We start from the raw sequence: 144,179 nt of genomic DNA on the forward strand, positions 1-144,179 counted from the left end.
TGAAAGATTTCTTATTCTTTATCCATCTGGAAGTATGGACCCAGGGTCATTATGGGGTGCAGGTGGGAGGTCTGGCTTCTGTAATTGCTTCCCTGCTGGACACAGGCGTTGGCAGGTCGATCCCAGCCTGTCTCCAAAGACCTGAATTGACAGACATGAGACAGAACCTCTTCCTTCCTTGTGACCTGATACCATTTCAGAAAGTATCCTCTGGTATGCTTTTTACTTTCCTTCTTTGTTTATTTGTTTTGAGACAGAGGAAGTGTGAGAGAGAGAGAGAGAGAGAGAGAGAGGGAGAGAAAGAGAGAGAGGCAGAGAGAGAGGCCTCAGCAACAAAGTTTCCTTCATCACAGTGGGGGCTGGGCTCCAACCTGGGTTGTATGCACCGGAGAGCCCAGCACACTATTCAAGTGAGCTGTTTCCCCGGAACCTCTGATTTTCCTGAGCAGTGGTTTCAATTGCAGGAGCTGCAGGAGCAAGCAGTCTTTTAAATAAGTAAGTAAGTAAATAAATAAATAAATAAATATACAAGTGTGTAAGAAATTACCAGAAGAAAGCTGGATGTAGATATATTCTTTAATCAGAAAAAAAGCGAGAAAAAACTAAACTTCAGTGACTTTTTCCTTTTTTTCCTTTCCTTTTCTTTTTTTATAACCTGAGCACTATTCAGCTCTGGCTTAAGGTGGTGTGGGGGATTGAACCTGGGATTTTGGAGCCTCAGGCATGAGAGTCTCTTTGTATAACCATTATGCTGTCTACCCCAACTTGAGTGATTTTTCAGATGCCACTTCAGCACATGTGGGTCACTTATTAGTACAGCCACACACATTGGGGACAGTTTACAGATGATGGCACAATCATGGCATTTTGTTTTTGCCTTGAAAATAAATCATGGGGGAGCTGGGCGGTAGTGCATTGGATTAAGCACAGGTGATGCAAAGCGCAAGGGCCGGCATAAGGATCCTGGTTCAAGCCCCCAGCTCCCCACCTACAGGGGAGTCACTTCACAAGCAGTGAAGTAGGTCTGCAGGTGTCTATCTTTCTCTCCCCCTCTCTGTCTTCTCCTCCTCTCTATTTCTCTCTGTCTTATCTACAATGCCATCAATAACAACAACAATAATAACTACAACAACAATAAAAAGACAAGGGCAACTAAAGGGAAAATAAATTTTAAAAAATAAATAAGTAAATCACGGTCCGGGAGGTGGTGCAGTGGATAAAGCATTTGACTCTCAAACATGAGGTCCCAAGTTCAATTTCCAGCAACACATGTGCCAGAGTGATGTCTGGTTCTTTCTCTCTCTCCTCCTATCTTTCTCATAAATAAAATCTTTAAAAAAAAAAATCCAGTACCTATTTAAATACCCTGTCTTGTTCTCTGTCTTTGTTAAAGAGGGGAGGGTGAGGCGGTGGGGTGAAGAGAAGGCAGAGAAATGCAATGCTTAGGAGTTGGTGTTTGCTGGTTTGGGAGTGAATCTCTTCAGAATCTTGGGGTGTTACCTTTCTGGAACTTCTCTAGAACAGTCTTCTTCTACAGTCTATCTCTGTGAATTTGCCAGTTTCCTACAAGTCAAGTTTCTCTCATCTTTTGGAACTAACAGTAATTAGCAACTTGGTTATTGATGCACGGGTAAACGTGGTCAGACATGTCTTTCAGAGTTCACAGAAGGAAGAGACATGTTTTAGCATAAGAGCTGTTTCAGCCAGTGCTAGACACTCAGTCCTTTGCTTTCAGAGGAAACTTACCTTCCTTTTTCATTAGAAATAGCACAGTTTTCCACATAACAAGACAACCCCCACTAGGCCTTCTGCCATCATGCTTCAGGACCTGAACATCCCCCCTCATCCACCCAGCCCAGAGTCTTTTACTTTGGTGCACTACACCAACTCCAGTCCAAGTTCTGCTTACTGTTTTCCTTCTGATCTTGTTTTTCAACTTCTGCCTATGAGTGAGACCACTCCATATTCATTCTTTCTCTTTATGGCTTATCTCACTTAACATGATTTCTTCAAGCTCCATCCAAGATGGGCTGAAAATGGTAAAAATTCCCATTTTTAATAGCTGAGTAGTATTCCATTGTGTTTATAGAACACAGCTTGCTCAGCCACTCGTCTGTTGTTGAACACCTGGGTTGCTTCCAGGTTTTGGCTATTACAGATTGTATATGATAGTTTCTGGTCTATTATTCAGGTCCTTGATCCACTTGGAATTTACTTTTGTATTTGGTGAAATATAGTGGTTCAGTTTCATTCTTCTGCATGTTTCAACCCCTTTTTTCCAACACCATTTGTTGAAGAGACTCTGCTTTCCCCATGTAATAGTCTGGGTACCTTTGTCAAAGATTAGATGTCCATAGGTGTGGGGGCTTACTTCTGGGCTCTAATTCTATTCCACTTGTTAGTGTGTCTATTCATATTCCAGTACCAAACAGTTTTCATTACAATGGCCCTATAATACAATTTGAGATCTGGGAATGTGATGCCTCCAGTTCTGTTCTTTCTTCTCAAGATTATTTTGACAATTCTAAGTCTTTTTTTGATATTTTTTTTATTTCTTAGGCTACAACTTGATACTGAAGGAGTGCATTTGCTCCCATCCTTGTGACAATGGCATCTAGCCCTAGAATAAACAAACATTTTAGCAGTCTGGAAGGTTGTACAACAGGTAAAAACTTCAAGAACATGGGTCACTGTGGCATATGTGATGGCAGGGATTGAACCTGCACCTTTTGCATGCAAATCCTTTGCTCTGTTGGCTGAACTATCTCCTTGGTTATTTGACTAGAAATTAGAATGGCACGATAATCATACAGACTATCGTGTATGCCTTTGACATACAATTCAAACACAAAATAACCAAGTCCTTCCTAGACTATTCCACAGTGTGGAGGTAAGTTTGTTTAGGTCAAAGTTGTTGAATTAGTATTCTTGACCACTGGAAAAATCTATTTTTTTTTAAAAATGTTTTTCTTTATTTTTTATTATCTTTATTTATTTATTGGATAGAGACAGCCAGAAACCAAGAGGAGAGGGTGAGGTAGAGAGAAAGACAGAGAGACACCTGTAGTACTGCTTCATCACTTTCAAAACTTTTCCCCTGCAGGTGGGGACCAGGGGCTTGAACTTGGGTCCTTGCGCATTGTCATATGTTCACTCAGTCAGGTAGGTGCACCACCACTGGGCCCTAAAATCTATTTAATTTGATAAAACAGAGAGAAATTGAGAGGAGAAAGGGAGGTAGGTAGGGAGAGAGAAGGAGAGACACCCACAGTCCTGTTTCACCATTAGTGAGACTCCCTCCCCCACACCCCCACTGGGGACTGGGGCTTTGAACCTGGGTCCTTGAGCTTGGTGATGTGTGTGCTCAACTAGAGGCACTACTGGCCCCTAGAATGAAAGCTATTAAGACAGACCCACTGAGTCTACATTTCAGATTGGAAATTAATGGGAGCTACCTGCTTATCCACATCTGCTTCTGACAATTATGGGATGGTGAAGGACTTTACTAAATACACTCATTCTGTAAACTGCGAGCCCAAGAGGCAGGAGTTAATCATACTAGTTCTTCGCTCCTGATGAAAACGTGTCAAAAATAGCCAGGAGTGGAAAAAAAAAAGTTCTTTTCCAAGTGTTCCCTTCTGACCACATAAAGAATGCTGACTATTCAGCACGGTCTGGTGCAGAAGATGGAGGGTCCTGTGAGCTGGCTGTCTGGAGCATCGCATGAACAGCTGCTTATCTCCCGAATGGAATTTCCTGTTAATAATATGCATGCTGGCTAATTGTTCATCGGAAGTTTGACAAATGTCAACGAACAGTGGCAAACATGTTGCATCTTACTAGTTGGGAGACAGCGCCAGAAATGGCTACAAAATTGGACTTGGTTGCACTTCATAAAACACATCCACAAGAGACTTCTGCTTTGGAGGAGAACTTCTCTGGATGGGATTAACAGTCTCCAGAGACACATTTGGTCCAAATGTCCTTTTTGTCTAATTTACGGCAACATGTGGCTTGTGATAAGAAGCACCAGAGGCCAGGAAACAAAAGCAGAACTTCAAACACCATTATTAGAAGTCACCTTGTTTTGAATGGATTTCATAGCCCCGTTGCAGCTGCAAATAAATTTTCTTAGACTAAAAAGCACTTCAAATGAACCCTGAAATTCCTTGGCACTGAACACAAAGATTATCAAACTTTTAATGGGAGGTTGGAGTTGCTGAGGGCAGAGGTCCCCAGGGGATTTAGGAAGTAACACCACCAGGCTTCAGAGAAGACTTGGAAACTGTTAGTCCAATCTTCCTAGAATACAAGACTGCAGATTTTTTTTTTTCCTCAAGAAGCACTTCCAGATTTATTTTTCCCCTTCTTCCTGGTAAAAGTTAGCATTCGTCTCCGTGGTGCAGATTGAAGTGTATCTCAGCGACACTCTGGGAGGGTGCTGGGAGCACTCGAGTCAGATGAGCTGCAGGTCTTTGTAGACTCTGGATGTGCACAGCCTTTATCCCTCTTTTTAGACAGGAATTGGAAATGAATTCAGGCTTCTGGAAAGCAGAAGCTTGTTGTCTTGTGGGTGTCTTCTGGTGAGGGGGTAGTAGTTTCATAGTCAAGGAAGGGAGGATGGGAAGGGGGGGAAGAGTCTACTTTTTTAAACAAAAAATTGCTTAATAATGATTAACAAGATTGTAGGATAAGAAGGGTAGAAGACCACACAATTCCCACCGCCGTTCCGTGTGCCATCTCCTCCATTGGAAGCTTCCCTATTCTTTATCCCTCTGGGGGTATGGATCAGAATTCTTTATGGGGTGCAGAAGGTAGGAGTTCTGGCTTCTGTACTTGCTTCTGACATGGGTGTTAGCAGGTTGGTACATACCCACCCCCAGCCTGTCTCTATCTTTCTCTAGTGTGGCAGGCCTCTGGGGGAGGTGGGGTTCCAAGACACATTGGTAAGGCTGTATGCCTAGGGAAGCATCTGCAACTTGGTGGCAGAAAAAAAATATATAAAGCAGTAAAAAATTATTTAATACTCAGAAACCTAGAGGGGAAAAATAGAGCAGATAGAAGGAACTAAGGGACTTGGTGTGGGAAAAAGCTAAGAAGTCTATTTTAGATATATTCCAAGAAGAGTCCCCTGCAGGTGGGGAGCGGGGGGGGGGGGGGGGCTTGAACAGGGATCCTTAGGCCGGTCCTTGTGCTTTGCCACCTGCACTTAACCTGCTGTGCTATCACCCGACTCCCAGTCTTTTATTTTTGAGGAACCTCCACATACCTTTCCCCAGGGTCCCAGCCAATGTGCATTCTCACCAATGGTGTAAAAAAGGAATCTTTTTATTCACACCATTGCCAGCGTTTGCTTTCAATCTGGCTTTTTGGTACCAGTGTGGCGACAGTTCATTGTGCTGTTGATTGGTATTTCCCTAATGACCAGTGATAATGACTTCCTTTTTTAAAAGTAAATTTATTGTTTATTATCTTTATTTATTTATTGGATAAAGACAAACAGAAATCAAGAGGGGAGGGAGAGGTAGAGACAGAGAGATACCTGTAGTCCTGCTTCACCACTTGTGAAGCTTTCCCCTTACAGGTGGGAACCGGGGGCTCAAACCTGGGTCCTTGCCCACTGTAACATGTGCTCTCAACCAGGTGTGCCACCACCCAGCCCCCATGACTTATTTTTCCTCGGTCTTGTTGGTCTTCTGCACGTCCTCCTTGGTGAAGTGTCTATTCTGTTCTTCTTCCTCATTTTGTGGATGGGAATGCTTGCATCCTGTTGTTGCAGTTGTTAAATTTTATAAGGTTTCTTTCAATTTTTATTAGTGATTTAATAGTGATTTACAACATTATAGGATAATACGTATGTAGTCCTACACCACTCCCGCCACCAGAAAAAAAAAATCTTATGTTTTTGGGGCTGGGTGGTGGCACACCTGGTTGAGTGCACAGTGACAGTGTGCAAGGACCCAGCTTAGAGCCCCGGGTCCCCACCTGCAGTGGGAAAGCTTCACAAGTGGTGAAGCAGGGCTGCAGGTGTCTCTCTGACTTTCTCCCTATCTCCCCCTTCACTCTCAATTTCTAGCTGTCTCTATCCAATAATTAAATAAAGATAATAATTTTTTTTAAATCATGTTTCTGTAAATCTTGGGTATTGACTCCAGACTAAATCATCTTTTTGTAACTTTTATTATTAGTGACTTAATTTTAGTTTACACAATCTGCTCCCTCAGGTTTTCCTGTATTTTATCTTCACTTCTGTACAATTTCTACTTCTCAAAATGTTTGGAATTTGTATATTGACCATGGAGTCTGTCTTGTAATTCTTTCAAAGAGCCCATGACAAACCCCTGTGGGACTGAACTGATGGTCTTAGGCTTTCTGCCATCCCAGTCTGCTCCCCCTCAATAGAATCATAATGGTATTGAGTATTCCTTGCTATTATTTCCTGGAAAGTTACATGCTTCCATACTTAGACATCAAGAGTTATAACTGCAAAATATTTTTAAATAATTTTTATCTATCTATCATATATCTGCCATCATCTTGCAAAATATTTACAATATCCCACTTGCAAATGCTATAGATCATTTTAAAATTAATTAATTAATTTATATATTTATTTTAAAAAGGAGACATTAACAAAACCATAGGATAAGAGGGATACAATTCCCACCAGCAGATCTCTATATCCCATCTCCTCCCCTGACAGCTTTCCTATTCTTTACCCTCTGGGAGTATGGACCCAAGGTCATTATGGGGTGCAGAAGGTGGAAGGTCTGGCTTCTGTCATTGCTTCCCCTCTGAACATGGGCGTTGACTGGTCAGTCCATACTCCCAGCCTGCCTCTCTCTTTCCCTAGTAGGGTGGGTCTCTGGGGAAGCGGAGCTCCAGGACACATTGGTGGGGTCATCTGTCCAAGGAAGTCTGGTTGGTACCATGCTGGCATCTGGAACCTGGTGGCTGAAAAAAGAGTTAACATACAAAGCCAAACAAATTGTTGAATAATTATGGACCTAAAGGCTGGAATAGTGCAGATGAAGTGTTGGGGGGGTACTCACTGCAGCCTCTAGTGTACTATTGCTTTCAGGTATACATTTTACCCTAGTATATGGTTATGTGTGAACATATGCTCTATCTCAGGGGACCTGGTCTATGTCTAGGTTTTGGGACTTTGTTAGGAGTGAACCACCTGGAATGGAATTAGAGAATGCTATGAAAGGAACGGTCTCACCCAAGTAATGAAGCTGAAGGGTTGTCATTCCACACCTGAAGTCTCTGGACACAGTCTGAAGTGAAGCATGCTGGGGTGGCACTCGTTGCGTTGATTAGGTTGCGATCGGCGGATGCAATATTATTTGATATGAATTGAGAGAAGCATGCAGGAAAGTGCACCCCACCCAAAGGTTCCAGGACTGGGGGAAATATAGGTTCTATAGTGGAAATGTGAGGTTCCTGCTGTCTTAGGGTTCAAGAAGACAATGGATTGTTATTGTTATCATCACATTATTCGGTAATTGGGTTAACTTTGAAAAGTCCCTTTGTTAGGATTTGCTGTATAATACCCAACATCTTGTATATAGCTGTGCCACTGGTTGCTTCTGTTCTCCCTGGTCTAGGCCTTTCCAGCAGTTGTTGTTGGAGCTCACACCAGCAGCTGCCTCCAAGTGGTCATCTTGGCTCTGCCCCACTACAGATCTGTATTCTTCCTTTACCTCTTCTTGAGGTATAAAACAATGAAAGCAAAAAAAGTAGGGGAAAATTAAGAATAGATCTTAATCCAGAGTAAATACATCAGAGTGTCTTGGGGACATAGCCTAAGTCTTGGTATTACTTAAGATCCCTCCAGATGATTTCTTCAAAAACATGAATTTAAAAAGAAAAAAAAAAGACCCTTTATTGCGCTCCGGGATTCTTTTGATCCAAAATCCAGACGGGGCAAAGCAGGAGAGTTTTAAGCCTTTTCCACAATGTCTGGAGCCCCAGCTGGGATACCGTGGTGCCAGGTATCTGGGATCATCTGGGTGAAGCCACATACATATCTGCTGGTTGAGTCCAGCCCTGGGCTGGAGGCTCAGATGGGCTCTCAGCCAGCATAGGCCTATGGGGCTCCTCTACAAGACCTCCAGGTGCTGTGTGAAGTCAGCAATGCTAGGTATTGTGTTAAACATTTAAGATTCGTGTTCCTTGGCCCTTCTCCTGGCTCCAGTACAGGGATGACTCTTCATAGTTAAGAGACCTTTAAGTGATTCCAATGAGGAGGAGAGTCTGGAAAAACACTGACCTAGGATATCATCCCTGTGGTTCATTCAAGATCTGTCTGGACAGCAAGACACCACTGAAGGGAGGAAATGTCATATTACTGTCCTCTTCCCGAAACTTCATTCCAGAGTTTTCCTTTGATGTCTAGATTGTCTTCTTGCCTCCTGCTTTGTTTTTTCTTTTGACTGTCATTATGGTTCTCCTATGGCTGTGTGGTTATGCTGCTTTTGTTAGAATTCTTGTTGCATCTGACTAAACCCTTAGAAGAAGATGTGATTATGAGGGTATAAGAACTGGATGAGCTTTAGATAAACTGGGAGAGAGAGAGATGAGTTCATACCAGGTCTGGAATGCCAGCGTGAATAGTTAGCTATTAAGTCAATGTACTGAAGTAACCCAGAAAGAATTTATTGATCCTAAGTGCAAACATACCAGGGGTGTGTGTCAGGAATGTAATCAGTCACTAACGTGAGGGCTTAGAGGAGAGCAGATGATATTAGGAGATAGGAGAAAGTTTCTGGAGTATTAACCAAGATGGCCATTGTCTCAAAGTAGAGAAGGTGAATCTCAGGCAACTTATTTCCAGATACCTTATAGACAATGATCAAGTTCTTTGGCAATACTGTTGGTTTTACAAAATGGAATAAGCACTTTATCTCCGAAAAAAAAAAAAAGAGATGCTACAGCTGACTTAGAAACTATATTCTATATTGCTCCTAGGCTGGTCATGATCAAATGACGCCATGCCCTTCTTGGCCAAGAAAACAGTGACTGAGCCAAGCTTGGGTTTGTGGACTATGATTTCAGTAGCGTGATTTTCCAGCCAATCAAGTCAATCATGATCTAAAGTGAAGGAAGGTCTGTGACCAAATTTGAAACAGAGAAAGAAATTTTCTTTGGTCAATGTTTTTGTTGATATCTGTTTAGCTATGCAGGTGGATACTTATTTATTATTTGCTTTGTCAACATTCCACTCAACTTCAATGAAGGTATATTTCCTGCAAGTTATTTAGGAATAAGGAGACGTGTATTTCAATTGTGCCAAATTATAGGCAGCAGCTAAATAGAAAACTGTACTTATTTCTGTAAGGAAATGTCTACTAGGACACACTCACTCTCAGTTTTATGCACTCTAGCTGATAACTCCACACTGCAATAGTAGAGCTGAGAAGCTGACGTGGAGACCATGTGCCCCCAAAGTCTAAAGGCTTCACTGTTGAGACACTTATACAGCAAACGGGCTGACCTTGAGCTAGAAGAATAGTGTTCTCATTGGTTAGTTGTGTGCCTGTCAAGATGTTGAAGGGAGGTGACAGAAGCAAAAGCTTTCCTTGAGACATTTTTCTTTTAGTTTGGGAAAGCTGTGGAAACAAACTGGAATTTCCTTTTGTCTCTATGTTCTTTGTTTTTCTAAGGGAGTTGCTGCTGGATTTACATTTGGCAAAACTACAATCAGATCTCATCTGTGATCTGTAGAAGGGTGGTTAAATTCATGAACTCTGAAGACAGGCTGCCCAGGCCCCCATCTCAAGGATTCCACTTACTCTCTGTACATGAAGTAATTGCTTCCTTTATGAAGTAATTGCTCTGCTCTCTGCTTTGGCTTCAGTATAATAGTAGGGGAGGGGCATGCAGTGGTGCACCTGGTTAAGCACACATTACAATGCACAAAGACCCAGGGTTCAAGCCCCTGGCCGCCTCCAGCGAGGGGAAAGCTTCATGAGGGGTGATGTAGGGCTGTAGGCATCTCTCTGTCTCTTTCTCTCTCTCCTCTTACTTTCTCTCTGTCTTTATCTAACAAACAAATAAATGTTAACACACACACACACACTGCTACTAGAGGTGTTGGGAGAAATACATGAATTTGGAATTACTAGGACAATAGACACCTACAGATGGTGATCTGTGGCCATTGATGTTATTATTATTATTATTTTTTTTTTGCCTCCATCGTTATTGCTGGGGCTAGGTGCCTGCACTATGAATGCACTGTTCGCAGAGGCTATTTTTTCCCTTTTGTTGGCCTTGCTGTTTATCGTTGTTGTCGTCGTTGTTGGATAGGATAGAGAGAAATGGAGAGAGGAGGGGAAGACAGAGAGGGAGAGAGAAAGATAGACACCTGCAGACCTGCTTCACCACCTGTGAAGCGCCCCCCCCCCCCACTGCGGGTGGGGAGCTGGGAGCTAGAAATGGGATCCTTATGCTGGCCCTTGGCTTTGCGCCATATGCGCTTAACCCGCTGCGCTACCCTGGCCATTGATGTTATCATCAACTTCAACCTGATACAGTATTATCTCCAGTCATCATTCCTAACTGAGACCAATGATGGCAACAATGGCAAGACAAAAAAAAAAAATCTGCTGTCCACTCCAGGCCTCTCAAAAATAACATGTGAATGTTCAGCTCCCCTTCAAGATTTAAGGAATCAGAGACTGTAGGAGGGAGGGTGAGACTGTAGAGTAGTAGCAAAGATTCAACAACTAGTTGTCCGGGGGGGATATCTTTAAGAGTCTGTTGATTCCAGGAGTTTGAATTCTCACAATATGGCTTCCACAATACCCCTGTGGTGGAATTGTGTGTCTTGCTGAATTGGGCAGAGCTTGACACAAGCAAATTTCCTGAACTGATAGGAAGCTGTTTCAGCACACTCTCTCATTCTTAACTTCACTCTTTCTCCACTACTGTCCACTAGGAACTGAAAGCCCCTGCTCCTCTGTCCCTCTCCCTGTCTTCCTCCCCAGAGTCCTTTGCTTTGGCGCAATACATCAAACCAAATCTAAGTTCTACATTGTGCTTCCCCTTTCTGTTCTTGATTATTTTTTTTTTAAAGATTTTACTTATTTTATTAATGAAAAAGATAGGAGGAGAGAGAGAAAGAGCCAGACATTACTCTGGTACGTGTGCTGCCAGGGATTGAACTCAGGACCTCATGCTTGAGCATCTAGTTCCTTAACCACTGCGCCACCTCCCAGACCACCTGTTCTTGATTCTCAAGTTCTGCCTCATCTCCCCAGAACCCTACCCCACTAGGAAAAGATAGAAAAAGCCTGGGGGTATGGACCTGTGAATGCCCATGTCTAGGGGAGAAGCAGTTATAGAAGCCAGGCCTTCCACCTTCTGCACCTCATAATGATCCTGGGTCCATACTCCTAGAGGGGAAATGAAGCCCGGTTCTACTGGGACCTGGAATGTTTGTGACCAGGATTCTTTGTTCTTGTAACATCACTGAGAGGGGGAGAGAATCTGGAAATCACCAGAGGAAGTCAGGCAGTGGTTTTTATTTTATTTTTTTATCTGAGAGGGAAGAGGAAAAAGGAAAGACACATAGGAGTAGTAATAGGTGTAGGTGTTGCTGACAAAGGAATGAAGGCAGGCCCATAGAAAGAATGAAAATGGAATCTATATTTGGGAGAGCGATGGCAGTTTCCACAGGAGAGGGATGGAGACACAGAACTCTGGTGGTGGAAATGGTGTGGAATTATACCCCTATCATCTTACAATTGTGTAAATCACAACTGTAGCACGATAGAGAGAGAAGACTGCATTAACAAAGACACCAAGAATCAACACTTGCAGTATTTAGTAAAAGCCAGACCTGACTAAGCAATTCGCATCTATTAACTGATCTGATGGTAGCAGTCACACGGGAGGGGGTTTGCTGTGTTGCCCGTCCCTCCTCCTGGATTTACAGAGAAGGGACAAAAGCTGAGAAGTGAGACAGCACAGAGGAAGTCATTCTGTCCATGTGAAGCAAACCTGGGATTTTAACCCAGGGAAATGCACGGCAAAGGGTGCGTCTCCTAGGGCTGCTCGAGCTGCCTGCCTGCAGCCAGGAGGCTCACAGCAGCCTGGGTGTACGGACTGCTAGACTTGTAGTCATGCGAGATAAGACAGAGAGCACGCCCTCCACTCTGAAGCCACATGGGGTCTCCTGTGACTCTCATAGCCCTAGTCATCCTGCGTCGTAGCCTAGCTCTGAGTGGTTTACTTTCATCTGGAGTAACTGGCCATCAGACGGCGCTGAATCACAGCCCAGTCACTGGCTGGCTCCCAGAAGCCCTGGATTAAGAAGCCTCCCAGAGTCAGCTGAACAAGCCACCCCCAGGCCTGGAGTGATGGTGCTGAAACAGCCAGATAGATGCCTCAGGGAGGGCTGGAGGGTTATATTCACACCCCACTGGACGTCCACAGCCAGGCCCAGGCCTTGAGCCGTCTTCTTGGTCCTGATAACAGACATCTGCCCTTAAGATATATCCCCAGGAGAGAAATTGCCAGGTTATAGGTAATAAACACACCCCTCCAGAGAGATCTGTGTATAGCTATGTTCACAGCAGCACAATTTGTAATAGCCCAAACTTGGAAGCTGTTGAGATGCCCAATAACAGACGAGTGGCTTAGAAAGTGCTAGTACAGACACACAATGGAATATTCCTCAGCTACTAAGAATGAGGAATTCACCTTCTTCACCTCATCTTGGATGGAGCTTGAAGGAATCTTGTGAAGTGAGAGGGGCCAGAAAGAGAAGAGTGAATGTGGGATGAGCTCACTCATGGGCAGAACATAGAAATAAGAATGAAAAGGAGCAGCATAAAGTCAAACTTGGGCTGGGTTTGGTGTGGGGCACCAAAGCAAAGGACTCTGGGATGGGAGGGGAGAGAGGGGCTTGGGGGGACTTTGGGGTTCTGGTGCATGATGGTGGGGGAGGGACCTAGACTGGAGGTAAGAGTGTTTTGCAGACACCTTTTTTTTTTTTTTTTAATTTTTACTTATAAAATGGAAATATTGACAAGACCATAGAATAAGAGGGGTAAAATCCCACACAATTCCCACCTCCAGAACTCCATATCCTATCCCCTCCCTTGACAGCTTTCCTATTCTTTATCCCTCTCAGAGTATGAACCCAGGGTCAGTATGGGTTGCAGAAGGTGGAAGGTCTGGTTTCTGTAATTGCTTCCCCGCTGAACATGGGCACTGGCAGGTCGATCCATACTCCCAGCCTCTGTCTCTCTCTTTCCCTAGTGGGGCAGGGATCTGGGGAGGTGGGGCGCGAGGACACATTGGTGGTGTTGTTTGCCTGGCGAAGTCCAGTTGGCATCATAGTAGCATCTGGAACCTGGTGGCTGAAAAAGAGTTAAGAGAGAAAGCAGAACAAATTGTTGACTCATCACGAACCTAAAGGCAAGAAGATTACAGATAAAGACATGGGGTCTCCATTTGGGAAAAAGCTAGTAGGTCTTTTTTAGCTCTATTCCAAGGGGCTCATGATTTTACTAGATTTTGTCTGTGCCTGACATAGAAATGCAGGTGGACCCAGGCTACTGTCTGGGGAGATGCTATCATAGTTGGAAAAAGGGCTATAAAGCTGGATCAGGGAAGAGAGTAGCTTGCAGACACCTATTTTGATGAGATAAGAAATTGTACCCCTATGCCAACAACTGTATTTACTGTAGACCATTAATCCCTGAATCAAAAGGAGGAGAGAGAGAGAGAGAGAGAAAGAGAGATCTACTGAAGGGTGGCGTGGAGATGAGGAAGCAAAGAAACGGAGACTCACACACAGTTATCAGAGGCTGTGGTGCAGATGTTAGGACTGGCTACTATTATTCCCAGTATCTCACCATGGAGTGAAAGTCAGGAGTTGCCAGTCTCTCCAGCTGTCTTTTGTGACTAAGGACTCAGATGGGCTGGAGGTTTTCTTTTCCTGATAAGTGAGCCTTTTGTCTTTCCAGGATGCTGAGGTTTTAGATGTGTATGTCCTAACCTGCATGAACCAAGCATTGGTAGGAGAAATCGGAGAATTCTGTGAAACAATGTTAAATCATTTAATAATAATTATAATTATTGTAATAATTATAATTAATAATAATAAAACAGGCAACCAAGTAGTAGAAAGAAGCTATTTGCACATCACAGGTCTGTGTGGATATGAAACTGTAGCACTGAAATCTTTTGATGTTTTGTTTTAATGAAAGAGATTGGGGGTGGGGAACCACCAGAGCACTGCTCAGCTCTGGCTTATGGTGGTTCTAGGGATTGAACCTGGGACCTCAGAGCCTCAGGTATGAAAGTCATTTGCAGAATCATTGTGCTGTCTCCCCAGCCCCTCTGAAACCTTATCAATGTGTAAAATACTGTTAAATCACCAATCACCAATCAATAAATGAAAAATTTTTTTGTCCTTTAAAAAGAAAAAAGAAAGAAGGAAATGCATGAAGGCCCATCCACTCGGCCAAAAGGCCACATGGGCGTAAGAGGATGAAGGCCAGGCTCCCTGGCCTGTGACAACAGGTTGCAGACACACTGAGTGGGGGCAGAACAGGTTGTCATTGATGGGGCTGGAAGTGCCAGGAACACCTCCTTGGCCCTGAAAGCTACCCTTCTTCTCTGCTGAGCTGCCTCTCTCTCCCCTCTCCCCACCTTTTCCATGGTCCTCTCTCTCCCTGAATGTAGTCTTTCTCTCTCCTTTTTTTTTTTTTTAAAAATTTTACTGGGGAAATTAATAGTTTACAATAAAAACAGTTGTTGGTCCATGTGTAACATTTCTCAGTTTTCTGCAAGACACTGTCTTTCCCAGCCTAGGTCCTCCTCCACCATGAGGCACCAAGACCTGAAAGCCCTCCTCCCCTATCCCCAGTCCTTCATTTTGATACAATACACCAGACCCAGTCCAAGTTCTGCTTTGTGTTTCTCCCTTCTGTTCTTATTTCTCAACTTCTGTCCACTGAGTGAGATCATCCCATATTTCTCCTTCTCTTTCTGATTTCTCTCAATTTGCATGATTCCTTCAGGTCCCATCCAAGATGAGTAGTATTCCATTGTGTATTTATGCCAAGCATCTCTGTTTCATCACAATTCAGGAGGGAGTTGAGCAGGGCTGTGACTGCAGAATGTAATCTTACAGCCTTACAACCCACTATTAATCACAAATAAGAAAGTTAAACAAACAAACAAATAAACAAAAACCCCAGAATTCCTTTTGGTTCCAAATTTGACCTAATTCATCTTATTTTAGTATAAGTTTAATTCTATCTTTTTAAAATAATGTTTTACTTATTTTCATGAGAGAAATACAGGGATGGAAATAGAGAAGATGAAGATGCGGGGGAGGGGAGAGGAAGACCAAAATCTGAGCACTGCTCAGCTCTGGCTTATGGTGGTGTTGGGGATTGAACCTCAGGTATGAGTCTTTTGCACAACCTTTATTCCATCTTCCTAACCTCTAACTTTGTCTCACTAGTCACAGTGGGTAGTTCTGCCCCATTTTGGGTGGTATTGTCCTAGTTTTCAGTCGACAATATGAAGACTGAGGTCAGTTAACTCTTACACTGGCTCTGGGTAAGCCTTAAATTCTAAGCTTCTGACTCCTTTTCTCCTTCTTTTTCCTAGGACACCTCCTACTGGGACTGTCCTGGGCCGGGCCAACCCCATGCACACATTAACCTGCTCTAAAACAGACTTTTGGAAACCTTCACCATGTGCCCCTCACCAAGAGGAAAAGGAGGGGTCAGCCATCCGGGTGACCTCCAGCCCTTACTGGGCTCCCCAGTAAGACTTTGAAGTAAAATATCTTGACATCAAAGGAAAGATTATGCTGAAGTCAAGTCCTCTGTCCTTGATCTGCTCGAAGCCTTAATTGAATTAGCAATCCAAATGCCATTAAAGACTTCTCTTCCCTCACATACACCACCTCTTGTTTCCACAGGACTGAGTGAGAAAAATGATGTCTGCAGAAATTCTTGCATGAGATAAGGGAGATGCAGAGCTATCTGGAGACAATGTTCCCACAGAGCCGGCTGGGTCTGTATACTTTGCATGCTCTGCTGAGTTACAGTGTGGGGGGGGAGGGGAGGGGGGATAATTTGGACAGAGTTATGGAGATGTGCTCCGGAGGGGCAAGCGTTTGGAATCACAGCGCCACAGAAGGAGGCTGGTGGTAGCATTATGACCCGCTCCTCAAGGCAGGCTCATTGGTGTTTATGTTTAACGGTATGTATGTTTATTTTTTCTCCGTATCTGGGAGCTATTCCCTGGCCTGATCCAGCTTTTTAGTCCTATTCTCAACTCTGACACCATCTCCCCAGACAATACCTTCAAGCTCACCTGCATATTAGCTGTTGGGGTCAGGAAAATTAGTGAAGTTAGGGGCCCTTCAGAATATACCTTAAAAGGGCTTCCTAGCTTCTTCCAACATGAAGACCCTTAGTTCTGTCTGCTCTATTCTTACCTTTAGGTTCCTGATTATTAAAAAAATCAGTTCTGCTTTATATCTTACTGCTTTTCAGCCACCAAGTTGTAGATGCTACTATGACGCCAACCTGACTTCCCTAGATAGACAACCTCACCAACATGCCCTGGAATTCCATCTCCCCCAGAGCCCTGCCCCACTAGGGAAAGATAGAAACAGGCTGGGGGCATGGCTCAACCTGCCAACACCCAGTGGAAAAACAATTACAGAAGCCACATCTCCCACCTTCTGCATCCCATAATGATTCTGGGTCTATACTCCCAGAGGGATACAGAATAAGAAAGCTATCAAGGGAGGGGATGGGATATGGAGTTCTGGGGGTGGGAATTGTGTGGAATTTTACCCCTCTTATCCTGTGATTTCTGAGAAAGGAAGTGAATATTGAGTACATGTTACAATGCACAAGGACCCAGGTTCGAACCCCCCAGTCCTCACCTGCAGGAAGAAAACTTTTGAAGTGGTGAATCAGGGCTGCAGGTGTCTCTCTGTCTCTCTCCCTCAATCTTCCCCTTTCGTCTTCACTTCTGGCTGTCTCTATCCAATAAAATTTTTTAAAAATCTAAAAAATAATAAAATAAATAAATAAGAAGGAAGTGAATTAAGACTGTAGAAAAAATATATAGACAGTGATAGATATAAGGTCAGCCCATATCTGTGACCTTGGAAGAACCACTGCAGTTTCCAGTGGAGGGAATGAGGCCACAGAACTCTGGTGGTGGGAATGGTGTGGAATTATATCCCTATTATTTTATAATGTAAAAAAATATTTTATTAGTAAATACTGGATAGAGACAGAGAGGAATTGAGAAGAGAGTGAGAGATAGAGATGGGAGGAGACAGAGAAAGAGATACCTGCAGCCCTGCTTCAGTACTTGTGATGCTTTTTCTCTGCAAGTGGGGACCAAGGGCTTGAACCTGGGTCCTTACACATTCTAATGTGTGTGCTTGACCAGATATACCACTGCCTTGCCCCTAATTTTGTAAATCACTAATAAGAGTAAAGTTTTAAAAAATGGAGAGAGACAGGGGAGAGAGACAGAAGAGAGAGAGAATGAGAGAGAGAGAATGAGAGAGAGAGAGAAAGAGAGAGAGACCTGCATTGTTCATGAAACTTGCCCACTATAGGTGGGGCCGGGGGTTTGAACCGTGGTCCTTGTGCACTGTAATGGGCGTGCCCTACTGTGTGAGCCATTGCTTGGCTCCAGGCGGGCATGCTTTTCACAGACGCGTCTCCCTGAGCACTCTGTCCCCAGTAGAGTCACGTGGAGCTGGCAGGTTGCTAGGCTCTCATGCACTTGGTGCCAAATAGATTTGTTAGTGGGACAAGGTCAGGACTGGAGGCAGGGGCTTGAGCCCACCCAGCCCATAGTGGGGAGATGTTCATTATACCAGGTCTGCTGCACTGCTTGTTGTGGTCTATTTACATAATCACTGTTTTGCCTGAGACCCGCCCTGCCTGCAGGGTATTGGTTTCATCCTCACTGGTTAGATGGAAACTTGCTATGTTCTGTTCATGCTCTTTTTTTTTTTTTTTTTGCTCCGCCCCCTCTCCTAGTCATTTCCTTTGCCCTTGCCACTTCCGGTGAAGAGATACATAAAAGGCGATGTATCTGACGAATAAACGAGGGCATATTGTGTTCCCGCTAAGCCACAAGTTCCCAGTCTCCTTTCTCTTCCGCTCTGCGAAGCTAGCCCGGGAGGGGGACAGGGGGAGTTTCATTATGCTGGTGGGACAGGGTGTGGCCGGGGCCCTGTCTGGAAAGACACTGCTTGCCCACAGCCTATTGTGTTCACTTCCATGTATGAAGTGAACTGAAAGCAGTTGTTTGGTGAGCTGATGTTTGGTGTTAGCTTTCTGAATCCCCATTTTCTTAATAAACCCACACTTCTTCCCACCCCACCATGGTTTATTTGTGATTGATAGTGGGTCAGTGACTGTAAGATGACAGGGCCTAGTGCCACACGACACCCACCGCCAAAACTGTGTGTCCTCACACCCCCACTATCAAAGAGGACTGGCAGAGTCCTTACAAGACTTAGAAGCAGTTTGCTTGCTTCTGATCTTTGCTTTCTGCAGGTTTATGTGTCTCAGTTTTCTAGAGTCCACATATGAGTGAAAAACATCTGGTAGTTTTTAAATCCATAATCTTAAAAAAAAAAAGCAAAGGAATGAAAGAAGGAAGAAAGGAATGTAAAAAAGGGGGGAGGAGAGGAATTCTCAAAGCACTGTGAACCAATTATTTTAGTAGTAATTTAATAGTGATTCATAGATATAAGATAATAGGGGGTACCAAAGTCACACAGTCCTTTCGAGAAATTCTTTTTCTTTTACACGATTCATTCTAAAAAATATTTTATTTTAATGAGAGAGATACATAGGGGGAGAGAGAGAGAGAGAGAGATCAGAGCACTGCTCAGCTCTGACTTAAGGTGGTGGTGGAGATTGAACCTGGGACCTCAGAGCCTCAGGCAATGAAGAGGTTTTGCAAAACCATTATGCTGTTCCCTCAGCCCCTTTTTGAGAAAACCTTTTTAGGCTATCCCCTTCTTCCTCCTCACTCAACACTAGACTCAGTTCCAATTCCTTGCAGAATGTTCTCCATCGACTCATTCTGCAGTAGACACAGACTTGTGGGACTTGGCTGGAGTTTCCCAAGAGAAATGTCACTTGGACTCATCATCCCTCAGTCCCTCCCTCCCGCCCTCCATCCGCACCCCATGAGCCTGGCACTGTTAGCCTCTCTTTAGCTGGGAAATGTTTTGAACTTCTTACTGGAATTTAGGACCTGTGGTTCCAGTTCCTAGCAGGCAAGATGTGAGCTGGGTCTCAATCATGACTTTTGGTCCTGGGGGAGTGGGGGGCGTCTGGCACTGAGAGCCGCAATGAGCCTCCTGATTCCCGTGGCCTAAGGGACGCCCCTGAACCCTGCGGGATAAAGAGAAGAGGACAGAGAAAAGAGGAGCAAGAAGAGAAGAGCTGGAGGAAGGAGATGAAGAGGAGAGGAGGAGGGGAGGAGAAGGAGAGGAGAAAGAGGCAGGGAGGAAGAGGAGGAGGACTGGAACCTGTCCTGCCAGCAACTTGGAGCTGCTGCAGACACCTGTGACCCAGAAATTTCACTGCGTATTGTTTATCATTACTACCACCCAGCTCTGGAAATCGTTTTTCAGGCAAAATCAATCAACAGTCAGTCTTCCCGTAAGAGCGAGCCAGTGCAGACAACAGGGAAAGGCTGAACGCCATGTTGACCTCAAGAACTATGAGAACAGAACCAGAAGAAACACAAGGCCAAAGACAGCCATGGATGGCATGCTTTAAAAATATTTGATTTGGGAGCCGGGTGGTGGCGCAGCGGGTTAAGCTCACATGGCGCAAAGCCCACAGACCAGCATCAGGATCCCGGTTCGATCCCTTGGTTCCCCACCTGCAAGGGGGTTGCTTCACAGGCGGTGAAGCAGGTCTGCAGGTGTCTAACTTTCTCTCCCCCTCTCTGTCTTCCCCTCCTCTCTCCATTTCTCTGTCCTATCCAGAATTAAATAAAAGATTAAAAAAAAAAACAAAAATATTTGATTTGTACAACTGAAGATACACTTCTTGGCCTGAGCATGGATAAATGACCCGGGAGGTGGGGGTGGAGGGGTGGAGGGTCAGACACAATGGAACCTGAGGAAGATGGTGCAGTGGTGAGTAAGGAGGCTGGCGGAGTGGGTAGAGCACACTGCACACTTGAAGCCTTGAAGAGAAGGAATCTCCCTCACGGCATCCAGAGACATGCTCTGCTCTCTCTGTGTCAGTAAATAAGTAATAATAATAATTTTTTTAAAAAGCAGAAAAAGAGGAAGCAACAGCAAAACCATCTTCAAGACTCTTGACAACACAGTGGACGCCCCTACTACCAAGTTTCCTGTCCTGAAGAGTCACCCCCGAAGACCTTACTCCTGGGGGGGAGGAAATAAATCAACAAACAAATAAATAAACAAGCCACAGGGTTCCCATGCACCAAACCCCAGCAATAACCCTGTTGGCAAACAAACACAGAAAAAGGTCAGGTGGTAGCACACCCAGCTGAGCACACATACTCCCGTACACAAGGGCCTGAGTTCAAGCCCCCAGTCCCCACCTGCAGGGGAGGAAGCTTCGTCAGCAGTGAAGCAGGTCTGTAGTATCTCTTTGTCTGTCTCCCTCTCTATCTCCCTCTCCTCTCTTGATTTCTCTCTGTCTCTGTCCAACAAATAAATGGATAAAGTATTAAAAATAAAGCAAAACAAAACACCCACGAGGAAGCTCCGCACTCCACCCCCTTTTCTGACACCTGGGGACCAGGCCTACCTGCCAACCTGCCCTCACCAGCGGTGGAGCTAGATGCCCTCCACACCTCAGCCCTGCTGGCTCTTCCCTGATTGATTAAGAGAATGACTGTCGATTGAGTTTGCATGAAAAGAAATTCTGTGTCGAGACGAAGCCCAGGGCACTGATGGAGGGCTGGGCTCCCTCCCACCCCCAGGCAGGACCCCGGAGGTTGTGGGGTGGGGGTCACCTGTGCCTGCACTGTCGCCCGGAAACTTTAATAACTACAACAATAAAACAATAAGGGCAACAAAAGGAAATAAATATTTTTAAAAAGCCAAATAAAACCCTGGAATTGTACACTGTCACTTTGCTCCTTTGTGGGATGGGAGTTTGTAATATATTAAGAAGAAATCAAGGGGCTAGGTGGTGGCTCACCTGGTTGAGTGCACACATTACCGAGCACAAGGGTCCAGGTTCTAATCCCTGATTCCCACCTGCAGGGGGAAAGTTTCACAAGTGGTGAAGCAGGGCTGTAGGTGTCTCTCTGTCTCTCTCCCTCTCCCTATCACCCCCCTCTCAATTTCCCTCTGTCTCTAATAAAAAATAAATAAAATTTAAAGAACAAGAAATCAATAGTTAGCATGAGGGAGTTAACTAAATTCTGATGTGCTCTAATGGGAAGACTGAAGCTTAATTAATTTACTTAATAATTTATTATTAGTTAGAGACAGAGAAGTTGAGAGGAGAGGGGGGGATAGAGTGGAAGAGAGAGAACTGCTTCACTATTTTTGAAGCTTTCCTCCTGCAAGTGAAGACCAGAGGCTTGAACCCATGCCCTTGGGCACTGTCATGTGAGTGCTTAACCAGGTGCACCACCACCTGCCCCTGAGAAGCAGGGGTTTAACTTCATTTTAATCCTGGAAACTATTCTTCATAACCCCATCTTGGCTACAGAAAGAATACTGAGCACTCACTGTCCTTTCAAAAATATTCTATTTATATGTTAAATGTATTTTGCATAGAAACAGAAATTGAAAGAGAAGTGGGGAATCGAGAGGGAGAGAGACCTACAGCACAGCTCCTGCAGCTCCCTCCTGCCAGTGGGGCCTGGGGGCTTGAACCCAGGTCCTCCCACACTGTAGCGTGTATAATGGGCTAGATACCCCTCTGCCTGGCTTCTGCATAGCACTGGTTTGATTCTTCCTTGAATGCTGCATGTTTCCGTGTATTGGGAGTTACTTTCCCATGACCTTCCCCCCCCCCCATATTTATGTCTATTCCTCCTCCCATCACACACCTATAGGTTCTAGCTTTATTTGAGAGACTATAAACTAGAGCCTCCTGCGTCTTCGCCTCTCTATAGATCCTCCATAGAGAAGGACATTCTCAAGGGTCCAGGCAGTGGCACACCTGGGTGAGTGCACAAGTATCCAGGTTCAAGCCCCTGCTCCCCACGAGTGGTGAAGTAGGGGTGCAGGTCTCTCTCTCTCTGTCTCCCCTTCCCTTGCAATTTCTTTGTCTCAATCCAATATATAAATAAATTCTTTGAGAGGGAGGGAGAAAGAGAGAGAGAAGGACATTCTCAGAGGTGTGGCATTTGCAGACCTCTCTGCTATCAGTTCTGGCTTGACTCCTGGCATGGGCTGGGACGACTGTGGGCACAGCCTCCAGCTTCTTGCACAAGCGAATTCTGACCTGGGGGTTATCCCTGCTTCTCATTCCAGAAGCAGTTCACTTGCTCCTTCTCCTCTGCCCCCTCCTTCTAACTTCTGCTGCCAGAGAGTGGTTTTTCTTTTCCTCCCAGAAAAAAAAAAAAAGGTGATTCTGCCTGATCAAATCTGAAAACTAGTGGCCTCTGGTTTTTGTGAGAGCGAGTCCACTTCTGACACCTTTAATGATCGGACCCAGTTAAGGTTGTGCATCTGGCTCTCTGTGCTTTGACTGCAGTGCCCTCTAGTGGATGAGTTTGTGCCCTGCAGTGTTTGTGTCGAAATTTACATAGAAATCTAGTGGGGTGTTTTGACCAACTCATTGTTTTCCCAAGTAGCTCTGCATTTTGTTTCTTGTTCTTTTCTTTCTCCCTTCCTTCCTTCCTTCTTCCTTCCTTCCTTCCTTCCTTCCTTCCTTCCTTCCTTCCTTCCTTCCTTCCTTCCTTCTTCCTTCCTTCCTTCCTTCATTCTTTTTCTTCCTTTCTTTCCTCTCTCTCTCCCTACTTCCCTTCCTCCCCCCTCTTTCTTTCTTTCTTTTTCTACAACTCAGTTTAATACATAAACAGATTGGGTAAATAATAATAACTGTTCCCGTAACACTTTCTCAGTACCAACATTTCCTCATTTCAGAGAGGTGGGGCAGAAGAGACATATGAAAAAAACGAGAGAGGAAGGAAGTTAGCATCAAGAATTTCAAGCTGTAGTTGACCCCACAGGACAAGCATTAAAAATCTAAATGGGGGGGGGCAGGCAGTGGTGATTGTTTCTTGTTTGTTTGGTTTGGTTTTGGTTGTGATTTTTGTCCCTGGTTGAGTGCACACGTTACCATGCACAAGGATCTCTGGGCCCAAGCCTTTGGTCCCCACATGCAGGGTGGCAAGCTTCACGAACAGAGCAGATGTCTTTCTTTATCTTTCCCTCTCTATCTCCCTTTCCCCTCTCAATTTGCTTCTGTCCTACCAAATAAATCTATATGTAAATTTTAAAAAATTAGGAAAAAAACTAAAATGTTGAGTTGGAGAAATAGCTCTGTTGGAGAAATAGTCTGTTTCTTTGCCATGCAGAAAGGAAGGAAGGAAGGGGTGGGGGAGAGAGATGGGGAGACAGCATAATGGTTCTGCAAAAGACTTTCATACCTGAGGCTTTGAGGTCCCTGGTTCAATCCCTAGCACCACCATAAGCCAGAGCTGAGCAGTGCTCTTCTCTCCACCACACCATCTGTCTCTCTGTATCTCTTACTCATTAAAAAGCTGAATAAATAGAATGTCTTTAAAAGAAAGAAAGGGATCAAGACTTCAGTAAAAATTTAAAAAACGAACCACAGCTCAACTTTACATAAAGATATTATCAGTGAGCAGGGATGATAGCTTAGTAGGGATGCAAAGAACTTCATGCCTAAGGCTCTGAGGTCCCGGGTTCAATGCCCAGGACCACCAAGCCAGATCTGAGCAGTGCTCTTGTAAAAACAAACAAATGAAACAGCAAGCAAACAAATAAAACAAAAAGATACTGCTGGTGAGAAGTAAACACTGGGAAAGGTGTTTACAGTGTTGCTTACATGAATGAAATTCAGACTCCAAAACCTAGATTTTAGACAGTTATCAAAAACAGATACCTTGACTCGGTTTTAAATAATATTTATTTATTTATTAGTTTTAATTCTCTTTGACAGAAAGAAAATGAGAGGGAAGGGGAGAGAGGGGGAGAGAGAGAGGGAGAGGGAGAGGGAGAGGGAGAGGGAGAGGGAGAGGGAGAGGGAGAGGGAGAGGGAGAGAGGAGGAAGAGCAACAACCCTGCTTTCAAAGCTGCCTCCTGCAGGTGGAGCCTGGGAGCTTGAGCTCTGGTCTTTGCACGTTGTAACATGTGCGAGCACCAGAAATTTGTTTTCTTGAACAAGCCTGCCACCTAGTGGATATTTAGAAAACAACAGGACGAAAGGCGTCCTGCTGGTACTTTTCTTTCAGTAAATATGTATGTATGTGTTTACTTGTTTGCCTGTTTGTTTTGAATGTTTAATGTGAACCAAGAACCATTTTAATCACTGAACTTACAACTATGAAACATGAACTTAAGTCTCTGCCCTCATGGAATTCACTTTTCTTTTTTTCTTTTAAGACTTCATCTTTAAAAAAATTTTTTTTATCATCTTTATTTATTGGATAGAGACAGCCAGAAATCAAGAGGAGAGAGACAGAGAGACACCTTCAGCCCTGCTTCACCACTTGCAAAGCTTTCCCCCTGCAGGTGGGGACCGGGGGCTCGAACCTGGGTCCTTACGCATTGTAATACGTGTGCTCAACCAGGTGCGCCACCACCCGGACCCTTCTTTCTTTCTTTTTTTTTTTTATTAGTGATTTAATAATGACTTATTTCCACCAGGGTTATGCGGGGCCTCAGTGCCTGCATGATGAATCCACTGCTCCTGGCAACCATCTCCCCCCCCCCCCCTTCTAGTCTATTAGTTAGGACAGAGAAATTGAGAGTGGAGGGTGAGATAGGAAGAGAGACAAAGAGACACCTGCAAATCTGCCTCACAATAGTTAAATGCCCCCCCATGCAGGTGGGGAGTGGGGACTTGAACCCGGATCCTTATACATGGTATTGTGTGTGCTCAACAGGGAGAACCACTGCCTGGCCATGGGAATCCATATTCTATAGCATTAGTCACATTACGTGTATATAACTGACAGTTTCCAAATGTCCATCTTCGCCCACCTGAGAAGTTCATGCCTTTCCTCTCCTTACAGTTCTTCTACACACACACACTCACACCTGTATTGATGACATCCATTTAAATCCCTCTCCCCGGGTTGGGGATGTGACTCGGTGGCAGAGGGCATGCTCTGCATGTAAGAGGCCTCAGGTTTGTTCCAAAACAAACACCAGTCTTTCCCTGGTCGCAGACATTCCCTGGTTAAGGCAACATGCCAACTGTCCAGTCACAGCCAAATGTCTCCAACGTTTTGCCCATAGTCACTGTCTCCATATCTAGTCCATCTTCGTTTCAGACTATTCTCCTGACCCCAGGATGCTGAGATGTCACTGTCACTGGGCCACCAGATCACAGGGTCTCTGTTCTCCCTACCTCGGCATTTAACGTAGAGGACTGGACTGGGGAGATAGCATAATGGTTATGAGAAAAGGCTCTCATGCCTGCGGCACTAAATCCCAGGTTCAATCCTCAGCACCACCTTATATCAGGGATGAGCAGTTCTCTGGCCTCTCCCTCTCTCTCTCCAAAATAAAAAAAATAGGATAGGTCCATTTCTATCCTATGACCCTGAAATTCCTCACCTATGAATAGATCCTAAGAAAACAAACACAACCATCCAAAGAGATCTGTGTACACCTGTGTTCATAGCAGCACAATTTGTAATAGCCAAAACCTGGAAGCAGCCCACATGTTAAAAGAACAAGTGAGTAGCTAAGTTGTGATCTATATATACAGTGGAATATTATTCAGTTGTTAAGAATGATGGAGTCACCTTCTTCCCCTCATCTTGGATGGAGCTTGAAGGCATCATGTTAAGTGAGCCAGAAAGAGAAGGATGAAATGGGATGATCTCACTCCTGGGCAGAACTCAGAGACCAGAACACAAAGGGGAAATACAAAGTAAAACTTGGACAGGTTTGGTGTATTGAACCAAAGCAAAGGACTCTGGGAAAGAAGGGCAGGGAGAGGAGTGGGGTTAGGGGAGCCTTTCAGAGGTCCGGGTACAGGATTATGGACCTAATTGGAGTGTTTTACAAACACCTGTCTTGGTGAGATGAGAAACTCTAGCCAGGTGCCAACAAATATTACCCATGAAGTTAAAAAATAAAGAAAAACACTCATTTTTTTTTCTTTTTAATACAGAGGTTTGGCTCATCAATCACCATCTCTTTCCATCCAACTTGCAGGGACATTCTTCCCCTGTAACCACCCCCACCAAGACATCCCCCTGTCATTTCAGTTTTCTTTTCTTTTTTCTTTCTTTCTTTCTTTATTTATTCCCTTTTGTTGCCCTTGTTGCTTTATTGTTGTAATTATTATTGTTGCCTGTCTTCGTTGTTGGATAGGACAGAAAGAAATGGAGAGAGGAGGGGAAGACAGAGAGGGGAAGAGTAAGATAGACACCTGCAGACCTGCAGACCTGCAGGTGGGGAGCCGGGGGCTCGAACCGGGATCCTTCCGCAGGTCCTTGCTCTTTGTGCCACTTGCGTTTAAGCCGCTGCATTCCCCTTCCCCGTCATTTCATATGAAGCCCGCCCTGGCCAATTCTTTCCAACTTTCGTAAGAGCCTTGCCTGCCCTGTGAATTGTTGAGACCCCAGCTCTCAGGAACACCTGAGTACATTCCCTTTGCATGAACAATCACGCTGGTGCACCCGGCAGCACCCCTACCCTGTGTTGGCCTGACAGCGATCAGATAGAGGGAACACAGAAGACAGGACGTTGCACTGATGAGAGCTGGGATGGACCTTTACTCCTGGCACCTATGGCTTCCTGATTTGCAAACTGGGGGATGGGATTCCACAGGTAGTCATGAACACCTGGCAGTCGTGAGGGGCGAGTGTCTCAGGTGTAAGTCTGGCACTGACTTTTCTGGCCAAGGGAAGAACACCCTGACTGACTAATGGTGATTGATTAGTGATGTCTGCTCTGGTGCAAGGTGGTCATGGCCTTGTCTTCTGGGACACTGAAGAGGGAAAGATAGACATCTGCAGACCTGCTTCACCGCTTGTAAAGCGTTCTCCCTACAGATGGGGAGCCAGGGGCTCGACCTTGGATCCTTGCATAGGTTCTTGCCCTTTATACTATGTGCACTTAACTTGGTGCGTCACCACCTGGCCACTGGTAACACATTTTTTTAAAAGTTTTTTTATTATCTTTATTTATTGGATAGAGACGGCCAGAAATCGAGAGGGAAGGGGCGATACAGAGCGGAAGTCAGAGAGATACCTGCAACATCGCTTCACCACTCTCAAAGCTTTCCCCTTACAGATGAGTGCTGGGGGCTTGAACCCATGTCCTTGTGCATTGTAACGTGCGCTCAACCAGGTGTGCCACCACCCGGCCCCACCACATCTTTATCCAGTCTTCTGCCCGTGGACTTTTATTTTTTTTTACTTATTTATTTATTTTTATTTATTTTATTTTATTCCCTTTTGTTGCCCTTGTTGTTTTATTGTTGTAGTTATTATTGTTGTTGGATAGGACAGAGAGAAATGGAGAGAGGAGGGGAAGACAGAGAGGAGGAGAGAAAGACACCTGCAGACCTGCTTCACCACCTGTGAAGCGACTACCCTGCAGGTGGGGAGCCGGGGTTCGAACCGGGATCCTTATGCCGGTCCTTGTGCTTTGCGCCACCTGTGCTTAACCCGCTGCGCTACAGCCCGACTCCCGGACTTTTATTTTTCTTGTTTCTACGTTTAATTGTTGCAAATAAGACTGAAATCCGTTAGACATTTTGTAAGAAGGGAAAGCCAGCTGAATTTCTGGTGATGATCCCTTTTTTTTTTCAATTATATACACAAGTATCAAATCTTGGGGTCAGGCGGTGGCGTACCTGGTTGAACACACGTGTTAAAAAGCACAAGGACCCTGGTTCAAGCCCCTGGTCCCCACCTGCAAGGGGAAAGCTTCACAAGTGGCAGGTGTCTGTCTGTCTCTCTCCCTCTCTTTCTCTCCCTCCCCTCTCAATTTCTCTCTATTTCTATCCAATAATAAATCAATAAAATAAAAACAAGTATCAAGTCCTAAGGTTGCCTATCTGAGGCAAAAGTAGTGTTGTAGGGTGACTATACTTAAAAAGAATGATGAGTAACAAAGACACATATTAGTCCTATGATCACTTCTTTCAACCAAATTTAAGAAACAGTAAAAATATCCATTCATGTACTGGGGGGGTCTTTTCTCAACATATTCCATCAGTATGTACATGTGTGTAGACCACTCCGGTTACCTTAGCCCTGGGTCACAGCTCTGTGTTTCCTCCTTTCCTGTCCCCCAAGTGGGTTCCTTAGCAGAAGATCCCCCACACCCTATCCTGCTCTGCAGCCAGACAATCCCCTGTTTCCTGGTTCACCCCACTTATCAAGATGCTTGAAAAGGAAAGAAAGTCTTGAAAAGCCTCTGACTGACACCAACTTCCACATCCTCAGTGTTCTGAGCTGTTGGGGTTTCCACAAGACGATTTTCAATCCCCAAGCTGATTTTTTAAGTGTCATATGATTGGGAGGTTAACAGTTTACAGTATAGTTGTTGACATGTAGGTAGAATTGAGTCAACTTCTGAAGCAGATAAAACTTGAAGAGGTTACCTCCCTCTCTCTCTTTCTCTCTCTGTCTTTTGCAGCTAATTGAGCTAAAGAAACCTGGGAATAAAGTTTGAAACAATGATTAATGAAAGTTTTGCCTACTATACAGTTTTATTTTTTATTTCATTGACACTGCTTTGTACATAGAAAGCGAAGTTTACAGAAAAGTAACCATGCCCTGTAATCTGTTGATAATCTTTAACAGAATTTGATTAACTATTTAAAATGACAACATAATTTAAGAAAAACTTTAATTTTATTCTGTGTTTTTTTTTTTTTTTTTTACCAGTGACTTAATATTGATTTAAAAAGCTATAAAATAACAGGGGTATAATTCCACACCATTCCCACCACCAGAATTCTGGGCCCCCAACCCCTCAACTAGAAACTGTAGTTCTCCCGAGATCACAGATATGGGTTGATATAACTATTTTATAACTATTATATATATATATATGTATAACTATTTTCTATATTTATATATTTGTCCATTTTTTTCTGTGCTCCTCTCCTTTCTAAGTCACACCTACACCTATTACTACTTTCAAGTGTCCTTCCTTTTTTCCTCTTCTCTTGATGGGTCTTGATGGAATTGGAGTTCAGAATCTTCCAGTCATCTTCCCCTAACATTTCTCCCCCTCTGGAAGTATGGACCAAAATTTTTTGGAGGGTGCAGAAGGTAGAAGGTCTGGCTTCTTTAACTGCTTCTCTGCTGGATGTGGGTGTTGGCAGGTTGATTCATATGCCCAGCTTGTTTCTGTCTTTCTCTAGTGGGGCACAGCTCTGGAGAGGGAAGGTTCCAGGTCACATTGGTGAGATCGTCTGTCCAGAGAGATCAGGATGGAATCATAGTAGGATCTAGAACTTGGTGGCTGAAAGGCAGTTAGCTTAAAGTAGGACAAAATGTTTCATAAACAGGAATTAAAAAGTAAGAATAGAGCAGATGAGAATAGGGATCTGAAGGTGGGAAAAAGATAGGAAGTCTATTTTAGGTATGTTCCTAGGAGGCTATGTCTTAGTATGCTTTGAACTTGATAGCTAACATGTAAGTGGACTAAAAATGTTGTCTGGGAAGTTGGTGTCAGAATTGAGAATTGGACTAGAAAGTTGAGTGAGGGCAAAGAGCAGCTCCAAAATTGAAGAAAGTATATAAGTAGATAAAAAGACTTTCATTAAGCCAGTTGACACTGACTTTCACAGGAGACTTGACACTCTTACACCAGATAAAACCATGACAGTGAAACAACACGGAAGTGACACAGCCTAATCTTGCTGGTGCATAACAGTATGTAGCTTAAAACATTATATTTATATGTAATCTGTAAAAGCTGTGCAGTGTATTTGGGCTTGGCAGGAACTCTGGGGGAGTGGTTCTGAACTGAACTGGATTTGTCTGACCTTATTAGAAGGCAAACATCATAAAAGTAAAGTCAGCACAGCACTGATTGACTTATAGAAGCCATCTGTCTAGACGTATAAGTTGAATAGGTAGTTATAAACGGTAAGTCATAAAGTTATAAACAGTAAGGACTACAGGAACTCTGTGTAGAAGCTGTCATATTAGGAGTGAACAACAGAAAGGAGGAGGAAAACTGACCTCCCAGAGAAGGGAAAACGCTGATGTGCTTTCTGATTCAGTAGCCATGCTGTGCTCAGTAATGGCCGAGCACTCAGCTTTCTAGAGAAAGATATAAATAATAGCTCGGCCTTGATCACAACGTTGTGAGTGTTAGGGGCAGCAGGTGGCTATAGGTTAAGAGCTTGTCTCTGAAATCACTTCCAAGGCTTGGGTGGAACTTAAGGGGAGGACTTTGTCACTCAGTGTGCACGGGAGCCTGGCACCTCACGCACCTGGGCCAATAGCCAAAGGCTGTGGCCACTTTCTTCAATCAACTGAGCTTCGGATTGAAATGTGCCAGGTAGACACATGGGTGTGGGGTTAAATCAGGTCAAAGGGGCTGGTACAGCCCTTTCGGAAAACTGTACGGAGAGTCCTTAAACAGATAAAAATGGAATCACCTTGTTCTGCAGCACATTTTCCCCCACTCTTAGGCCTATATCTAAAAGACAATCACTAACTAGAGGAGACATATGCGGCCTTAAGTTCATAGCTGCATGATTCCCAGTAGCCAAAGGGTGGAAGCAACCTAAATGCCCATTGACAGATGACTGGCTAAAGAAGTTATGGGATATTATTCCCTGAAATACTACTCCACGATTAAAAAAAAAAAAGAAAAAGAAATGATATTGCATCCTTTAGGACAAAATGAATGGAACTGGAGGTGATGATGCTTAATGAAGTAGCTAAGAGGTGAAGGAACTGCTAGGTGGCTTCACTTAGAGGTGGGATCTGGAGAACTGACACATGGGAATCTACAAGCAAGCAGGCAAACACACAAAACCCAGACGCCAGCAAATTGCTTCTACCACTTGTGAGAACTCCTGTGGTTCTCTTTGGGGTGGGGGAACACAACTTTGGTGGTGGGTGTGGTGTGGGACTAGACTCTGTCATCTCACACTCTTGGGATCCACTGTTAGTCACAAGTTAAAAAACTGAGTCCCAAAGTCATGAGGTGCAAAAAATCCATTCAACACCAGTTCTGTTTTAAAAAATATTTATTTATTTATTCCTTTTTCTTGCCCTTGTTGTTTTATTGTTGTAGTTATTATTGTTGTTATTGATGTCTTAATTGTTGGATAGGACAGAGAGAAATGGAGAGAGGAGGGGAAGACAGAGAGGGAGAGAGAAAGACAGACACCTGCAGACCTGCTTCACCACTTGTGTGTGAAGCAACTCCCTTACAGGTGGGGAGTCGGAGGCTCGAACTGGGATCCTTATGCCGATCCGGTCCTTGCACTTTGTGCCATGTGTCAACACCAGTTTTTAAGGCCTGGTACTAGGGAGCTTGGCAACCACCTCCCCCCCTCCCCACTCACATGCACACACCCCTTTGCAATGACATGGAAAGCCCTTGTTGGTGTTGGTGTTGGTGTTTGAGGCAAACACCCATTTACCGTGCTGTGTTCTCTCTGATAGTGCTGATGAAGCAGCCAAGATCTGATATAGCAGTAGAACAAGACTTGTAAGCATAAGGTCCTGAGTTCGATTCCCGGCATCTCATCTGCCAGAGTGGCCTTCTGGGTTTCTCTCTTTTAAAGAAAGAAATTAACTCCTTTTTAGAACAGACGATGCTAGTAAATAAAAATAAATTCTAACACAGAAGGGCGATATGGGAATGACTGTGGTCGGTGAAAGGCAGAAGAGAACAAGGAACGAGAACTATTTAGGTAGAGTAAGATTTTATTATTATTATTATTATTATTTTGCTGGAGAACTGCTCAGCTCTGACTGATGGTGGTGTAGGGTGCTGAACCTGGGACTTCAAAGCCTCAGGCATGAGTCTCTTTGCAGAACCATTATGCTCTCTCTCACCCTCAAGATACATATGCAGGGTCAGGGGGAGAGAAAGACCATAGCAGTAAAACTTCCTTCAATATGGTGGGGACCAGATTTTAATCTGGGACACACACACACACACACACACACACACACACACACACACACACGGTAAAGCAACACATTATGCAAATGAGCTATTCCACCAGCCCAAATATACTTATTTATTTCAAGATTCCTTTATTTACATGACCAAGAGGAGAAGAGAGGGAGAATCAGAACATTATTCCAACACATGCAATGCTAGTGACTGACCTTGAGACCTCAGGCTTGAAAGTCCAAGTTGCAAACTTTGGGGGGTGTGATTGGGGCTGTAGAGATAGTACAATGCTTGTGCAAAAGATTCTCATGCCTGAGGCTCTCAGGTCCCAGCGCCACCATAAGCCAGAGCTGAGTTTTCTCTCAGTACTTCTCGTTAAAATAAATCAATAAAATATTTAAATCAAGACTTTAAAAAATTCCCTTTTTTTTTTTTAAATTCCCTTTTTTGGTGGACAAAAGCACCTGGTGGTCAGGCTACTGGGTTGATCCTTCCATGTCAAGTTCAGTGCTTTCTGATGAAGGAACACATGTAAGCTGGGCTTTCCTAGGCCCACACCCCCTTTCAAAGAACACAAGGCAGGGAGGGAAGTGGGAGGAGCCAGGCTAAACCGTTTTTTTCCCCAATTCTCCAGTGTGTAGTGACAGAGGGGGCAACTTCAAATCTCAGGCTTCAATTGTGCTTGCTCTTCAGCTCTGTGCCTGCCTGGATTTGTGTTCCTGGAGGAGGAGGTCCCAAAGGGGGTGGAGGTGGGGCTTCATGGCTTCCTGTTAAGAGGAAAACCCCCAGAAGCCTTTGTACCTCCAAACCTGCCACCAGCTAGGTAGAGACACCCTGAGACAAGGCAGGAGGCGGTTCCTCCAGCAGCTTTTGCCAGGAAGAAAGAAAAGAAAAGAAAAGAAGAGAGAAGAAAAGAAAAGAAAAGAAAAGAGGGGGAAAGAAAGAAAGAAAGAAAGAAAGAAAGAAAGAAAGAAAGAAAGAAAGAAAGAGGAAGAGGGATAGAGAGAGAAAGGCAGATAGAAAGAGAGAGCAAGACTGGTTTGGGAGGTGGCGCTGTGGATAAAGTATTGGACTCTCAAACATGAAGTCCTGAGTTCGATCCCAGCAGCACATGTACCAGAGTGATGTCTGGTTCTTCCTCTCTCTCTTCCTATTCCCCTCATTGATAAACAAATAAAATATTGAAAGAGAAAGAAAGAGGAAGAGAGAGAGAGAAAGAAAAGCTGATAGAAAGAGAGGAAGGAAGGAAGGAAGGAAGGAAGGAAGGAAGGAAGGAAGGAAGGAAGGAGGGAAGGAAGGAAATCAGGGCATTTGCAACCAAGTAACACCTAGAGACCCTTTTGTGGGGCAGCCTGCTGTGTGCATTGTGGGAATTTCGGCTTCAGCCTTAGTCAGTCTCTGCCCCACTGAGTGCCAGCTGGCAGCACCCTGCCTGCCACTCCCTTCCCTGAGCGTCCAACCCCCTCCCAAGATTACCAAGTCCTAAGCCCCAGCTGAAAAATCAGTGACTGAAGCAAAGGCAGTCTTTTTCTTGCTCATGTTAATGACAAGGTTGTAATGACAAAGACTGGTGTCGCATGTGGTTAAGCGCACATATTACAGTGCAAGGACCTGGGCTTAAGGTCCCGGCCTTAACCTGCAGGGAGGAAGCTTCACGAGTGTTGAAGTTGTACTGCAGGTGTTTTCTCTCTCTCCCCATTCTCTCCCTTCCCTGTTCCCTCTTGATTTTTGTCTCTATTAATAGAATGAATAAATATTTTTATAATAATAATGAATGTGAGATCAGAAGGGAAGAAGAGATATCGATTTCCATATTTTCCTCAGATTCAGAGTCAATAAATTTGGACAGACAAAATACACAACCCAATTTCCAGCTCGGAGTCCTCAACGCATTGGCGGAACTTTTGTGCTGTGGAGTCTCTTCCTCCTTCCCTCCCTCCCCCCCACCCTCCCTCCCTCCCTCCCTCCCTTCCTTCCTTCCTTCCTTCCTTCCTCCCTTCCTTCCTTCCTTGTAATAGGGTTATCATTAGGGCTCGGTGCTCCCAGTGGCCATTTTTTTCTTTCTCGTTTCTCTTTCTATTATACTTGATAGGACAGAGAGAAATTGAGAGAGCAGGGGAGAGAGAGAGGGAGAGATAAAGAGAGACACCTGCAGACCTGCTTCACTGCTCTTTTTTTTAATATTTATTTTTCTATTTCCTTTTGTTGCCCTTGTTTTATTGTTGTAGTTATTATTATTGTCATTGTTGTTGGATAGAACAGTAGAGAAATGGAGAGAGGAGGGGAAGACAGAGCGGGGGGGGGGGAGAGAAAGATAGACACCTGCAGACCTGCTTCACTGCTTGTGAGTGACTCCCCTGCAGGTGGGGAGCCGGGGCTAGAACCAGGATCCTTACGCCGGTCCTTGTGCTTTGTGCCACCTCCGCTTAACCCGCTGTGCTACCACCCAACTCCTGCTTTGTGCCTTTAATAAAGTGATTTAGTTAAAACAAAAAGACAGAAAAGATAATTAAATTTGCCCTGAGTTGCAACCTTAACATATGATCCCATGTCCATTGGTCTATAAACTAAATAGGTAACTACAGCCCCCTCCCAATTAATATTTACAAGTCTCTAACCCCAAAGATTAGTGATTACTCAGTAATTCCCTTAATGTGTGGTTAAAGGTTTTTTTTTTTAATTATTATTTATTCATGAAGAAGGTGGTGAGAGAAGGTACCAGACATCTCTCTGGTACAAGTGCTGCCAGGGATTGAACCCAGGACTTTACACTTGAGAGAGAACTATGCTTTATCCACAGCACCACCTCCCAAACCACATGTTTCTCTCTCTCTCTCTCTCTCTTTTTTTTTCTTCAGGAGCACTTACTTTAATAATGTGACATGGTCCGTCTGGGAGAGACTCAGCAGTAGAGCACAGGACTTGCATGTCTAAGGTCTCCAGTTCTGGCACTGGCACTGTATAAGCCAGAGGCTGAGGGGGTGCTCTGGGCCCCCTTTCTTTCCCAAAGACCAATCTTTATTTATTTATTGCCACTAGAGGCTTGGTGCAGGTACTACAACTCCACTGCTCCTGGTTGCCAGTTTTTCCTTTTCTTTCAACTTTATTTGAGAAGACAGAGAGAAATTGAGAGGGGGAGGGGAAGTGGAGGGGAAAAGATAAAGACCTGCTTCACTGCTTGAGAAGCTCCCCCCAAGCAGGTGGGAACTGGGGATGCAGTAAGTAACTTAAGTACTCGATCAAGAGTGCCACAGCTTAGCTCCCTCAAAGAAAACCTTTACAAAATTAGGATATTGGAAGAACAGCTCAGACCCAGACAGGAAAGGGAGTCGGGCGGTAGCGCAGCGGGTTAAGCACACATGGCGGGCGCAAAGCACAAGGACTGACATAAGGATCCCAGTTTGAGCCCCGGCTCCCCACCTGCAGGGGAGTCGCTTCACAGTTGGTGAGGCAGGTCTGCAGGTGTCTGTCTTTCTCTCCTCCTTTCTGTCTTCCCCTCCTCTCTCCATTTCTCTCTGTCCTATCCAACAAGGACGACAACAATAACAACTACAACAAGAAGACAACAAGGGCAACAAAAGGGAATCAATACATAAATATTAAAAAAAAAAACCCAGGCAGGAACATGCCCCTCAACATGCATTTTTAGAAAGTGATATAGCGGTACCACATTTTGCCCAACCTTTGACGAGAGTCTATGAATTCTGAAAAAAAACTTTCATTCTACAGATTAATAGCCCTGTCAGTGACATCATTATTTCACCGAGGAAGAATCCCTTCAGAAAATTCTTCTAAGAGAATGCCTAAATCTGATGGAAGAGAAAATCGAGGCAAGCGCCAGCCCCCACCCCTTTGAGGGAAGGCTTTGCCTCCTGTTTCTATGGCAACCCATGATCTATATTCCAATCACACTCCTGAAAAGCTCTTTTGCCCCACCATAAAAATTTAACTGGGAGCTCTGAAGATACTCACCTTCATTTTAGCCCCCCTTTCTTCTTATATTGTCTTTCCCCTTAGTGGGAAAAATTGGAACGCAGGTGATGACTACAGGTTTATCATGCAGGCTGACAATCTATTTACTAATTTTGCATTCCCGGAAGCTCAGTGTTTAATGAAATCACTACTTAGATGCCCGAATAAACATACCCAGTTAGTATTTTGATCCAAAATAGCAAATGCTCATCTCGATGAATAAGAATAAGACATCAGAGGTGTAGCTTTTATGACCGAATCTTCTGTCGTGCCTTAGCGTTCAATCTGGAGTGATTCTGCCTCTCCAGGGGTATTTGGTAAGGTATGCAGACATGGTTGGTTATGTCTATTGTTGTGTGTGTGTGTGTGTGTGTGTGTGTATAATACTGGTGACTAGCAGCACACAGTAAGGATGCACAGAACACACAGGAAGTTGAGAAGGCCTACGTGCAGCCTCCTAGCCTGGGGACACAGTCATGTACTGAGCATACTGCCATATGGGTCACTTCTCTCCTACTCCAGGAAGCTACCAGGAATTTGCTCTACTGCTCTCTTACTGTCCTTTGTTATTTCACTGGAATAGCAAAAGAAGAAAGAAAGAAAGAAAGAAAGCAAAGCCCTCATTATTTTTTTTCTCCACTTTTTTGGCTAAAAGGTGAATGTGTCCAGCATGAACGCCTTGGTTTAATTTGGCCACCAGCACATGCTGTAAATACAATTCACCACGGGTGGCAGATTTTTCTTCTGCAGAAGCCCTAGTTTAGTAGTGGGTTGATGGTCGCTGCACTGCTCCCTTTAAATAAACACATAATGGGACTTACCTTCCCCCAGTTGCCTGTGGGTGCACTCGCCTGGCGCATCTGCTCGCTAGGGTCACAGGTTATCACCCGGGGTTCTTAATGCCAATCCTAGTGGTCTTCCTCCCCTGCTCCCCCCCACCCCCAACCAACCACGCCAGGGTCAGAAGGTCAGGGCTGCCAGGGAGCAGGACTTGCAGCTCAATGGTTTTCTTTGTGTGAGTGTTTGTGTGTGTGTGTGGGAGGGGGGGCAGGCTAGCCGGATGACACTCCTCACAACCAGGGGGCGCCGCAAGGCCGCGAATAGACTGTCCCCAATTCAGAAGGGTTTTGGGGAAGGCAAAAATTAGCCTTTGTCTAGTGCATGGAACTACGCTTGTAAGCCTCGCTCACGTTGCTGTTATTCCTCATTATTATAATATATATACATATATATATACATATTTGAATGCCTTTGCTTCTTGCCATTAGCTAAGCAAGATGGTGTGTGTGTGTGTGTGTGTGTGTGTGTGTGTGTGTGTGTGTGTGTGTGTGTGTACCCAGTGCAGCTGGCTTTGGCCAAGCGCTTCTGGACCGCACAGCGCGGGTGTCTCTCCACAACTGGTTGCCTCCATGAATCGCACATGCAACGCCCCCGACGGTCACCCCCTTTCCTAAGGCCTCTTATCTTCCTCCCTTCCTGACTCTTCCTGGGTTCCAGAGCGTCCAGGCAGGGTCCCCAACCCGCCACCCCGCCTCTAGGCCAGCTGGACCTGGGCGGCCGCGCTCGCCTGCAGCGCACCGGCACCGCCCAGCCGCCAGACCTTAGTCCTAGGGGGAGGGGGAGCCCCAAGGGTCTCCCCACAACCTGGCTGCCAGCCTGGGGTACCCGCCTTTCAGCCTGACGTCGGGAGAGAGCAGGCAGACTTGGGGTGGGGGGTGCTGAGAAAGGTAGCAGGTGGCGGGAAGGGGGAGTGGTCCCATACCTCGGGAGGATCCCCTAAAACCAGAGCCCAGCTTCAACACTTGGGATCCAAGAAATGAGAGAAACCGTGGAGGAGTGGTGGTGGATATCCACTGGCTGTCCTGACGCTGCTGGGGAGGGGAGGGGGCCGAGTGGGGTGGGAGGCTGGGAAGACGCCTCTATGGAGGGATGAGGGAAGACTTATGGGGGGGCAGGGGTGTATGGAGAAGGGGGGTGGTGGACCCCCGTGCTGGAGGGGAGAAGGCAGGGGCTCGAGGAGGGGAAGCAGGGGTGCTTGGGGGGCGAGGGAAGCGGGGACTCCCATGCTGGAGGGGAGCGGGGAGGTAGGCGGGGCGGGGAGCAAGGGTGTTTGAAGGGGAGGGGGGACCCCCCAGTGAGAGAGGGGAAGGGGCAAGGACTGGGGGAGGAAGGAGGGGCCTTGTGGGGGGCAGTAGGGGTGCACGGAGGGCTGGGGGCCCCCAGTGCTGGAGGGGAGTGGGTTGGGGCTCCGGAAGGCAGGCGTGGCCTGGGATGCAGAGAAGGGGAGGGGAGGGGTGGGGAGGAGAGGGGAGCGGAGGGAGCAGGAGGGGGAGGCTGGGCGGGCGGACGCCGGGGGAGGGCGCTGGGCAGGAAGGGGAGGGGGCGGGCGCGAGAAATGCAGAGGCTGCAGCGGCGGCGGCGGCAGTAGCGGCAGCGGCGGCGGCGGCAGCGCTCCAACTCGCTCGCTCGCTCCGGGCTCCGCCGTCGAGCCGGCCACAGAGGCTCCGCCAGCCACCCGGGCACCCGGGCCGGACACGCCAGCGACCCGGGCCCCTCGGCGGCACCGCGTTCACCCAGGGGCGGCGCAGGCACCCAGAGCCGGTAAGGGACACCCCCTCCAGCCCCCGCTGCGGCGGATCCGGGGTACCCCGGTCCCCCATCACTCGGCGCCCCACCCCCTCCAGCTCCCCCTTTTCCCGCTGCTGGGAGCTGAGGCCTGGCGGTGATGGGGAGGGGCCGGAGGGCGTGGGAGGGGTACACTGTGGGGTCAAACCGGTTTTTAATTTTTTTGGGGGGTGTCCCCTCCATGAAGGCTCCTTCGCACCTCGGGGGGTCTGGGGTGAGGGCCAGGCGAGGTGGGCGGCTGCAGGCATTCGAAGGGTGGGGGACGGATGGGGTGGTGGCGAGTGCAATGAAGGGAACTGGGGGGCTGCTAGTTCAGAGGAAGCCGCCATCGAGAGAGGTTAGGGGGTACGGTGGGGCGCGCCGGCGATGGGAATGAACCCCAGCCCCAGAGAAAGCGCCCAGGCAAGGGGGCGCAGCTGCGGAAGATGGGGTCGGGGTGGGGCGGGGCGGGGCGGGGAGGGGGGAGGCTGATCGCGGGCAGCCGGGTCCGCTCGGGAGATAGGAGGTGGCTTATTATCTTGGGGGGGGGGTCTTCACAAATAGGTTTCCTTGACCCTTGGGAATCTTGACTTGAAGGCGGGGGGGGGGGGGCGGGTGACCCAGGAATTGTGAGGTGCGCTGGACAAACGTGCCTACCGGGAACTCGAATGACTCGTCCGAATCACCTGTGGACTCGACCTCTGGACCCTCCCCGGCCACGCCACCCCCCGTGCCTGCACCCCGAGGCTCGTAGGGTGCGTGCTCCAGCCTGACAGCGTGTGCGAACCTGCCCCTCATGGCCTCTCTAGGGGTGGGGTGTGAGTGTCAGATTTGGGGGTGAGCAGGCTTTGCAGAAACCTGACGCCCGGGCTTCTGGTGCACCCCCCATTTCCACCACTGGTTCATCGCCTTCCAGAAGAATTAAAAAAAAAAATTTTTTTTTTCAAATGTGTCGAATGCCCGGATCCCACCTCGCACACAAAGCGCGGGGGACAAACCGCATTCTTTTCATGAATATTCATCGAATGTCTGGCCCGGCGCCTTCTCTCAGCCTTTTTTTTTTTTTTTTCTTCAGAGGAGACATTTCCGCCTCCAAAAGCACCCGGAGGACCCCGCCTGCGCCCCAGCAGTGAGCTGTGCAGCGCGGCTCACGCCTGGGGGCTTTTGGGGGGAGGGGAAGGGTCCCCCTTGAACCGACTGGACCACGCCTGTGTCCCGTGAGGCCACTGGTACATGTGTGACGATGGGGGGGAGGAGAAAAGAAATCAAATCCTTGCATCGATGTGGTCTTTGGCTCTAGGGGTGTGGGAAACCCCTCACCCCCTTACCCCCCATATGACAGCCTGGGCGTTCGCATTCCCTGGACCGCGAGCCAAATGAATGAATCTGGGCTGTAATTACCTATTCCTTTGTCTTGGCCTCGCGCATGCGCCTGGGAGCTGGGTGTGGAGGGCCTGGGTTGCTGGGTCTGGTCGCCCCATCACCCACCCACCCACACCCACTCCCTTTTCCAAGCCCAGGAACAAAGGCCTTTGCCCCCCAGTGCTGACCAAGGCACTTTGCGCCCTGGGGACGCAAAGGACACATCCTCCATCTACCCCCACCCCACCATCTCCATCCCCACCCCCGCGAATGTGCTTTCCTTCTTTCCCAGGTTCTCTCTCTCTCTCATCTTTGACTTTCTTGGGTGATTTCAATCCATTCGATCCAAGAGGAATCGGGGGGTGTAGAGGACACACTGTGGAATATCTATGTTTCTTTCTATCTTTTTTTTTTTTTTCCTCTCTCCCCCTGTGCAATACTCAGGCTCATTTGCTTGGCTTGGTCATTGTTCCGTTTCTTGTAACAGATTGCTTTGCAGTGATTGGGGACTTGGAGTGGGGGTGGGGGGCTTCATTTACATCAATTAACTGTTCTCTTGGCCTTGCTAACTGCTGGTCCTTGAAGCAAGCCTCCAAAGGGACACTCCCTGGGAGAGAGAGGGGAAAAAAAAAAAGAATAAATAAATAAATAACGTCAAGACTCATCTTAGCGTTTGGACGCACAAGATGGCATACAGAGTCACAGAGGAGAAAATGGTTACCTCACCTGGCACCTCAGACTTTCAGGTTTTTTTTTTTAGACACCCCCAAAGCAAACCCCAATTGGGGGTGGAGGACACCTCTGATGGGAGGAGGGGTTAGAAGCAGCCTGGGTTGCTGGGGGTGAGATGGGGGTGGTGGTGGTGAAGGTGGGAAATTCCATTCCTGACAAGCTTCTTCTTCTTTTTTTTTTTTCTCTTTGCAACATCTTAACAGAAGCCATGATGCATACATACATAGCAGTGACAGCTAATGCCCAGCTTCTGGTCCTTTTGCTTTTGGGAGTACTATAGTTGGTCTTCCATCCACAAAGAAGACATCTTGTGTATATAGAATAGGTCACACATGTCCCAGATCTTAAGCACTTCTCTTTAAAAATCACTTCATCTCCGAAATACCTTGGGAGTCTCCTTCTAATGCATCACGTGGCAGGGAGGAAAATGGAGAGCAACTCTTTTGTTCCTTCTAATAAGACCTTGATCAAATTTAAAAATATATATACCTGCCTGATAGCCTCTCCATTTTTCAGCTTTAAGTGCCTTATTGTAGTTGAGAGGGTAATTATATATTTTTTTTCTTAAAGTTTTTTTTTTTTTTTTCCTGGAGGGGCAAGTAGGAGTCAAATTCAATGGCAAATATATTCCGGTCTACCCCAAGTTCAGTGACCTCTTTTTAAAAAAAATTATTACTAAAGGGAAAAAGGAAATTTGAAAAATAAATTCTTTATCCAACTATGTTTGAACATATGTGTGGTGTATGTATTGTATTTTGTCAGCCCTGACAGGTGGAGAAAGGGAGCAAAATTTGAAACCTTTTGACAATATAATAGATAGGTGATGATTCTACGGATAATGACATCTGTGCCCTGCGCTGGTGCTCAAGCTGTCATTGTGACTTACTTGAGGACATAGTCCTCTCTCAGGCCAAGTCACATTCTCATCTAAGATGGTTGGGCTTCATCTCTTTCGCTTTTGCATGTTTTCTAGAACAAAATTAATTGGGAGAGCTTTAATCCCTGCGAAGTGGCTCTCTGTGCTATTCACTGTAGTGTTGTGGGAAAAAGAATCACCAAGTGCAAAATCATGTCAGAGCCATTAAGGTGTGTTTGTACACACGTGTATGCACCTGTGGATTTATATGTGTGTACACTACCAAATGAAACCTCAAATGTTCTTATCCAGCTTCCGATTGATCTTTGGAAAATAACCCCGTTTCGATGTTTCTAAATATACATGTAATTGGAAAGCTTGACTAGTTCCTTTCCATTTTTTTCATTAGTATGTCCCTGAAATAAAAAGATTGCATTAAACATCTTAAATTTAAGATATTCATTTCTGGTGTTAAAGACTCACGTGAAGTGCCACTGAACTTTAGAAGGAATAATTGGTGGCACTTACTAGAGAATTTGCTCATTTGCCATGTCTTGTGAGCCCCTTGTAAAAATTTGTTCTGAAAAACCTCTCTTAAAAAAAAAAAGGCCTACTGTTTGACAAAAAAGCAGTTGCCTTTGGTGTTTGCTTGTGTTGAAAGGAATCCTTTTGATTTGTTTAGACCTTTATCCTTCTTAAGATATAGAGACTCATTTTACAGTGGTGACTTAGTGATTGTCTTAGCTGGCAAACTGCTGCAGAAAACTCAGCATATCCGAGAAGTTGAATGCTGTTAGCGGAGGGGTGGGAGCAGAATCTGTCGTTTGCTCAGGTTCTTGCCCTTTATGGACTGTTTTTCAGGTATTCTACCTCTGAAGGCTTCAGATACCCCGTGCAATATGAACTTTGCTCTTTGGCTTAGTGAACCTGGATGAATATCCGGAAATAGCTCCGAGGTTGTGAATAGTAAGACTTCTTGCAAAGGGGAAATATTCGTGAGGTATTGGGAGGTGATTTCCTAGGGTGTACTGTGTGTGTTTATGTGTGGGAGGGGAATTGGGTTTGAAAAATCTTTAGAGCAGACAGCTAGCCCAGCCTGATAAAGGATTTAGTTGTATGCCCCAGACCCCAGAGGCTGCAGGTTCAATCCCCAGCATCACCTCAGACCAGAACTGAGCAGGCCTTCCTACCTCCTCTTTCCTTACTAAATCAGTGACTAAATCTTTTTTTTTTTTTTTTTTTCCTCCTCCAGGGTTATTGCTGGGCTCGGTGCCTGCACCATGAATCCACCGCTCCTGGAGGCCATTTTTTCCCCCCCTTTTGTTGCCCTTGTTGTTGTAGCTTCGTTGTGGTTATTATTATTGCCCTTGTTGACGCAATTCGTTGTTGGATAGGACAGAGAGAAATGGAGAGAGGAGGGGAAGACAGAGAAGGGGAGAGAAAGATAGACACCTGCAGACCTGCTTCACCGCCTGTGAAGCGACTCCCCTGCAGGTGGGGAGCCGGGGGCTCGAACCGGGATCCTTACGCCGGTCCCTGCGCTTTGCGCCACATGCGCTTAACCCACTGCGCCACCGCCCGACCCCCGTGACTAAATCTTTAAAAAGAAAAGTCTCTAGGTCACATCAGGCAGGCAGGTTATTTCAAATCTCCTTGGATTTTACTTGTCAGCAGTCTAGTTGCTCTATTTGCAGACTCTTCAGCAGGGCCTCATCAGTGCAGACAGAGCTTCAGGGTAATGACAGGCTTGGTGGTAGGGTGTTTCCCCCTGGGTCTCTGGATCAGCATTTGCAACACACATGACCCATGACCAGCATCACTGGCACGTTCCTATCTGTTGAGCTGCAGTCTTGCTCCACGCTTCAGGGCACTGGCTGGATGATTCATACAGAAACAGGATATTTCAATCCCAGAGATGCTGGACTCTCCAAATTCCTACCCACCATTCTCATGGATTTGTAGATAGTTGAGGTTCTGGGAGGCACCAGTAGGGGAACTTAGCCCAAAGCTGATTGGATGAACCCCGCCTGGCCACCCTCGTTGAATTTCTTATGACTGCTTATGTAACTCAAGAGGTGGCATTTATGTTTTCTTCTCTTTCTCTTTTGAGGAATTACACGTCTTGTCTTAAAACCACAGCAGTTCCCAGCCTGCCAAAATAAGGCTTTTGTTAAACGATAAACGCTATTCTCACGGCTGCCACTGAGGTAGATACTTAGGTGTCATGTGAGAGAAACTGCCTAGTGAACAAGAGAGAAAGTGAGTCAGAAGTAAATGACAAATAGGGTTGGGGAGATAGCTCAGCCTGTTAGAGCAAAGACTTGCATGCCTAATGGGAGCCCAGAGGTTGCAGGTTCAATCCCTGGCACTACACTAACAGAATTGAGTGGTACTTTAGTGTCTCTCTCTCTCTCTTCCTCCCACCTTCCTCATTACCTCTCCCTCCCTCCCTCCTAAAAATGAATAACTAAATCTTTTCTTCAAAAGGGATAAAGACAATCATATAGACTCAGCTCTTTACCAAGATCATGCTAACTTGCAATTTTGAGAAGATAGGACTCTAAGAAATTGTGATAAAGCAGTGTTTCCTTTTTCCTTCTGGAAATCAAAAACAGGGTGTAGAAAGAACCTCCTAAGTGCTTTTTCTGCTTCTCTACTCTTGGGATTTTTGAGAAATTAAAAAAAAAAAAATAAAAGGCAGTCAAACCTTCAAAGATAGTATACATTTTCTGGAACAAAAGTAAAGGAAGACAGTTTTTTTTCCCCTCCCCCCTTCCCTCCCCTCCTCTCCTCTTCCCTTCTCTTCTCTCCTAGCTAAGGCCCATGTTGGGAGGTTGTAAATGAGCATGCTTCAGAGTCTAGGAATAAATTCCTGAAAGCTTTAGGGATTTGGAAATAGAAACCATCTGCAAGCACAGCAGGGCCCAGGGCATAAGGAAGCATTTCAAGATAATACAGGAAAATGTTGTTCCTCTGGGAAGGCCCAGTCTTCACCCAGCATTTCCCTCTGATAGCTTCAGTGTTTATTAACTTGCTTCAGTGTGGAGTTCAAAGCTGGTGAGGGACAAAGCTCTGGGCTAAGCTCACATGCTTTTTCGACCTTCTCTTGGATTCTTATATCTCAGTCCGTGCTTGTATGTCCTGTGTGGAGTGGGATCTAGTAGTCACCATTCAGAGGACTGTTTTAAGGACACTCCAAGCAGTTTTCCATAGGGGCTGCACCAGGTAGCATTCCCTCCAGCAGCTTAACGGAGTTCCATTATCTCCCGCCAACACCCAATGCTTGTTATCTCTTGCTTTGCTGGACCACAGCAATTTAAGTGTTTTAAACTGTACTGACCCAGGGTGTTCATTTTACCCTTCTGCCACTGACTACCAGGCCCACAGGGGTAAAGCTGAATTTTATCTCCTGCTGGGATGCAGACATGTTGTCTCTGGTTAACTGAGTGTTGGAAATAATGATCCCCTGGTAACCTGAGTCATGTGGCTTTATAAAACACCAACATGGAAGTTCTTTGGGCTTTGAGATACTAGGGATAGAAGATTCTGATGAATAAAGGGGTTTCCTTTCGGTATTTCTGTATGGTGGATATTCTGTGCGGTGGAAGCAACACTGTAGGTGATTTTTATCTTAATAGTTTCACTCAACACAAGACAAAGAACATGGAGGCTGGGGTTGTGCTTCTGGATTTTGGAGGGGAGCTAACTTTTTTCTTTTAGGTATTTCTCAAAGGGAAGTGCTTTTGGTTATGGTGTTTATATCTTTTCAAAAATACCTTTTATCATTTTTATTTACTTATTCATTCCCTTTTGTGGCCCTTGTTTTATTGTTGTAGTTATTATTATTGTTGTCATCATTGTTGGATAGGACAGAGAGAAATGGAGAGAGGAGGGGAAGACAGAGAGAGGGAGACACCTGCAGACCTGCTTCACTGCTTGTGAAGCGACTCCCTTGCAGGTGGGGAGCCAGGGCTTGAACCAGGATCCTTACATAGGTCCCTGCGCTTTGCGCCTCATGCGCTTAACCCCGCTGTGCTACAATCCGACTCCCTATCATTTTTATTTAAAAAAATTTTTTTTAAATATTTTATTTTATTTATTCCCTTTTCTTTCCCTTGTTGTCTTATTGTTGTAGTTATTATTGTTGTTGTCATCGTTGTTATATAGGACAGAGAGAAACGGAGAGAGGAGGGAAGACAGAGAGGGGGAGAGAAAGATAGACACCTGCAGACCTGCTTCACCGCCTGGGAAGCGACTCCCCTGCAGGTGGGGAGCCGGGGTTCGAACCGGGATCCTTATGCCGGTCCTTGTGCTTTGCGCCACCTGCGCTTAACCCGCTGCGCTACAGCCCGACTCCCCCATTTTTTTTAATGTGGAGAAGTTCAGGGGTGAACTAGTACCTTTCCTAGCTAGTTACTGCCTATCATTAGTCTTGAATGGAATTTGAGCCCGTGTCTGATGGTGCCCTGGCCATTTGATCTTATGAGTTTGTCAACGGAAAATGCAGTGTTCACTGGGGCCCCATAGTGGCGTACCTGGTGGAGTGCAAGTGTTAGAATGCACAAGGACCTGGGTTCAAGCCCCCAGTCTCCACCTACTGGGAAAACTGCCAGTGGTGAAGCAGTGCTGCAGGTGTCTCTCTCTCTCTTCCTCCCTATCTCCCCCTTAACTCAATTTCTGACAGTTATCTAGTAAATAAAGATATTAAAAAAATTAACAAGAACAACACAAAAACCTACAGTGTTCACCAATAGAAAAACATATCCCAGGTAACTTAATACAAAGTATTTAATCAGGGAGTGTGTGATGTAGACAGAGATGCTTTGTGTCCTGCTGTCTGTGGGCTGGTAGCCTGGAGTCAGACACCCTTCCCTTATGTGGCAGTGTTCTGGACTGTTTCCTCCTCTGGAGCCTCGGTGAATGTGGAGTTCCCCAGCTGCTCCATTTTCTTACCAGTCCAGCTTTTGATATATGAATCAGAGAAACCAGTAGACTCTTTTCCAGCCACAGAGTTGAGAAGGAAACCAAGTCCTAGATTTCTTAACCCATTTCCATTCTGCCTCCCAGCCAGATTCATTTATAAAACCTTCTTACAGAACTATCATCGTCATCTCGGTCCCCTCTCCCCCCACCTGGGGCATGGGATTGTTTTTAAGTAATACCTTACCTACTAGGGAAGGTTGAGAGCGCTCCTGATTTCCACACTTAAGCTGGAATTCAAAAGGATCTTAGATAAGTTATAGTGACTTGCCCTAGGCCTCCTGAGTTGGGGCTGACTAAGTGGAAAGCCAGGTTATTTCCCACTAAAGTTCTCCCTTTTCTTCAGTTGAGCCGAACTCTTTGTCTTGGGCAACTTCTAAAAAGTTTCCTTTTGCACTTTTATCCTTTGAAGATCCAGTCCTGATCCTTCCCATCACCACTTCTCTCTCCCTCTCCCTCTCTCTCCTTCCCTCCTCCCTCCCTCCCTCTCTCTCTGCTGGTGTCTCCCATCTCCCAAAGACAGAATCCCTTCTGCCTCTTGAGGTATCATCCCATGAGCCTTTGTCTCCAGTTACTTCCTGCCACTACTCTACCTGCCGCCATCTTGCCCCCTCTCCTACTTCGCTCTGTTTCTTACGTTATAGGCATGTGATTTCCTTCAAATGCCAAAAGACATATGGCATGCATTAAAATAACTTTGCTCATAAAACTGAATTTAGTGCTGTATCCTTTTTGTCTTACAGTATGTGTTTGTACAGGGCTGAAGGGCTATGCATGGAGAGAGGGTGTACAGTGGAAAAAAAAAACAGGCCGGTGGGTTTCAGGCTAACTCAGAATCTTATAGAGGGAATGGAATGATGGACCACCATGTTCTAGAAATGTGCAGGAAGATTTTGCGTGCACAGTCTTATAGAGCGGCTGACTGGACAGGAGTTTCCTTACTTGTCACTAAGATTATATGGCTTATTGATTTGAGAGGTGAATAAAACCAGAGGTTTACCCTGATTTTTCTGCTAGTTGAACTGATTTAAAGGATTAAAAAGAAGCTCTGCAAGGGTCTGAAGAAGTCATTAAAATATGGGCCTTGCATACTTTAGCTGTTAAAACACTTTCTGAAGCTTAACACAGGCGTACCTTGGAGAGGCTGTGGGTCCAGTTCCAGACCACTGCAATAAAGCAAATATCACCATGAAGTGAGTCACATGGATTTTTTTGGTTTCCTAGTGCAGAAAAAAGTTATTTTTACAGTACACTAGGTGTGCAGTAGCATTATTGCTGGGGGGGGGGGGTTCGTGCCTTAACTGTGACAGACGAGTGAAGTGGGCATGTGGATTAGGACAATGCCAGCTGACTCAGGATTGCCACAGACCTCAAGCTTATGAAAGCTGCATATTGGTTATGCAAAAAGACTTTCATGCCTGAGGCTCTGAATTCCTAGGTTCAAGCCCCAATACCTCCATAAGTAAGAACTGAGCAGTGCTATAGTCTTTCTCTCTCTCTCTCTCCGTCCCTCTTTCCTTATATCTCTATCATTAAAATAAGTAAAAGATCTTTGAAACTGCGTTCTCTGTAAAATGTAATAAAGTAAAACATTCCAGTTGTCTCTGCTCTGGAGCATTTGAAACTGATTCTAGCAAAGTGAACTGATTCTATGCACTTGAGTTAGGATAAATGGTGATAGATTGAGTTTGGGATGTCACGTGATTTAAATGGCATATTTCAAACAAACTATTTAGACACTTGAATGAGCTGGAGAAGAGGCTTTGATGAATTTATACTTTTCCCCCCTCCCTGAGGAAGCATCAGTAGACACAGATGCAGTCTTAAATTAAAATCTGTACGCATTTCATACAAATTATGAAGAAAGAGATGTGAGAACAGCTTTTCTTGCTGGGGACTGTCTACATTTGCCAGTTTCCTGGATGGTTTGGCGAAGTGGATTTCTAGGGAGGCATTTATGCTTCTGACAGTGGTTTAAACATGCTGCCCACGAGGGCTAATGCAGTGGCCAAGTTAAATAGTCATCAGGTTTAATTGGGGAAATGGTAGCTCAAAAGCAGGGACAAATGCATCCATCCATCTATCCAGTAACCAAGAACATCCCTATTTCTTAAGACTTCCTAAAAGAATCTAGGTTTCTTCAGCATTGCCATTATTTGTTTGTTTCTGAATACTATCGTATTTCATTCATTAATGGTTTACAGTCGACAGTAAAATACAGTAGTTGGTAAATGTGTGACATTCTCAGTTTTCCATATAATGCTCCAACCCCCCCCCCCCCATCAGATTCTAGGACCTGAACACCCTCCACTCTACCACCACCGCCCCAGAGTCCTTTACTTCAGTGCAATACACCAAATTCAGTCTAAGTTCTGCTTTGTGTTTTCCTTTCTGTTCTTATTTTTCTATCTGTCTATGAGTGGGATCATCCCATATCCATCTGTCTCTTCAAGCTCCATCCAAGATGAGGTGAAGAAGGTGAATTCACCATTTTGAATAGCTGAGTAGTGTTTTGAATATTATTTTAAGCTGCTCTGAACTTATCTTAAGAACTGTAGGGATATTTGCTGTCTTTGACTTTTGTTATCAGCTATTTTGGTAGAGAAGAGCAACAGTCTGGATTAGCTTTGGGCAGTTTTTAAGATCATTTGAGGAGAAGACAAAATAAAGAGTGGTAACAGGAAAGGAGACTTCAGTTGACTTTCTCCCTCCTTTCCCAGCTCTGCATTTTATCCAGAAAGTAGGTGAGAGGCCTATGTGACCACTTAGATATTTACCAGAGAAATTAATATGATTGGATAAGTTCTTGAATCTTCTGCATGACTCAATTCCATAATGAAAAAAAAAATTGAATTAATGATGGTGACAGAAGTTCCCCGGAATTCTGGTCACCGGATCTAGGTGAGAACCATGCTGTTGACTAAGGGTTATTGTGATTGTGTCCCCAGAGTCATACCTCAGTAACTGTAGTGATCTCTTGCTCAAACCCCACACTTTTGAATTCCCAGGACCTACCCAACTGAACTTAAAAAAAAAAAAGCCTGCTTCCAGAACTTACGGTGTTTGGGTTTTCAGACAAATAGTAACAAGTGTTTGTCTTAATACTCTTTTGAAAGTTGTGGATGCAAGAGGGATAATGGTTTCCCAGGTGTGTGTTTGTTCATGGAACACTCACCTGAACATGACTCACCCATTGCAGGGTTATCTCTCTCAGACTTGTCGAAGGGCTCATGGGTGTAAGAGACAAAACATAATAGCTCTCACTCCACTTATTTCATTTGCATTTGTGTGTGTGTGTGTATAGTATCTTTATTAGTGTCTTGTGAAGGAAATACACTACTGAGTAAACATTTAAGTATATTATTTCAAACTGGGATGAAATTAGTATGGGAAAAATAGAAGACCCCATGGGAACTTATAACAGAACTTGATCAAATGAAAGTAGGTGTCTTTATTTTTTAATATCTTCATTTATTGGATAGAGATGGCCAGAAATCAAGAGTGAAGAGGAGATAGAGAGTGAGAGGGACAGACAGATACACCTGCAACACTGCAACACTGCAACACAGATACACTGCAACACTCGTGAAGCTTTCCCCTTGCAGACAAGGACTGGGGACTTGAACCTGGGTCCTTTCACATTATAATATGTGTGCTCAACCACATGTACCACCACCCAGCCCTGAAGGTCTTTAGGTTGAATTTTTTGTAGTTTTTTTTTTCACTTATTATGAACATGACTGCCTGTTCATGCTAACACATTAAATAATTTTAAATTGTGCAGTGTATTGATTCATGTTTATACATTAATTTGCTAAGCCAAGTGTCCATTGATGACATTTAGCTTAGTTTTTGATTTTTTTTCCATTATGAACAGGGCTGCTATCAATATCTTTGTACAGATACCTTTATACATTAGTCCGTCTAGGTCCTTAGGATTTTCCTTTGCATTTTAACTGGCTTTCTTCCCACCATTCAGAAGGCTAGACTTTGGTTCCACTTGAACTGAAATATTTTCTCTCTCTTTCTCTCTCTGCATCTAAGTGGATGTTGGGGTGAAAGATAGGTGAGAGGGGGTCTTCTTAGGAGAACTCACCTGGCCAGAGTACAGGGAGAAATAGCCACACGTTAAAAAACAGTATGTGATTTCACTAAGGTTAGGGTGGTACTTTTAATTGATTTAATTATGAACAACAAGACCGTTGGACAAGTGGGGTACAATTCCCACCCCCAGAGTTTTGTATCCCTCCCCCTCCATTGGAAGCTTTTCTATTCTTTATCCCTCTATCCCTCTGTGAATATGGACCCAGGATCATTAAGGTGGAAGGTCTGGGTTCTGTAATTGCTTCCCCGCTGAACATGGGCATTGTCAGGTCAATCTATACTCCCAACTTGTTTCTGTCTTTCCCTAGTGGGCCAGGGCTCTAGAGAAGAAGGGTCATAGTTCTAAATGGAATAGAGTCTCACAATGGGCAAGGTGTTTCTATTACTGTTTCTCGACATATGTTTATTTGACAACTTAACCCTGAATACAGAGACCATCAAAAAAGGTGAGTTAAAGAGAAAGGCGAAATTTAAATGCTAACTAATGTGTTTCATACCCACACAACCATGGTCAACAAGCCCTTCTTGCTTCAGAGCAATGTCATTTTGTTGTTCCTTACATATCAGTGTTATCAATGATGATGCATTCTTTTGACTATTTGTGTCAACAAGCACTGCAATGTTAAAGGAAGAAGTTGTAGTTGAGATGGAAAAGTTGGCAGATTAGGACAGAAGACTGCATGTTACCCCATGCTTTCTTTAGACCAAGTGCCACTTCTTGGAGTGGTGTGTGTGTGTGTGGGGGGGGGGGGGCGGGGTGTCTCTTTCCTTTTTTGAGTCCCAGTTCATTTGACATAGATTATAGGAAGGTACTTTCTCATTTCTGTAATGAGTTAGCTACGGCTGTTACATATGGGGCAAAGAAGTTCAGAATGATGTAATATTGCAAAAGAAAAAAAAATCCAGCTGTTTCTAAGGAGAGTGAAAACAAGGAAAGGGGAGGAGGACAAGGAAGAGACAAAGAAGGAGAAAGAGAAGGAGTAGAACAAGAGGAGGAGTAAGACCAGGAGTAGGAGGAAGGAGAGGACCCAAGCCAGTTGAATATGATTCCTACTGGAAGAAGTTGCAAACTGGGGAAGATTTATCTGTAGAACCCAAACCCGTAGGCTATTTATTTAGCCAGGTTAAAAATAGCACACGGTGTGGTAGACCAGCAAGCCCTGACAAGCTGGCGCTTGTTAACATAGTTTACCTGAACTGCTAGAGAAGGTATCTCACTGCTGGAACAGATGTCTTTGAGTGCAAACATGCAGGGTGGTTAGCGTGAGGAGGCTTCCCTGACTGGGGCTGCATTTCCATGTAAATCTGCTTCCTTGTTACCACACCTGTGCGCCCTGCTTCGCTCACTAAGCTCTCCTCTGACCTGAAGGAAGAGAGGGGGAAGGAATCTTCTAGTAATAGCACCTCTCCTAGAACCTTGAAGTTGGGAAGACCCTTCTGAAAAGGAGGAAATGATTGAACTGGAGGGAAGTTCCGGCCTGTGATTTTTGCAGCTTTGTTCCCCCCGGTATCGAGAGCAAGGAGCGCTCTTCTGTTCCGAGGGGGTGTCTGACTTCTCTTGTGTGGGCAGGAGTTCTGGTAAGTACCAAACACTACACAAAACCACCTTGATTTGGGTCAGTGGTCAGTGACTGAATGACCGCACAGCTGAGCCTTTCACTCTTGCCCCTGGAAGCAAAGAATAGCACATGGGAGAAGGGAGAGGAGGGGGTGGGGTGACAGATATACCTGCAGGTGACAGAAGTTGACTTTGACCTTCTTTCCATCATTATGACTTTCTTGGGCTGATTTTCTTACCTCTCAGGAGGCTGGAAGCCCAAGGTGAAGATATCAGCAGGGTTAGTTTCTTCTAAGGTCTCTCACTTGGCCTAACCAATGGTCACCTTCCTCTCTGTCATCTCATGGGCTTGCCTGTGTGCACAGGTCTCTTGTGTCTTTCCAGAAGACTAGTTCCTGCTGTGGGCACACACGTCAGGTTGAATGAGGGTCTATTCCAATGGCTTTATTTTAACGTGATCAACTCTCTAAAGGCCTGCACTTAATATTTTGAGGACCTGGAGTTTGAGACCTCAACCTGTAAATAAGCAATTCAGGCTTCATATTAGGAAGGATGGTTTATTTTATTTTATTTTGTAAATTACTTATTTATTGGATAGGGACAGCCAGAAATTAAGAGAGAGAGAGGGAGGCAGAGACAGAGACACCTGCAGCCCTGCTCTACTTGTGAAGTCTTCTCCCTACAGGTGGGAACTGGGGTCTTGAACCCGGGTCTTTGCCCATTGTAACAGGTGCACTCGACCAGGTGTACTACCGCCCGGCCCTGGAAGGATGGCTTACAAGGAAAGAACATTAGGTGGTCCTCCTCAAGAGGCTGTTAACCTTGACTCTGCCCTCAGAACAAAGGGGGAGGGGTGCTGACAACACTTGAGACCCCTGTTTAAACCTCATGAATCCATCTGGAACAAGCTTTAGCAGCTGCATTTGGCACATGGGTGAAGAAATCAGTTTTACCCTGAAGTTCCATAACATTAGAAAGAGTAGAGACTGGGGGCTATGCTGTGGCGCACTGGGTTAAGCACACACAGTTCAAAATGCAAGGATCCCGGTTCGAGCCCCCAATTCCCCACCCTCACAAGCGGTGAAGCAGGTCTGCAGGTGTCTTTCTCTCTCCCCTCTCTGTCTTCCCCTTTCTTCTCAGTTTCTCTCTGTCCTATCCAACAACAGCAGCAGCAATAACAACAATGGAAAAAAGATGGCTGCCAGGAGCAGTGGATTCGTAGTGCAGGCACTGAGCCACAGTGATAACCCTGGAGGAAAGGAAGGAAGGAAGGAAGGGAAAGAAAGAGAGAAAGAAACAGTAGAGACTGGTGTGGGAATCTGAGTTCATGTCTCTGGGCCAGGGGAGATAGCTCAGTATGTTTGAGCATTGAACTTGTTTGTCGAAAGGACCTTGGGGGTTGAGTGGTGCTCTGGTTTCTTGCTTTCTCATAAAATATAAATTTCTACTCTGCTCTACTCTACTTTATTTTTTTATTTTATTTTATTTTATTTTTTCCTCCTCCAGGGTTATTGCTGGGCTTGGTGCCTGCACCATGAATCCACCGCTCCTGGAGGCCATTTTTCCTCCTTTTTGTTGCCCTTGTTGTAGCTTCGTTGTGGTTATTATTATTGCCCTTGTTGACGCAATTCGTTGTTGGATAGGACAGAGAGAAATGGAGAGAGGAGGGGAAGACAGAGAAGGGGAGAGAAAGATAGACACCTGCAGACCTGCTTCACCGCCTGTGAAGCGACTCCCCTGCAGGTGGGGAGCCGGGGGCTCGAACCGGGATTCTTATGCCGGTCCCTGCGCTTTGCGCCACATGCGCTTAACCCACTGTGCCACCGCCCGACCCTCCTTTATTTATTTATTTATTTATTTATTTATTTATTTATTTTTAAGATAGAGACAGGCAGAGAGAGAGAGAGAGAGAGAGAGAGACCACAACACCAACATTTCCTTCAATGCAGTGGGGACTGGCCTTGAACCTGGGTCATATAGATGGAAACATAAAATTTTAAAAAGGCATCTTTCTGCATCTCCCTTGTCCTTGGGCCAGCATAGGGCCTGTGTAGGTCCTGCCCTTCTCTGTAGTGCTCAGGATAGAGGGAGGAGGCCTCGGAGTTCAGGCAGTTGTCCAATAACAGGCATTGACATACATACATTTTCTTTTGTCCTTCCTTCTTTGTTTCCTTCCTTCCTTCCTCCCTCCCTCCCTCTCTCCTTCCCTTTCCTCCTTTCTTTCATTCTTTTAACCTAGTGATTTAATAATGATCAACAAAAGTGTGGGATAACAGGGGTACAATTTCATACAGTTCCCACCACCAGAGTTCCATATCCTATCCCTTCTATTGGAAGCTTCTCTATTCTTTATCCCTCTGGGGGTATATACCAAAGATATTTTTGGGGTGCAGAAAGTGGGAGGTCTGGTTTCTGTAATTGCTTCTCCCTAGACCTTGACAGGATCCATACCCCAGCCTGCTTCTATCTTTCCCTAGAGGGGCAGGGTTCTGGGACACAAAGCAGAGCCAATTGTTTAAGAACCAGGAACCCAAAGGTAAGAATAGAGCAGGTCAGATTTGGGGTCTTCAGTGTTGGAAGCAGCTAGGAAGTCTATTTTGAGGACATTCTGAGGGGCCATGACTTTACTTATTTTGCCACACAGGATTATATTCATTTCAGCACATTGTTATCATGTTTTCTCTTGGTGGGAAGGCCTTCAGTTTAGTTATCCATACACGCAGACATTACAAAAGAGTAGCTCAAGGCCGAAAGAAGGATTTGCATATTGTGGTGAGGACCCTGGTTGTCTGGAGTCTGTTAGGACTGAGGTATTCTGGGAAGGCCTATTCCCATATTTCCAACCAACCGTAGCCCTTCTTGTCTTGGCCAGAAGAGTGGAGGAGCCACGTAGATCATTTTAAAACCTTATTTTAGGGCCGAGGAGATAGCATAATGGTTCTGCAAAAGACTTTTCATGCCTGCAGCTTCAAGGTCCCAGGTTCAATTCCCAGCACCACTGTAAGCTAAAACCGAACAGTGTTCTGCTCTCTCACCCTCTGTATCTTTCTCCCTGCATCTCTCGTCTCTCATGAAAATAAAATATGTGCAATACAAATAGCAAACAAAAAATCTGTTGTATGTCTGTGAGTTGGCAGGGCCTTGCCAAGCAGAAACTGCCTCTGGGGTGGCAGGTTTGATTGAAGGGAGCCTTGACATCCGAAGTCAGGATGAGGCCGAGACTTGACACAGGTGAGGGTGGGAGCTGTGCGGTGGACATTCAGGCAGGTGTTGCTGAAGCTGCTCACGGTGGAGTGGGCAGCTCACGGTGTCGGGAATCCTAGGGAGTCTTTGATGACTAGAAAAATCCAGGTTAGTGAATTTTGGGGGCTTTTCCAAGCACAATTGAGCAGTGATAACTGAAAGGATTCTTTTGAGGGACATTCTTAACAAATGTGGACATAGTTGTGTCTATTAAGGTTTTTTTTTTTTTCTTCCTCACTGGGACTTTATCACTCCAGGCTGACTTTTTCAGGAAGAGAGAGAGAGAGAGAGAGGAAACATATCACTGAAGCTTCCTCTAGTGGTAGAGAGCCTTTACATGGTATGCCTGCCCCACGTCCCAGGTGAAGTATTTTGCCAATCCCTCCAAGTAACACCTTTGAGAACTGCTTCTCCTCTTTTTCTCCCACTCCCTCTTCCTACTTTTTTTTTTTTTTTCTTTCATAACTCTCGGAGCCATTTTCCCACTTAAAGTTTTGGACCATTTTTTCCCAAATAGTACTTCATAATTGCAATTAAAAAAAGAATTAAAAACGCCTGTGGAGTGACTTGAATAAATAAAAGTACTGTTTAATAAGTTCTGTAACAAAAACTTTCACTGGCAGATTATCTTCTGCAACGGTTGTATGGTGTGAGTTACAGTAATATCTTTTGATGCATTTCTTAATGTGGGGGTTCTCAGGGTGTAGTTTTCTTTTTTTTTTTAACCCTGAAAAAAAAAGATATGTTTATTGCAACCAAATATATCAGCATTATTTTAAGTGAAGGTAGAGACAGAGAATTATATGTAATTTTAATTTGTGAAATTTTTTTATTTTTTTTACTTTTATTTAAGAAAGGATTAATGAACAAAACCATAAGGTAGGAGGGGTATAACTCCACACAATTCCCACCACCCAATCTCTATAACCCACCCCCTCCCCTGATAGCTTTCCCATTCTCTGTCCCTCTGGGAGCATGGGCCCAGGGTCATTGAGGGTTGCAGAAGGTAGAAGGTCTGGCTTCTGTAATTGCTTCCCCGCTGAACATGGGCGTTGACTGGTCGGTCCATACTCCCAGTCTGCCTCTCTCTTTCCCTAGTAGGGTGGGTCTCTGGGGAAGCTGAGCTCCAGGACACATTGGTGGGGTCTTCAATCCAGGGAAGCCTGGCCAGCATCCTGGTGACATCTGGAACCTGGTGATTGAAAAGAGAGTTAACATACGAAGCCAAACAAATTGTTGAGCAATCATGGACCCAAAGCTTGGAATAGTGGAGAGGAAGTGTTAGGGAGGTACTCACTGCAAACTCTAGTGCACTTCTGCTTTCAGGTATATATTTTGCAGTAGTTTACGGATACGTGTGAACATAAGCTCTCTCTCACAGAAACTGGTGTATATCTAGGTTATGGGACTTTGTTAGAAAGTGAACCACCTGAGATGAAATTAGAGTGTACTATAAAAGGAAAGGTCTCACCCGAGTAATGAAGCTGAAGGGTTGTCATTCCACACGTGAAGTCTCTGGACACAGTCTGAGGTGAAGCATGTTGAGGTGGCAATCGTTGCATTGGGGGGTGTAGTTTTCATGCCTACATACATGTGTATAACTAACCAAACTTAACACCACAGATCCTGTGGCCTCTCTTTGCTCTGGAAACTACCATAATTCTCACAAAGTCTAAGAGACATTTTGGTTTCCCTAACTGACCTTCTCTTTCTTCCGAGCTGTGGAGTTGTGTTGTTAGCCCAGTGATTTCAAGATGGTGTCTGAAACCATGTGGCGAGTCAATCAGGAAACCGAGCAGTGAGACCCAATCTTTGAGTCTCTCGAATGTAGGCAGGAAGCATGCATGTTATTAGCTAAATTCTTACTTTGTCTGCCAGTCTGTATGAGGTTTACTTGTCCAGCTTCTGAAAAATCCAGAGAACTAGGGGATAATTTCCTTTAAGCCCTCACATATTTATTTATTCCAGAAAACTGAGCTCTTCCGGTGTCAAAAACTCTATCGAATCTACCTTATTATTTCTCACATGTGGCTGATTTCCCCTACTTAAGCTGTGGGCCTGACTGAAGCGTCTTTGCCTCTCTTAGGTAGTAATATCCCCAAGACTCTACTAAATCGAGGCTTGTACTGCACAGGTAAGGTGTGCGGTCTCAGTTAATCACTTGGTCCTTGCTGGCCCGAGAACAAGCCACATTGCCCTTTTTCTCGGTGTCATTGGCTTCATTCTGAATGGAGATGAGGAGAGATGAGCAATTTCTGTGCCACACAGAAGTCACTAACAGTTCAGCGTCTGACTTTCTAAAGTCACCTTTTCCTGAGAGAAATCAAGAGGGAATGGGGGGTAGAGGGGAGAGAAAGAGAGACACCTGCAGCACTCCTCACTGCTTGTGAAGCTTCCCCCCTGTGGGTGGGGAGCAGGGACTTAAACCCAGGTCCTTGTGCATGATAGCATGTGCACTCAATTAGGTGTACCTTCACTTGGCCCTAAAGGAATTCTTAAGGAAAAGACACAAACAAACAAACAACAACAAAAACAATGGCCTGAGAGGTGGCATAGTGCATAAAGTGAACTCTTCAGATGTGAGGCCTTGAGTTCACACTCCAGCAGCACATGTACTAGAGTGATATTGGATTTTCTCTCTCTCTTCCTATTTCTCTTATTAATACATAAAATCTTAAAACAAAAAAGAGGAAAAGTTATCTTTTTTTTTTTTTTTACCCCCTCAGTACTGGGAGTCTGCCCATACACAGTCCCACTGCTTTAAGATGACTTTTCTCCTCTTTTGGATAGAGAGGCAGACACACATCACAGCACTGCTCCACTTTCCACAGATCTTCCCCTGGTGCTGCTGCTATGGTGTTCCCATGTGGTGCTGGGGTTTTGTGCCTGCTCAGGTGTATAACCCTACCAGGTGAGCAGTCTGCTAGCTTTGGAATTTACTTCAAAAATAAAAGCAACACAACCTGTTGGCAGCTCACAATGCAGGGTTTCAGTAGACAGGCAAACCAGCTGACTCGTTCAAAACACTGCTTTGCAAAACTGTCTTTTTAGTAGGCCTTTGTGGGGAGGGCGGGGCACAGAACTGTGTGGTTACAGTGTGGAGCTATTTTAGCAGGCTTCCTTTTTACATAATAAAAGCAGAGCTACAGGCAAACTGACTTCGGGCCCATAATAGATTTTGCTGTGAGCTGAGCAGGGGCTAAGATTTTCTCTACCATCTGCGTGGCTTATGCTCGAAGTGCTTGCTACCTTCACTGTTGATTCAATCGGTGGTTTGTCTTAAGAGGATGTCATTTCAGGTGAGTTCAGTGGAGGCGATATTCTCTAGTGTTATTCTTTGCAGCTGTGACTCCTTATCTATCCCTCTCGTGGACACCCCCACCCCATATGTGATGCCACTTCCACAGAGCTGTAACCACAGAGCTACTGGCCATAGGAAGGGCTCAGCTTAAGATCAGCTAGTCTTAAGGCTCACACCAATTGAATTCTTGCCTAGAGTAGAAGACTGAAAAGGCATTGCTCTGCTAGAAATGACCCCTTAGGACTGGGCAGTTCCTCTCCTGGCCATATATCTTAAAGGATCATACACACCCACCCACAGATAACTGTGTACACTTAAGTTTATGGCAGCACAATTCGTAATAGCCTAAACTTGGAAGCAACCTAAGTGTCCAACAACAGATGAGCGGCTGAAAAAGTTGTGGTCTGTATACACAGTGGACCATTACTCTACTATCAAGAATGATGAAGTCACCTTCACTTCATTCTGGATGGAGCTTGAAAGTAGGTTACGGTGGGGAGAATACAGATCCAAGAAGGATGACAGAGAACCTAGTGGGGGTTGTGTTGCTATATGGAAAACTGGGAAATGTTATACATGTTCAAACTATTGTATTTACTGTCGAATATAAAGCATTAATTACCCAATAAAGAATTTTTTTTAAAAAAAGGTCCCAAGTTCAAGCCCTCAGTCCTCACCTGCAGGTGGGAAGCTTCACAGTGGTGAAGCAGGGCTGCAGGTGTCTCCTCTCTCTCTATCTCTCTTTCCCCTCAAATTTCTCTCTGTCCTATCAAATATTTAAAATTTAATTTTTTAAAAGATTTATTTGAATTCATATATATGAAGAGAGAGAAAGAGAGCTCAGAACTTAAAGCACCACCCTACATTTGAAGCCGTTGGAGATGGAACCAGGAACCTTCAGCTTTGTCATTTGAGCCATTTTTCTGGTCAGCTTGCTGCTTTGTGTTTTCAGACCCGCTAGGTTTGGAGCCCTTGGCCCAGGCTAGAGACTCCCTGCCTGCAGTGTGTCACTAGCAGGAGCAACACATGCTCTGTGTTGAGCAGTCCTTGGTGACACTGAGGAATCGCTCGCTGGATGACAGCCCGGTCTTCCGACGTCTATTTCCATGCCAATGCACAGATGCCATTTTTTCCTTCTCACCCTCCTGAGGTGACTTGCTGGGGTGCTGCTTTCATTTTGGTTTCATTTTGGGGTGGAGGCGGGGTGGCCCAAGCAGAAGGAAGAGTTCTGGGTTTCAAGGCTGTGTGAGGCTTGAGCAGAGTCTACACTGGCTGCCTAGACTGGCAGTGTAGACACTAGGGGTCTTAGCTGTGAGATTCTTATTCTTTTTAAAACTATTTTATTTATTTATTTTGAATAGAGACAAAAACTGAGAGAGATGGGGGAGAGAGAAACAGACACCTGTGACCCAGCTTGACTTCCTGGGAAGCTTCCCCCACATGCAGGTGGGGAGTCGGGGGCTTGAACCCGGTTCTTTGTGCATGGTAACAGGGGTGCTTCATCTGATGTGCCACCCCTCGCCGTCCAGCCCCACTTCCGGATTACTTAATTTCTGCTGGAGCTCCGTGATTGGTTTGGATGCATGCGACGAAGCCTTAAGGAAAATAGCAAAAATGTCACCCAGTCAAAGCTGTTGCTTTCTTTTTTTTAATTTATTTATTTTTTTTAGTATTTCTTTATTTATTCCCTTTTGTTGCCCTTGTTGTTTTATTGTTATAGTTATTACTGTTGTTGTTATTGATGTCGTTGTTGTTGGATAGGACAGAGAGAAATGGAGAGAGGAGGGGAAGACAGAGAGGGGGAGAGAAAGATAGACACCTGCAGATCTGCTTCACCGCCTGTGAAAGGACTCCTGCAGGTGGGGAGCCGGGGTTCGAACTGGGATCCTTAAGCTGGTCCTTGCCACCTGTGGCGCTACCGCCCGACTCCCTAGCTGTTGCTTTTGTGGCACAGTTCGTCAGTTAACAGTCCTCGGCGTTCGTCCGCATGATGTCTCACGTCAGGCTTTTAAAAAACAGTTCGGATGAGCTAATGTTGCCCTGAAATGCAAATCAGGAAAATAGCAACCCCAGGAACCTTGGTGCAGAAGGAGCGTGTGATTCTAGAATCGATGGGAGGTGTCAAGACTGCTTTCCTTTTAAAGAGCTTCCAGGGCGGCCGGCTGCAGAGCTGACCTGGGAAGGTGGCTCCAGCCCCTGGCCCCTAGGCTGTGGTGCTGTGGTCTCTCCCTGTCTTTGTTGCTCTTCTGTCTTAAAGAAAAAGTCAGCCCAGAGTGGGGCTGATCAGTCATGCACCTGGTTGGCGAACAACACCATGCTTCCAGGCCTGGGTTCAAGCCCTTGGGGAAGCTTCATGAGCGGTGAAGCAGGGCTGCAGGTGTCTCTATTCTTCTTTCTCTGTCCTCTTTCCCTCTCAATTTTTGGCTCTCCTATCAAATAAAAAACTTTTTTTTTTTTAAAGTTAGCTCAGAGTAGTGAAACTCTGGTGACAACAAGGGAAAAAAAGAAAGAAAAAAATGAATTCCAGGCTTGCAAATGGAGAAGATGGTCAGCTTCACCGGTAAACAGTCAATCAAGTGTCGGCCTGTAGACACACAAGAGAGAGTATAGCGATACTCTGCTGTTAGTAACGGGAAGTTAGCTAGCTGTTCTGTCATGTATCCAGTGTTTGTCTCTTTCTGCTGATCCAACCTCTTTCACCTGACTAAACCATGTGCAGTAGTTCACATCCAATCTGGTACTATTATCTCCTCAGATTTTTTTGTTTTAAATATGGCTTTTGAGAATATAGAATTCAGGACTGGTTTTATTTAATTCGTAGATCTCAATCAGTAGAAAGAACACACACACACACACACACACACACACACACATACACACACACATATCGTAGATTTCCTTTAAGTAAGATATTTGGGATTTTAAATGAGAGGGAAAAACTCTGTAAGAACAGTTCTTTTTCTTAATTTTCCATTTTATTTATTTTGGATAGGGACAGAAATTGAGAGAGAAGAAAGAAGAGTGAGAGGCAAAGAGAAAGAGACACTGCTTCACTAGTAATGAAGCTTCCCTCCCTACAGGTGGGGAGTGGGGACTTAAACCCTGGTCCTTTCAAGCGGTAAATGTGCTCAGCCAGGTATGCCACCACCTAGCCCCAGAATAGATAGTTCTCAAGACACAATCAGTTTGGGCTCCAGGAGTATCCTTATAACTGAAGAAGGACTCTTTAGGGAACCGTCCCCAGCTGAAGTGTCCAGCTTCTGCCAACCTTCTTCAGTAAAGAGAGGACACTGACCACATCTTCAATATCCTAAAAACAACAACAACAAAACTCACAGGGATCCTTCTGATCTCTGTGCCAGGGAAGTAACTCCTTGAATTCAGAAGATGAATATTGTTTGCTTTGTCCCAGAAAGAGATTTCTTCTTCTTTTTTTTCTCTTTTTTTTTTCACCAGAGCACTACCCAGTTCTGGCTTATGGTGGTGCTGGAGGTTGAAGCTGGGGTCACTGGTGCCTCAGGCATGAGAGTCTTTTTGTATAACCATTGTGCTATCTCCCTAGCCTGAGAGATAGATAGATAGATAGATAGACAGACAGACAGAGGGAGAGAGAGAAATTACGACTATCGCCTCGAAGCTTCCTTTCACGTGGTGGAGGTTGAGCTGAGTGCACTACCCAGGTGAGCTATCTTTGCTGATTTCTGATTTTGAAAAAAAAAAAAAGGAAAGACATCTGAAAGGATTACACCAAACAATAAAGGTTGGTAACCAGTTCCTAATCATTCTCTTCACTTTTACCATCTGGTCTGTTTTGTTTGGCCCTCTGTGGGACTGACTGACAGATGCTCACTAGGGAAAGTACTTAACTTTTGTGTGTACATTTCAGCTGGGATCTTGGGCAAATGATCCTAAGAGCTAGCTTCCTGCTTGTGAAGTAGGGGTGTGATTATTCACTCTGCGATGATGCTCCCTCCTAACTTGATAAACCCCCTGTGAAGTGTCTCGTGAGTGTCTCCATCTCCTCAGCGTTCAGTTTTCACTGGCTTTGCTGTAAACAACACACGACCAGTTTCCTAACAGGAAATAAAGGTTCATGTGAATTCCCCGTAAGCCCTGATAACTCAAAGTTAGGTCGTTTAAATATGGTGAGTCATACACTTTCAACTAGATTGACTACTTAAGAAAAAAGAATTCTATTTATTGGCTAGAGACAGCCAGAAATAGGAAGGGAGTGAGGAAGAGAGGTAGGGAGACACCTGCAGCCCTGCTTCACCACTCATGAAGCTTTCCCCCTGCCTATGGGGACCGGGGGCTTGAACTTGGGTCCTTGTGCATTGTAACATGTGTGCTCAACCAGGTGCACCACCACCTTCCCTCCCCCCCCAAAAAAAAAAATTCTTAATAAGAGTTTTCATGTAAATAAAGCACAATTCTCTCAATCAAAAAAGAAAAAAGGGGGGGCCTGATTGTGCTATGGAGTCACTCTTCTGACAATTCCAAAGGCCGGGATTTTGCTGTGCGCTGTGAAAGCTTTGCAAATGGACTCTTCCAGCTCTCTGTGCAGTAAACAACTGAGAGCTCTTCCAGAAGGTGCTATCTTGAAGGCTGATCAGGGAGGCAGACTCCTCACAGAGCCCATCAGCCGTGTTTGCCTGAAGCGAACTGCAGACTCCAGGTCTGTTCTCCACAGATTTGGACTGTTTGCCTTCATTCCGAAGACGGAAAACTGCCTAAATCTTCATGTACACAAACTTGCACATACAGACTTCTGGAAGTGGGTGTTCAAACGAGGATTTTATTTTAAGTTTTTAAGTATTTGTCTATTTATTTATTCGAAAGAGACAGCCAGAAATCAAGAGGGAAGAAGGTGAGAGAGAGAGAGAGAGACACACCTGCAACGCTGTTTTACCTCTCAAAGCTTTCCTCCTGCAGGTGGGGACCGGGGGGCTCGAACCTGGGTCCTTGCACATTGTAACATGTGTTACAACCAGGTGCACCACCACCCAGCCCCAAATGAGGATTTTTATGATATCTAGGTGGAAAGAAATCATCTTGAACCCCCCACCCTGGTATTGTGAGAAACTGGGCGAGTACTCAAAGAAGGATGTAGCAGATAGATAGGGAAAGCAAAAGCAAAGGCCATTTCCTATTGATTGACATGCTTACCTCAGGACACAGAGACAGGTCAGCTCTGGCCTTCCACAAAGGATTTTGGAAAGATTTTGGATTTTAATAAAGGTGTTAGAAAGACTGTCAGAAAAAGTCTCAGTGGAGTCAAACCGTACAAACATAAGTTCTGTCCTTCCACTGATAATCTTGTCTCTAGGAAACAACCTTAGCAAACTTAGTAGTTTTCATTTTACCTCCAATATCCTGTGTTTGATATATATAATTTATTTCCCTTTTGTTGCCCTTTTTTTTTATTGTTCTTGTAGTTATTGTTGTTGATGTTAACGTTGTTGGATAGGACAGAAAGAAATGGAGAGAAGAGGGGAATACAGACAAGAGGAGACGAAGACAGACACCTGCAGACCTGCTTCACCGCCTGTGAAGCGACTCCCCTACAGGTGGGGAGCCAGGGGCTCGAACCAGGATCTTTACAACATTCCTTGTGCTTTGTGCCATCTGCGCTTAACTTACTGAGCTACTGCCCGACTCCCCTGTGTTTGATGTTAACGGTCACCAAAGGCATATTTGGTGTGAGGAGGTGGAAGGCTTCTGCTCCCCTCTCAGACCTAATCTGTGTTAGGTGTTCCTTCATGTTGTTTTCTGAGGTCAGTGTCTGAGGTCATTGCCATCAGAGAGACACAGAACATCACTCATGCTTGAAAAGACTGACCACACCAATCATCCTCTGAGTATGGTGGGAGGGTTAGTGTGTTTTCACGGTGTCTTCTGGATGAATCCAAGCTGTATGACTTTTATTTTTCTTTTTGCCCCAGAGCGTTGCTCAGCTCAGGTTTATGGTGGTGCAGGGAATTAAACCTGGGACTTCTGAGCCTCAGGCATGAAAATCTTTTGCATATCTGTTATGCTATCTCTCCCACCTTTTGGCATTTTTGACTTCTTGTTTGGTTTGCCGTTTGATAATCTTTTTTTAAATTTCATAATCTTTATAGAGCTAGCCAGAAAATGGAGAGGGTATGGGGGACATTGAGAGGGAGAGGCAGAGGGAGAAAGAGAGAGAGAGACAAAGAGAGAGCTACAGCCCTTCTTCACCACTTGCAAAACTGTCCTCTCGTAGGGGAGTCGGGAAGATCGTGGATAAAAGTGAAAATAACCTGGTGTTGGCTCAGTGTGAATCACCCATTGTAAAGTCCCAAGCTTCTAGTCGGGCTGTAGTACAGCGGGTAATCACAGGTGGAGCAAAGCTCAAGGACCAGTGTAAGGATCACTGCGGGGGGGGGGGGGGGGGGGGGGAGTCTTCACAAGTGGTGAAGCAGGTCTGCAGGTGTCTATCTTTCTCTCCCCTAGCTTCCCCATCTCTCTCCATTTCTCTCTGTCCTATCCAACAACAACAAGAAGAATAACTATAACAATAAAACAAGGGCAACGAAAGGGAATACATAAATAAATATTACAAAAAAAAACAAAAAAACAAAATTGCCCTCCCGTAGATGGGGACCAGGGGTTCGAACCAAGGTCCTTGCATATTCTAACATGGGCACTCAACCAGGTGAGCCACCATCCAGCCGCACCACCCCCACATCCTTTTGTATAGCTTATCTGTCCTCTTGTCTGGTTGACTTTTGAATTTCTTTCTTTTTACATTCTTCCCCCCCCCCCCCACTCAGGACAGTACTGACCTTTTTATTTTCCTTAAAGTCTCCCAGATATGTTTGGTTTTTCTCGCTGCCTCAGACTTCTACAGAAAAAGCGGTGATTATTTGCAACCAGCCCAATTTGCATAGCTGCCTATCTGTGGTTTTTACTGAAACCAAAATAAAACTTCAAAGCAACTGAAGAAGCCTGAGCCTCCCTCCTTTCTCTTTCAACTCACACCTACTGATGTTTATCTTGGACATAATTCTATGTTTGTTTGATGGAACATGTAGTTAAGTGTTAATGAAGACTCAAGTCAAGCGTCAGAACAGCGGGAAGAAGCCTTTCAAACAGCATAGAGAGCACTTGGTAATCTGTGGTCAGAGGTTTCTATGGAACCACAGAAAATGCCTGGCCAACCCCTCGGCAGACCCAGCTGCATCCCGTGATGCAACCATCACGTGACCCAAAAAATCTCCCCTCTAAACTTGACCCTGAACTTGACCCGCCTTCTCCTTTTCATCTCCTATCACCCCTTCCTTCCTCCTGTCTCGCACTGGCTCCCATTTCCCACTGTGACAGGCTGTGCATAATTGCTGATAAATAGCTAAAGTGTGGGGCACATGGCATCGTTTGTTTAAGCCTGTTTCATCTGTGGACTGTTCTTTAATATTGCTGAGGCAATGGCTACTCAAAGAATATGAGATGTTTCTTTTTTTGTTCATTCATTCATTTAATTTTTTAGTATAAACGTGTACTAGTCATCTGTATTGAGTCAACTCTGATGTTACCATCAGTACACTTTCAGGGGCTTTCTACTGCTCACCTCTCTGGGAGATGCCTAAGCAGGGAGCTTTGTCTTATTTATTTACTTTTTATTTTATTTTTTATTGCTATCAGGGTTATCTGTAGGGCTTGCTGCCTGAATGATGAATCCACCACTTCTGGGGGCCTTTTTTTTTTTTTCCTCTTCTTTGATCAGAGAGAAATTGAGAGGGAATGGGGAGATAGAGAGGGAGAGAATAAACGACACATGCAGACTTGCTTCACTGCTTATGAAGCTTCCTTCCTGTAGGTGGGAATGCGGGCCTCGAGCCTGTGTCCTTGCGGATGGTAACTGCTTTCAACTGGGTGCACCACCACCCAACCCCTGCTCACTCTCATGTGAAAAGCCAGCCATCATGCTGCCTTCCCCCCACAGAATATATGAATGAGTTGGCAACTACGCCAGCTCCTCAATCTTTACTAACCTCTTGGCACTTGAATATAAACAGTGCCTTTTACCTTTTACTTTTAGTTCTTTGCAAAAAGTTGCGGACGATCTGAAAAAAATCCTTTTATATATATATTTTTAGCAACCCATGTTTCAAGTAACCAAACACAGGATGCAGATGCAGTTTTCTCTGTCTGTCTGTCTGTCTGTCTGTCTGTCTGTCTATCTATCTACCTATCTATCTATCTATCTATCTATCTCTGTCTCTTTCTCTGGAAATTAGAGCACATCACATCTCTGGTTGATGGTGGTGCTGGGGATTGAACCTGAGACCTCAGAGCCTCCCTTATAAAAGTCCTTTGCAGAAGCATGAATGCTTTCTCTACAGCCCCCTTAATTCCCTTTTCTCCCCCAACTGAAGCATGATTATATTACAGCTTTGTAAAAGTTTCAGGTGCACGTACATTGAAAGTTAGAATGTGTGTACTCCTTTGGTCTGATTTGCATCGCCCCTGCCCAAGGGGCTCTTAACTGAAGTCCTGGACTGCACTGGTGTCTTCACAAATTGAAGGTGGGCTACATTTTAGGGTAAAGATTCATATTCTCTCTAACAAAACACCTCCCGCATGCGTTCGGATTCTGTGTGCTCTCTGGAGTGGTGGGGAAAAGACCAAAATCACAGGAAGGTGTTGTGTCTCCACGCTGCTCTCTAGAGTAAGAAGTCTTTCTTCGCTGCACCATTAATAGCTGCAGCAGTTACTACCGGCCCCAGGGAATTCCGCCTTTTCTCTTCTGCGCCGTACTGATGATTCAGTTTGTTAAAAAGGCAGGAGTAGGAGAAATCTTAGTATGTGTTTCTATCTGCAATTAGAAAATGAACCTGTGGTTTTCTTTTATTTTTTGAGGGGGGGGGTGAGAGAGAAAGTGAGAGAGAGAGGGAGAGGAGTATCACTCTACCACTTAATGGACCTATACTTGTTATGTCATTATGTCAGAAATCTAACCTAGGGCCTCAAGCATGCCAGGCACACTATCTGAGCACATCTTTAGTGTTTTAGAGATGTTTTAGCTTCACAGCAAAATTGAGCAAGAGTTCCAGAGATTTTCCACTGTCTCCATACACACACGGCCACACCCCATTACCATTGCCCACACCCTTGGGTCCTTGAGTATGGTAGTGTGTGTATCCCACTGGCTGTGCCACCATCTGGTCTCCAGAGTGGCCCTATTTTAACAGACTTTGAACTTCTGTGAGCAAGTATTACGCTTATCATAGTCTGGACAGGGGACAGGACACCCTTGTAATGACAGTGAGTGGTATTCCCATGTCTCCAGAGCATTGTGTCAGATGGTGCGGAAGGAAGGCGGTGTGTTTGTGTGTGGGGGTGGGGATAAGTTCATCAGCCTGAGGCCAAGGGAATGGCTCAGTGTGAGAGCACTTGAGTGCCCAAAGGCCTAGGTTCAACTCTCGGCGTTCCATATGCCACAGCTGAGTGCTGCTTCAGTTGTTGTTGCTCCTTTTTATAAAAAGTAAAGAAAATAAAAAAAGATATTCATGCACCAAGGGTTAAGTCAGCTATATGCAAACTCATAAACATGGGAAGGGATTTTTAGGTTGATAGTGGGCCCCTGGTTGCTATCTCCATTTTGCTCTTTAATTCAAAGATGGGGGAGAAAATAAAGAAGAAGAACAATTCAACTGTAGCAAAAAAAAAAATGGTGCTGTCTTCTGAGCACCTCATGGTTCTGAAACTAGATATATGTCTGGAACTTGGAGAAATCCAGAGAGTGGACTTCATTCTCCAAATGTCCGTTCCCTCCCTCCCTCCCTCCCTCCCTTCCTTTCTTTCTTTCATATTTATTCCCTTTTGTTACCCTTGTTGTTTTATTGTTGTAGTTATTATTGTTGTTGTTGGACAGGACAGAGAGAAATGGAGAGAGGAGGGGAAGACAGGGGGAAAGAAAGACAGACACCTGCAGACCTGCTTCACCGCCTGTGAAGCGACTCCCCTGAAGGTGGGGAGCTGGGGGCTTGAACTGGGATCCTTACGCTGGTCCTTGTGCTTTGCGCCATGTGCACTTAACCTGCTGTGCTAACGCCCGACTCCCTGTCCATTTTCTTGATTGGCTTTGCAATCCCTTCTGTTACAAGTCTTTCCCAAGCTGGGAGCTAGTTCACCTGACGCTGCAGGGACAGCATTGGTGAAGCTCTATGGATGGTGGAGTGGTGGAGTGGCGCTTTGGTGTGTCTCCTCTCCTGTGTGTCTCTCTCTCTTTTCTAATAATGAATAGAAACCGTGGTCTGAGTGGTGGTTTTGTGCATGTACCTGGCACTGACACTATCATAAAGTGTTTGATAAATAAAAGGCACCCCCCTCCCAGTTATATTTTCTCTTCACCTCTGGTTCTGAACTCTTTTGACTGTAGCAACTGTGGAGAATTACCCATGTTCTACCATTTTGTTTCACCTCACAAGAGCCATCTGAGGTAGCATAGGATGGCTTCTTACCTGGGTTTGTGTTCTGAATGTACCAAGGACTTGCTTCTCCACCCAAGAGCCTGGCTCAGGTGTCCATGCTGTGAGAAGATGTCTCATGAATTCTGAGAAGGCCGTAGGCTCTGCGTCCGTCCCTGTTGATGATGACACCTGCATGTGTTCTGATGATGGCTTTATTTGATACTGCCCATCAAGAGATACAAGTGTTACTGCATCTTCACTCAACTCTGGAAGGAAAGCTGTTGAGCTCAGGCTGTTTACTGAATGTAGGTTTGTCAACTTTCAGCTTTTGAGCCTGACTTGAAGCTGCCACTCTGTCTTACAAATGCTGCTTCCTCATTGGGCACCAGGCAACTTTAATGTGGCTACAGTTCCTGGGCTGGCCCTTCAGCCTGCCTTGCATGCACTGGCCTGCGTCAGATGTCAGAAACTATGCCTTTTGGCGTAAGTGAGTGACAGGTATGAAAGACACAGGCACAGCCGTAGACATACTCTGGCACTTTGTCTGTCCCAGATCGAACGTGAAAGAATCAATTGAGTTCTTGTTGGGAGAATCAGGGTAGGAGTGTACGTATTGAGGAGGCTGTGGAAAATATTTAGCATTTTTGTGGTCTGTTCTTGCCTTCCTGGGGAGAGGGTTTGATCAGAGAAAGTGTGACTCTCAATTCATCCGGGCCACCCTGAAGCTGCCATTGGTGTGGACTTGGGGGAGGCCTTGGAGTTATGAAGCTTTCTCTGTCTTCTTGTTCTCAGTTGCTTACAATGACTTCTCTGCAAACACTTTGCTGCTCCAGATCTGAGAGAATGGACAGATAGCTTCATGCCATTGTCTGTGGCAGTAAATATTTTGTAGCTGCTGGTCTCATAATCAGCTCGTCTGAATTCTCATTTCTGCTACGAATTTGCCACAATCTCTCTGGCATGCACTTCCATTGAGCTACGCCTTGCAAACTGTTACAATGACAAGTCCATCGCCAGTGTCGCTTCTCGGGAGGGTGTGGCGATGCCCACTCACTGTGCCCACCTGAATGTCATCGTTAACGACTGAGAGCAGTAGCCTTAGTCTAAGGATTCTCTCGTCACATACCGTGCCTGTGTCTTCACTGGGCGAGCATTTTGTAACTAAAATTCGCTTCTGAAAGTTGGTACCTAGATGGCATCACTATTATTATTATTTTTTATTAGTGATTTAATGATACAAAATGACCAGATAATAGGGGTATAGTTCCGCACTGTTCCCACCACGCCCCCCCCCCACCCCCAGCAGAAACTGTAGTAGTTCACTCTAAGTCACAGATATGGGTTGACTGTATCTCTGTTTTTACACATTTATTTATTTATTTATTTACTATTGGATAGAGACAGAGAAATTGAGAGGGGTAGGGGAGGTAGAAAGAGAAAAAGAGAGAGAAACACCTTTAGCCCTACTTCACCAGTCATGAAGAAGCTTTGCTCCTGCAGGTGGGGACCAGGGTCCTTGCACACTTTAATCAGGTGCACTACTACCTGGCCTAGACTATATCTCTAAATCTATCTTATCTATCTTTCTATTTTTTGCCCATTTTTATTCACTTATATGATCCTGCCTTCACTTCCTTTCTTATTTATTTATTCATTTATAATAAGATAGGGACAGAGAGAAATTGAGAGAGGAGGGGAAACGGTGAAAGACAGACACCTGCAGCCCTGCTTTACCATTTGTGAAGCTTTCCCCCTGCAGGTGGGAGCCACAGACTTGAACCTGGGTCCTTGTGTACTATAATGTGTGTGCTTAACCAGGTGCACCGCCACCTGGCCTGCATTCACTTTCTTCTTCTTTTTTTAAAATATGTATTTATTTATTTATTTCCTTTTTGTTGCCCTTATTGTTTTTATTGTTGTTGTAGTTATTATTGTTGATGTCATCATCATTAGATAGGACAGAGAGAAATGGAGAGAGGAGGGGAAGACAGAGAGGGGACGAGAAAGATGGACACCTGCAGACCTGCTTCACCGCCTATGATGTGACTTCCCTGCAGTTGGGGAGCGGGGGCTTGAACCAGGATCCTTACGCCCGTCCTTGCGCTTTGCGCCACTTGCGCTTAACCCGCTGCGCTACCGCCTGACTCTCCCCGTTCACTTTCTGAGCCACACCTGTACCTACACCTATCACTACTATAGAGAGTCTTACCTTTTCTTTCTTCTCTCAGGTAATGGAAACAGTGCCTGGCATCCTCTGGTGTTTTCCAGATCTTCTTCCCTTCCTTTCAATGATGGTATAGAAATCAAGATTCCTGATGATAAACATTTTGGGTCTGAGTGGAATTGGGGTTCAGAGTCCTCTGGTCATCTTCCCCTCTCATTAACCCCCTCTGGTAGTATAGAACAAAATTCTTTTGGGGGGTACATAGGGAAAGCATTCTGGTTTCTGTAACTGCTTCTCTGCTGGATACAGATATTGGCTGGCCAGTCCATACCCCCAGCATGACATCAGTTTTGTAAGTGCTGAATCTACTTGTAGGACTCACTTCTTGCACTCTGGGAAAAGAAAGAAGCAAGGAAGTGGTGTATTTTGCAGCAGTGAGAGAGACTTCTGCATCTGTTTTGAAGCAAGCATGTTTTGGGTGTCCACATTCAAGAGTGGGGATCAGAAAATAGTTTTCACTTGGTTGGGTGAGTTCCTTACCAGGATCACATCCCAGATTCAAGCACAGGCACCATAGGGGAATGCCATGATATTTAGGGGTGGGGGTGCTCTAGTGTTGTGGTGTCTGTCTCTGTCTCTGTCTGGTGGGTATTATGTTATTATTCTGATGGGAGCAGGGGCTCATACATGTGTCATTTCACCATTCCTGGACCACACTTTTATTCAACAAAGAGAAAAAGAGAGGAAAATACACCAGAGTACCAGACCCTTCCCTGTTGTAATGGCATATTTATTTATTTATTTATTTATTATTGGGCAGAGACCGAGAGAAACTGAGAGAGGAGGAAGAGATGGAGAGGGAGAGAGATAGAGAGACACCTGCAACCCTGCTTCACCACTTGTGAAGCTTCCCCTGCAGGTGGGGACCAGGGGCTCGAACCTGGGTCCTTGTGTGTTGTAACATATGCGCTCAACCAGGTGCGCCACTGTCTGGCCCCAGTGATGGCATCTTTCATGTGGTGCTGTGATTCATAATGGACCACAAACTTGGCAACACACACAGTCCCAGTCACCTCTCTGATTATTCATCTGAAATAGAAAGAATGAAAATGCCATTACAGGACAAATGAAATAGGAAATGGTTGAGGCCTTGACACCAACCATCCAATCTACCAACCAACCAACCGACCAACCAACAGAAAACCCACATTCAACATGTAGCTACACCTTCATGACCAGATTAAAAATGCACGACATGTTGCAATTGTGCCATTTTATAGCTCTGAGGGCACTTTTACACTTTGTGGCATTTGTTTTTAGGGCTCCTTGATTACCCATTTCTATTCACCTTCCATCACCCCAAGCTCTAGCATCTCTTAATTATGGGAACTTTCCTCACACATTATTTTAAACATGAAAACACTCCCATCCAAATTCATTGTAATTTGCAGAACCATAAAACTATACATGTTGAGTTGTAAACACACACGCACACACACACACACACACACACACACACACACACACACATACACACACACACACACGTGGCGTAACTGTTAGGGTGGAAATCTGTCTTAGTGCCTTGGGCTGCTCTCGTAAAATGTCATAGTGGGAAGATTAATCGGTTGACATCAGTTTCTCTCAGCTCTGAAGGCAGGAAGCCAAGATGTCTGCCCATTGGGTGTCTGATGAGGGCCCTCTTCTGGGTTTGCAAACAGCCATCTTGGTATCTGCTCTTGTGGCAGAAAGGGTGAGGAACTTTTGGGAGTTTATTGAGTAAGATTTACTAATCTCAGTCTCGAGGATTTTGTCTTCAGTACCTAGTACCTGAAGCTGAGGCAGGGGTTCACCAGGGAGAGCACGTGCTTTGCATGCATGGGACTCCAAAACAGCATATGACTGAGCAAAGCTCAGCTTTCAGTCTCTCATTACAAACACAGCATCCGCAGATGCTTAAGGACAGAAGCTATGGGAGACACGTACTCAATTGACGAGCTACAGTACCATTTACAAGATGGCAGTGTGTCTTTCGGGGCAGAAATGGATGGGTGGGAGAGGCAGTGATTATCTCAGTGAAATAGTAAAGAGGTCAAAGATAACTGCTGGGTGGTTTCATTCCTGTGGAACATATAAATAAGTGAAACAAAATTGGAAAGGAATGAGGACTATACTAGCTTTGACTCCATGAAATCGGTGGTGATGATTGGAGAGGATGGGGAGGGCAGGTCGAGGAATCTCTTTGGTTAATGACATTAGAACTTTGAGAGCAGGTGTGCTAAGACTCTCTCTCTCTCTTTCTCTCTCTCTCTCTCATGCTCTCTCTCTTAATGAAACTCTGCTCCTAGAATCTTGTAATAGTGTATGACAATGTTAAATCAATTCGAAACAAAACTAACACTTTGCAAAATGGTTCCCTTCACAGAACATCACGTTGGAGGTGAGATTTCACTCAGCACATGAATGTACAAACGTTGCAGTTGGGAAAGTTCCTCCTCCTCCTGGTCTTCCTCTTCCTCCTCCTGTTTTTTTCCTCCTATTACTCTCCCTCCTTTTTCTTCTTCATCTCCTTCTCCTCTTCCTCCTTCTCCTTCTGTATTTTAGAAACATCATTTTATTTGTTGGGACCTCAACCTTTTTCTGGACTCTCATGACCTCAGACAGGTTTGCTCTGTGCCGCAGGGCCAAATGCAGGAGAGGCCCCTGCGGCTCTCTCCCAGTTCAGGCGCTTCCTGCTTGTCAAAATTTAGTTGGGGTTTGATGAACGGATTTGGGGTTTGATGAACAGATTTGGGATTTGAAAAGCCAAAGTCAGTTACTACTTCATGAGACCTTCTCGGCCTTGTTCAGTAACGCTAATGTATTCCCTCAATACATGTTTAAAGCAGTTTAACATTATTTCCTACACAGACTTCATCCATTTATTTATTTATTCTGAATCTGTTGTTTTTTGAAGTGATTGCCCCCCAATATGCTGACATATCTATGTCTTTATACCTTGCTGCTTCTACAAACCTTTAAATTACTTTTTTCTTTTTAAAAATTATTTATTAGTGATATATAAAATTATAAAATAACAGGGGTTATCATTTCATACTATTCTCATTAAAAGATTTCTGTTACCCCCAAACCCAGCAGCAGGAACTGCAATAAATCTCCCAAGGTCACAGGCATGGTTTGACTATATAACTAGAGCTATCATCTGTGTATCTCTGTATCTAAGTACTATCTATCTGTCTATTTATCTATCTATCTACCTACCTACCTACCTACTTATCTATCTTTCTATCACCATTTATTTACCCACTCTTATTCACTTGTAAGGCCCTTTCTTTTCTTTTTTTTTTTTTTAAATTTTTTATTTAAGAAAGGATTAGTGAACAAAAGCATAAGGTAGGAGGGGTACAACTCCACACAATTCCCACCACCCAATCCCCATAACCCACCCCCTCCCATGGTAGCTTTCCCATTCTCTATCCCTCTGGGAGCATGGACCCAGGGTCATTGTGGGTTGCAGAAGGTAGAAGGTCTGGCTTCTGTAATTGCTTCCCCGCTGAACATGGGCGTTGACTGGTCGGTCCATACCCCCAGTCTGCCTCTCTCTTTCCCTAGTAGGGTGTGTCTCTGGGGAAGCGGAGCTCCAGGACACATTGGTGGGGTCTTCAATCCAGGGAAGCCTAGCCAGCATCCTGGTGGCATCTGGAACCGTTGCCGACGATGCGATCAGAGCACTCGCTGTTAGCGACTTCTCAGGCCGCCATCTTCCTAACTCCTCAATTAACAGTCGTAAGGCCCTTTCTTTACTTCCTTCCCAAGTCACACTTAGGCCTTTTACAACTTCTGCATGTCCTTCCTTTTCCTTCTTCCCTCTCAGGTAAGCGAAGCAGTGCCTGTCTTCCTTGGGTGTTTTCCAGATTCTCTTCCATTTCAGTGACGGTATAAATACAAAGAGTCCTGATGACAAAAGTTTCAGGGTGCAGTGGAATTGAGGTTCAGAGCCCCATTCTGGTAGTAGTGGAGAGAATTCATTTTGGATTGCAGAATGAAGGAGTTCTGGCTCCTGTAATTGTTTCTCTGCTGGCCATGGACTTTAACAGATGAATCCATAGCCCCAGTCTGTCTCTATGTCAGTCCACAAGTCTGTCGGTGACCTTTTTCTGTGAAAGCACACATCATGATTCCCCATTTCATCTTTTTTGTTTCTTTGTTTACAGTTAGTTAGTCTCTTTGTTTTACTATCAGGGCTATTGCTAAAGCTCAGTTCCTGCACAGAAATCCACTGCTCTAGGCTGTTATTATTACTTTTAAAAATTTCTTTATTGGGGAATTAATGTTTTACATTCAACAGTAAATCAATAGTTTGTACATGCATAACATTTCTCAGTTTTCCATATAACAATACAACCCCACTAGGTTCTCTGTCATCCTTTTTGGACTATACTTTCCCCACCACCACCCTCCAGAGTCTTTTATTTTGGTGCAATACACCAACTCCAGTTCAGGTTCTACTTGTGTTTTCTCTTCTGATCTTGTTTTTCAACATCTGTCTGAGAGTGAGATCATCTCATATTCATCCTTCTGTTTCTGAATTATTTCACTTAACACAAGTTTTTCAAGGTCCATCCAAGATCGGCTGAAAACCGTGAAGACACCATTTTTTTTTATTCCATTGTGTATATATACCACAACTTGCTCAGCCAGTCATCTGTTGTTGGACACCTGGATTCCTTCCAGGCTTTGGCTATCACAAATTGTGCTGCTATGAACATATGTGTACACAGATCTTTTTGGATGGGTGTGTTGGGTTCCTTAGGATATATCCCCAGGAGAGAAGTTGCAGGATCATAGGGTAGGTCCATTTCTAGCCTTCTGAGAGTTCTCCAGACAGATCTCCACAGCGGCTGGACCAATTTACGTTCCCACCAGCAGTGCAGGAGGGTTCCTTTGACCCCACAACCTCTCTAAAAATCTTTAAATTACTTTCAACCTGCAACTTGATCAAGGCTTTTTTTTTTTTTTCCTTTAATCATCCCTGTCCTTTTTAATTAGATGTGGTTTTAGGGTGGCCTCTAATTCGGACTTCCAGCCTGATTCACTCCTTTTTTTAATTTTTAAAAATATTTATTTTCCCTTTTGTTGCCCTTTTTATTGTTGTTGTCATTGTTGTTAGATAGGACAGAGAGAAATAGAGAGAGTAGGGGAAGACAGAGAGGGGAGAGAAAGACAGACACCTGCAGACCTGCTTCACCACCTGTGAAGCGACTCACCTGCAGGTAGGAAGCTGGGAACTTGAACCGGGATCCTTGCACCAGTCCTTGCACTTTGTGCCATGTGCGCTTAACCCACTGCACTACTGCCCGACTCCCAATTTTTAATTTTTTATATCTTTATATTACAGAATTACATGTCGACAGGGGTTTGAATCCACACCATTCCCACCACCTGAGTTCTGAATCTTCACTCTCTTCACTGCAATCCACCACAGTTCCCCTAAAGTTGTAGACATGGGCCAACCATCTTCTCTACAACTATCTGTCCACATTTATACATAGTTGCCTCTTCTTTTCCTGATTTAATCTTCTCTCTCTGAGCCACTCATGACATCATAGCTACCTCCATATGTCCCTCTCCTTTTCCTTCTCTCTCTGGGTGCTGATGGAGCTGGAGTGCAGAGTCCTCTTGTCTTCATCATATCATTTCTCCCCCACTGGGAGTCTGGATCAAGGTTGTTTATGGGGAGCAGAAGGTAGGAGGTCTGGCTTCTGTAGCCGCTTCTCTGATGAGCATAGGTATTGACAGGTCGATCCACACCCCCAGCTGCTTCTGTCTTCCCCTAGTGGACCAGAGCTCTGGAGATCTGAGGGTCTAGGACACATTGGTGAGGTCGTCTGCCCAGCAAAGTCGGGGTGAAGTCATAGTAGCATCTGCAGCCTGGTGTGTGGAAGGCGGCATCACCTGAGGCTGTGGGTTTTTTTCAGCTGTGGATTCTGTGTCCGATTCGATCTCGTGTTGTGCACAATAGATGTATGGGGAGAGCGATGGTCTGATTGCAGCTACTCCATCAACCACGCCTCCCGGAAGTCTGCTTGATTCACTCTTCCTAGTGCTATTTGGAGTATCTGTGTCAAAGTTCGCCTTTGATATTAATGTAGCATATGTGCCGCTTGACTAGTGGAACTCACTTTGCCCTTTAGAAGCACTTTAGACTTACTAGAAAGTGTGTCCTTTGATGAGCTCGTTCATTCTTTTGTGAAATGAGCTTCATTGACTTTGTAGCAACTGTTAAAATCAATGTAATTTTCTGCTACACTGTCTTGCTGCATCATTAATATTTTATGAGGAGAATTTGGGAGGGGGAACTTGACATTTTCAAGTGATACTGTCTTTGGATAACAATTATTGAAGAATGTATATTAGTGAGTAATGGTTATGTTGGAGGCTGGGTAAAATAGAAAAGCAAACTAGTGGAGCGCACATGTTACAATACGCAAGGACCCAGGTTCGAGCCCCTGGTCCCCTATCTGCAGGGGAAAAGCTTTGCAAGTGGTAAAAGCAGTGTTGCAGGTGTCTTTCTGTCTCTCTGCCTCTCCATCAGCCCCTTCCCTCTCAATTTATGGCTGTCTCTACCTAGTAAATAAAGATAATTTTTTTCTTAATTTTTTTTATGTTTATTTATTTTTCTTTTTGTTGCCCTTGTTCTTTTTCATTGTTGTAGTTATTGTTGTTTTGATGTCATTGTTGTATAGGACAGAGATAAATGTAGAGGAGGGGAAGACAGAGAGGGGAAGAGAAAGACAGACATCTGCCAGATCTGCTTCACCGCCTGTGAAGCGACTCCCCTACAGGTGGGGAGCCGGGGGCATCGAACCGGGATCCTTACGCCAGTCCTTGTGCTTTGCGCCACATACGCTTAACCTGCTGTGCTACCGCCAACTCCTTAAATAAAGATCATTGTTAAAAAATAAAGAAAACTGTTGCTAAACCAGTTGTGAGTCACTTTATTTTATTTTTCTTGTGGAGCGAGCATCTCATTCATGCACTATTTCTCCTATCCAGGGACTGCTTTTTCAGTTGGAGAAACAGAGTGGGAGAGACACCAGAGCTTCCCCTGGTGCGGTGGTTTCTGACATGTGATGCTGGCACTCGAACTTGGGCCACAGACATGACAAGGGCGAGGTCTCTTGTCTCCCGCAGTTGATTGCCTGTGTTTATATATCAATAGGAGAGCCCTTTCCCTGCCAGGCAGGCTGCTTGCTTGTAATACAGGATGCAGCTTTGGCAAACATGGCCTCTCATTGCTGTTGAGAACCCTGTATTTGTTTGGCCTTTGACTTCGCTGTGACTTGCAGGAAGTAATCTTTCTTTCTTTTTACCTCCAGGGTAATTTCTGGGGCTCGGTGCTTGCACTGTGAATCCTGGTGGCCAATGTTTTTTTTTAATTGGATAGGATAGAGAGTTGAGAGAGGAGGGGGAGATACAGAGGGATAGAGGAAGATAGGCACCTGCAGATTGGCTTTACTATTTGTGAAGCAACCCCCATGCAGGTGGCGAGCCTGGGGCTCAAACCCAGATCTTTGTGTTTGTCCTTGCACTTCATACAATGTGTGCTTAACCAGGTGCGCCACCGCCGGGTCCCCCAGGGAATAATCTTTCTCCTCTGAAAAGGTCTCTTGGCAATAGACTGGACTGGAGGAGTTGGGAAGGCTTGATGACTTTGAAGAATCACCTATGAAAGTCGGATTCCTCCAGCTCCAAGTAAAAAGACTTTACTCTAGAGAAAGGCTCATTAAAAAAATTATTATCCTCATTTATTGGATAGAGATAGTCAGAAATTGAGGGTGGGAGAGGGTGATAGAGAGGGAGAGACAGAGGAACACCTGCAGCCTTGCTTTACCACCTTTGAAACTTTCCCCCTGCAGGTGGGGACCGGGGACTTGAACTTGGGTCCTTGTGCACTGTAATGTGTGCGCTTAACCAGGTGCACCACCGCCGCTTATTATTATTTTTTTAATAATTAAAAAATTATTCCCTTCTGCTGCCCTTTTTTTATTGTTGTTGTTATTGTTGGATAGGGCAGAGAGAAATGGAGAGAGGATGGGAAGACTGAGGGGGAGAGAAAGACAGGCACCTGCAGATCTGCTTCACCTGCAGGTGAGGAATTCTCAAACCAGGATCCTTATCCCGGTCCTTGAGCTTTGTACCACCTGCGCTTAACCAGCTGCACTGCTGCACTACCACCTGACTCCCCAGCTCATTATTTTTTAATAACATTTACTTTCAAGGCATCTGTTACAAATAAGATGCATCTTTGGGCCCAAAATGAGGCACCTTGCTCAAAGTGCTCAATTTGCTGTGGATCTTCAATATGTAATCAAAAACTCAGTGAACATTTTGAATAGTTATATTTATCAGATTTATTTTTAAAACGATGATATATTTTCTAGGAATTAGAGAATTTCACATGAGAAAGAGAAAACAGCATTGCTCAGACACATTCAGTGCTGAGTATTGAACATGGAGCCTCGGGCATTCAAAATTGAACAATGACTGTTTCCTGTACGTCAGTCACAGAGAGCCCTTAGATACTTGAGGTCTGGCTTAAATTAAGTTCATTATACAAATGAAGAAATTCAATCTTCAAGTACTATGTTCTTATTTTAGTAGCAATCAATATGTACTATATCCCAAAACCCCTTTTCGTTGACAGTAAAGAAAACAACCATGCTCTGACCTTTACCTTATTTGATGGCTTCTTTTTATCACAGTAGCTGTTAGCTCTTTGCAATCCACTCTCTCCTGCTTTTCAACCTCCCAATGGACTAGAACTACAACTGTGATTTTTCTTCATGTATTAAGATAATTCTATCAACACTGAAAATAATTACTTATTTGTACATATTTATTTCCAACATGTAAACAGTTTGGGTGTAGACATTTGTCTCTACTAGAATTGACTGTATTTATGTTTTAGACACATGATGTTTTAGAAAGGAAGGAGAATATATAATTCCTGTGAATCAGAGGTGTGAGGGACAGGTGCAGAATAACAAAAAAGATTCGCCTTACCCCTGTTTCAACTTACTCTATTTTAAGTCTCACATTAATTAATGACACAGTAAAATAATCTACCCACTTAGTACTACGGGAAGTTTGCTTTGGTTTTTCCCATTAGAACAGACTCACGAATCATCACTGAGTCTTACCTTCCCGGCTTGTGTACCGTATCATCCTTACGTCTATGCTGATACAGAATCTAGTTCATGTGCTAGGAGAATTCTGGGGTATGATTTGAAACCTCTTGTATCAAGTTGAGATCATTCAGGAGAAGATGGTGGTGTTACAGGACAGGAAGCTGGGATGGAGAGGGGGGTGCAAGTTAAGGGATGGAGGTGAGGTGGGGGATGAGAGTGAAGAACAGAGGTTTAAGCATCCTTGTGACTTTGGTTAGCTGGTCAACCTCATTTAGTTGTCTTGTTAAGCCCTTTTCTGGTACTGTCCCCTTTTGTTTTAAGGATTTTTAAGTCTTTGACTGTCTAAGATAGCACACTCTTCTATCACATGTCCCAGTTCCAGGATTGCCGAAAACTCCTCTGTCCTGGGTGTATTCCATTTGGCAATGGCTTGTGGACCATGGTAGGCTTGGGGGTGAGGAATTCCAGCCACCTACAGAGAGTGAATCTTGAGGTGTCTGGAACTGATGTCTGAGGATTCACTTGTTTCCAGTTTGTCTGGCATCACGATGTCCCCATGCTTTGCCTTTCAGTACCCCACTTTTGGGCTGTCACACGTTGGCCTGTATCTTAGTATGCAGAGTTCCTGAAGGATGCTGGGGGGTTAGCTCAACTCAAGAGTGCAGGATTTGCATGTCCGAGGCTCTCTGTTCATTCCCTCCCCTTCCATGTGTATCAGAGTGTTTCTCTGGCTTGTCTCTCTCTTTCACTCTTATGTGAAATTCTCTACTTGATATGAAATAAATAAAATCAGTATTTTAAAAGGAGATGGGGCAGGGAGATAGCACAATCATAGTACAGTAGACTTTCATTCCTGCAACTTAAAGATCCCAGGTTCAGACCCTAACACCACGATAACTCATCTCTCATAAATACTGTATTTTATTCATTCATTCATTCATTCATTTTTTTATTGCCACCAGGCTATTGCTGGGGCTTGGTGCCAGCATAATGAATTGATCATATTCCTAGTGTCTGTTTTTCTTTCTCCCCCTCCCCCTTAAATTTATTTGAGAGAGACAGGGAGAAATGGAGAAGGGAAGATAGAGAGGGAGAAACAGACACATGCGGACCTGCTTCACCACTCTAGAAGCTCTCTCCTGCAGGTGGGGATAAGGGACTTGAACCTCAGTACTTGTGCATGGTAAAGTGTGTGCTTGACCAGCTTAACCAGGTATGCCACCACTTTCCCCATATATAAATATTTTTAAACAGTTTTGAAACATCCCATGGAAGTCTCGGGATGCTTCATAAGGAGAGATTTGGCCCCTCAATTGTATATTTTCTGCTCTGCCTCCTGTAAAAAATCAGTTGACTTTTTGTTATTGCCTTGTCTAAACCGTGTAAATCACCCTTTCAGAATCCCGCTGATGTGCTAGCATTAGCTGTTAGCTTTGACCCCTTTAGAAAGTAGTGTTTTGCTGAGATCCAAACTTGGAGGGTCGGGGGTGGGGGTGGGGGTCAAAGATGACCTTGTTTGCCCTTGGGCTCAGTGGGTGGTCCAACACAGCATCTGGAGGCCTGCGCCAGCCACTTCAAGGTGGAACTCACTCAGGAATTTGAGTCCTGCACATGTGTGTGTAAAACATGGGGACAGAGAACCTTTCTCCTGCTGTGGACCATTTGGGTATTTATAACATCACTAGCAGGCCCTACAAAACCAACAACTTAAAATAAGCACTTAAGAGGGCCGAGTGTGCACATTACCTTGTGCAAGGATCTAGGTTCAAGCCCCCATTCCCCACTTACTGGGGGAAGCTTCACGAGCAGGAAAGCAGGTCTCTCTTCTTCTCTGCCTTCTCTTCTCTTCTCAGTTTCTCTCTGTCCTAGCTAATGAAAAAGAGAAAAAAACCAGTGTTTTTATTTATTCTTTTTTGGGGGGATAGAGATAGAGGGAAGCAGGAAATAGGGAGGGAGGGAGGGAGAGAAAGAGAGAGAGAGAGAGAGAGGAGAGATTGCTGTAGTACAGCTTCACTCCTCATGAAGCTTTTCCACTGCAGATGGAGACTGGGGTCTTGAACCTGGGTTCTTGTGCACTGTTACATGTATGTTTGACCAGGTGTGCCCCTGCCTGGCCCCAAACTTGTCGGTTACCAGAACATGTCTAAACTCTGGCTTTTGCTGCTTGGAGATTGAACCTGGAAACTTTGTTGCTTCGGGCATGGAAGGAAGTCTTTCTGTGTAACTACATCATTGCCTGAGTGACAGTCACTTTCTAATGGGCATTTTCTAGCACATCAAAGTAGAGAGAATGGAATAATGGCTCTTTCTATGCCCTTCACTTTCCTTTAGTAATGATCAGCTTTTCTCACTCTTTTCAGCCCTTCTCTCAAGCCCCAACCCCACCCCCCAGAGCATATTAAAACAAATTCTAGACAGCAGTCATTTCAGCTGTAGCTTCTTTCACTAGCCTCTCACATTGACAAATGACTTTTTCTTTCTTTCTTTCTTTCTTTCTTTCATGCAGTATCCATCATTAACAAAATTAATGATCGTTCATCAGAAGCAACGGACACCCAGTCTGTATTCAAACTTCCCCAGGAAAACATGATTCTGGTGTAGACCATGCTGGGTATGGCATGGAGGAGCCTTATACTTTAAGTCCCACCCCCTACCATGTTGCATCTTATTTTATTTTATTTTTTTATTCCTTTATTGGGGGATTAATGGTTTACAGTTGACAGTAAAATACAATAATTTGTACATGTGTAACATTTTCCAGTTGTCCATAACAATTCAACCCCCATGAGGTCCTCCTCTGCCATGTTCCAGGACCTGAACCCTCCCCCACCCCCACCCCACAGTCTTTTACTTTGATGCAATACACCAACTCCAGTCCAAGTTCTGCTTAGTGTTTTCCCTTCTGATCTTGTCTTTCAACTTCTGTCTGTGAGTGAGATCATCCCATATTTATCCTTCTGTTTCTGACTTATCTCACTTAACACGATATCTTCAGGCTCCATCCAGGATGGGGTAAAGAAGGTGAAGTCATCATTTGTAATAGCTGAGTAGTATCCTATTGTGTATATATACACCATGCAACTTCTAAGTGACATTTATTCCTTTAATGTACTTACCTCACACTTCTCCCCACACTTAAAACTTTTTTTTTTTTTATTGTGACACTAATTTGCTGGAGAAGCAGGAGGTTTTTTTTTGTGTGTGTCAGCTCCATCTCTCTGCCTTAATCCTTTCAGGCTGTCCTAACACTAATCCACATGCCCAGGTGGACTAAACACCAAGCCTTTATTTCTCATACTCCTGGAGCTTAAGAACTCCCAGGATCAAGGCCCTGGCAGATTTGGTGTCATGAAGATCTGCTTCCTGCTTCTCAGACTGGGCTTGCTTTTTCTTTTCTCCCCGCAACACCCCCCCCCCCCAACAGCCTATAAGAAAAATGAAGAATTGACTACCTTCTTGTCTGACTTCTTCCTTCCCTCCCCCTCCCTCTCCCTCTCTCCCCCCCCCTCCCACTGCTAAGATTGAGGGGGGTGTGTCCCTGGCTCTTCTTCTCTTTACTTTGTGTTTGAATATATTACTTCTCCCCCCGTTATCGTTTTATTGGGGGAGGGGCTAATGGTATACAGTTCAGTTGAATACATTATTTTTATGGCTGTTACTGGAAATTAAAATTCCCCTGGGAAAAAGGCTTATTGATCTTTCCATTTTAAATGTGAGTGATAAACAGACGAGATGGTCAAAACAGAGTATTGTGTGGGGCCCTTCACTAAAAAAAGAAAAGAAGAAAACACCTCAATTTACCTAAAGCAAGTGAGATGGAAATCTACTTTAGAAAAGGCTCTTCCCCACCTATCGCTTTGAAACACTTTTTAAAGATGCTTTCTCCCCCTCCTTTTTTTTCCCCTTCAGTTTTGCCCTCTGTGCTGGGCTCACTTAGTCACGTGGTATTCCTGGTTGGCATTTCTTTCCCCCATGTAAGACATCTGTTCTTAGTATCAGATGCTACACATTTTGTAACATTTATTTGCTCTCCAAAAGCTCCATTATATAACGGCTGTTGCAGGCTTTGACTTAGTTTTTAAATGCTAAATGGAAGTGATTCTGATTTTTCTTATCGTTGAATCCGGTATCCGTTTGTTGTGATTACAGTTACTCGTCTCCTCACCTCTGTACTACTTCATGTTGAAATTCTAGTCTACTTCCCTTCACGTATGGACAAGGGTTGAGAAATGCTTTTAGGTAAAGGCCAGTGAAGGGAAATTTGCTGAATTACTGCAATGTGGCACCAGCTGACTGCAAATGCTCTGCCTGGGGCTGTCAGCCACCTGCCTCCTCCCCTTCTCAATTTCGTTCATAGGTGAGGGGAGGCTCGCAGAGGCAAACCTGCCTGCCCAATTTCTCATAGCTGAACTTGGCCTGCTGACCTGCTTGCCCATATACTTTCTCTCCCAGGGTACATTAGATCAGGGATGGGGGCCCATTGGCAAACCATCAAAGAGACATTGGAACCCAAAGAGAAAAACCTGTTTTCTGAAATGTGAACTCTCATTACATAAAAAAAATAAAAACGGTTGCTTCTGAAAACAGTATTGTCTCCTGGGGCAGGTTGTCAACCTGAAACAACAGTGGAAGTCTTGAATTCTATAAGAGAGGGGTTTACAGAGCCCAGGTTCTTCTTCTTCTAGCGTTTGCCCTTCTTCCGTAGCCAGTCAACAGCGTCAGGTTGAGCCTGATGTAAAGTTTCGAGAGCCCAGTAATCACCAGAATGAAAAGGACGAGTGTAAGGGGGCTTCTCTAAATTGATGAGATTGTCCCTTGGTCATCAGCCCTGCACTTGCTCTGCAGGCTGCCTGTGCCAAGCTTCTCCTGTGTTTTGCCAGTGACACTGGTGAGGGGGTGTCTGGGAGTCTGGGGGAGGCTAAGGAACTTCTGGAAAGAAGAATAGCCCTGGTCACTCTACCTTACTTGTGACTCTCGTAGCTAGAGCAGTGGATACAGGATACATAATGTTGGCACTAACCATTTCTCTTGGTGGCCCCTGAACTTCCTGCTTCATGTCACCTGGTCAGCTTGTTAAAAACAAAGGGGGGGAGGGGGTGGGATATGGAGATTGGGTGGTGGGAATTGTGTGGAATTGTACCCCTCCTACCCTATGGTTTTGTTAATTAATACTTTCTTAAATAAAAAAAAAAAGGGGGGTATTTTTAAATTAATTATTTATTTTAATGAGAGAGACACTGAGAGAGAAAAAAAACAGTTTCAGCTTTGGTGGTGCTGGGGATTGGACCTCTGGGATGTTGGAGCCTTAGGCACGTGAGTCTTTTGCATAACCATTACACTGTGTCTCCAGCACAAAAAATAAATATATATATTTTACTAGTGTAGACTCTTGACCCTGGCTTGTGTTTTTTTCCCCCTTTCTTCTCTCACTCATGACTATAATTTATCATCATGTTTTAACAAGCTCCTCAGGATTCCTATATATGCAAACGTCACTGGCACTATTTGATACCCTTGATTGAAATAGTTGACTCAGCCTAGTGAAGCAGCAGCATTCTCACATTAGCGTGTGACAAGTCACATCTGGAAAAAGGGACACGTTTTATCACATTCTAGTTGCTTCGGTTCAGATTTATTCCCACTAATGCATGTATCCAAACAGTATGTATTGTTTTTTTCCCTGTGGGTTCTGCTGATAAAAAGACATCATCTTTCTTCTCTAAGAATTCGAAGTTCAGGAAGGAATTCGAAGTTCAGGAAGGAAGCCTACCTCTTAGCTAGGCTTTTAAATCTCATAGCACCATACGCCTCAGATGTTCAGTGTCCTCTCATTGCCCAGTGCCTGTTTAAGTAGCCAGGAGGCTCAAATTTAAACAAGAAGTATCGGGGGAGCATGGATAGTTTGAGAGGAACATTTATGTATAAAGATGTATAAAGATTTGTATAAATGTATAAAGATTTGCCAGGAGGATCTGGATTGTAGGTGACACTAAACATTATATGTCATAATGTACTCAGCACTACTCCAGCCTCGTCAAAATTAACTAGATATACTGCCCCCCATGTATTTAACAACCATTTCCTGAACCCCTTCAACAAAGCAAAGTCCTTTTTTAAAAAAAATCCAAAGAATGTATAGAAAGAATGCTAGAATGATGCAAAAAGACCTAAGTGCCTGAGGCTCTAAGGTCCCTGGTTCAGTTCCCAGCACCAACATAAATCAACACTGAGTAGTGTTCCAGTTTCTCCTTCTCTCTCTCTCTCATTAAAATAAATAAATAAATAAACAAAATTTTAAAAAAGATTTCCAGACGGTTGTTTATTGAAGACTATTAAAATATGGAGTAGCTTAGGATGGAATTGCTACATATGCTGTTGGTACCAGAGAAAAAGTGGTCCATGAAATGATGGTATGTGGCAGCTGTAGGGGGTCATAAAAAATGGAAGTCCTCTTCAGGGACAGAGCTGTGGTGACCTAGTCATGGAAAGTTGGTTCTCCCTAGAAGACAAATATTACCATAAAATAACGAATTTCATCAGAGAACAAATGGGACATCTGGTCAAGAAAGTAACATCACTACCTTAAGGTTGTGATGGTTGATGATTGTGTGTGGACAGTGGGCACAAGAGGGGAAGGAGAGAAAGACTCAGGTAGAAAGTCTGCATTGCATTGCTGGCGAGCGCCATATTTGCAGTTGCTTTAAATTACTGCAACTGCTCAGGAACCAAGTGTCTTAAGAAGTCTAGAGCTGTAGAAACCACAGATTCTTGAGTGAATCTGGGGGAACTGGGGAAAGAAACACTACCCTTGGGGCCACCCTGAAGTCTACCAAAAGCAGGAGCCAGGGAGTCGGGCCATAGCGCAGCAGGTTGAGCACACATGGCACAAAGCACAAGGACCGGTGTAAGGATCCCGGTTCGAGCCCCCGGCTCCCCACCTGCAGTGGAGTCGCTTCACAAGTGGTGAAGCAGGTCTGCAGGTATCTATCTTTCTCTCCCCCTCTCTGTCTTCCCTTCCTCTCTCCATTTCTCTCTCTCCTATCCAACAATAATGACAACAATAACTACAACAATAAAACAAGGGCAACAAAAAGGAATAAATAAATAATTTTAAAAAATCTTTAAATAATTAAAAAAAAAAAAAAAGCAGGAGCCCTCCTTTATGCTTGGAGATAGCAATTTCTTTTCCTTGGCCTTCAGCCTGCCTTTGTTGGGTGGGTCCACTGAGTGAGTCTGCCATGGCATCAAACTCGTGATACTATTCCACTAATGATCAGCAAAAACATCTCAACTGCTAGGACAACCCTACCCCCTTCTTTCGCCTGCCCCAGCATTTATTTTAAGTCTGTCTTGAGTGGTCAACATTAGTTGCGGTGGTAAGATGGACTGACATTGGTTTCCTGGGTCTGTGGAAGGGAGGAATGATTGAGAAGTGATCTCAGCACTTGGCATTTCCTGAGCTGGTTGTGGTTCACTCACTAGCTCTATTGACTAAGAGTGCAGGTAATTTACAAAGTCTTGCTAGCATGCAGCCACCAGGGCTTTTGAGAAGTGCAAATAAATAACCATGTGGACGCACAACTGACTCTAAAAGTATATTAGATTATTGATGAGAATGAATAATACATGCTTTCTGGTACTGTGTGCCGCATGTGGCAGGATATTAAAAGGATAAGAACCCTCCTTAGTCTGTATTCAGTCAATCTTTCTGCCCAGGGACAGTTGACCCACCACCCGCCCAGTTTAGAATAGTGTCATCAATTCAGAGTTTTATGGTTAAAACTTAGCAGGAGATAAACTATGAAAATTTGGTTTCTGGAATATGCATAGAGTAATTTAAAAGAAAAAGATGAATATTATTATACATATTTCTGAATTCTTGTCTTTAATTATGTGTTGGACCTTCATACTCTGTGTTCCCTTGTAATGGGTATTCTCTGTAATTTGGCCATGTCTCATTTCATAGAGTAGAAACTTGTGTCACGGTTGCACATAGCTTTTGGTCTTGTCTCACTGCATGGAGTGGAAGCTTGTGTCACGGTTGCACATAGTTTTTAGTCTTGTCTCACTGCATAGAGTGGAAGCTTGTGTCGCAGTTGCACATAGCTTTTGCTAATTGAAAGCTCAGTTTACATCCCTCAGTTGACGGTTGTGGCTGCACTGGCTCTTTGTCTTATGAGTTTATAATCTGAAAATTGCATTTTGGGGAATATAATGAGTTCCTATGATTTGTTGACTACTCTCTGTGCACTATTGGCTATAAAACAAATCTTGGATCTTTGAATAAATTTGTAGACTTTAGGTCGATATTCAAGTGAGGCGTAACAGATTTAATTGCTCAAACTTCCAAAAAACAAGCACAGAATAAAAGGGCCAAGCAATGATGTCGTGAAGAACCAAAGATTCATGAGTCATCTGAAGACCAAGAGAAGACAGCATCGTCAGGAAAGAATTAGATTTCTTAATTAAGCTTCTTTTTCTACCTACATATTAAGAATATGTGTCTAGACACTGTACATTCCTTTTGTCCAAAAAAACTATTAAACGTTTTGATAATACATTGAGTCCATTGGCTTTTGTTTTGCATCTCTAATTGTTTTGCACTAAGACCTCTCCAGGTTTAGGTGTTAGAAGGTTAATAACTCTTTAGCATTCTAGTTGATGAAATGCCAGCACTTTCATCACAGTGGTTGAGTAATCCTAAGTAGTACTATGGAAGAATCCAAGAAGATGATCTTACACTTACTGTAGAGAGATCTTACTGAATCTTCGCTATGGAATATGAAAATGAGTGATGCCAGCTGTGTCTAGGAACAGCTGTTGGCCATGGAGTTTGACCACACGCCTCTTTCTCCTATCTGTCGAGTAAGGGGTCCTCTTATTCCAATGCCCTCCTGACTTACCTTTCTCAGTCTTAGAGGACCTTGTCTGCCAGTTATTTTACCCTTTATCTTTCTACTTGAGCTGCTCTCTTTCTCCTTTGTCTTATCCTGCCTTCTTACATAAATGTTCTATCCTACTAAACAATCTTGGCAAATTTTGAAGTTTCTGCCTTGATTAGTGTCTTCCCATGACCAACACTAGTTTCTTGGACAATCATAGTTATCTTTTGTGGTTCCTGGTACTTCATGAGGCCTTCCAAAGAGGGTTATCTCTTAACTTTCACTTGGATTGTTCCAGGATTAGCAGTTCACAGCTCATCACCAAATTTCCCATTTTCTATGGTTTTCTTTTTTAATCATTTTTTAAAATAGTTCCTTCTTTGGACTTTTGAGGGATTTGTTTGTTTTTCCTCTTCTGGCTTTTTTTAAGAGCTGCTTTTCTGCTCTGTCACCAGAGTGCAGACTATGACAGATTTATAGGTTTCTGTTTCATCATCCCTTAACTCCAACTAGATGTGTCCTCATTTATCTCCTAAATGTAAATAGGCATTTCTGTAATTTTGACCAGACACTTCCCATTGTTCTCTCTGACATAAACACTTTCCACTTCCCCTCTTTTTCTATAGATAGCTCAGCTGTCTTGCAAGGCAGTTCATCCTGATGGTTTTGGAGAGCTTGTGCAGGAACTGAAGTGTCTGGGTTCAGACCACATCTCCAGACTACTCCTTAGGTGATGCTGGTTAAGTTATTTACCTCCGGTAGGCCTTGATTTTTCTCATAGTAATGTACAGAAATAATAATTCAAGACAGGTGTTGGGTTGACATATGTAAAGATCAAATTGTTATCCTGTTCCTAGTCAGAGTAAATAGTATATGTATAAGTGCCCTTGTGATTTTTTTTTTTTTAATCTCAGACTCCATCTCCTTTATATACTATTCTGGGGGGCCAGGCGGTGGCACAGTGGGTTAAGCTCACATAGTACTAAGTTCAAGGACCCCTGCAAGGATCCTGGCTTGAGCCCCTGGCTCCATACCTGCAGGGAGGGATCACTTCACAAGTGCTGAAGCAGGTCTGCAGGTGTCCATCTTTCTAACTCTCTCTCTCTCTCTCTCTCCCTATCTATCTCTATCTCCCCCTCCTTTCTCAAATTCTCTGTCCTATCAAAAAAAAAAAATAGCCGCAGGAGCAGTGGATATATAGTGCAGGCACTGAGCCCCAGTGATAACTCTGGAGGCAAACAAACAAACAAATTACTCTGGCTCTCCTGACTGCAGCAAAAAAGCATCTCTTTTGGGAAAATCTTGTTGTTTTTCATTCTCTGATATTTAGCTGCTTCTTTTGTCTAGCTTATTTTTCCACTGACATCAAATTGATATTTCCAGTGTAATTTCTAAACATCTAATGTTCTTGAGGATACTCTGCGTGTTGGCTTTCTGATGGCTGGTCCCCAAAGATGCTCTGGGGATGCTTCTCTAGGGCTCTGCTGGACTTAATGAAGGGGAATGATGGAGGGACCGCTTGAGAACTTTCTGGCGTTGTGGGTCCAACTCGTCCTAATTATTTCTTTGGAAAAATGGTTGTATAAGAGTGTGTATGCATCTTTCTCTGCATGTTGAATTATTCCCAAATACTTCCAGGTCATTTTAACAATTTTGATATTCTTTCTTTTCTTTCTTTCTTTCTTTCTTTTTTTTTTTTTTGTAACAAGGGAATAAATTGCCTCGAAAGAGTGTTCTCTCTCCTTTTACTCTTGCTATTTAAAAGGTTTGCCTTAAAACTTAGGCATGAGCTGACAATTCCTATTATAGTTCCCTCTCCCCAGAGGACATTACCATCCTCTAAATGTTGGTGATGCTGGAGTCGCTGAATAAAAACTGACTGTATCACACCACAGTGGTAATTTCAACAATGGAAATCATCCTTGGGCATTGATAAGACTGTAAATCACTGATAGATAAAACAGCTTAGTCGGAGTACCAAACATGCACACAGGCTACTTTATTTCTATTTCATTGTCCTCTTTCAGAGTAAAATTTCTCACCATTTACAAGAAAAAGACCAGTCATTTGTTGAAAGCAAAAATTATTGGACATATTCAAATATTTTGAATCTTCTTTATCCTATTGAAAACACTTTTCTGAATCCACTGTGTAGATTCTTGGCATACTAGAATCTGGGTAATTTCTTCCCTGAAGGTAGTATTTTTCTCCTTTCTTATCTCAACATTTGCTTTAACTAAGCTTGACGGGTGACTTGGGCTCTCTTTGACTGAGGAGTTATAAATCCAGGAAGTCTGCTATTCAGTTTATTTGCAGGTACAATTCATGATTTAATTCTTACTTCTCAGGTTACTTTTAAGATTTATGATTGCTTGCCTTGCATATAGACCTGTTGGATTTTTGCAGCCAAGAATTCTCAGAGTGACACTTGCTTCTTCTAAGACAGTAAACTTGCAGCAACCAAAGATTTCTGTTTCATCGAGACGAATACTAATTTAGTCTCATATCTCCATGAGGTTGATTTATTTTCTTCTGGTGATAGGATGGAAAGAGAATCAAAAGGAGACTGTTCCTCATCTTGATCACATCAGGATGTAGCAGTCAGAATGGAAATAACATTCTAGTTTCTGACACACACTATCACATTTTAATAGACATGGAGGTTTGGAGTCATCTTCACCATGATTTCTTTGATAACATCCTTCAGAATTCTATTCTCAAGAATGATGAGGGCAATAGCTCACTAGGTGTGGCACATGCCTTGCCATACATGTTACCCAAGTTCGACTCCCAGCATCACATGAGAGGAACCATAGCACTGGGAGAAACTCTTTATGATGTGGGCTCTTTCTGTCCCTGTGTCTCTGTCTGAATGTCAAAAAACAAACAAACAAAAACTCAGGAGCTAGGAAGTATGTGAGAAGCTCTTGCCAAAACAAACACAAAAACTTCATTCTACTGCTTTTAAAAGAAATAATTAATCCAAATTTTTATTTTCATAATAGAAACTTGGGTCTGTATGAGTAATTTCTATTTTTAGAGCAGACACAGAAGACAGAAAGAAGGTAGCACTGAAGTCATACTAACTTTCAGATCACATGGAGGAATTCTGTGTATCAAGTTTTTGTTTTATATATCAATTAATGTGTGGCTGTGATTTTCATGGTCATAGAGTTACGATGCTGTCAGTGATTAGAGGAAACAACTCTGAAGTCTGCTAAAGAGATGGACTTAATGAGGTTTTGAAAACTGTAAATGGAGGAGCCTTAAAGGAGGAAGAATGCAATGCATGTGATCGCCCATGGTTGGGGGTAGATATTCAAAGATGGGCAACACTGGGAGTTGGGCTGTAGCGCAGCGGGTTAAGCGCAGGTGGCGCAAAGCGCAAGGACCAGCGTAAGGATCCCGGTTCGAGCCACCAGCTCCCCACCTGCAGGGGAGTCGCTTCACAAGTGGTGAAGCAGGTCTGCAGGTGTCTATCTTTCTCTCCCTCTCTCTGTCTTCCCCCATCTCTCTCCATTTCTCTCTGTCCTATTCAACAATGACGACAACAACAATAACTACAACAAGAAAACAACAAGGGCAACAAAAGGGGATAAATAAATAAAATAAATATTTAAAAAAAAAGATGGGCAACACTAACCAGTGGGTTTCACCAATTAGAGACTTGCCAAGGGCTGCTTGGTGGCATACCCAGTTAAGCACACATAGTACTATGCACAAAGACCCCTACAAAGATCTGGGTGCCAGCCGCTGCCTCCCCATCTTCAGGGGGACATTTCATAAGTGGTGAAACAGATCTGCAGGTGTCTATTTTTCCCTCACCCTTTCTATCTCTCCATCTTCTCAATTCCTTTCTGTCCTATCCAATAACATGGCTGCCAGGAGCAGTGGATATATAGTGTTGGCACTGAGCCCCAGCTACTGGAGGCAAAGCAGAAAAATCAAATAAAAATCAAATAAAATTAACTAGTGAGAGAAAGGGATACCCAAGGTAAAATCTAACATTTACAAACAGCGGCTGTCTGCATATGGGAGAACATCTAAACGTCAGCAACAAGCTGATGCAGAATTTAAGCAGAGTCTCTAGAACCTTCCCACATCTGTTCTTTTAGAGCTTTTTATTTATTTATTTATTAATGAGAAAGATAGGAGGAGAGAGAAAGAACCAGACATCACACTGGCACATGTGCTGCTGGGGATCGAACTCAGGACCTCATGCTTGAGAGTCCAAAGCTTTATCACCAGATCACCACCCAACCAAATTATTTAGTGTTTTCTATAAAGAACTAATAGCTTCAAGGAACTTCACCTTTCACTGGAACGCCGTAAGACCTGCTTCTAAGTCTAAAATATTGATTACAAACTATCCTAGTTGATGGGACCGTGTCCTTTCTTATGTCTTAAACACTGACAGTTGCCTTGACCAAAAATAGATCTAAAATGCTCAGACAGTGAGAATGAACCTTGTATGTCACAGCCTTAGAACTGGAGAACCCCAGTCATTGGGAAAGCAGAACTGTCTTCTGTAGAGACTACCAAGTCAGCACAAGGCTCTATTTTCCACCGCACTCTGCGTCTGTGCCATTCTTAGCACTGGCAGAGAATGGGGGTCAGAGCTGAAACCTTGTTCCGCTGGACACTGTCATTCTTGTGTCCATCTCAAGATAATCAGGACAGAATATCTAACTAGGATTTCTCCTGGAAGAAAAATGACAAAGTATCTAGAAACTTATGAAGGAAACAGATGAAATTCCTAAGTCTGAATGAATATTAAGGTTACCCCACATTTTTACAAAGTTGTAGGTTTACTCTGTGGACTTATTCCCTGTTTTCTTTGGGAACTGTGAAGGACTTAATATATGAAATTGTCACTTCTCAGTTCTACCCCTTTGGGAGGAAGTATTTTTTGTTTTCAACTGAGTTGAGAGATACAGAGAGCATTTCTTCCCCCCCGCCCCTTCAGGGTTATTGCTGGAGCTCAGTGCCTGCACTACGAATCCACTGCTCCTGGAGGCCATTTTTTCCCTTTTGTTGCCCTTGTTATTTTATCGTTGTCGTTGTACAGAGAGCATTTCTTCCTGGGAAAATGTTATTTGTTCATAAAGGCTGTTAACATTTCATGAATGCTTTCATATTGTCAGAACTTGACTGACTTTGTTTTAAATAAAAAGTGGAAGATTTATTGCAACTAAAATCCAGGTTAGATATTCTGTCCTGGCATCTTGAGTTGGATACAAAAATGACAGTGAACAAGTACATCCTTGGTATAAGAAGTTGCCCTGAATACAGCAGGCACCCTCTGGAGATGGCACAGTAGATAAGGTGTTGGACTCTCAATCATGAGATCCCAGGTTTGACCCCAGCATCACATGTGCCAGAGTGGTACTCTGGTTCTCTCCCCTCCCTTCTCTCCCTCTTTGATTATGATTAATAAGGAAATAAGTAAACCTTAAAAAGTAAATTGTCCTGAATGTTTTAAATGTCTCTTGTCAACTCATGAGAACACCAGAGAAGTTAATCTAAGTACTATGTAAATATTTTTTAAAATTAGTTGTATGTGGTGAAAGTTGATTTCTGACAACAAAAACAAACAAACAAACAAAAAACTAACAAACAAACCACTTTGTGGGAAGGTTCCATATGACTAAGGAGTTAGTATTCCTTCCTGTAAAGTAGCATGGTTTTGCTTTAGAAGGAAGGTCCATTTGCACAATGTGTAATAGCCAAAACCTGGAAGCGACACAGGTGTCCAACAACAGATGAGTGGCTGAGCAAGTCTGGTATATATACAGAATGGAATACTACTCAGCTATTAAAAATGGTGACTTCACCGTTTTCAGCTGATCTTGAATGGACCTTGAAAAATTCATGTTAAGTGAAATAAGTCAGAAAGAGAAGGATGAATATGGGATGATCTCACTCTCAGGCCGAAGTTGAAAAACAAGATCAGAAGAGAAAACACAAGTAGAACCTGAACTGGAATTGGCGTGTTGCACCAAAGTAAAAGACTGGGGTGGGTGGGTGGGTGGGGGGAGAATACAGGTCCAAAAAGGATGACAGAGGACCTAGTGGGGGTTGTATTGTTATATGGAAAACTGGGAAATGTTATGCATGTACAAACTATTGTATTTACTGTTGAATGTAAAACATTAATTCCCCAGTAAAGAAATTTAAAAATAAGAAAGGAAGAAGGTCCATTTGTACCAGACAAACACGTGTTCCAGAAGGATTTATAAAACTGTCCGCACTATCAGCTACTTCTGTGTGATGTGGTGGAGTCAGAAGAACCGTTTCCATTTTCAGAGGGAGTTTTGTCTGTTAAATGGTTTCCGTATGCAGGAAACCAGTTACCTAATTAGTCTTAGATTACTAAATGCTGAATTTATGTAACTGGTTTGCGTGATCCAGGATGGTGAGGAACAAGGAAGTTGTTTTTAATGTAGCTTTTTGAGCCTGATTATTCTTTTATGTCACTGTCTTATTTAAATTAGAAGTCACTGACCTACTTTTTTCTTCTTTTAAACATGAATCAATTATCTTTTTTATTTTTATTTATTTTAGGAATTTGGACCTAGCAACTCTCTCCACTTGTTTTTTTTTTTTTTTTCCCAACAACCCTACACACAACTAAATAAAACCTCATGTTTGTGTGTGAGAGTTATTGTGGCTTTGTTGAGATTGACTTAAATTGTATTTGAAATGGTAGTTTTCAAAGACTTTCAGCATTACACAAAGAGAGGGAAATGGTGAGCATTTTCATGGGTTTTAAGAAGGACTCTTTCTCAGTGTTTGGTGGGCACAGGAAAACTCTGGCCAAGCAGGGACCGACCCGAGGAGTGAGCAGATGATCTATCAAAAGTAAGTTAAGGAGAAACAATTGAGAGTTTATTGTACAAATACTGCAGTACGAGTCTCCTCCCCCCCCCCCCCCACCCAACAGCTACTGTCTCCATCCATGCTGATTTCAGTTCCATCCCAACTTTTTAAAAATTATCTTTATTTGTTGGAGACAGTCAGAAATCAAGAGGGGAGAGGGGGGACTGGGGGATTGAACCTGGGTCCTTGTGCATTGTAACATGTGCGTTGACACCACCTGGTCCCGCCATCCCAACTTTTAACCTACAAGACTGGCCCTTTACTCTGAAAGCATTCATTGAATGAAATTGAAACATTTTTTTAAATGACTTTTTTGACAAACATATGAACGTTAGCCAAATTTTACTTCTGGTTTGTCAGAATCTCTACATGTGGAAATCACATAGAGTGCTACCTCATCCCCGTAATAAGCAGGCTGATGGTCAGCTGAATCTCCAGAGTGCCAGACAGTCTACGTCTTTATGATGGCCGTGTTGCTGCAGTACAGAGCTTTGCTGATGGCCTTGGTCTGCTCTGGCTGCTATGACAAAGTACCACAGTTACCTGGGTGGCTGTAAACAATGGAAATCTATTTCTTAGTGTCCCAGAGGCTAGAAGTTGAAGATCAAATTAAGGACTAGGGAACTCAGTGAGATCTCTCTCTCTCTCTCTCTCTCTTTTTTTAAAGAAACTTTATTTTTTTTTAAATTTTTCCCCTTTTGTTGCTGTTGTTGTTACTGCTGTCATTGTTGTTGGATAGAACAAAGAGAAATCGAAAGAAGAGGGGAGAGAAAGATAGATACCTGCAGACCTGCTTCACCACCTGTGAATCGACTCCCTTGCAGGTGGGGAGCCAGGGACTCAAACCGGAATCCTTCGGTTTTTGCACTTTGCACTGTGTGCGCTTAACCCGCTGCGCCACCGCCTGGCTCCCAGTGAGGTCTCTTTTATAAGGACACTAATCTCACTATTGATGACTCTACCCCCACATCCAACCACTCCCCAAAGGTCCTATCTCCTACCCCATCACCTGGTGCTAAGTTTGAATGATGATGAATTTTGACCAGACACCTGTTCAGGCCATAACATCACTCATGGTATATTTTTTGTTTCAAACCTAGCCTTTTTTTTTTTCTTTTTTTAGTGGCATAGGCAGTCATAGAAAAAAATCACAAGGGATATGCTACAAGTCACCTATATACAACTCACCTTGTAGGTGAGGCCCTGGGTTCTTTTGCTGAGGAATGGTATTTCTGTGTGTCCATCTTCCTTCTATATATATTCTGTTACATAACATGTTTTAGAAAGAAAATGAACTTTAAATATGTTTATTTTAAAATTGCTCTTGTTGTCATCTTAATATCTGAGCACATCTGTGTATAAGAATTTCATGGGAGTCGGGCTGTAGCGCAGTGGGTTAAGCGCAGGTGGCGCAAAGCACAAGGACCGGCATAAGGATCCCGGTTCGAACCCCGGCTCCCCACCTACAGGGGAGTCGCTTCACAGGAGGTGAAGCAGGTCTGCAGGTGTCTATCTTTCTCTCCTCCTCTCTGTCTTCCCCTCCTCTCTCCATTTCTCTCTGTCCTATCCAACAACAACAACAATAAAACAACAAGGGCAACAAAAGGGAATAAATAAATAAAATAAATATTTAAAAAAATTAAAAAAAAAAGAATTTCATAAGTGGCATATGGGCAATATTATTGACACCACAATTAAAGACATTCAAAAACAAACTAGCAAAAATGTTCATTTTGCTGGTTAGGCCATTTGAGACCCAAGAATGGAAGGTGATTCGTTTAGTCTTTAATAAAGTATTGGCAGCTGGCAGCAGCATACATAGCTCACTATATTTCACAGACTTACCACAGAGTGCTAAGTGACTTGCTTTGGACAGACATCTTGAGGCAAAGATGTATAACCAATCCTATGTCACCCTCAGCAGCAATTGTCCTCTGCTGATCTACCTTTATTGGACACACTTAATATAGTAGGTCGTGCTTGGCAGACTGGCTTTGTTTTTAAGATCTATAAAGTATACAGAAATATGTAAGGGCGTGTTAGGGAAATTCAAAGTGAATTCATTCCTGTCAATAGCCAAATTGTGTTCTAGTTTGCAAGAATCGTGGTTGTTTGATGAGATTCTGTGATGAGGTTGGTCTGATGTGCCTTGGGGATTATGTGTAGAAAACAAACAGATGTTGGATAATTTGAATGACTAGGGAAAATCTTCAGGCTTCCTCCAACTACTGGGAAAAGGGATGAATCGTTGGAATTTTGTGAAGAGATCATCTCTATCTGTTCGGATATCTTGGTTACAACACAACCTTTCAAATTATTTCTTGCCTTTCACCCCTTGAAGGAAAAAAAAAACAACTATGTAAAATGGAATATTCCTGTTATGAGAATTCTCTGAAACTAGATATGCAAGACTACACTCTTCCTTATTGATATATGTATATGTGACATTAATTTTATGGTTGAACATTAACTCACTAAACAGGATTTCCTTTTAGAAGAAAAGGGCTGCCAGCTTCAGATCGTCTTGATTGTTCATTTTAGAGAGGGAATTACATCTCAATGTAGAGCATTTATTACTTTACCTTCTGTACTTGTTCCTAAAGAGAAACATCATCCAACTTCATAAGCAGTGTTATGCCGCCTGACCAGGAAGATGCTCTTTTCTGGGTCTTTTGGACTTTGAAATACTGGTTTAAAAAAAAAAAAAACTTTTCTAGTGTTCATGAATTTTGTAAATGAATACTTCTACACTAGGAGAAGTGGTTTGTTGCCAACAAACAAAGGGTTAAGCATCATCAGAAGTGAAGATGTGGTGTTAACCAAAAATTGGGTGCAGTGAGTCTTAGGAGGTGGGTGGAATGTATAACATGGGTGCAAAGTGTTTGGGGTTCTCAGACAGGAAAGAGGTAAAAGCACAATGAGAGAGTCAGAACGAAGGCTGAAGCTCACTTGTGCTCTCTCTAAAATTTCTCTGCCCCCTGATTCTCCCACCTCCTGTCCTAAGATCACCTTAAGGTGCTAGAATCACGTTCTCTCTTCCTTTTTTTTACCAAGAGGCAGAACTGTAATTCTTCCAGAATGTTTGTCTACAATCAAATGGGATTAGTAAATGGGATTATCTAGTTAGATAGATGCTTGACATGGATGGACCAGGACTCAAGATAGTTCTGAGAAATGGAAACCACTATATTGTTTGTACTTTAGAATTATTAAGCTGTAAAATGCTTTAGACTCTTCTGTGGAAAGAATAATAATAATAATAAAGCGACAATAAATTTACTCTCCTAAACATCCTACATTTGCCTAATTAGTGGAGATTAAGGTGGACAGCAAATTTTTGCTTCATTTTGTTTTCTTTTCACACACACAGGTTACTGAGGCATGTGGATTCCTTTTTCATTCTAATGTCTGAAATGCAATGTCAAGGACCAAAAGACGAAAATGTGATGGTGTGCTTCATAGCCATGCGCACAACCCACCGTACTGAAGGAAGCTTCAGTGCCGTGGTCTCTTTTACTCTGTCTCTCTCTGTTCTGTCTCTCTATCTTAAAAGAAAAGATGGGAAGATAACTGGGTGGTAACCTGATATTTCTTACGTGGTCATCCCACTGTCAGCTTCAGTTGGGAGGAAGTTAAGTTTGATGACTGTAATCTATGATTTTTATTTCTGTCTGGGGAGTCTCAGCCCTCACACTATAATACAGATTGAGGTTGACTTGAAGAGAGGATTATTTGTTCCTACATTTCAGCTTTTTTTTTTTTTTTTAACAGATGTTCCTAGTCTTTTCTTTTTAATTTTTTTTAAAATTGCTATTGTTGTTGGATAGGACAGAGAGAAATTCAGAGAGGAAGGGAAGACAGAAAGGGGGAGAAAGACAGACACCTGCAGACCTGCTTCGCTGCTTATGGGGCAACCCCCCATCTCCCGCAGGTGGGGAGCCAGGGGCTTGAACTGAAATCCTTAGGCGGGTTTTTGTGCTTTGGGCCATGTGTGCTTAACCCGTTGTGTTACCACCCTGTTGCTGAGGAGTTATTCTGATGCAGTCTCGCCCCAGGTTTTACTACGCCCGCGAAATCCTAGCAGTGCCCCCTTCAACCAATCCTGGCCCTACACGTCACCCCTGGTTGTCGCCCAATAAAAAGCCCCCTCACCCCCCCCCCCCCCCCCCCCCCCCCCCGGGCTCTCAGCTCCCCCTCTCTCAGATCTCGCCCCCTTCTCTCCCCCCTTGGTCAGGTAGTGTGGACGGCCATTGCCGGCTGGCTCCACGTGGTCTGAACCAACCCCCCCCATCCTATAATAAAGATTTGTGTACCCCTTTGCTCTGGACGTCCGCTCTCTTCTCTGCGGTGCAGCCCGACACCAGACCACCACAACAACACCGCCCGACCCCCAAAAAGATATATTTCTTTTTGCTTTTTTTTTTTTAATTTCTTTATTGGAGGATTAATGTTTTGCAGTCAACAGTAAATACAACAGTTTGTACATGCGTAACATTTCTCAATTTTCCACAAAATACAGAAGTTCCTGTTTTCTATATCAAGCAATTTCTTTCAAAATTGGAAGTGATCAAAATGAGCAGAGTACTTTGAAGGATTCAGTACTCTCTGCCCCTCTTATACTTTCCCTTGACTAATTCACCAGCAAAGTTTTGTATGAGATCCTTGGCAACAGACCTCAACTTCCGGTTCACCCTGTATTACCACCAACTTGGTGATACTGGTTGGGACAGACTCCTGGGGCCAGCGTTCTGTCCAGTTGCCAGTTTCTTAGTGGGGGTTCCTTTACCTGCCACATGCTGCCTTCTTGGCTTCTCTAATTTTCTTGGGCTTTATCTTTTGCTCAGAGTAGTGTTCTGAGATCTCAAGGACTTCGCATTTCCATGTGTTCAAGAGGATGCCAATGTATGACCTCGTGGTCTTGAAAGTTAAATAAGGTAATTGAGTAATTTGTTGAGGAGTAAGACAGTACACAGTATCCAAGAAGCTGTCAAGAAATGTTTGATTACAACAACAACAAAAAAATCCATGCACAATCTCACAACAAAGCCCAAGTTCAGAAGGAGAAAGAGAGACAGGCAGGAGAAACTGTAGCTTCACCATCTCTGGAGTTCTATCTTCTGCATGCTGTAGGGTACATTCTCTACTGGGTGACTTAGCTCCCAGGCCCCTAAATTGTAATATTAATTTTCCCTCGGATGCATGTATACCTCTATTGTCTTGGGAGGTAATCAATCAGACTTGTCCACTTTTCCAGGGTTCTAGCATATTCTAGAAACTTCCTCAGTGTATAACTAACACAAACAAATCGGTCAAAAACTGGACTGTTTGTTAACCTTGTGTTTGCATAGCAAACAGGAAAGGAGATATATTTTCATATGTGTCACTTGGTTGTGTACATTTGTTTCTTACTCCCAAACGAATTTGCAGCTGAGCTAAGGACAAAGACAAAGTGGTCCTTACTGTGTTTCAGACCAGTTTTAGTAACATGGAGTTTAGGTTTGCAAACCAACGTGCCGTTAAGCCTCTGAGGATTGTTGTATAGAATTTCACACTGTCTGTGCTAGAAAGGGACACTCCTGTGTCATGTCCACAATGCCAGATAGCATTTCATTATTTTCTGTTCTGGAATTTGTACGTTCTTGTATTGGGCTGCTATCCTAGAACTGGGAGGAGATCCTAAAAGCAGACCTGCCAGATTGGTGATTATATCTTAGCTCAACCCTACTGTGCCAACATGTATCTTGAAATAGCAGAGCTGAAATCATCTTCAGTATTGACCATTCCTGCATATTGGCTAAGGAAGAGTTTGATGAAGGAGTTATAACACAAAACAGAGATTCAAGCTTCTGTCTTTCTTTGTGACACCATATGTAAGTGTAGCTTTGTCCTATACATTAGCTTCGAATTCCAGTGGAGAAATAACCACACATGAAGTCAGGGCCCGTTGGATGTGGAAAGTGGGTCATGATCCCAGGAACAATTCTTTGCTAACGTAATCTATTCTTTGAGAAAAGGAACGATATTTCAGTCATCTTTCAATGCATTGCTTTGTTCCTCTTCCCAAACTATTACAGTCATTCCAGACAGGAAATTAGCTTATAGAGTGAGACAAATTTTGACTGCAGAGTAGTGCTCTCCTACCCAAGTCAACTTTTAAATAAGATAAATGTGGGTTATTTCATGGCTGTGATTCATGCTTCTAAGGAGTGTCATGAATAAACAGTATTTCTCTCCTAAGTCAGAGATTTTTTTTTTCTCAAGGAGACAGGTCAAGGAATGCTGTATGATTCTGCCAAGAGTAGGTACTGCCCTGGAATGGTGGTGGTTCCATCTGCACTTGATAATCTCTGCGTAGACCCCAAGGAAGGTTCTTCCTCTTTCTGAAGTTCTTTGTGGGCACCAGAAGGGTTAACAGAATTGGATTTCTGTAATGCTTTGCCAAGAAACTGCATCCAGTTTTCCTCAAAAGATTTTCAATATGGTGGGTCTGTTCTGACAGTTGATACTATATAAATGCACTTGAAGGGAAAAAATATTATATATACTATATAACACATAATATTTTCTCTTCAGCTTCTGGCAACAGTTCACAGAATTTACTCTTCTCATCTGTACTATTCTTTAATCTGAACTATTGTTTTGCTAACCCAGGGAGAAGACTCGGGCTTCAGATACAGTTAGAAGTTCTTGGGAGTTGGGCGGTAGCTCAGTGGGTTAAGTGCACGTGGCACGAAGCACAAGCACCAATTAGGATCCTGGTTCGAGCCCCTGGCGACCCACCTGCACGGGAGTCGCTTCACAGGCGGTGCAGCAGGTCTGCAGGTGTCTCTCTGTCTCTCTTCCTCTCTATCTCCCCCTTCTCTCCCAATTTCTCTCTGTCTCTATCCAATAATATAAATTAACTTTGTTTTTAAAAAAGAAGTTCTTATGTCAGAATCAGCCTCCAGGAAGTTGGACACTTCATTCTGAGTGGAAAAGGGGGGGAGGGTAAGGAAAGGGGTACTAATGATCATTAAGATTTCGTGGCGAACTTGAATTACAGTCAGAAGAATATTTATATTACTACAGAACTGTTTCTTCAAAGCTCCTACATCCCTGAAAAGCAGTGCCTACAAATCGGAGACACAACTAACAAACTCAACGTTACTGAGCCCTGTGTAATTCTCAGTTCCGAGAGAGAGTCCCCCGAGCCCCCACTGGTCTTAGCAGGAAAAATAGATCCAAACCTACATGCTTTTGATTTTTGAAAATGTATGTGCTAATGGGAATATCTAGGAGTAGTGAGTCTGTGGTTGAGATTTTTTTTCCCTAGAAATTTGGGATTTGTACTTCCTTACAGTTGTGCCATCTCTCCAGAGAGTTTTCGAATTATGACATCTTTTCTCAGCTCTACTCTAAATCTAAAATGGCTGCCACTGCCATTTTGTCCACAAATGTTCAATACTTGGTTTTCGAGTTCCATGTGAGAAGGCAGATAAGAAACAAATACTACTCCTCCTCTGCCCAAGGGGCGGTTTAGCCTCTGATCACTGATTTATTGCTTTTAGCTTATTTCCTCTTGCTGCAGTTAAGAACTAGCTTTTAACTTTTTTATTGATTCCCTGTTTCATGTTTATTTTTTTTTTAATGACTGGGAATTAGCAAGTGCACATGATAGAACACCATTTCATTCTTTCTTTTTTAAATCCAAGAGCACAGTCAGGAGCTTGACGGCAGACCCATCATTCACACTCTGTCACAAGGAATTCAGACTCCTCTGCGTATATATATTTTACATTTGTTTAGTTGAAACAAAGAGATTTTTTTTTTAAAGCTTTTAAAAGTAAACAAATGAGAATGGGAGAGGCTGTGGAGACTAGATAGAGAATGAATGCCTTGAATATGCTATTCGGTAGTGTCCTGGAATCTCTGCTTGGTTCTGTGAAGCCTCTTTTAGTTTTCACCTTGCTTCTCCTGTTGAGCTTGACGTCAGACCTCACCTTAGACACAGCTGTGGAGACAGGGAAGTCAAGGCTCCAGGAGGGGTAGCACTTCCGTATCTGGTAAGGATGTGCTTCCTGATTACTAGAGGGCTGTCCTTTGCTAGGCTGGATGGAAGAGTGAAAGAGCTCTCTGAGGTGCCCCCCCCCCCCCACTTGGATATATATATTAGCAGGTGGGAGGAGAGGAGAGACACCTCAGCACCTCTCTACCATCCAGGGAATTCCTCCAGTGGCATCCTTGATGCTCCCATGTGGTTCCTGGGGCTTGTACCCAGGGCCCTAACGCACGGCCAGGTGCCAGCTGTGACAATCATGAATTCTTAGCAAGAGTGTCAAATAATTTTAGACACTTTGATAAGTTTATTGGTGTTGTGTGCACATGTGTGTGTGTGTGTGTGTGTGTGTGTGTGTGTGTGTGATGATTTACAGTATAGTTGTTGAGAACATTCTCGCCCTTTACCTCCATGAATCTGTTTTTTAAAACTCACTTTATGGGGGGGGACTGTACAGTTGCTGAAAGGTGGGTATAATCTCTCCTCTCTGACAGGTCTCTGGGAAACATTGTCACCCCCTGACTTTGGTCCTTTGTCTCTATGAATCTTTTTTTTTTTTAAGACTCACTTTATGAGTGGGGGGTAGGAGGGGACATGGACATGATGGTTTATACTACAATTGTTGAAACGGGGTATAATTTCTCATCCCTGGGACAGGCCTCTGGGAAGCAACCTCACTACCCCCGCAATTTAAAGGTCCTTTGCCTCCATGAGTCTTTTTTTTTTTTTAAATTCATTTTATTGGGGTGGGTGGGGAAAGGGATGCTGGTTTACAGTACAGTTGACACTTGGGTACAGTATCTCCTCCCCGGACAGGTCTCTGGGAAACATTCTCACCCTCCACTTGAGTCCTTTGCCCTCATCATTACCAGGACCCCAAGGCCACCTTCACCCATCTTCATCTCCCCACTTGTCATTTTTGCTTTGTTGTCACACACCATGCCTGGCCCAGGTGTCACTGTGCTGACCCTTCCTGGGATCCTACGATATTGTTTGGGGGGGGGGGGTCCTTGTGCCATTAGTGAGATACCTCCCTCCCTGCATGTCCCGACCACCACCCCTCCCCAGGGGCTCACCTTGCCGCACCCTTTCCCGGGAGAGGCCAGTGTGGATGCCACCTGCAGTTTGCAGCCACATCTAACTCCCCCCCGGGCCCTGCCCTCTGCTCTCTTCCAGAACTCCCAAGATGGGCGGCAAACTGAGCAAGAAGAAGAAGGGCTACAACGTGAACGACGAGAAGGCCAAGGACAAGGACAAGAAGGCGGAGGGCGCCGGCACCGAGGAGGAGGGGACCCCCAAGGAGAACGAGACCCCGGCGGCAGCTGAGCCCACCGGCAGCCCGGAGGCCAAGGAGGGCCAAGAGGAGAAGGCTGCGGAGGCCGACGCCGGCAAGCCGGACGACAAGGAGGCCGCGGCGGCAGCGGGGGACAAAGACACCCCGAAAGGCGCCCAGGAAGACGCGCCCCCGAAGGCCGAGCCCGAGCCCACGGAGCCCCCCGCGGCCGAGCCCAAGGCCGAGCCCGCGGCCAAGGAGAGCGATTCCGCGGCCCCGCCGCCAGGGGGCGCCCCCGAGGCCAAGGCCGAGCCCGCCGCGGCCGCCGCGGAGCCCCCCAAGGCGGATGACAAGGCCAAGGAGGGCGGGGAACCCACAAAGACTGAGGCCCCCGCTGCCGCTGTCGTGCAGGAGACGAAAAGCGACGGGGCCCCAGCTTCAGACTCAAAACCCAGCGGCAGCGAGGCCGCCGTCCCCCCGTCCTCCCAGGAGAGCACCCCGGAAGCCCCCAGTTCCACGCTCAAGGCCCAGGCCCCCGCAGCCCCTGCAGACGAGCTCAAAGCCCCCGCGGAGACCCCGGCCCCCAATTCCGAGCAAACCATAGCGGTCAAAGAGTAACCAACACAAGGACAGCCTCGGGGGAAACCACAGTCCACCTTCAGAACCCACCTGTCTCCCTCTCCCCTCCCCCTCCCTCTCCCTCCCTCTCCCTCTCTCTCTCTCTCACTCTCTCTCTCTCCCCCCCTCTTTCTCCTCTCTCGTAGACTAACTGGTTTCAAATTGGAAGTCATGATATGTATTGCCCAATATTAAAATAAATAATAGAAAAAATTGATAATAATAAAAAAAGGAAAGTTTTCCCATTAAGGGAGGGGAGGGGGTGGGGGAAATCCAAATATAGTATTTTTGTGGGGGAAAATATCTAATAAATACTTGCCGGTCCACTTTTTCCAATCGGTCCTGGATTCGTGAGCTTAAATGTCTGAAAGTCCAGAGCAGCTTTTTGTACCTCAACTGCTGTCCCCTGTGCTCTGCTCCTCAGGCCTCAGGGCCAGGTCCTACTCGGACTCCAGTCCCTGGTCCTCGGCAGAGGGGCGGGGAGAGCTGGGGTGATGATTTCTTTCATGCTGCCCGTGGGGCCTGGGACCCAGGCAAATTATAATTAAAGAGAGCAGTATCTTCTGTGTCCTCTCTCTCTCTCTCTTTCTCACTGTACCTCTCTCTCCTCTCTTTCATTTACAGCCTTCCTGATTTTGATACCTTGCTTTTTCTTTTTTTTTTTTTTTATTGTTGTGGATGGATGCCAACTTGCAGACTGCCCACTTAGCCTGTCCATGTATCTCAATGCCAACCCTTCCATCCTTCCTCCCCAGGTCTTTTTGGGAGTAACACAACATTCTCTCATCCTACGTAGCCTCCCTAGATTTCTCATGACGAGTTAATGCATGTCCGTGGTTGGGTGCACCTGTAGTTCTGTTTATTGGTCAGTGGAAATGAAAAAAAATAAAAAATAAAAAATAAATAAATAAATAAATAAAGTCTGCGTTCACTGCAGTTCCAGTTTCTCTTCCATACTGTGTCCCAGACACCAACACACCACTCATTGGAAACAATGGAAAAAAAAAATTTAAAAAGATGTACAATGGATGCATTGAAATTATATGTAATTGTATAAATGGTGCAACAGTAATAAAGTTAAACAGTTAAAAAGAAGGACTAAAGCCTACTGGTTTTCTTTTATACCCCCCCCCCCCCATAATTCTCTTGGTGGAGAGCAGAACACTATAGTGGACATCAAAGGAAAAAAATAAATAAGGTGTGTGTGTGTGTGTGTGTGTGTGTGATTCATTTTGCTTATAAAAGGGAAAATTTTGTTTTATTTATTACTGGATAGAGACAGAGAAACTGAGGGAAGGAGATAGAGAGACATCTGTAGCCCTGCTTCATTGCTTTTGAAGGAACCAGGGGCTTGAACCTGGGTCCTTGCACACTGTAATGTGTGCTCTTAACCAGGTGCACCACCACCTAGCTCCTCAAAGAAGGAAAATTTTGGATGATACAATATATTGGACAACAACAAACAGATCTGGTCTTGAAAACTGGGCGGAATAAATGGAGCTCGTTCAAAGACATCTCCGGTATGTAAGTTGTGGAACCACTGCGTGCTTTTTTTTTCTCCTTATTTTAGTACCTTGCCGTGGTGGAGCCAGGAGAGGATGCCCCACAGCAGGCAGCAAGCCTAAGACAGCAGCAGCCAGGTGGAAGCAAAGCCTCACTTTTGTGGGGACTATATTCCTGTCCTGCTTTTGTCCTTATTGACTTAGAGGACTTTTAGCCCCTTCTAACCCTACAAGAGTGGGAAGACTTGAGTACTTCTGAAGCCCATGTTGTGTGTATGCTTGGTGGCAGTTTGGTGTCATGATAGCTCTGTATGGCCCGACAGATGAGATGTCATCTTCACCCCTGACTTAATCCTCAAGCCCTCCCTTCCACTCAGGTTCCATATTCTTTAGATGAGGAGGGGTTGGAGAGTGAATGGAGGCAGTGGCTTGTATGGAGTAGCCGGACATGCACATCATTTAAGGGGGGGGGGGGCGTAGCATAATGGTTCTGCAAAAGATTTTCATGCCTGAGCTCAACCCTCATTTCATTCCAGGCTCAACCCTCAGCACCACCATCAGCCAGAGCTGAGCAGTGCTCTGGGAATAAATAAATAAACAAACATTGTTTTAGATCTCTTGGTAGTTTTTTTTTTTCCCCTTCCCCCAATGGGGTGTTAAAAAAAAAACCCAGCTGCAAATCCAAAACAGTAATTATAAGCATTGATGTTTCTTATGCCTTGGTTAAATATCAGGTTTTTGAGAGGTGCAGAACTAGGTGATGATTATTAGAGTAGGAAGCATAGTTTACTGCTCTGCACGAGGTACTTTTTTTTTTAGAATGTGGGGGAAAGTCAGTATACTGAAATTATTTTACATGGGTCTTGTTCTGCATGGCTAGAAAAAGAAAAAAAAAACTCCCCTGTGACTGTTCTGAGTGCTCTCCAATCTGTCTCACACCTGAAAGACTTTGGCAGTGGCCAATATTAGGAAGGAAGAAAGAAACAGTGAAACTGAATAGCATTTAGGCAAATATTTTCCCTGTTGGGTTCAACTCATATCTATGATCACCCTTTGACACTCTTGGTTCTTGTTTCTATAGTGAAATACGTTTGAATTCTTAATGCTTCAGCACACAGCACATGAGAAATATGTAAACACATTAACCACCAAGCAACTATTTCAATGAGAGAACTATCAGAGGAATGCCCTAGTTTAGAGGATATAGCTTGAGGGCAGGTGGTGGTGGGTTGACATCAGAAACTCACTGAACTGTAGAAAGCCTTTATATAATTACTAACATTAAACCCCACACATGCACTACCTCCCTATAAATACGTTTGTTGGGAATTCACATGTTCTATCTTTTGCTATCTTTCTGTGCCCTTTCAATTAAAACTTCTGTGAAGGCCTCACTTGATGCTTTTAACAGTTCATGAGGCTTCCGCTTAGCATTCATTGTTATATTGAGGGCAAAATGAGACTTGGCAGACAGGTTTTTAAAAATTATTTTATTAATTTATTGGATGGAGACAGCCAGAAATCTAGAGGGAAGGGAGAAAGACAGAGACACCTGCAGCCCTGTTTCACTCATAAAGTTTTCCACCTATAGGTGGGGACCAGGGGTTTGAACTTGAGTCCTTTCACATGTACGTTCAACTAGGTGTACCACCACCTGGCCTCAGCAGAAAGTTTTATCGTTTTCCTTTTACACTTGGATTTATTAAGTAGGAATAAGAGAGCTAAAATTCTATTAGGCGTTCAAGCAATTAAAGATAATTTGTGGTTCATGGCATTGATTGTTAACCAGATTTTTAAAGAAATATTTATAGCTATATTGTTTTGTGAGACAGAGACCAGCATGTCAGTCAGTTTGGTCATAGGTAGTGCCAGATATTGAACCTGGGACCTCATGCATGCATTCATGTTCTTTACTCAACTGCTAAGCTATTTCCATAGCTCCATTTTGCTGTACGTACACTCAAGATGTAGTATTAAATTGGATATGTTCAGCAAAAGCTGCCCGGTGTGTGGGAGTCCTCTGACCAGCCAGGAAGTAGGCATTGCTGGGCGTCCAGGTTCATTTTGGATTAGCCTAGTCCACCCCCATACCCCACCACCCCCATAATGATCTAAGATGAAGGCAAGACCATGGCTAGAGAATTATTAACAGACAAGCTCACCCCATGGCCAAGAGACTCACTAACTCAAATGTCTACAACTTCCACTCTGAAGAATGAAGAGTTTTACAGACCTGCATTCTTCATACAAGGAGGAAGCTAAGGGAATCAGAACAAATGTGACCCTGGTTGACAGATGGTTTTCCTCTACCTTGAAGGACTTCTGGCTACGACATCTGTCACTCCACTGATCACCAGGGCTGATCTGGTTGGCTAGGCAGGTGTCCCCTTCCTCTCTCACCGCTCCATGTGCGTCCCTCCCCAAGATGTGTGCTCTGCAAAGAGAACGACCTTACCCAAATAGAGATGGACCAGTCTTTGGTCGAGAGTATATGGAGTAGCTGCCCTTCCCTGCTAGAACCTCCAAACAAACTCTCAGAAGCTCAGTCATGAAAGTCTTTAGCAGACCATTATGCTGTCTCCCCAGCCCAAGTAGAAGTTAGTATTTTAAATATTTAATTTAAGACTGCTATAGCTCTCATATCATCTCTCTCTTCCTCTCTCCCATCTTTGATAAAGAAAAAATGAAAAAGACAATTGAGGAACTTTTTTTAGTAAGATACAAATTTTGATTTTAAATGCAAATATGAAGCTGAACCCCCAGTGAATTGGTAGTGTTGTAAACTGATGGCAAATCAATAAAATTTCACGGAAAGTTTCTTAAGTCGATAGGTGCACACACATAAAGCTGAAGCTATAGCCCTGAAAAAAAATGTTACGTTTTTGTAAATCAATGTTAGTTAATTACAATAAATATTCTGTTGTTGTGCTAAGTTATCGACTCAGACTTATGCCCCATCCTCACTGCATTGAAGAAGGCTTCAGCGCTGATGCTGTGGTTTCTTTCCCTTTCTGTCTGCCTATCTTGTCTTGCACTTTTCTATATGAAAGAGAGAGAGAGAGAGATTTTGAAAATGTAGCCTTGGAAGTGGTACTGTGGCTAATGTATTGGACATAAAAAGTGTTTGGTTGGTTTTGGGTTTTTTTGTTTTGTTTTTTAAATCAAGGGAAACTTTTTTTTTTTAAGTCATCCCTTTTGGGAAGTCTATGTGTTTTGTGCATTTTTAATGATATGAAATGATATTAGTGAGCCAAGAAGATAATAATATAGCAACTGTACTTTCAGACCTGACCCCCCAGAGTTGCCAAGTTTCATCCTTGGCAACACTATGAACAGAGTTGAGCAGTGTTCTGATGTTTCTTTCTTTCTTTCCCTCCTTCCCTATTTTTCAAATAAGCACATAATTTTTAAAATAAGGAAGTGTTATTAGCGTATAAAATCTCCAAGTCCAGGAAATGTCAGGTTAGTACATTTCTCTAATATTTTCTCAGTTTTTATTTTCAGAGCAAGTTTCATTCTGAAGCCGTGTACTTACACACACATACACTCCCAGAAGGGATACATTTTTTAACAAGAGCTATGATTTTTTCCAAAAGAGCTATCTTTTGCAAATCCCTACATCGAAACAGGAAAACAAACAAACAAAAACAAATAACAGCACCATGTACCCCATCTCACGTACTCTTAGCCTTCATGTTTTCTTGAGGTCCAGTGATCACATTTGTTCCTCATTTTATTTATTTGAAGATGGTTTTCTATTTCCCCAGAGTTTCCTTCTAAGTCTAGAAAAAAAAAACTGCCTATAATAACTTGACTGACTTCCCACAAAGTATACATTTCTCTAATTTCCTGAAGTCAGTGTATAGATGACCTGGTGATAAACAGTGGGGTAATAGATGCCAGTTTAGAATCATTTAGAGAGTGTTACAGTTTTCTTCACATATGCTTTTGCTTTTTATAGTCCAGGATCTGAGAGACTAAGAGTGAATCTGGGAGGTCAATCAGTAGTAGAACCTGAGACTTGCTTGTCTGAATCAGAGCTGTGCATGGCTCAGGTATCTCTCTCTCTCTCAAAAATAAATAATCCATATTTGGAAAAAAAAAGTATTAAGGGTAGGTAGGTCTCAATAAAAATGTTGGTTTTGAAAATTTCTTCTCTTGACTAGGATTTTACAGGTACTTCCCTGATTCTAAAACAGCTTCAGATAATCAAAGTAAAATATTTGGTGGCAGACTCCTGAAGCATGATATAGAAACATGCTTTATAGCTGGCTAGTGGATTTTTTTAAATCTTACATCAATATTCTGATCACTTTATACATGCTTTTAAAGACCGAGTACCTATAACTAGTAAGAAAAGCTTATGATTTGACAAATAGTGATTCATTTGGTTTTTCAAATGATGAATTTATTTAAGGATGACTGGGCAAATGTATTCTTCCTTTCTCTTCTGTCTTTCTTTCTTTTCCTTGCTTCCTTCCCTCCTTCTTTCCTTTCTCTTTTTCATTCATCTCTTTCTTTCTGTCTTTGCTTAGCTTTGGCTTATGGTGGTGCTAGGGTTGAACTTGAAACCCTAAGAGTCTCAGGCATGAAAGGCCTTTGCATAACACTACCGTGCTATTTCGAGGGCCTAGAGGCATTCCTTTGAATGGGATGAATTCATCTTTAATGTTGATTGACTGCACTTCAGGAACCACAAGCCTGGCTCATCACATCATCCAGGAAGAAGGCCCCTTCTTCACCAGGAAGAAATACCTTCTCTTGTTACCCATGTCTGTCAGTAGAAAAAATGGGGGAGAAAATGGTAACAGTGAAAATTCCTCATTCCAAAAAAAGAAAAAAAAATGCTTCTAATAGAAGAGAAAGACACAATTTCACTCTTTTGCCTGACAGTAACCTCCCTACTTTGAGATTCCCCAAGAAAGACAGGGGTTAGTGCTGATTTGTCAGAGCACTTCAAGAAGGTTTGGGGGATTTGCTCTGACAGGTGCGGGGCACTCTGAGGTCCAAAGGCAGCAGTGAACCAGTCCCATGCTCCCTAGCCTGGGTGCAGACGGCTAAGAATAGCGCTGCCTCCCAGCCGGAACCACCCACTGAAGCAACACCAGAGTCTGACTCGTATGCAAATTCCACAGAGGGTTTTCTTCTTTCATTTTTTTTTCCTTTTTATCTGAGTGCAAGAGGAACTCTGTTTTCCTTGCTACCTTCTTCTTTCCTAGCTGTCTTCTCCTTAGGGGAGCTCAAATTGCCCTGATAAATCAGAAGCAAATTCTACCTTTTCAAAGTAAAACAGACAAAATAGCAAGATACAAACAAACAAAAAAAGAAAACAAAAAACCCAAATAGCACAAGTGGAAGACAAAGTAGATTTAATGATTTCATTGTTTGGATGACTATTTAATCTTTGCCTCTACCATTGACTTGTTTTCCCCCTCTGATAAGATGTATTGGGCATCTATTTTGCCCTGGGTTGTCAGGGTGTAATACTGAACAAAGACTGAAACTAACAGAGTTGATGCCAGGTGAGAGGCTTGAAGTTGAACCACTGCCATTTTCCACAGCTGAGGTTCTCCTCCACAAGACTGACTCATGAGAGAACTGGTCATAGTTCTGAGTGAACCTAGGACTTGGTGCACTGTACTGTGTGCGCTTAACCAGGTGCACCACCACTTGGCTCTTGGGCCAAAATTCTTGGTGAAGTGCAGAAGGTGGGAGTTTTGACTTCTGTATTTGCTTCTCCACTGGACATGGACATTTCCAGGTCAATCCATACCCCCAGCCTGTTTCTAGCTTTCCGTAGTGCAAAATAATATCTTTAGAATAATAATAATAAAAGTCACTCCCACAGTCCCAGCTAGGACGCTGGTTAACATGTCCATCGTCAGTAGGATAGACGTTTCCCAAGCAGGTGGACATTGGTTGTTTGGTGATCCTTCTACCCAGTAGGCAAACCATGTCTTGAAATGTTCAGACAGGTTGGGTGCTAGAGAGAAAGCTCACTAGGTAGGGTTCATATCTCACCATATATGTAACCCTGGTTGGATTCCTGGCACCACACAGAAGGTATACATCATTGGAGGGAACTATGATGTGGTTCCTTCTCCCTTGATCTCTATTTGAAGAAAAAAGTGTTCAGGAGCAGTGAAATCATGAATTCATGATGAGTCAGCTCCACAAAGAAGACAGAGGTAGAGGAGAAGGAGAAGAAAGAAACAGATTGATCGGGGAAAAGATTCCTTGTTCCTTGGGCCCCAGATCAAATTGATAGGGTTTAGAATTAACAATATTTAGAGTTAACAATATTCATATACTCTTCCCGTATTTGAGAGCTACTCTCTTCCCTGATCCAACTTTCTAGTCCTTTTTCCAGCTATGACACCATCTTCCCAGATAGTAACTTGGGTCTACCTGTCAGACTCAGGCAAAAACTAGTAAAGTCATGGGCACCTTGGAATATACCTAAAATAGACCCACTAATTTTTTTCCAAAATGGAGACCCCCAAATCTTCATCAGCAATATTCTTGCCTTTAGGTTCATAATTAGTCAACAATTTTTTCTGCTTTATATCTTAACTGTTTTTCAACCACCAGGTTCCAGATGCTACCATGATGCCAACCTGACTTCCCTGGGCAGATGACCCCACCAATGTGTCCTGGAGTCCCACCTCCCCAGAGCCCTGCCCCATTAAGGAAAGAGAAAGACAGGCTGGGAGGGTGGATCAACCTGTCAACACCCATGTCCAGTGGAGAAGCAATTTCCGCACCCCATAATGACCCTGGATTCATGCTTCCAGAGGGATAAAGAATAGGAAAGCTTTCAAGGAAGAGGATGAGATCTAGAGTTGTGGTGGGAATTGTGTGGAATTTTACCCCTCTTATCCTATGGTCTTGCCAATATTTCTATTTTATAAATAAATAAATAAATAATTCCTTGTTACTTGTCTAATTTCTGGACTTTACCTCAAACTCAGGGCCATTATCTATCTCGTGATAGATTTGTGTGTGACTTCATACCTCTAGACACGCTTAAGGAGGCTCTGGTTTGATCACTTAGCATACCAACTTTCTGTTAATTAGGAGGAAGCATCCTTGTGTACAATAGAGGTCTAATCATTGGATATTGACAATTGACTCTAGAACAGAAACTTCATAGCATTTTAGATAATCCTTTAGAAAAGGCCATTCTTTGTCAGATGTAAGGATGTTAGAAACTGAACAGGATGCAGATGAATGAATTAAGTATATATGCACTCATAAAAGCATATAAATGGATCCTGAAGGTATCTAATGTCCTCAGTTTTTTCTTTTAGTCCGTTACAGTTTTTGCTGCTTTCATATAAAACCTGAACTTGTTTGCTTAATGTTTCCTTAAAATCAACTCACTGGTTTATCTCCTTTTTTAAAGTTTTTAATTATATTTTATTTAATTATTTATTTATTAGATAGAGACAGCCAAAAATTGAGAGGAAGGAAGAGATAGAAAGGGAGAAAGATAGACACCTACAGCACTGCTTTACCACTCATAAAACTTTCCTCCTGCAGGTGAGGACTGGGGTCTTGAACCTGGTTCCTTGTGCATGGTAACATGTGCACTCAACCAGGTGCACCAACATCTGGCCCCCTGCTGGTTTATTTGCCTCAGGAGTGTATATAGATATCTCAGAATAAAAAAACTAAAAGCCAAGAACACCTTAGCTTCCCCTCTGCTTACTGGATAAATGACACATGTAACTAATTTTGGTAGTTAGGGCGAGTGCGCTGCCCCTGGGCGGGCGGGTTCTCCCTCCTGCAACATGTAACTAATTTTGAAAGACACTGTGGTAAACCCAGGAGGGACATATAGGCATCATGGCTGACACCTGGGAAGTTCCATAGATGGATGAATTTATTCCTCTTTCTCTTCCTCCGTTCCTCTCTCTAAAAAAATATTAGGCAAAAGAAGTCATTTAGCAATATCATATATGTGAGTGATACTAGGTTATTTTTTGGTACTGTCTTTAAAAAAGGAAGATCACTATAACTTGCCATGAATTGACAATATGACTTGAGTTCCAGCCAGCTGGTATGAGCCTGTCACAAGCTCGATATCACAATACAAAGAGGGGAGTCAGGAGGTCAATAACAACCTCATGTCATCCATGGATGATGAATGCAGGAAAATGTGAAAGGAAGAGATGAATAGAAATGAATGGGAAAAAAATAGAGAATAGCAAAGCTATCGGGGAAGGGATGGGTTATGGAGGTCTGGTGGTGGGGATTGTGTGGAGTTGTACCCCTCTTATCCTATGGTTTTTGTCAGTGTTCCCTTTTTATAAATAAAAATTTTAAAAAACCTCGTGTCATATGCTAGCTGATCTTCCTGGGGAGAGTGGGCATGTCTTGAGAGATCTAAGGCACCTTTCCTCCCTCTCAGCTCTTGTAGACAAGTGCCTTTCCAAACAGTTCCCTTACCTTGGAGGACCAACAGAGGTCCTGTTTGTCCATCTACTGTGTCCTGCAGCCTATGGACTTATTCAAACAAGCCCATCCTGTCCTACCATGGGATCTGGATGAGGGACACTTTGGGCACTTTAATCGCTATCAAAGGCAGCTTGCACATATACTTCATGGTTTGAGACCTCCAACATGATTGACAATGTATTATAACACTAATGAATTGCCGTAGACCTCATGTGCCCAGTGGTGTTAGAGGTATGGGCAGCCCTAGAACCCTCACATGGGAACCCCTGCCTGACCGGAGGGGTAAAGAGGAGCTGATTAGAACCCCAATTTCTATGTTAGGAGGTGATTCAACAGCAGAACACGTCCTTTTCTTGTTCGAGATACTGGGTTTTATCCTCATCACTGCATAGAAACAAAAAGACAGGGGTAGAAAGCATAACGGTTATGCAAAGAGTCTCTCATACTTGAGGCTCCAAAGTCCCAGGCTCAATCCCCCCTCACTGCCATAAACCAGAGCTGAGCAGTGTTGTGGTTAAAATAAATGAATAAAGTCTGTGGAAACAAAAAGACAAAAGCAAATGAACGTCATCAACAGCAGTGGTGGTGCTTTGTGCGAGCATTTCTCCCCTGCCTCCCTAATAACATAAAGCACCATCTTTGAACTTTCACCGCTGCCTCCACACCCCAACTTCCAGTCTCTGCTGTGCGATGGTTGGGGTGGGAGAGGTCAACCTGAAACTATATTTACTTTAAACTGTGAATATCAGGTTTTCTAGGTGGGGCATTTGAGATGGCCTATAAGCAGACAGAAGAGCCAAGATTTTTTTTTATTAGTGACTTAATATTGATTTGCAAGATTGTAAGAAAGGTATAATTGCACACCACTTCCAATCCCAGAGTTCTGTGTCCCCATCCCCTCCACTGGAAACTGCAGTAGTTCTCCCAACGTCACAGATATGGGTTGACTTTATATCTGTCACTGCATAACTATATCTATATGTATATATTTGCCCTATTTTTATCCCAATGGTCTTGTCTTCACTTCCTTTCTAAGTCACACCTACACCTATTATGTCCACGTGTCCTCCCTTTTTCTTCCCCTCCTTCTCCTTCTTCTTTGCTTCCACTCCTTCTCCTTCTCTCCTCCTCCTCCTCCTCCTCCTCCTCCTCCTCCTCCTCCTCCTCCTCCTCCTCCTTCTTTCATTTTCTCTCTCAGATCAGAGAAACAGTGTCTGGGCTTCCTCTGGTGTTTTCTAGATTTTTATCCCTTTCTTTTATGTTATAGAAATAAGATTTCTGGTGACAGACGAGGAAGCAGACACTTTCAGACCCCATCATAAAGGTCATTGTTTTCTTTTCCCAATGATATACATCATCCTAAATTCTCAGCCCACTTTTTTTTTTTACATCCAGGGTTCAGTGCCTGCACTATGAATCCACTACTCCTGATGACTTTTTTTTTTTTAATTAGATAAGACAGAGAGAAATCAAGAGAGGAGGGGAAGATAGACAAGGAGACAGAGAGACACTTGCATAGCTGCTTCACTCTTGTAAAGTGTCCCTGCTATGAGTGGAGAACAGGTGCCAAACCAGGGTCTTGCAAGGGTGGTTCCGCTTAGTACGATGTGTGCTTAACAGGGTTCGCCACTGCCCACCCTTGCTCACAGAGTTCTTCACCAGAGGAGGAGCATGTATCTGAACAATAAATATAGTCTTGGACATAAGGATATATATATTTACTTATAAAAATATATTTATTTTTTTATTTCTGGGGCTCAGTGCTGGCACTAGGAATCCACTGTCCCAGTGGACATTTTTTCCTTTTTTTTCCCTATTATTTTTAATTGTATAGGGCAGAAAGAAATTGAGAAGGGAGGGGAAATAGAGAAAGAGAAAAGATAGACTCCTGCAGACCTGCTTCACTGCTCACGAAACTTCTCTCTGCGAGGTTGAGGGCTCTAACCTGGGTCCTTGCACATGTACTCAACTGACATGCCACCACCTGGCTCCCAGGTCAGGTGTATTTCTAAGGAATGTACCATATGTCATATTTGAACATTTCATCATTATTTTTTTTTAAATTCTTTTTTAAAAAAATATTTTGTTTTATTTTTTTATTTATTGGATAAAGACAGAGAGAAGTTGAGAAGGGAGAGGGAGATAGAAAAAGAAAGGGGGAGGGGAAGATAGTATAATGGTTATGCAAAGAGACTCTCATGCCTGAGGCTTCAAAGTCCCAGGTTCAATCCCCTGCACCACCATAAGTCAGAGCTGAGCAATGGTCTGGTAAAAAAAAAAAAAAGAAAGAAAGAAAGAAAAGAAAGGGAAAGAGACAGAGAGACACCTGGAGCCCTGCTTCATCACTCATGAAGCTTTCCATCTGCAGATGGGGTCCAGGAGAACATTTCAGCACTCTTACAAGTAGTCAGTCACTCGTGAAGATTTCCACCTGCAGGTGGGGACCAGGGGAGTATTTCAGCCTTCTTACAAGCAGTCACAGTAGAAGGTAATAAGCAGTGTTTCCTTCTTTACACATGGATACTTTGAATGATAGATTCAGGGGTTCCACTCTCTGAATTTGAAATCTAGCGGGCCTCTAGTCACTGATGAACTTGCCCATTGGACTTATGCCGCCCCCACCCCAGCACCATCTGTCAGGTGGGAACAATAGCTGTAACTGGTTTATGGAATTCTTGTGGGAAACCATGAGGGGTGGGCATACTAGATCTGCGGTACATACTGATAACTTATTTTCTCCTTCTTTTGTGTGCTGCTGAGTGGCTTTCCAGCCTTTTTTTAAAAAAAAAAAAAAAAAAAACCTCTATATACTTAAAGGAGACAGAGAGGAAAGAAGGGGAGATGGGAGAGAGAGAGAGAGAGAGAAAGAGAGAGAGGAAGGAAACCACTCCACCATCCCTGGAGCCCCACAGGTGTTATCCATGGTGCCTCCATGTTGTACTAGGGAGTAAACCCAGGGTCTCCTGCATGGGAGGGCATATGATCTACCCACTGGACTAACATTTCTTCTTATTCTCTAGAAATCTTAATCTCAGATGGGTGTTTGACAGCAACCACTGACTGATCTGGCGCTGCTTTCTAATTTCCCAGTGTTCTGTGGATTTATGCTCAGTGTCTTAATTTAAATCTGCCTGACTTGCTTTGGATTGAATTGCTATTTCATTTTAAAGCAATTTACTTTTTTTTTTTTGGCTGGTATAAATTATTGCAAGAGGGAAGCAGCAACTACTGGGCTTCATGTGTGCCTAGCAAGCAGCTGACTTAGTGGATGCCCAGTTAGGCAGATTTTCTAACTCAGAATCTGGAACTTTCCATGTGAATGCCCAACTTACTTGCCCAATGGTATCTGTTACATCGATGGCTAAGCTTTTCAAAGTTTTGGCCTTTAGAACAAGGGAGATGTTACTTTTCTTGGTCCTTACAGAACTGTGTTTTGAAGTCTCGGGGTATAGATCAATCTACCAATGCCATGTCCAGTGGAACTGTCCAGAACTTCCATTCTATACCCTACCCCTTAAGGAGTTTTGGTCCATACTCCCAGTGGGGGAGAAATAATAAGGGAAAGATGACCAGAGGGCTGTGAACTTCAACTCCATCAGGAGTTGGAGAGAGAAGAATAAAAGAAGAGGGATGGGGTTCGGGCGGTAGCGTAACGGGTTAAGCGCAGGAGGCGCCAAGCGCAAGGACGGGCTTAAGGATCCCGCTTCGAGCCCCTGGCTCCCCACCTGCAGGGGAGTCGCTTCACAAGCAGTGAAGCAGGTCTGCAGGTGTCTATCTTTCTTCCCCCCTCTCTGTCTTCCTCTCCTCTCTCCATTTCTCTCTGTGCTATTCAACAGCGAACGACAACAACAACAACAATAATAACCACAACAAGGCTACAACAACAAGGGAAACAAAAGGGGGATAAATGGCCTCCAGGAGCAGTGAATTCATGGTGCAGGCACTGAGCCCCATCAATAACCCTAGAGGCAAAAAAAAAAAAAAAAAAAGAGAAAGAAAGAAAGAAAGAAAAAGAAGAAAAGGGGAGGGACATTTGGAAATAGTAATGGGTATAGGTGTGACTTGGAAAAGAAGGCAAATATATACAAATGTAGACAGATAGTCTATATCTGTATATTTGTAAAATAATAATTGACCCATATCTTCAACCTTAGGAGAATTGCTGTAGCTTCCAATGAAGAGAATGGGGATACAGAACTCTGGTGGTGGGAACAGTGCAGAATTACACCCGCCATAATATTTGTAAATCAATATTAAGTCACTAATAAATTTTTAGAAAAGCAGGGATTATGTTTTGGTCATCATCAGCTCAATTCACTGGGGGAGCGGGCAGGGTGGGAAGAAATATGAAGGTAAAAAGGTGTGTGCTTGTGTGTGTGTTAGAAGTCCAGCTAGAGTTCCACGCCTTGTTTGTGTAGTTAATCAGACTTTCAAAAGGGCAACATTCCTAGGGCAGTGCTAATATAGCTTGGGAGGGGGTAGTATTGACAGATAATGGTCCAGATAAGGGTGCAGTTAATAAGCAGTATTTGCTAGAGATAGTAAAAAGAAACAGGAATTGAACTGTGACATTGCAGATTCTGGCATGAGGTTATTTTATGCTTTTTTTTTTTTGGCTTGTGTTCTTAAATATGTACTTACTTATTATCACAAGAGAGAAGAATACAGGTCCTGGAACAGGATGACAGAGGACCTAGTGGGGGTGGTATTGTTATGTGGAACACAGATAAATGTTATGCATGTAAAAACTATTGTGTTTACTGTCAACTATAAAACATCAATCCCCCAATAAAGGAAAAAGAAATACAAGAGTGAACTGGAGCACTGTTCTGCCATGTGCGGTACTGGGAATGGAACTCAGGAGCTTGTGCTTTTAAGTCCCCAATTCTCACCACTGCACTATCTCCTGGGTCTGACACGTGAGAGTGCATCTGGATGTGTGAGCTTGCAATACATGTGCTCACATGTAAGTGAGTGGAAGACACACTGGAAAGAAGGACAAAGCTCATGAAACATTATCGATCACATGACGTCAGTGTCACCAACTGCCAATGGTGAAGAATGACACCTCTGCTGTTATGTCCTGCTCTGCTGAGGTGCAAGGCGTTGAGTCATGCTGACTTCCTTTGCATTCTTTCTGTTACATCAGAGTAATAGTATGAATGAAATTAACTTTGGACCTTGGAAGGTTGTATTTGTTGTGCATTTTCTAGCTATTGAGACAATGTATCTATTTATTTTAGAGTGGCTCTAAATTGGTGGAAACAGAATTCTCAAGTAAATATTTGGAGCTGAAAATCATAAACAGTGATGAACTGAGGTACTTGAGTGGGTCTACCCATGTAGATATCCAGCAGCAAAAATGAGCTTTTTGTTTTAAAGGCATGCATTCCTTTGTTAACTGATAGATGATTTAATTAGGTTTTTGAAGACCAAAACCTACAGTGTGTGGACACATTTATTCTTAACAGCTTGAATTCATAACAATAAAAGGAAGCTCAAATTAACCCTTGTCAGTGGTTACAGGGCTCACTAAACCACTAAGAGACAGCGGGAGGGGCGCATTTTGGGTGCTAGGACTAGAATTCAGGTGGAGTCAAATATAATTGTAGTCAGGCCTATACTTCCATACTCTTCTGAATCAAATCATAAAATTAGGGAAGTCAGGATGGATTGTTTAAATCATGACTAATATTTCAGTGACATTTTTATTTGTTCTATCAGCAGTTTGTGTTGGTGAATACGACATTGTGTGAACCACTTTGCAAAAGTGTGTGTGTGTGTACGTGTGTGTGTGTGTGTGTGTGTAGATGGTGCCTCACACACGCACAGTTTCATCACTTTTCTATTCAGACAGATAGGTGACAGACAGATAATAGATAGATGGTAGATACATAATACATAGATAGGTAGATAAGTAGATAGATGGAATATATAGATAGGTAGATAGATAAGTAAATAGATGGAAAATGTACAGATGGGTAAACAGATAAGTAGACAGATGATAGACTGATTGATAGATGATAGATAGAGAATACATAGATAAGTAGATAGATAATAGATAGATAGGTAAGTAGGTATTTAGATAGAACAGGGCATCAGCCTTTCCTCTGTTACTACACCATTTCCCACGAAGTACTCACGTCTGGATCTCACACATGGCAAGCCACACACTCTACCTTAAGAGCTGTCTCTCTAGCTCAAAGAACACTGGGCTACAATAAACTCTGGAATAGTCACACATTCACTCCTACTACTGCTAACTTCCTTTTATTCAGCCCCGCTCCTTACAAGACTCCCCAAGTATAACATACTCAGACTAGTAGTATTTGGGGCTCTTTTATAGCACTGAGTTGACTTTGCGGTGTCAAATTTACAGAAATCTAGTCTGAACACATATTGAGGGGTGCTGGTGCTTGAACCTGGGTCCTCACACTTGGTAGGTGTGTTTTACCCACAACTATTGACCAGTTTCCACCTCCCTTTCTCTGTCTCTTAACTCCTGACACAGCTCTGGAGATGGCTGGTCTCTGATAAAATCTTTTCTAAACTAACCTTTGGTTTTAAATTGTTTTTGTTCTACTCTTTTATTAATATTTTATTTATTGTATTTTAATGAGAGAGAAAGACAGAGCACTGCTTAGCTCTGGCTTATGGTGGATTGAACCTAGGACCTTGAAGCCTCAGGCATAAAAATCTGTTATGTAACCTTTATGCTATCTCCCCAGCCTCTCTGTGTATCTTAATTTTTCTCAACTCAATCTTTTTTTAATTTTTAAAAAAAATTTTTATATTTATTTTCCGTTTTGTTGCCATTGTTGTTTTTCATTGTTGTTCTAGCTACTATTGTTGTTGTTATTGATGTTGTCATTGTTGGATAGGACATAGAGAAATGGAGAGAGGAGGGGAAGACAGGGGGAGAGAAAGACAGACACCTGCAAACCTGCTTCACCACTTGTGAAGCGACTCTCCTGCAGGTGTGTGTGGGGGGCTCAAACCAGGATCCTTATGCTGGTCCTTGTGCTTTGTGCTGCATGCACTTAACCTGCTGTGCTACTGCCTAACACTCTCAACTCAATCTTATACCTCTGAGTGGAAGATATATTTGTCTTTTTTGGGTACTCCTTAAATATTTTCAAGTATTTTATTTGTTTGTTTATGAAAGATTATATACATATACATATATATGTATATATATGTGTATATATGTATATGTGTATATATGTATATATATGTATATATATATATATATAGAGAGAGAGAGAGAGAGAGAGAGAAAATCTGCTGAACCCACTACGCTACTGCACTTAACCCGCTGCACTACTTGCCCGACCCCCTCTTTACTTCCTTTCTAAGTCACACCTATACCTATTACTACTTCCGGTTGTCTTTCCTTTTTCTTTTTTCCTTGTCCCTGTCAGATGAGTGAAACAGTGCCTGATTTCCTCTGGTGTTTTCCAGAATCTCTTCCCTTTCAGTAGTAATATAAAAACAAAGATTCCCCATGACAAACGTTTCAGGTTCTGGTGGAATTAGGGTTCAGATCCCTCTAGTCACCTATCATTTACCCCACTGTGAGTATGGACCAAGATTGTTTTTGGTGTGCAGAAAGTGGGAATATTGTCTTCTGTAGTCCTTCTCCCTTGCACATGGGTGTTGGTAGGTACATCTATACGCCCAGCCTGTCCCTATCTTTCCCTAGTTGGGTAGGGCTTTGCAGAGGAGAGACTTGGGGGCACATTGGTGAGGTCGTCTGCATCTGCAACTCTGCGGCTGAGGCTACAGCTCTTCTGCGGATGTCTCAGCTGTGGTTTTATGAGGTTTGCTAAGTTCGGTAGTTGTCGACCTTTGTCGTTTTGGGGGACAGTCTGTGTGTTTACTGGTACTCCATGGCCACATTTCCTGGAAGTTCCAGTGTCAATTTTTTAAATCCTTTACTCTCACAGCTTTGCATTTTCATCTTACACACAGTAACAGGCCCAGTGGAAATAAGATAGGCCTTTGGGCTGGTCTCTCTTATTTCAAGTGTAGGTTCAAAGTCATCTTATTGGGATGAATTTTTGGACCCAGCTATAAAGGTTGTCCTTAGCCTTGGTCTTTATAGCATTTTTTACGAATGAACATATATCTATTCCTTAATTATTTTCTCTTTCCTGCAAACTGAATGTAATATGTATAAGAATCATGTTAGGTTTTATTCCCTGCTGTGCCTAAACCAGTGTCTGGTACAAGACAGATACTCCCAATTCGGTGAGCAAGTGAGTGAGTGAACACCAACAAGGAGTCCTGACTTCCTCCAGCACCAAGCATCACAGGGACCAGAGGACTCTGAAACTTTTGGGGAGAGGTTAAGTTTCTCATTTCCCTTTTACTTCCACAAAATCGAGGAGAATATATAAATCAGAGGTGACGTTCATTAAAACACTTTGGAACTGAATTAAATGGAATCTGCCTGGCAAGATAAAACAAAACTAAGCAACAATAACAAGAACAAAGCTAAATGACTATGTAGATAAGCAGTGAGATATTAAACAGCCAAGAAAGAATTTTCTGGGTGTCATCAGGAAACTTTTCTAATCTGGCTCCTTTTCTCATCTCCTGGAGAATCTTAATCTCTCTGCTTCTCAAATTTCTCAGTCATAAATTTCGAAGAAGGGGCTGGATGGCTTCTATGACCCATTCCGAACTTCAGTGATTATGCCCAGGGGAAAGAGTGCATTTCATTTTAAATATAATTTAAATCATTCTAAATGGGAAACTGATGAGATCTTTTATGCTTTTCCCCACCCTGAGTATATAACAAGTAAAAAACAAATAAACAAACAAAATAAACCTGAAGAAAATCTCTTCCAAAGATGAACTTTATTTTTAATGTTTAAAACCAATGTTTTCAAGATTCACTTTTTAATTTATTGTTATGGGAGACTGTTTACATGAAACTTCAGGGATATAACCTGGAATCTTAGGCCCTCAAGTCCAGTGCTCTACCAGTCGAACCATTCCTCCAGTCTCAAGAGCTGGAATCTTGTTGATGAGTATAACTGTGAATTATTGAGGGAGACTGAATTCAATGATACACTCTAAGCCTTTGGAGACAGTAATCCTTAGTTGAATAAGTGGTTAATTCATGAAGTTTGATAGATACCAAAGGTCTGACAGAATATTAAAAAAAACTTTCATTATTTATTTGTTTTTAAAGAAATAGAGATACAGAGAGACTGAGGGAAAGAGCAGAGCACTGTTCTGCTCTGGCCTTTGATGGCGCTGGAGACTGAATTTGAGACCTCAGAGTCTTAGACATGGGGATCTTTTTTTTTTTTTTTTAATTGGGGAGATTAATGGTTTACAGTCAACAGTAAATACAGTTGTTGGTACATGTATATAATTTTTTAGTTCTCTGAAAAACACTCTAAGGGCCAGCCTAGGTCCTTCTCTACCATCATGAACCAGAATGTGAAAGCCCCCCAACCCCAGACTCCTTTAATTTGGTGCAATACACCAAACCCAGTCCAAGGCCTGCTTTGTGTTTCCCTTTCAGTTTTTATTTCTCAACTTCTGTCTGTGGGTGAGATGATCCCATATTCATTGTTCTCTTTCTGACTTATCTCACTTAAGATGATTCTTTCAATCTATCCAAGATGAGGGAGGTGAAGAAGGTGAACTTTTTAAAAAATATTTATTTATTTCCTTCTGTTGCCCTTGTTTTATTATTGTTGTTATTGATGTCATTGTTGTTGGATAGGACAGAGAGAAATGAAGAGAGGAGGGGAAAACAGAGAGGGGGAGAGAAAGATAGACACCTGCAGACCTGCTTCACCACCCGTGAAGCAACTCCCCTGTAGGTGGGGAACCAGGGCTTGAACCGGTATCCTCATGCCGGCGCCTTGCACCACGTGCGCTTAACCCGCTTCGCTGCCTCCCGACTCCTGAAGGTGAACTTTTAATACCTCATCTGTTATTGGACACCTGGGTTGCTTCCAGGTTTGGGCTATTACAAGCTGTACTGCTATGAACATAGGTGCACAAAGATATTTTTGGATTGTGTATCTGACCCCTTAGGATGTATTCCCAGCAGAGGAATTTCAGGGTCATAGGGTGGGTGCATTTCTAACCTTCTGCAAGTTCTCCAGATAGCTCTCCATAGGGGTTGGACCAATTTACATTCCCACCAGTAGTGTATTTACATTATAGTTTTCATTCCCACCAACAGTGTAGGAGGGTTCCTTTGACAGCCTCTTTAGCATTTGTCATTGTTGTCATTTCTGATGTATGACATTCTCACAGGGTGCTTTCTCACTGTTGTCTTTATTTCAGGCATGGTAGTCTTACGCAGAACCACCATGCTGTCTTCTCAGCCTTGCTGATGAGATCCTTACTTCTACTCATGAATAACAGATTTGACTGCAATGATTTCTCCTCCCGGAGTTCAAAAGTTCCTCAAAGATGTCTCTTGTTTATCTAAATCCACAGAGCATTCACAAACTCTAAGTAAACACAAAATGTGGAGTTGACATCCAAGAAATGTTTCTGTTTTTCTCTGCCTGGGGTGGTTGCAACCAACAGCAAATGGTAACAACATCTCAAGAACCAGCGTTGAACTGGCTCCTTGGTGGAGCCAAGAGTTGTTGGCTTCAAACACTAGATGGCTTTGCTGAAATCTTTGCAATTTGATGGTAGGGACTTGGCAGATCTCTTTTCTGTGTAGTTTCAGTACAAGTGCAGAGATGGGAGCCCCAGCTGACAGGAAGTTAAACATATTCTGGCAAAGGGGAAAGAAAGTCTCAACAGGAGTAGCCTGACGGGAGTTTATGAGAGGCAGGATAAAAATCCATTTAATTGGATTTCTGATTTCTCCCTCAAAGCACTATGAAAAAGAAAGACTCTTGACAGACTCAAGGAATTTATACCCAATTCAACAAACATGCACTGAGTACATACATACACTGGGTAGCCTACTGTCTTGCAGTGGAAATGAAAATGGCGCTGAATTTTATTTTTAAAAATCCCACATGTCACTGCATATGAATGTGACCAATGTGTGACTAATTTCTTGCCCTTTGTTCTTTCTCCCTTTGAGGGAACACTTCTGCCTTATCCTCAGGATATAATTTTCTTTCCTCTTTCTGTCTACTTTGAACTGTGCATAATTTTCCCCACTGTACTTCAGCTTTTTCTTACATTTTGTTTCATATTATTTAGAATTATAAATGTACAATTATTCGAAGTGTATATTTTACACTTATTATTCTAAGTGTTTATTCAAGTAATAAACTCATACACTTATTTCTTCCCTCCTCCCCATGACTGAAATTAACCTCCACTCCCTTCCACATGGATTCTGGCTGAATATTTACCATGGTTCTTTCTCTTGATCAAATAAACAGGATGGAAGTGAGAACTGATTCCTGTTCATTGAAAGTGCTCTTTCACTGTGCAAGTTAATTTCTCTAAGCCTCCATATCCTCCCTATACAATTCATTGGCTATAAAGTTTGAAAAAGTGGCCCCTCAGATTCCTTGCTGAAGCTTCTATTGGAGCTGTAACTCATAGATGTCAGGAAAACAATGCTCACACAGCACAGATGGCTGATGGGCAGCAATCTATTAGGTGGGTGTCCTACTAGCATGACCTGGGTATTTGTTTAGTTGCAGAAACATGCAAGGTGTCGCTGAAGCATTGAAACAGAGGTCTTTGATTAATGTTGAGTCTGAAATAGCCTAAGAGGAAAATATTTAACAGGGGAAGTATTTTGCATATTATCAAGTAGTAAAGGCAATAAAGATGTCTGCTTGCTAGGTTGAATATACTCTAACAATAAATGAATGAATTCAATTGATCCAAACACATCTATTAGGAAACTGACAGAGAGGACGCCTGGGAAGAGAGAAAGAATTAGAGGACAATCTACTCATGGGAGGGAAAAGATAGTGTCTAGTTTTTATCATCTAAGCGGTGACTTCTGAAATGAAACTGCCCTGAGAATTAAGGGAAGATTCTAGAGTGTTAGATGGATGGGCCTGTCGGGGGTGCATTGGGTTAAGCACACATAGTATGTAGTGCAAGGACCTACTCTAGTATCCTGGTTCAAGCCCCAGCTCCCCACCTGCAGGGGGGTAGCTTCACAAGCAGTGAAGCAGGTCTGCAGGTGTTTATCTTTATCTCTCCCTCTCTGCCTTCCCTTCCTCTTTCAACTTCTCTCTGTCTTATACAAAAAATTGAAAAAAATATGGCTGCAAGAGCAGTGGATTTATAGTGCAGGCACTGAGTCCCAGCAATAACACTAGAGACAAATAATATTAATAAATAGAGTCTTGGATGGGTTGGCCTGAATGTCACCAAACAGAAACCAAAACAGTTTACAAAATGGGAACTGACAGAAAGCTCCTTCCAGCTCCCTCTAACTTCCCCCCAACACAACCAGCTTTAGAGAAGTTGTGTTTGTTCTCATCACATTCTTTTGAGAAGTTGTAAGTGGAAAGACAAGTGTTCCTACTAAGGGCAAACTGCAGATGATGAAGTTGAGCCACCAGATCAGAAACTAGGTGGTGACAAACTGCACTGGAGGTTGGCATTGCCCGATAAGTACAGATGGTGTGTGATGCCGTCTGATTCGAAATCATTCCTTAGAAAAGGTGACACGTTACTTTGGAGATGAACCCAGTTCCCAGGAGAACTTGAAATCATCCCCCCCTTTTTTTTCAGAGAATCTGGTTGATGGTGGGTGGTGTGAGTTTTAAACTCACATACAGTTGTTCTGAAACTCTAGCCCCCAATTTTGTAGTATTATAAATCATTGTAAATGAGATCCCTAAGTTAAAAAAAAGAAGACCTAGTTGTGTTGTCTAAGCTTGGAGCTTTTGCACCAACTCTTCACCAAAATGTATTTTCAACTCTTAAGAATTCTTTTTAAAAAGTATTTTTATTATCTTTATTTATTGAATAGGGACAGCCAGAAATCAAGAGAGAAGTGGGAGATAGAGAGATATATATATAGAGAGAGATAGACACCTGCAGCACTGCTTCTCCACTTGTGAAGTTTTCCCTGTGCAAGTGGGGTCCAGGGACTTGAACCTGGACTCTTGTGCATTGTAACATGTATGCTCAACCAAGTGAGCCATCACCTGCCCCCCACTCAAGAATTCTGTAGTGCCTGGGACTAATGGATAGACCAGATTGAAGTAAAATGACTCTTTCTGATGTCTCTTTACTCCCAAATATTTTCTCTAGAGTGATATAGATATATACATACATATAATATATATAAATATAATATATGTATAAATATAATATATATACATACACATACCATATATATGCGCATATATATATCTATATTAACCAGAACACTGTTCAGCTCTGGCTTGTGGTGGTGTGGGGATTGAATCTGGGATTTTGGAGCCTCAGGCATGAGAGTCTGTTTGCATAACCATTATCCTATCTACCCTCCGCCCTTGAGGGATATATTTTTTAAAATAGATTTTCCTTAGATGGAAAGGGGGGAGTTAGTTCACTTGACTCCAAGATTGAGAACGAGGGCCCCATTTTATGATGTGATTTGCTTAATGCTTATACAAGTCTATGCAAAAAGCATCATGAATATGCTATGTCATGCTTCCTTGTGAAAGCTGATCAGCTTGAAAGAAAGTGCTATTCACTGGTGTTTGTTATTTTGCAAGCTGTTCTAAATTTAACTTTTTCTTGGACAAAAGAAAACTGATTAACCAGGCCCAAACAATATGAGACACTAGAAAGCATCTCCCAGAATTTCAGTAGGGGACCACCATCTTACACAATTCAGGTAATAGCTACACATGTGTGTAAAATACTCAACAATAATCCTAGTGAAGCAAACAAACAGCGACTAACCAGTCACACAGATAAAACGATAAAAGGACGGCTTGGGCGGTGGCTCACCTGGTTAAGCACTGTATAACCACGCTCAAGGACCTGGATTTACAGCCACTGCTCCCTGCCTGTGGGGAGGGTGCTTTATAAGTGGTAAAGCAGCTCTGCAGGTGTCTTTCTCTTTCCCTTTCTATCTCCCCTGCACGCTCAACTTTCCTCTGTTCTGTCCAATCAAATAGGAAGAAAAAAAATAGAAAAAAAAAGGTTTTTGTAGTGCAGGCACAGAGCTCCTGTGATAACCCTAGCCATAAAAATAAATAAGTAAAAGTATGTGCCTTTCGTTCTTGGTTTGATTTTAAATGCAATGCTGTGGTCTAAACATGACTTCCTACCAATGTCAGTCTGGAAAAATTCAAGGGACTGAGTGACATAAAAGTGTGCTCTCTGGAAAGGGGCATGGAGATGGGGGAATGATGGCAAAGAGGGCCGGAAGACTGTGAAGTGTTGGTGCACCAGACCTGAGGTGGGGCCTGAGGCCCCAGAGGTCCCAGGTTCAATCCCAGCAATGCAACATGCCGGCAATGAGTGGTACTCTAGTTTCAGTTCTCTTTCCTTTGTCCTTTGTGAAAATAAATAATTCTAAAAGAAAAGGAAGAAAATTGTGGGAAACATCAAATCCCAATTCTTTGATATGTAGAAAAACCAGATTGTTTTTGCCATCACCTGGAAGTATTTTTGAGTTGGGGAGGAGTCAAAATGAGGGAATGCCACTTCTGGCGAGATTCAGACTAGTTTTACCTGTATGGTTATGTTAAAGTAGCTTTAGTTGTGCATCGTCTCCAACCATAGCAGTTCCTTTTATTTTATTTTATTTTGCCACCAAGATGTTATCCCTGAGGTTTGATATCAGCACTACAAATCCACCAGTCCAGGAGGCCATCTTTTCCTTTTTATTTTCTTTCTATTTTATTTGATAGGACAGAGAGAGAATAACTGAGAGGGGAAGGGACATAGAGAGGAAGAAAGAAAGACAGACTCTTGCAGATCTGCTTCACTGCTTTGTGAAGTGTTTTTCCTGCAGGCAGGGGAAGGGGGCTTGAACTCAGGTCCTTGCACAGACGTGGTGACATATACTTAACTGGGTCTGCCACTCCCACCCACCCAGCCCCAAATTATTTTATTAACTTAGGCGAGGTCCTAATCCCTCGCCGTCTTGCATGAATTTCTTTCCTGCAGATGTTTCTGTTAGAACAATTTGTGAAATCTTGTGTGCTGGAAAGCCCAGTAAGCCTAGTACACTTGCCAAAGTTTTATCAGAAGAGTGTTTTTTTTCAAATATACTGGATTCTGGTCTAAATCTGTTTTAAAAACTAAACAAAAAAAGCAATTAATTTTTAAAGGTATTTATCATACAAAATATCTGAATGAATCCTGAAGACACATGGTCATGTAGGTGCTTCAGAAAGGGTGTTTCTCACCTCCTGGGAGCTGACTGCAAATGCAGATTCTGAGGTTCCCTACTCCAGAACTTCTGAATCAGCCTTCTGGGGTGGAATCTCAGAGTCTCTGTTCACAAACCTTCTAGGTGATTCTGACAACATACTCTATAGAGCCTGAGAAGCCTCAATTCATTGATGGAGGGACTGATTTTTAAATAAAGCCAGAGAGGGAAGGTGGGGAATGGAGAGAGAGAGAGAGAGAGAGAGAGAGAGAGAGAGAGAGAGAGAGAGAGGGATTACAGCATCCAAGCATCTTTCAGTGTAGTGGGGTTGGCTTGAATCTGGGTCATACACATTTCAAAGTAATATACTGTCCAAGTGAGCTATTTTGCTGGCCCAGAAGTCTAGATCTAAAAGAGCAAGAAAGATAACATATTTATTGGGATTTTTTTTTTTTGACAGAGAGAAATTGAGAGAGCAGGGAAGTCGGGGGGTGGGGAGAAAGAGACATCTGCAGACCTGCTTCACTGCTGCAGGTGGGGAGCCGGGGGCTCGAACCGGGATCCTTGCACAAGATTTATTATTATTTTTCTAACCAGAGCACTTCTCATCTTTGGCTTATGGTAAGGCTGGGGATTGAACCGGGGATCTCTGAGCCTTAAGCACAAGTCTTTTGCAGAACCATTGTATTATCCTCCCCAACCCTTATCAGTGTTTAACTTTCTCATATGACAGAGCATTGAGAAAGAGGGAGAAATCTAACAGTGGTGTTAGGGATCTAGCTTGGGAACTTCAGGCAGGCAACTCCCATCCCAGCTGCCCCTAAATTTTATTTTTCATACAACTGAATATCTTGCCATACGAGAACCATTTGTATAATGAAGCAATATGACTGACTTCCTGCAAGGGATGGGGATGAACAGAAAGAACATTAGGAGAGAGGCTTGATGATGGTTTACTTCAAAAGACTCTGGGGGCAGTTTTCAGGAGAGCTGAAGTCGCCTTTGCTGTTGTGTTTGGAGAGCCTGACCACATCTGCCCTTTTATAGGAGACTTCTCACACGTGCTCTCCAGCTTGTATTCCAGCATCTGCTTCCTCTCTCTTGATCCCATGATGGAGGCCATCTCTTGGCACATCCGGTCTGCTGCCTGGCACAGGCCAAGAGGTTGTTAACCTTTGTTTGAGCATAAGACTGGGGTGGGGAGGAAGGAAAAGCAAAATAATGATGAATTTCATAAACAAAGAAGGTTAACACACCTCCCCCTGGATGGCTTGGTCCCCACATACTTTGCATTCACATTTCTGCTACGGAGTTTGGGGGAGACATTTTCTTACCATTTGCTTATGTATGTGAATGTAGAGGCCAAATCTGTGGCCGAAGTCTGTCTGGCTACTCTTAGTTCTATCCAGACCCCTCTTGTGTGCACCCATGGTAGATGACTGCCAATTGTTGAAATGAATACTTGTGGTTTTGGAATGCCACAGTTGTCATTATTGATGAGATGGTATGTCTGTCAGATTCAGACATTCACTTCCTGAAAAGGGCTCTTGCCTATTATTTTACCAGTTAAAGACACACAGGCTTCCTGAAAAAATGGAACATGGAATACTGGTTCTCTGTGGAACCAATCTACCTGTGGCAGATCAAAGTTTCTCTTTATTTTTCTCTACCCAGTGACCACCAGTTTTTTTAAGAGGCCACACGCTTATTTGCTTGATGCTCACAGAATTGCCAGTAGAACTGTGATTTGTGCTCAAATCAATCTTTTAAATCACTTACTAAGATGATTAGCCACACCAGCCAATTTTACATGGACTACTTAAAGTGAGGCACTTTTACATGAAGAGGAATATTTCATTTTGGCTTTAATATTACATTAATTTCATTATGCAAATGTCCGACAGTGACATAATTTCTCTTTATTTCTCCCTGGGGAGATGTGAATGGATTCTCAATTCCTTCTAAGGCCTCAGTCTTGGTGTAATTGTATGGTTTGCTTCACCACCTCACTGCTCCAGCTGGGTTTTTCATGTAGAAGGGAATCAGAGTGGTGTGTGTGTGTGTGTGAATAGATTGAGTCCTAAATTGGGCACTGATTATAGAGGATCCATTATGGAAATCTCAAATGTCAACAAGTGCCAAAGAATTCTATGTTTTAATAAGACTAATATTTGACTATTAAAAAGTTTCATCATAGCAGAGGACCTACTTGGGGTTGTATTATTATATGGAAAACTGGGAAATGATATGCATGTACAAACTATTGTTTTTACTATTGAATGTAAAACATTAATTCCCTAATAAAGGAAAAAAAATGTTTCATCATAGACCTCCTAGTTCACTTTCCTTATAAAGGGCAGCTTTGCACAGAGCAAGTAGGACCTGATATTTATCCACTGGTGTTTGGGAAAAGAGTAAAGGGGCAGAATCACATGAAAAGAAGGCAGTGCATAGGGGCTTAAGGGAGAGAATGACTTTCAGACTAAGAAGGAGGTCTTTATTCTATTTATATGAATTATTTCCAACAACTTTTATTGTGAACAATTTAAAAATACTGAAGTTGAAAGAATGATTCAATGGATATGTCTTTATCAGGCTTGCTTAAAGAATTTGTTGAGTTTAAATCTGCTTTATGTAGCTATTTTTCCATTTGGCCTTGTCTATTCATCTCTCTTTCTTCATCTATTCCATTAAGTTCATCCATCATCCAGCCATCTATTCAGCCATGTGTCTGGGCATCCACCTCCACCAAGCCAGCCCATTTCTTTCTTATTTTTTTTTCCTTCATTTAAATTTTTTTTATTTTGAGGAATAATAGTTTTACAGTAAACACAGTTGTTACATTTGTAAAATTTCTCAGTTCTGTGCAAAACACTCTAGTCTCCCTCCCCGGGTCCTCCTATACCATCTTGCACCAGGACCCGAAATACCCACCCCACCCCCCACACACACCTGACTCTTTTATTTTGGTCCAATACACCAAACCCTCTCCAAGTTCTACTTTGTGTTCTGCTCTTATTTCTGTCTATGAGGGAGGTAATCTCATCTTCATCCTTCTCTTTCTGGCTTATCTCGCTTAACATGATTCCATCCAAGTAAGATGAAGAAGGTGAATTCATAATTGCTCATAATCTAGTAATATTCCATCCTTTATATAAACCACAACTTTCCCAGACACTCATCTGTTGTTGAACAGCTGAGTTTCTTCCAGGTTTGGCTATTAGAAATTGTGCACATAGGTGTACACAGATCTCTTTAGATGAATGTGATTGGTTCCTTAAGATATATTTTCAGGAGTGAGATTGCAGGGCCATATGGTAGGTCCATTTCTAGCCTTCAGAGAATTCTCCAGACTGATCTCCACAAGGTTTGGTCCAATTTACGTTCCTATCAGCAGTTCAGGAGGGTTCCTCTGACTATACCTCTCAAGCATTTGTTGTTGCTATTATTTCTTGGTGCATGACATTCCAACAGGGGAGAGATGGTATCTCATTGTTGTCTTTATTTGCATTTCTATTACAATCAATGACTTGGAGCATTTTATTATATGTCTGTTGGCCTTTTAGAAGTCTTCATTGGTGAATATTCTGTTCTTATCCTCTCCCCATTTTTAGATGGGGTCATTTGTTCTTTTGTTGTTGAGTTTGGTGAGCTCCATGCATATATTGGTTATTAGGGTTTTTTTTTCTTCTTTCTTTTTTTTAAAATTTATTTATTGGGGAATTAATGTTTTACATTTGACAGTAAATATAATAGTTTGTACATGCATAACATTTCCCAGTTTTCCATATAACAATACAACCCCCACTAGGTCCTCTGTCATCCTTTTTGGACCTGTATTCTCTCCCCTACCCAGCCCAGAGTCTATATATATATATATATATATATAGCAAACCTACAGCCAACATCATACTCAATGGTGAAAAACTGGAAGCATTTCAGCTCAGATCACTTTGAGTCTGTGTTTGTCTTGTTGAGTTAGGTGGGTTTCCTGTAGACAGCATATTGTTGGGTTATGTTTTCTGATCCATCTTCCTACTCTGTGCCTTTTAATAAGTGAATTCAGGCTATTGCCATTTATTGACAGCAAAGATTGAAGATATTTTAATGACATTTGTAGGTTTTAGATTTCATGGTATACTATTCTGCATATTAAATCATAAAATTGCATTATTTGGAACAAAACAGGTGGATTTTGTGGTGATTTTTATTAGTGAAATAAGAGATGAAATAGAATCACCTGATGGTTTTGCTCCTGTGTGGAATATAACTAAATAAAGGGAACAAACTTGTAAGAAGAGTAAGTACAAGGAGGAGTTGAAAAAGAAAGTGGAGGAGGAAAAAAAAAAGAAAGTGGAGGAGGAAGAGGAGCGGGAGAGGAAAAGAAGGAGCAGGGAAATTAATAGTACAAGAAGGAGGAAGAAAAGAAGGAGAAATAATATTGAAACTGTCTTTTAGATTTTATGAGAACTATAGTTTTCATCAGAAGAGAGACACAGAACTTTGTGGGTACAGTGAGGTACAGCCATAAATATGGGTGAAATTAACCCCCTGGGTTTATTTCTTTTCTTTTTTTTTTTTAAAGATTTAAAAAAATACTTATTTATTTACTTTTATTGCCCTTGTTTTATTGTTGTAGTTATTACTGTTGTTGTTATTGATGTCATTGTTGTTGGATAGGACAGAGAGAAATGGAGAGAGGAGGGGAAGACAGAGAGGGGGAGAGAAAGATAGACACCTGCAGATCTGCTTCACTGCTTGTGAAGCGACTCCCCTGCAGGTGGGGAACCAGGAGCTTCAACTGGGATCCTTACGCTGGTCCTTGGGCTTTGTGCCATGTGTGCTTAACATGCTGCACTACCGCCCGACTCCTGGGTTTATTTCTTTTTGTCTATTTTATTTATAAGAGCACTGAATACCTCTGGTTTATGAAGGCAAAATCTTACAACTTTGCAATCCACTGTTAAAGAACTATTAGTAAAGTTCAAAAAAAAATGTTCTGAGTTTCATTATCAGGTAATATAGAAAATATTCGTTATTATGCTTTTTGCTCCCAATTTGGTTCATGATTAAATCTAAACCTTTGAATATTTATGTATTCAAGTAAGAAAAATATCATATTAGGACAGATTTTCAAGGACATTTCTTCCAGAGTTAGCCCATAGTGAATATATATATATGTAACAACAACTACTTACTTTCAAGATACAGACATCTGTATGTCTACTTTTGTAACTTAGACATGACTGGTGTCTGTGTCCAGAATATTCTGACCTAAGATTTTTGAAAATATCCTACCTAGTCTTGTTTATTTTCCTCCTGAAGAACTGAAAATAATCACAAACCACAATTCCACAACGAATCACCAGATAAGAATTCTAAAGATCTTTTCTTAGGAAAAAGTTTATTATTTTTTTTTTCAAAATTCAAGAGAGAGAGAGAGAGAAACTGGAGAAGTGCTTATCTCTGGCTTATAATGGCCAGGGAGTTTGAACCTGGAACCTCAGTGCCTCAGGCATGAAAGTCTTTTTCAGAACCATATGCTATCTCCCCGGCCTTCTATGGATATTTTAATTCTTATAGAAGGTGTTTCAGAATTCCTTGGAAATGGATAGAGTGAACAACCCTGCTTCATTTTTTCCAAAGACAATTTTGTTGATCACTTTAAAAAAGAAATGATGACTTGTCCTTTGATGCCTTCTGCTATGTCTTTAGAAGTGTTGTTAAGAAGCAATGAAGTGGAACTGGGCAGATACTTCTTGGACAGAAGGAGATGGGGCACTTCCTGATCTTGGGTCAGTTCCAAAGCACCCCGGGGAACACCTCTAGCCCAGAGGAGCTCAGTGAACCATTATCTTGATGCACTTGAGCTGAACTTGTCCTCTGACCTGCTACTGGAATGATTATGTCACTCAGATATAAAGACTCCTACAGCTCTATCTATCTATAATGTCCTCTGTTTTTATTGCTTTATTTTTTTGTTTTTCATTTGTGATTAATAGTGGGTCATAAGATTGTAAGATTACATAAGTAGGGCACCAAAGTAAAAACCCTGTGGTGAGGGGTAGACATGCAGCTTCCTGGGCCAGTGGGGGGGGGGGGTGAGAGGGATGGGTCACAGTCTTTTGGTGGTGGGAATGGTGTTTATGTACACTCCTAGTAAAATGTAGTCATATAAATCACTAGTTAATTAATACGAGAGGGGGAAAATTAATTGTATGTCTCGAAGTTTTTCAAAACACAAACTGAATCTTTTCAATATATAGGCTGTATAATTGATATACAGACTCTCTCAAAAGCCTAGACCAAGTAATCAGAAGCAACCAATAGCACAGCTATATACAAGATACTGGGTACTGTACAGCAAACCCTAACAAAAGGACTTTTCAAAGTTAACCCAATTACCAAATAAGGTGATGATAACATTAACTATCGATTGTCTTTTTGAACCCTAAGACAGCAGGAACCTCACATCTCCACTATAGAGCCTCTACTTCCCCCAGTCCCGGAACCATTGGATAGGGCCCACTTTCCCGTATGCCTCTCCCAATCCATATCAAATAATATTGCATCTGCCGATCACAACCTAACCAACACAACGATTGCCACCTCAACATGCTTCAGTTCAGACTGTGTCCAGAGACTTCACGTGTGGAATGACAACCCATCAGCTTCATTACTCGGGTGAGACCTTTCCTTTTATAGTACACTCTAATTCCATCTCAGGTAGTTCACTTTCTAACAAAGTCCCAAAACCTAGATATACACCAGTTTCTGTGAGAGAGAGCATATGTTCACACGTATCCGTAAACTACTGCAAAATATATACCTGAAAGCAGAAGTACACTAGAGTTTGCAGTGAATACTCCCCTAACACTTCCTCTCCACTATTCCAAGCTTTGGATCCATGATTGCTCAACAATTTGTTTGGTTTCGTATGTTAACTCTCTTTTCAGTCACCAGGTTCCAGATGTCATCAGGATGCCGGCCAGGCATCCCTAGACTGAAGACCCCACCAATGTGTCCTGGAGCTCTGCTTCCCCAGAGACCCACCCTACTAGGGAAAGAGAGAGGCAGACTGGGAGTATGGACCGACCAGTCAACACCCATGGTCAGCGGGGAAGCAATTACAGAAGCCAGACCTTCTACCTTCTGCAACCCACAATGACCCTGGGTCCATGATCCCAGAGGGATAGAGAATGGGAAAGCTATCATGGGAGGGGGTGGGATATGGAGATTGGGTGGTGGGAATTATGTGGAATTGTACCCCTCCTACCCTATGGTTTTGTTAATTAATCCTTTCTTAAATAAAAAAGAAAAAAAAAAAAGATTGTAAGATTACAGTGTATAATTCCACACCACACCCACCACCAGAGTTCTCTGTCCCACCCTCCCATCTCTGAAAGGTTACCACCGTAGCTCTCGCAACTATTAGAAAAGGTGTGCTCGCTTCTGTTCTCCCCCACCTCTTTCTCTTTCTCTCTTTGCAACTTCATGTGTGTCAATTCTCTAGATTCTATATATGACGAAAACCATATTTCGCTAAGCATAATCTCCTCTAGGTCTGTCCATTTTGTCCCAAAGGACACAATATAATCTTTTTTGATTGCAGAGCAGTATTCTATGGAATATGCAGCCCACAATTCCATCAGCCAGTCATCTGTTGATGGGCATTTAGGCTCCTTGGCTATCGTGAATGATGCAGCTATGAATACAGGGGTGCGTATGTGCTCGAGTGCCCACTGGATGAATGCCAAAGAGTGGCACCGCTGGGTCATAATGTGCCTCCCTTTTTACTTAAGGATTCTTCAGACTGTCTTCCAAACAGGCTGCGCCAGTTTGCAAGCCCACCAGTTATCTATCAAGTCTTTACTTGCTGTTGTCCTATTTTGCTTTAGGTCCCAAATTCCAGCCTGCGCTGGTTTTACATTTTGTTACATTCTATAGAACGTTCGTTTATTTATTATGAGAGATAAAGAGAGCAGAGCCCACCACTCAGTTCTGGCATTTGGCAGAACTAAGGCTTGAACTTGGGGTTCAGGATGTGTGCACCCTGTGCTCTCCCCAGAGATATCTCCCTGTCTTTAAAATTCTTCTTCTTCTTTTTTTTTTTTTTTCCTTAATTCTAGCCAGCTAGAAATAGCCCAAATTTGGAAACAACCCAAGTGCCCACAACAGACGAGTGGTTAAGGAAGTTGTAGCATAAATGTTTGCAATGGAATACAAATCACAGGCAAGAAATGATGAAGTCTGGGGCCAGGCGTGGCTCCCGTGGTAGAGCGCACACACTACCATGCAGCAGGACCCAGGTTCAAAGCCCTCCAGCCTCCAAGTGCTGGGAGGAAGCTACACAAGCAATTGACTGGTGCTGCATGGGTCTGTCTTTCTTTCTGTCTCTTTCTCTCTTTCTGTCTCTCACCTTTACAAAAAAAAAAATAGAAAAAGAAGGAAAGATGGTCACTGGGAGTAGTGGAGTCATTGCACAGGCACTGAATCCTGGTGATGGTCCTGAGGTGAAAGGAAATGAGTAAACACAAACGACAACACCTGTTTTGCCACATTGTGGATTGCCATGGAGAGAATCATCTTCAACAAAAAAAGGCTGAAGGAGATGGAGGAATACCAGATAATCTTATTCACTGTTAGGTGGGAACTTGAGAAAGAAGCCAAAGGATAGTGTAGAATGAAATTCTGCTGGAGTTTCAGGGAGACAAAATGGTGTAAGGTGAGGAGGTGGAGGCAGGTTTGGGGGAAGAGAGGGAGATTAAGGAGTGTCAGTGGGAGCTGAGGATCCAGTGTCCTTAGGATGGGAGTGAGGTGTCCTGACATCCGTCATGGGGAGATGTGCAACTGTATCCCTGTGACAATTGTCATGTAATTGAACATTTTCTTAATAATGTGATTGAATAAAATTAAGTTCACCAAACTGTATGCTTCTATATTCCTTTATTCTTAGGAACAGTAAATTTAGATTGACCATTTTGGATTTAAATAATATCTACCTATGTGCTTCAAATGTCCTTTTCATTTTAGTTGGGTGTCTGTGTTATGCTGCATGCAATACTTTAATGGATCAACTAAGAGCATATATATTGATGAAAACAGATTTTTATTTTATTTTATTTTATTTTATTTTATTTTATTGCCTCCAGGGTTATTGCTGGGGCTCGGTGACTACCCTGTGAATCCATTGCTCCTGGAAGCAATTTTTCCCATTTTGTTGCCCTTGTTGTTGTTGTTATTGTTTCCATTGCCATTGTTGTTGTTGGACAGGAGGGAAAGAAATTGAGAGAGGAGGGGAAGAAAGGGGGAGAAAAAGATAGACATCTGCATACCTGCTTCACTGCCCATGACACGACCCCTGTGGGGAGCAGGTGGGGAGCTGGGTGCTTGAGCTGGGATCCTTATGCTGGTCCATGTGCTTCACACCATGTGTGCTTAACCCTCTGCGCTACCTCCTGTCCCCCAAACACAGATTTTTAATGACGGTTTATGTAATCATATATTAAGAGTTTGGGGTCAGGGGAGTGGCATATCAAGTAGAGCATACATATTATAGTATATAAGGACCCAGGTTCAAGCCTCCAGTCCTTACCTGCAGTGGGGAAGCTTCTTGAATGGTGATGTAGTTCTGCAGGTCTCCTTCTCTCTCTCTCTGTCTTCACACTCATTTCTCTTTGTCTCTATCCAAAATAAATAAACGAAATATTAACATAAAAGAGTTTAGGCAAAAATTTTTTTGTAACCATTGATTTGAATGTTATCATTTCCCTCTACATTGGATTATCTTTTTTTTTTTTAAATTAGCTTCCTTGAGGTTTATTTTATTTTGTTTTGCTTTATTGTTTCCAGGGTTATCACTGGGGCTTGATGTCTGCACTATGAATCCACTACTCCTGGTGGCCATTTCTTTCAAAAAAATTTTTTTGGGGGGATGTATGACAGAGAGAAATTAACAGAGGAGGGGAAGATAGAGAAGGGAGAGGAAGAAGAAGGGGAGGAGAGGAGATGAAGAGAAACCTGAATTCCTGGTGTACAGTGATGGAAAAGGACCCAGGTTGGGCTTGAGAGCATCTTGCAGACACCCGCCACAAGGAGATGGGAAATCGTACCCATGTGTCAACATCTGTCCTAGAAACCATTCAGTCCCCCAGTAAAAGTGATAAAAAGTATGTGCTCTTTTGTGACTGACTTCCTTCACTTTAGCAGTTATCTTGGTTTATCCGTTTCCTAATTAAATGTCGATTGAGCCTAGTACTTTGCTATTATGAATAGTACAGACAAGAAAACTCCTGTGAATGTATGTTTTTACGTCTCCTTTTGATAGCCTAAGAAAGAATTGTTGTTGGTCCTATGGTAAGCTGCTGTTTAACTTTTCCTTTGTGGTTTGTTGCACAAGGCCAGGCTGACTTATCCAGACAGAATGAAAGGAGAGGCAGAAACAGAAAGGGATCCCATTACTGAAGCTTCCTCCTCCCAGAGGGTGGGGACTGGGCTCAAAGCTGGGTTGCTTGCATGACAAAGCAAGTGTCTCTTTTAAAAATTTTATTTACTTTTTATTTTAATGAGAGATACAGAGAAACACACACACACACACACACACACACACACACACACACACACACGGGGGGGGGGGAGAGAGAGAGAGAGAGAAAGAGAGAGAGAGAGAACACAAGACTACTGCTCAGCTCTGGTTTATGGTGGTTCTTGGGATTGAACCTGAGACATCAGAGCCTCAGGCATGAGAGTCTTTTGCATAAACAGTATGCTCTCTACCCACAAGTGCACTCTCCACAGGAGTTATTTTACTTAGCTCCACCCCCTTAAGTTTAAAAAAAAATTATTTATTTATTTATATTCCTTTTTGTTGCCCTTGTCGTCGTTATTGGATAGGACAGAGAGAAATGGAAAGAGGAGGGGAAGACAGAGAGGGGGAGAGAAAGAGAGACACCTGCAGACCTGCTTCACCGCCAGTGAAGCGGCTCCGAAGCAGGTGGGGAGCCAGGGGCTCAAACCCGGATCCTTAACGCTGGCCTTGCGCTTTGCGCCAGGTGCGCTTAACCCACTGGGCTACCGCCCGACTCCCAAACCCCTTAACTTTTTAAGAAAAAGTCAAACCATTTTCGAAGGTGACTGTACCATATTACATCCCACTGACAATGTATGAAGACTCCAGATTAAAAAAAAAATTATTAGTCATTTAATATTAACTTACAAAATTATGAGGTAACAGAGGTATAATTCCACACCATTCCCACCACCAGAGTTCTGTGTCCTCATTATCTCCATTGAGAACCACAGTATTTCTCCCAAGGTCACAGATAAGGTGGGGACAAAAGGCTCAAACCCAGGTCCTTGTACACTGTAATATGTGTGCACAACCAGGTGTGCTACCACCTAGCCCCACACTATTTTATTATTATTTTTTACCAGAACACTGATCAGCTCTGGTTTATGGTAGTGTGGGGGGTTGAACCTGGATCTTAAGAGCCTTAGCCACAAGAGTTTCTTTGCATAACCATTATGCTATCTACCCCGCACCCCTATTTGCCCTCTTCCCTGCCCCCCCCCATGGTCCTGCCTTCTCTTCCCTTCTAAATCACACCTACATGGCTACTACTTCCAAATGTCTTCCTCTTCCTCATCTCTCTTTTGGTCCTGATGGAATTCAGAGCCCTCTGGCCATCTTTCCTTAACATTTCTCTCCCTCTGGGAGTATGGATCAAAATTCTTTATGGGGTGCAGAAGGTGGGAGTTTTGGCTTCTGTAATTGCTTCTCCACTGGACATGGGCATTGGCAGGTTGATCCACAACCCCCCGCCCCACAAACACACATGTTTCTGTCTTTCCCTAGTGGGATAAGTCTCTGGAGAGGTGAGATTCCGGGACACATTGGTGAAGTCGTCTGTCCTGGAAGGTCAGGATGGTGTCATGATAATATCTGCAACTTGGTGACTGAAAGGCAGTAAGATATAAAGCAGGACAAAATGTTTAATATACAGGCACCATAAAGTAGGAGTAGAGCAGGTAAGAAAATGGATTTCAGGGTGGAAAGAGCCTAGGAAGTCTATTTTAGGTATGTTCCTAGGGGCCTGTAACTTTAGCACCTTTTGCCTGAGCCTGACAGCTAACATGCAGGTGGTCTTTCTTTTTGTCCCTAGCCATTCTAGTGAGTGTGAAGAGTATCCATTTGCTGTCTCAGAACGGCAAGTGGTGTTGAGCTTCTTTTCAGTGTGTATACCTTCACTAGTGAAACAATTACTCAAATCTTTTGTTGAATTTTTACACTTAAATATAATTGATATACAAGGCATACAATATAATGGTATTTGTGTGTATTCAAGAAATCATTAATCTAGTTAAAATCTGTCCCCATATAGTTACATTTTTTTTCTTGTGCTAAAGATCTTTAAATCTACTTTCTTAGCAACTTTCAAATGTACATGACAGTATT

The 144,179-nt window shown here is 43.4% G+C and overlaps 1 protein-coding gene across 1 annotated transcript; it reads left to right on the forward strand.

Moving 5' to 3' along the window:
* The first annotated feature begins 38,597 nt into the window (after positions 1–38,597).
* On the forward strand, positions 38,598–106,548 carry BASP1 (brain abundant membrane attached signal protein 1). The gene is made up of 2 exons (XM_007524315.3): positions 38,598–38,863; positions 105,763–106,548. The coding sequence occupies exon 2, from the start codon at positions 105,773–105,775 to the stop codon at positions 106,475–106,477; it is 705 nt and encodes a 234-aa protein (XP_007524377.2). The 5' UTR covers positions 38,598–38,863; positions 105,763–105,772; the 3' UTR covers positions 106,478–106,548.
* Positions 106,549–144,179: the final 37,631 nt, after the last annotated feature.

Source organism: Erinaceus europaeus, chromosome 5, assembly GCF_950295315.1.
Source record: "Erinaceus europaeus chromosome 5, mEriEur2.1, whole genome shotgun sequence".
NCBI lineage: Eukaryota > Metazoa > Chordata > Mammalia > Eulipotyphla > Erinaceidae > Erinaceus > Erinaceus europaeus.

Excerpts from the sequence above, each read along its gene's own strand:
- BASP1 (XM_007524315.3), top strand. The coding sequence starts at position 105,773 with ATGGGCGGCAAACTGAGCAAGAAGAAGAAGGGCTACAACGTGAACGAC.